This window comes from Notechis scutatus, chromosome 2 (assembly GCF_049901735.1).
Source record: "Notechis scutatus isolate UNSWTSFEM ecotype Mainland chromosome 2, rNotScu1.2, whole genome shotgun sequence".
NCBI lineage: Eukaryota > Metazoa > Chordata > Lepidosauria > Squamata > Elapidae > Notechis > Notechis scutatus.
In genome coordinates, this window is record NC_142010.1 from 193,254,921 (window position 1) to 193,399,099 (window position 144,179).

The window sequence follows — 144,179 nt, forward strand, 5'->3', positions numbered from 1 at the left end:
TTTATTGGCCAAGTGTGATTGGACACACAAGGAATTTGTCTTCAGTGCATAAGCTCTCTTATCTTACATTTAAACAAATATTTCTTCAAAGACACTTAGAACATCAACATTAGCAAGATATACAAGGACATTCTCCACAAATCGGCAATTCCTTCTTCACAAACTATATGACTTACCTAATAATTGTATCATTACAATTAAGAGGAACACTGCTTCATTGCTCTGCTTCTGATTATTATACCAACTCAAGCCATGAAGTTGATTTTATTATCAAAGAAGACCTGGTTCAATGACCAAGAGCTCTCAGTTGTCTGAAGTAGTCCTGATCAATATTTCCTGTGTCAATGGCCAAAGAAAAATGTATACAGTAATACTGTGGATATTAAGGTTCTTCAGAGTTGGTAGGCTGAAGAAGAAACAAGGAATACTTGATGGACATATTGAGTAGCGTAGCTTAAACTCAGCATAGCTTAAACTTTATAGCCTGCTTAAACTCAGATTAATGTGTGCTGTTAGCAGAAATCTATATCTTTGTATTCGAAGGGAGGAAAATATTGTCTAAGTGAGGTTCATCTCTTGCTCTTGCGTGACACCTAGTGTTGACTTTTGACCAGTATTCCTGAATTGTGAAAGGGTATGAGAGCTTTAATGTTGCTCTTCAGTTTTGTGAATTGAAGCCTCAGTTGAATAACAACCTGTGATTGATCAGATTAATATGTCTTCACAGAAGCATATGACTGTTGTTTTATACCTGAAATAGGAAGGAAAAGGACACGAGTGCTGGTGTTATTACTACCTCACATGATGTCATCTGGGGCCAATTTAAAAGCTGGCTTGGAAGAATGTTGAAGAAAATATGAAGTTAACTAGCAGATCTCATGGATGTATTGACCTCCTAATTTATCAAACAGATGATAAGGGGATGAAGAGGAAAGTGATTATTTGTTTCTAATTACTAGCCCAAATAATGGCATGGATTTCAAAGGCATCTGAAGTAGTATCCGCTTCAGAATCAAGTTTACTCAGTTCAGGAATATCTAGAATGTAGGCCATAATTATTTCCCTTCCATAAGAGATCCACTTGTTGCAGTCTGCCCTGCATTTCTACGTATGTAGATATACATGATTTCACAGATGAAACATCTGTCAAAATGTGAGGTGACTCTATCACATCCCCCAATTTTTTAAATCTATTTTTGTAAGTTTATATGCAACCCAATGTAAATATAGCTCATATTACTTATGTACGGTGTGTCAATTAATCTTAATCTCTATGGATAATTTATCATCATCTTCCTGGGCATTTATTACATTGAAAACTTTTATCTTAAAAATATTTTTTGGCATAACATACTTTAAAAAATTCTTGATTTCACTTTGTGATTGGGATAACAAAATGTGTAGGAGGCTGTTGTGGTTAGCCGGCAGAAGGTATGGACGGCTGAGGAAAGTGAGGACTCAGATGAGGGGCCAGGATCATTAGGGAATGTACTGCTGCCTTCAGAGATTGTGGGGGCTGGCAGCAGTGATGAGGAGGTTCCTGAGGAGCCTATGCCAAGTGCGCGTGTATGCAGGGCTGCTCGCAGGAAATAGCAGCTACAGCAGCACGGGTGACTCGGGAGTAAGGCTGCAAGATAATGGCCCCTCCTTCAAGAAGAGCCAGCTGTGAATTGGATGTTCTTTGCAGGAAGCAAAGATGTTTTGAAATTCGAGCCTTGTGGACATTGCAGTATCTTAGTTGGTATTTGAAGACTCTTGGGTTGTAAAATATTTCTAGGTAACCTTATCTTGGCAGCCTCACACAGTTTTGGCGAGGCTCTGCTTATCAAAGTTAATTAGTTTGCAGCAGCCTTTTAACTGGGGATTTATAAGAATCTGTCATGCCCTGGTGGAGACTGACTCTAAGGGAGAGGAGAAACAGCCAACAGGGAGTGGAAATGTGGCTCTGGAGGTTGTGGAGGAGGCTGCGGAAGGCCAGAGGCCAGCTGAGCAGTCAGAGGAGGACCCAGGCCCATCCCCTATCCATCCTAGGGCACGCAGGGAGGAGAGGATAAGGGAGAGATGTGGTCTCCTTGGGAGAAGAGGGCCTTGATCCTCTTCATGGGCTGCAGGTGTGACAACTGAATAAGAGTTTGGACCTACGTACTGGCAAACACTGGAAACAAAGTGTGTTTTATTTTAGTCTGAAGTTATCTTGGTTGGCGTCCTTCCAACAGACTGTGCCTTGTTATCTCCTTGAACTTGGTAAATACTTCTCTTGTTCCGTTGTGGAAATTTCATCATTGTAGTTTGTTTGGTTTTTTATTCCACCTCTATGTGCTCATAAGTTTGGACTGTATTGCTTTCTTTTGAAGACTATTTTTGAGTATGTTTTATCTCCAACTGAGTATTATTGAACAGTGTGGCCAAACTGGAGGCATTAAAGGACATTTATTTACGTTTTGGATTTTGTTACGTTTTTGTTACACTCTGGGTCGTCACAGAATCATTAAAAGGTTTCTGTTCCCTTTGGTTCATGTTTATTGGAAAAGAGTTTGGGTCAGAACAGAGGCACATAATACAAATCAAGGAATAAATTGGACCCTGTATTCTAGAAAATGTCAAAAGTCAACATCAAAGAAAGGATAAAGTTACATGCATTTGTTGAAAGGTAGGACAAGACAAGAATAAATATAAAATAGTATATTATTTGAAAGAAATGGCTATATAATTGGGCCATAACTTGAAATTACTATTTCTTGAAATGTAGCTGATATGCTGTAAAATCATGTTTGCATTAATAAAAGGTTTTTTTTTAACCTGTAATAAATACATTCATTGGGAAATGAATTAAATATCAGTCACATAATCTTAACAAATAAGAGTCTTCAGTATTCAAGATGCAAGAAGAAGAAAAAAATACCTAAGCCAACTAATCTGAACCATACAATATTAAAGAATTCTGCAAAATCCAACTTTTCAAAGGAGATGGATGACTTCCTCTGACTATTTCAGCAGCCAGAAAAATTTATTCAGTTCCACAATACATCTAATACAGTATGCACAATTAATTTTATGGAAGCTTTAGGATCCATTACAGTTCAGAATGTTGTCAAACTTCATCATCAGTTGATTTGGCACAGAATGAAAAATAACAAGCAAGGTTCCCTGGAGAGAAAGTGAACCAATGTTCCAATTACCACTACTTTCTTTCACAGCAAGATTGTGATAGTGATATTGGTAGTTCATGCCCAGGCATCTGGATTCTGGCCACTTTGTGTGTGCAGATAGATTACTGGGCTGAGCTTCTCTGCTCTGTTCTTAGTGTTGGATGTGGAGAAGTTAGTTGATACGATCTAGAGGATTTTTGTTTAAGAGCCGCAACAAGGAAAATGACTTTTTCAAATAAATGTATTGAAGTGTGGAACAGAATTGAGTTTTTCAACAAATCCCCTGATGTCTAGATTATTACAATTTTGCTTATTCTTCCTACAATGCCCAGAGTCACTTTCACACTGAAATGGGCAGCATACAAATTAAATGAATGAATGGATGGATGGATGGATGGATGGATGGATGGATGGATGCAGGAGTATTCCTCTTTTCCCTTTCTGTTCAGTATAGTCTTGGAACTACTATCTAAGGGATGGGAAATCTACTCTTTCTTGAATTGCCCAGTTACCTTGTAGTAAAATGGACAGCCAATAAATTTGATAGATAGATAGATAGATAGATAGATAGATAGATAGATAGATAGATAGATATTTTTAGGAACTGTAGTTCAGAAACATCTTTTAGTGGGTCATGTTTCACTGCCTGCTACAATTATGCATTCTGAGAATAGAATATGGATGTCAAGAACATCCATCCCCTATTGACTAGAATTTAGGCAGACTTGTCCCACTAATCAAACATTTTTTATTAGGGGTCCCCAAAGTAGCCTTCATGAAATTTCAGATTGTTCATTGACTCCCAAACATTTATTATATGACAATAATTTAATAAATACCACTTTAATGATAATAGCAAAAATAATGTCAAGTCCAATCTAAACATCTGACTGTGTGATCAACCATCATCATCATCATCATCATGACAATTAAAGACCAACTCTGTCAGTGGTGGAATTCAATTTTTTTTACTACCGGTTCTGTGGGTGTGGCTTGGTGGGCGTGGCAGGGGAAGGGTACTGTAAAATCTCCAGTCAGAGGTGGTATTTGCCGGTTCTCCGAACTACTCAAAATTTCCGCTACCAGTTCTACAGAACTGGTCAGAACCTGCTGAATACCACCTCTGAACTCTAGGTAACACTGTCTTACTGCTAGCCATCCTGCCTTCAGGACTAGGGATTGAGGGTAAGCGATACATAGACCTCCCAAAATTAATTGATCCCAATTGACCTTTCATCATTTATTTGCCATCTATTGACTGTCATTGACTAACCCCCCCTTTTGACTCCCAGCCATTTATTGATCCCTTGGATAGTCTCATCAATTCTTATGGGTCGATACTGACCACTTTCAGGAAGCCTAATTTATACCACTGTGTTCAAATATTACAAGCCCATAAAAGATTTGATAACATTTCCAAGAAAAACAGTACAAGTTTCTAATCAGGTAGGTAAATAATAAAGAAATTACTTAGGAGCAGTGAAACTACCGTTCAATAATTTAAATAACAAACTTGCTCCTTCATTAGCATTACAAAGCGAAGTGTCACAGACAAGAAAATACTATGAAGACAAGATTTGATGATATACGGCAGGGGTCCCCAACCACCGGTCCAGCGGACCGGTCAGTCAGCGGAACAAGTCCTACCGGGCCGCTGGTTGCTGGGCGCCGCCATCTTTTTGATGAAAAAGTGCTTCCGGTGAGCTTTTCCGGGTGAAAGCTCACGGGCTTTCATCAAATGGCGGCGCCAATAGCGATATGTACCGGAGCGGCGCCCAGCTGATGCGGTACCGGGCGCGGCATAAAGGTTGGGGATCACTGATATACGGTATTTCTGGATAAGACTAAAAATTAACTAGCTTCACAGTAACTTTCCAGTGAGATCAGTAATATCTTGCTATTTTATTCTTATTCCGTAACTATATATAGAAGCAGATTGTTGAAGTGAAAGATGTCCTTTGAATTAATTGAAGATTTGTATTTTTAATGTTAAGCAATATTTTCTTTCTATAACTATCCTAGATATCAAATTTGTAAGAGGCTGAATGGACTAGTTTCACTTTTTTGGTTTACACTGCTTGAAACCGATGATGATGATGGAAATGATGATAAAAAAATTTAATCCTATCTTTTTCAGTTAATGACATTCCATATACAGTAAGAGATATCACTCTGTATATACTTGCTGGAGATAAAGCTCAGTGACTAAAATTAGCTTTATTTTTGAGTATCCATACATAGGATTGTATTGATAAAATATTTTCGTAGTGCTATTGCACCTGAACATTGATCTAATGTAACCAAATCTTCAAGAAGTGTCTTAATATTTTTATTTATTTATTGTACTATCTATACTATTTAACATGATATTAATGTCTACTTTTACTCCCTTTGGATTTTTCCACTGAAAAAGTGTTTATTCTTTTCATTCTAACTGGAAAAAAAATCCCATTGGATTTTAATAGAAGTTTGAATATTTGTTCAAATCTGTTATATCTCCTTTTTTTCAGTACTGCCAAGTTCCTAGAGACGTTTTATGTACTCATGAAAAAATATTTTTTCACAATTCCCATCAAGATTGAAGAACAAATTTGCCTCATGACTAATATTGTATTTCAATGGAAAATACCATAAGGAAAGTTAAGAGGAAACACTTCTTTTTCATCAGACCACAGATTCAGATTTTACTTTGGCAGTAGTTTATCTTATTCAGTCTTTGATTCACCTTTTTTCTGAACAGTTATATTTATGAACTTCATATAGGAAGTGAGGGAAAAATAGAATAATTCCACTTCTGAAAATTACTTCAGTTGAGATCTTCAATAACTACTTATAGGTAATATAAGAGAATTGATTTAAACAATGCTTAACATCTGCGCTTTTTTTGTTTAATACTATTTATATTGTCTGTATACAGGCAGTCCTCAACGGAATGTTGTTTATAAGTCCTCGTGGTCAAAAGGCAAGGCACTGCATGACCAGACACAGTTTATGACCATTTTTACAATGGTCCTAAAGTGAGTCACCATGATCATTAAGAACATCATCTGGTCATTAAGGGAATCCAATGGATATTTTTTGCTGTTTTTTTTTTTTTTTGCCATAAACAGACAAAAAAGTAAAAACTTCTGGTCATGGAATGCTGCAACCAGTTGTAAGTGCAACTTGGTTGCCAAGTCCCCAAAATGTGATCATGTGGCCCTGAGTGAATAGCGACAATTTCAAAAACTTTTAAAACTTGGCTATGTGGTGGGTGGGGCCTGGGGTTCAGAATGTATTAAGGGCCCACCTACATGACTGGACTATTAATTGATTAATTATCATGGCTGCTATTTGTACACATTTCTTTTGTGGGCTTTTTATTGTTTAATGTTTTAAATTGTTTTATAATTTTAAAATTGCAAGCTCCCTCACTTGCTAGGGCAACTATAGAAATTGACTGATGGAATGAATGAATGAAAATAGTGAGTCGCTGAATAAGTTAATTTGCTCCAGTATCACTTATTATTTGTCTGTTCTTGCAAAGTGTTCTCTAATTATGTCCATGGTTTGTTTGTCTGCTCTTGCAATCATTGGAAATATTTCTGGCCCATTTGATTATGCATTCACCACCACTACAACAAAATTGCCCATAAATCATTCTACAAAATCTATATAAGTATTTTGCTGTGGTATTGCAGTCCATTCCTACAAATGAAATGTAGTTGTTTTGGGCTTTTTTGGATGTGCTGGGAATGGTAGAACTCACTGCCAGAGTTTGATCTGTTTATTTATTCCCAAATGCCAAACAAAATTATGAGGTGAGATTTCATCTTTACCACATGTCCTTCATTGAAGCTCTCAGCTTGGACAATATGTCTCTCGCTCCACAGATAATACAACTGTGGTCAAGTGTACATTCATCAATGCACAGATTACATTCCATAAATTGTTTTGCTATGTTTGAGCCATTTCGAGGTGTTTATGTGAATAGTGTTGAGAGTTTCTCCTCATTTCTCTTATATATATATATTTACCTTAGTTGTAAATAATCTTACCTGTGATAGGAAAATTCTTCTAGAAAGAAAACATGTCAAAAGAATCTCCATTGGTTATGGATTTTCCAGATTGTTTACCCTGTAGAGGTAAACAAGGCAAGCTGCCTTCATTTTCATGATTATAACATGCAAATTTTGTATCTGTTTCTTTCAGAGAACACAGCCAGCGCTATGTTTTGCTGAAAACAGATTACCTTGAAACAAACCTTGATGATTAGTGATGGGAATAAAAACTCCCTTTTATACAAGTAGTACTTGAATCTACATTCCCCTGTGCATTTCAGTTTAATTCTTTTTCTTTTTCAAATGTAACCATACTGCACAAGTTATCAGTTATCCATTGCCATCTTCCATGACATGTGACATAACTGTGCCAATGCCATACTACGAAGTATCATAAATCAATTTGACTAGTAACCATTGGTTACTACATTCTCTCTGCTTATATGAACATTTTTTATGATTTTGTCCTATGCCATACCTTCCCATGAGTTATGTCATGGTAGCTAAATTTAATACAAGCAGTCCTCAACTTATGATTCTTCATTTAATAGATAGTAGTCATTGACTTACAATCATTTATTTAATGACCGCTTGAAGTTACAACAGTGCTGAAAAAAGTGACTTATGACTGATCCTTGCACTTACAATCATTGGACCATCATGTGATCAAAATTTGGGCACTAGGGTAATGTGATCAAAATTTGGGCACTAGGGGCACAACCTACATGAGTTTACAATGGTTGCAGTGTGTCCACAGTTGTCATTACCAGTTGTGATCACCACCTGCAATCTTCCTAGATGGGTTTCAGTGATCAATGGGAGAATCTGGATTCACTTAACAATGGCATGATTCACTGAAAGACTGCAATGATTCACTTAATGACCCAGCAGAAAAGGTTGTCAAATTGTCCGTGCCTCACATCACTTAGTGGTGGAAGGTCTGGCCCTAATTATGATCCTAACTCGAGAACTACCTGTACAGTGGCTAAATTTGGCAGGAATCTATTGTAAGAATTAAGAGTTCCTCAAAAGGATTCAGAACTGCTTAGTTTTTGTCTGCACACTGGAGTAGACTTTGTGCATCAGGAGTGTGATCATGGTATGTAGCACTAGGTTTAACAAACTCATATTTGTTACTTGGGGATCGTAGTCTACTAACCTCTGCAGCACTGTATTGAGGTTTTGTAACGTGATGTCAACATTTTCTCCAGTAACAATGAAGTCATTTAAATAACCATGGCTACCTGAACCGTTTTGTATACTTGATCCACCTCAGTTCAGGTGCTCCTCCCAAAATAAGTCTATTATAATAACATAACTGTTTGTGTGTATGTATGGTTATAAAAACCTTGTAATATATCCTAATTTCCAAATGTGAATAGGCTTCTGTGACTGAAATGCTGTTCATCAGTGAAATTAGCAAACAATGTTGTCAATCCTTGGCAAGGGGTATTCAGCCAATAATGGATGAATTATAACTTAAAATTCTCACATAACCTTTCTCTCTGGATATTAAAACCATAGAGATAGTCCCTGGGCTCCAAGCAGTTTTTAAAATAACTCTCTTATTTTACTTGTGTTTATAGTATCTGAATTGTTCTATAAATCGATAATAGTTTGGGCACAAAATATTTCTGCATTATGTTAGTTATGTAAATTGTATAGATTTGTGGGGGGGGGGGCACTTAAATGATTTAAGTCTTTCTGTGGATTATGTCATCTGTGACATTATCAAACACATTAGTCTTCACAATAAAGGCAGACTGCTGCAATTTTTCTCTTTCTCCTTTTTTCTCTACCCTTTGTGACCAGTTCAATTATTTTCTTCCTGTTTTGGTTTTTTTTAAAAAAACTCCCTTTGTACCCCTTTTTAAAAATAACCCCACTTCTTTATAACCTTTGTGTGTTTTTTTTGCCTTGTTGAACAAAAGACCATAGAGACAATACAGGAGTCCGTTTTCTACTGAAAATTCCAGGAACTTACTAGAATCCTTGTTAATTATCAGAGTCACTTGGTGAATGGGCAGCCATATAAAAGTGAATAAGTAATATATTGGTTCCCCTTTTAATCCTTATTCAGTTGTCCAGAGTTATGGACAAATGGGTGTTCCTAGATATTAAAATTAAAATTTAGTAAGCTGATGTCTAGCAAATTAATTACTTTAGTTCTCACAGACACATATCTGCTTAATCAGTCAATAATAATAAGAACTATACAACTACATCAACATAAATCAATTTAGATCAAGGGATTTCATTCCATTTTCCTTGTAATAATTATACTTCTGTTTTAGGAAAAAGTTTATGTGGCATTCCTCATGGAAATTTAAGCTTTTCTCAAAACACATTCACCTTGCTCAAATAAAAAAAATGAAGTATTATCATTTCTTTGCAATAATTAAGTTTCTATGCACAAATAGTTAAGCTAGAATCTAAGTTAGATCTAAGTTAGATCAGTAATGAATACTTTCTGAAGTGTCCATTGGAGTTGTGTCAAAAAAAAAAAAAAAAGACAAGATGGCATGAAACTGTGCATGTGGGAGGAGTTACAAATGACGGACTTTGACCATCTGTTTATATTACCATCTCATTTTTTCTTTTTTCTTTTGTTTAGCCTCTGCCCCATGGGCACCCTATAAGAATATGTCATTCCTGATTCAGCAAGGAGCTTCAGTGATAGAAGGGGTTCATACAGGGGTGGGATTCAAATTTTTTAACAACCAGTTCTGTGGGCGTGGCTTAGTTGGTGGGTGTGGCTTGGTGGTCATGTGACTGGCTGGGTGTGGCCAACTCAACATTACTCACATCGAGGCATGCATCTAGGCCTGCCAAGAATGTAATAAGGGTTAATGGCGAGGCAGTTTCTGTAAGCAACACCAGAATATTTCCTTCCTGCCTTACTTACAGGATTAGGCCAGTAATTTCTTCCTAACAACCGGTTCTCCGAACTGCTTAGAATGTTAACCACCAGTTTTAGTGAATAGGTGCAAACCTGTAGAATCCCACCCCTGGGTTCATAGCTTCAAACGAAGGCCTCTCTGATGGCTGCTTTTGATATTTAAGTCAGTTTGAGGGGATTGTGCTATTGTAATAATAGCAAAAGACATTTTCGTCTTCATTCTCAATTTCATTGCAAAGTTTATTTCACAATCTTTGGCCAACTAACCTTTCTACCTTAGGAATAGCTCCGTCAAACTCACCTTCATTTTAAATATGACTCTAAAAGCTGGAGATAAGGCAGTGCTGTTCTGTTTCTGACAGAAAAGTGATACAGTTCAGGGTAGGCAGCTTACTTGTATAGCAAACTTGAGAATTGTGATTTAAACTGCAAAACATCAGAAGGATATAAGATTGTCTACCTCTGTTTAGAGAACATTCTTTCCAGAGACAGTAAATATATGGAATTCAGCAATTATAATACCAGTTGGTCTGTTTATGAAAAGGAACTGGTGTTCTAACCCCAATCCCAACCTCAACCCTAGTTGAAACTTTTTATGTCTTTTAGAAACAAAAAGGTCTATTTTAATTTACCTTATATTTACTACTAGTAGACTTGTCAGAATTAATGAACATTTTTTTCCAGCTGCAGGTTATGACCTCAAAGCTAGTATTTAAGATGGCTGAAATTCAGGACCCTTTATGGCCCTTTATGCTTCTCTTTGAGGTATCACAACCTAGGATGTTTGAATACCCTAGATCAGAGGTCTCCAAACTTAGCAACTTTAAGATTTGTGGACTTCAACTTCCAAAATTGTGGGAGTTGAAGTCCACAAGTCTTAAAATTGCCTAGTTTGGGGATCCCTACCTTAGATATTACTGGTATACTAGAATTTTCTCATGAATTTTTTTAAATTACCCTTTTGGATGTATAACTTTTATCCCCCCCTCCATGTTCCTCTTTTCCCTTTTTAACCAGCATAGTTTTATATTCTTTTAACTTATTCTATGTTATCATTGTATTATAATGATATTTGGTTTTTATGTGGCTACATGGGAAAAGTGATATAGAGATATAGTAATAAATAGCAATGATTGTCTCAATTCACTAAAAATGATAATCTTCAGCATAATATGACTGAGGCAAAATCATGTTTGAAATGTTCCAAATTGCAGAACGCTTAATGAGACACAGGTGTTTGCTGAAAGCTTTTGACCCTTTCTATTTATCAAATGATCTCCAAGGTGCAATGCATCAGATTAAAACAATATAATAAAACTATCAGCACAGAGGAACAGTATCTCCAAATAAGACCAGAAACAAAGGGAGAAAGAACCTTCAAGACTGGATATAAGAAATAGAATTTCAGTAATAGAGAAGAGACTAAACCAGGCAAACAAACCAATTGCACACTAAGATGAGGCCAGCATAAGCAGAAATAAGATCATCTGGATCATCTGGATCATCTGTACTTTTGGGTAGTTGCTGCAATGCTATTGATGCAGAAGATTGTTTTTGTTAACACGGAATATTAGGGACTGCGATAGCAGAAACTAGTTATTATTTGGGATGGAGCAATATCGGGACTTAGAGAAGGAAATAAGTGGTACGAAAGCCATTATATGAAAATGAACTTTTTTTAAAAAAGCAAAAGAACAATTAAGATCCAAAGTAACTATGACCTTATAAGGAAAGCCGCTGGTAGCAGGCTGAGAAACACTTTTAGTAATAAGTTGTTAACTCATATTTTTGCTATACTACTGTACTTCAAATCCAATTCACAGATTGCCTTTGATTGGGATTCAACTCCAAAACTAATTTTCTTATGTTTAACTTCTAGCTGCACAAAGAATCTGTAAAAAGACTGAACATCAACCTGACTACCATAACCGTATAGGTAAGCTTCATTATTTCATGCAAGTAAATGAGTAAGGGAAGCATACAACATCCGCTCCGCGGATGGGAGGCTGATTCCCAGACTTGTATTTTTACTTGTTATATTGGATTGTCCAGTGCTGGACATTATTGTCCCCAAGCAGCCTTTTTCTGGGGATTGTTCCAAGTTGGGGGGTCTTCATCCAGGTCTACATCATGGGAACACTGCAGGGGTGGGATTCAATTTTTTAAACAACCGGTTCTGTAGGCCTGGCTCAGTTGGTGGGCATGGCTTGGTGGTCATGTTATTGGCTGGGCATGGCCAACTCAATATCACTCACATCGAGGCACCATCTGCTTGCCTGGCCTCTCATGACTGTGGGGATGCTGCAACAGTTGTAAGTGTGAAAAATGGTCATAAGTCACTTTTTTCAGTGCCATTGTAACTTTGAATGGTCACTCCACACAAGCAAAGTACCAGCAAAGGAGGGGGAAAAATTCCAGAGAAGTTCCAGAGACAGGAAGTCTAGTCCTTCCAAGAATGTTATAACGGTTAATGGCGAGGCAGTTTCTGTAAGTAACACCAGAATATTTTATTTTTTTTTTTTTTTTTTTTTTTTTTTTTTTTTTTTTAAATTTTTTAAAAATAATAAATATATATATATATTAAATTATATATAAAATAAATATAAATAAAAAAAAAAAAAAAAAAAAAAAAAAAATAAAAAAAAAAAGGAAAGTTTTTTGTGTTTTTATAACCCCCCAAAAACCCCCAAAAAAAAAAAAAAATATAATAAAAAAAAAAAAAAAAAAAAAAAAATTTTTATGGGGGGGGGGCCTTCCTGCCTTCCTTACAGAATTAGGCCAGTAATTTCTTTTAACAACCGGTTCTCCGAACTGCTTAGAATGTTAACAACCAGTTCTAGCGAATAGGTGTGAACCTGTAGAATCCCACCCCTGGAACACTGTAAAGAAAGCAAAATGATTATCACTTACTGCATCTGCTAATTTAGGCTTTATATGGCACTATCTTTTTATTATTTCCTCCTGTCCTTGTTTCTATAATATTGTATATGATAAATAACAGGAAATAAATTTTGGTGAGATATTAATGACATACGGTGATGTTCAAATAACAGACAAGATAGATGGGACATATTTACCCCAACCCCCCCCCCCCCCCCCCCCCCAAAACCCCCCCCCCACCCCCCCCCCCCACCCCCCCCCCCCCCCCCCCCCCCCCACACCCCCCCCCAACCCCCCACCCCCCCCAACCCCCCAAACCCCCCCCCCCCCCAACCCAACAACCAAAAAAAAAACCACCCCCCCCCCCCCCCCCCCCCCCAAACAACACCCCCCCCCCCCCCCCCCCCCCCCCCCCCCCCCCCCCAAACCCCCCCCCCACCCCCCCCCCCCCCCACCCCCCCCACCCCCCCCCCCCCCCCCCCCCCCCCCCCCCCCCCCCCCCCCCCCCCACCCCCCCCACCCCCCCCCCCCCCCCCACAAAAAAACACCCCCCACCCCCCCCCCCCCCCCCCCCCCCCCCCCCCCCCCCCCCCCCCCCCCCCCAACCCCCCCCCCCCCCCCCCCCCCCACCCCCCCCCCCCCCCCCCCCCCACCATTTAATACTTCCTTTTAATTGACAGACACAGGGATTGCCATTGCTCTTAGAATGGCCCAGTTTTTCACTGCATTTTGCAATTCTCTGTGTAGTTGTGAATTATTCTGGCCCTGACTTTTATCTGGATCTTGCCAATAAGTTTATTTGATATTTTGTTTTGCTTTGTTATTTTTATTGTGGATTGGGTAAATGGCTATCATAAAGATATGATTTGGATGGGTGGATGGGTGGATGAATGGACAAGAGAACTCTATCTCTCTTCTTCAGTCACTATGAAATTCAGGCAAATTGTTAGAACAAATAAATTTTTTATCTTCTGCTTAGCCTATCTTTTAGGGGCATCATTATATTTTTTGACTGCCATTACACAATGTACAGATTGTTTTTGTTCAGTGACCACCACAGGGTTGAATAAGGAGACTTTTGATCAGTCTTCATGGTTGTGGCTATTGCTGCATCATCCCTTCAGGGTCATGTCATTGCAATTCAGGTGCTTGGCAACCAACTTGCAATTATGACAGTTGCAGCATCCTGCAGTCATGTGATTTGCAAATTTCACTGCTGGTTTCCAACAAGCAAAGTCATTGGGGAAGCCAGCAGAAGGTCGCAAATAGTGATCATGTGATCACAGGATGTTGCAACTGCATGGGATTCACCTAATGACGCAACTGTCTGCCACAACTGTCCTTGTAAGTTGGTGCGGTCATGTGAGGTCACGCTTTACAACTGTGTTGCTTAGCAACGAAGTTGCCAGCCTAAGTAATTACAGTTAAGCAAGGGCTACCTGTAAATTGTTCTACAAGGCCAAGTAAGTTTTGTTGATTTATTTGCAATGCTGATAAAATAGCAATATTTATAGGATATCTTGCTTCTTTGAACAGAGAAGCCTAGTGTAAATATTCTAAAACAAGTTGCATACAATAATAGTCACAATAAAAATTGTGTATCAGTACCTGGCCCTCTGGATGCATCCTGTGACAGTATGAAACTACATTAAAATATGAACTGTTGATTCTAGCCATACACCCCCTTTTGCTGTATTGTTTTACGCTTTGTGGGTTAGAAGGCAGATAAAAACCAAGACATTTTGCTGCTGATGATGAAAAGAAGATGACATCCCCACCCCACATATACAAATAACAGGCTGTCACCCAACATTGGGCACATAATAGTGTCCTCTGTATTATATTTAAAAGAGTGGAATATTTTAAGATTGTAGAAGTAGACAGTATAACATGCTTTTGCTTCTTCATCACTGGAAGCTTTCAAGAAGAGACTGGACTGCCATTTGTCAGAAATGGTGCAGGGTCTTCTGCTTGGGTGGAGGGATTGGACCAGAAGGTCCTTTCCAACTCTGTTAATCTGTTAAAATCTTTTACTTCTCTGCATCATCATCCACCAGCATCCCTGGATCATTCTGCCCAATAACAGGGCTGGCCCTGGAGAAATGAAACATGTATGTTGGGTTTTTAGGAATTTACTCAGCCTTGCGGAACAATTTACAGGTAGCCCTTGCTTAACTACAGCATGGTAATAATTAGGAAGAAACTTTAAACAAGTTGACCCTCAAATTCTTTTTAAAACAGCAGTTCTATTACAAATACAGTTGCATCTTTCAGGTTAGCAATACATATAGTGGAAAATACACTTGGCTTGTTAATTTGAGGGCTCATTATTATAAAAGTTGTCTTTCAGGTATTGAATTTTGTAGGCCTATGTAGATCCTTTAATGAGCACCGAAGATTTCACAAGAGCCCTGAAACAGCTTGAAGAGTTGATTCATTAATTTGGATCTAGAGGTACCAGGTGCTTCACTGAAACACAGTTTATAGAATATAATCCCCGGTCATATTCTCTCTACATGTTTGCAAGCTTGTGAATTGAGACTTAAATTGTATTACAAAATAGTAACACGGTTTAATATTTAAATTGTAACCTTCAAAGAGCAATCGATGACGTTCCGTGCAGACGCTGGTGAATCCCTTGAGCTGTGTGTGATCACCAGATTGATCAGTCACCGAGTTCTTCATCAGAGCACCATCTGTCTTACTATTTTAAGGTTTCAGGAGTAAAAAGGAAACACCTCTTCAAATTTGGAGACCAAAATTTGCCTTGCTTACAGTCATTCCATCAAATCACGTGTCCCACCTGGACCTGACCCGAGGTTCTTTGAGCAAAATCGCCTTTGAATTTGGGAGTTTGCAACTGGAGCATGACAAATCTCTGGTCACCTTGGGAAAAAGCTAAACTGTTTTTTGTTTTTTTTTAAAGTAGCCCTAATCTGACCAAGCCAGATATTCCTTTTAGGTATTTTGTGTCTGAATGATCTATGATAATGTTAATGAGTTTTGTCATTTATTTGGATGTACCACTCTGCCAAGGGCAAGGCCTGTGGTTTTAAACAAGTGTGTTTGTGTATAAAGCAATTATATATTATTTTTCTGCAGTTTCTAGATATTTTGTTATGCAATTATAAGTCATTAACATATCTTTAAAGATATTTTTATTTTGCTCTACGCTATGGGTTACTTTTCTTTTTACTCCATACACATTTAACCTCTAGCACAAAATTAAGAATTATGGAATTATGTATAACGGGAAAAGCTGTTCTTAAAAAAAAAGCTCTTAAAATGCAAATCTATGCAATCCACATGCCAAAAGAGCTGCTCTAGTAAGTGAAACTAATGTGCTGTACTTGCTAGCACAATAATCCAAAAATGGGATTGTTCCCATAAAGCAATGCTCTGAATTCCAACTTTCCTCAATAGTAAACAGGATATTATCAGAACAGCTATTTTTTTCCCTTAGGAGTCAGACAATATTTGATATAGGAATTGAGAGGTAGCTGTTAAATTCAAATATCTACTTTTGTAAATAAAATTACAAACATTGAGTTGCTAAGTTTAATGGTGCTTTCACAGAATATGAAAACAGTTTGAAGACATGTGAACTTTATCTACCCTGGCTGAAACACGAACTCATACTAGCCATGACCTCCATCAACTCTATCCAGTGGTGGGAGGCTGCTGGTGTAACAATTGGTTTGGTGATCGCACGCTGCATGTGTGTGAACTGCTTTCTGAAAAAACTTACCTGCTATGTTACTACTGGGGAGTAACACAGCTGAGGAGTGGCAATCCGCTCTGCCGCATGAATCAGCTGAGAGGATATAGCACAGCACAGGGGCGGTTGGTCGGGCCCACATGATCGCCCAAGTAAACCAGTTCGCTGCCAGCTGATATCTGGAGCTAGGGGTTTGCCCGAACTGGTCTGAACCGGTAGAATCCAACCCGACTATATCTGTCAGTATTCAATGTGAGGAATGTATGCAAAAAGTCAGTGTTTCATTTCAAAATAATGTTCGTTGATACTGTGTTGATCGATTGGCCAACTTAACCCAAGGATAACCCTGTGACTATCCATAATTCTCCCCAGACCCGTGAAGATATCTTGCCACTTGAGTGGCACAATAAAAACGCTACTTTTACACAAAACATAATACAAGATGGGGACTTCCAAAATTTTTTTTAGCTTGTTAGTTAAAAAGAAGGGAATGCCAGAATTCAGGATCAAGAGGCAAAGTAATGACTCTCCAAGAACATAAACACACTTGGGGGATGGTGGGCTTCTGAATATCAGGAAACAAATCCCTCCACTTCCATTGTACAGGTAGTTTTCAACTTACAACCAGTCAAAATTATGATAGACCCCCTTCAATGGTATTTATGAACCAAATTCTGATGGCTGCCTCCCCCATGGTCATAGGACTGCATTTTGAGTGCCTATCAACCGGCCTGCCTTTATGGCCCATTTTTAGTATCCCAGAGTCATGTGACTGTGATTTATGACATTTTTGCCAAAAACTGACATTTACTTCCAGTTTTCAGAAAAAGTGCCCCATATGGGCATCCTATAGCTTATCTGCCAGGGAAAAGGAAGTCAGAGGTGGTATTCACATCTAAGTCAGAGGTGGTATTCAGCAGGTTCTGACCAGTTCTGGAGAACCAGTAGCAGAAATTTTGAGTACTTTGGAGAACCGGCAAATACCACCTCTCACTGGAGATTTTACAGTATCCTTCCCCTGCCATGCCCACCAAGACACGCCCACAAAACCAGTAGTAAAAATTTTTGAATCCCACCGATTGGGATGTTTTACAGAAGGACCACTAAAACAGTTCCAAGTGTGTTCTTACATTTACCATGTAAGTACAATGTTTCAGGGTGGAAAAACGCCTTCAACAATAATCCCCAAAGATGCTTTTTCAAGAGGCAACTGGACTTTCTGGTTTTCCTTTGAAGACATTTCACTTCTCATCCAAGAGAATGGATGAAATGCAAAACACCTTCAACGGAAAACCAGGAAGTCCAGTTGCCTCTTGAAAAAGCACCTTTGGACCAACCATGACCTGGATGACTGAAAACTCTCTCTGACCATACATAGTTAAATAACGATGATAAAATCTGGCAATGTCAATTGGCAATGCATAATCCCTTCAAGGACATCTGGAGTGCAAATTAAACCATACAGTATGGCTTCCAATATATACATACAAGACTAGCTTCCAATATAAGATCTGGCTGCCACATTGAGAGTTCCTAGGACAACAATCTGGACCTGTAGTTTGGTGTAGACCTGATAGTTTTTTTTTAAAGAAACAGCCACATTAAAACTTTGCAATATCAAATTTAAAAAAAATAATCAGCGTATTTCAGAAGATTTAAATTGCATTATAACATAGTTACATCATATACCCACTCAGTGGGATGCCTTTGGAGAAGTTCCATACTCTCTAGTTACAAAAGGCAATGGCACATTTGTTCACTTGAACTACAGCTTAGAATAAATGATGTATGGTAGGGCTGCTTCTTGTTTCTTTTTTATATTACAGGCTGGGGGGAGGAGGGTGGAGGAGTCTTTGCCATTTCATTAATCCAGAGATGGAGTTCAATTTATTTATCAGAATCTACAGTCTACATCATAACAAAGTGGATAAATGGTTTGGACAAGAGGAAAAAGATCAACTGATCACTGTACTGGTGTTCAAAAAAATTATGAAGTATTGGGGTTCAATCAGGTTGTGTAAGGTTCCTTTATAACTCTATTTATACTCAAGATGATTATATCCACAGAAATGTTGCTACAGTGGTGTGCCTTTTAGATGATTGTTTGGCAAAGGATTTTATTGTTAATACTCTATTCAGGAAAAATGCATTGTACTGCAAATTATCTTTGATGTTTATAACTGGACAGCGCTTTTGGTGAACACCATGGAAATAAGTAATGCCATGTTTGTCTCTTTCTCCATTCCCATTTGCAGCTCTGGAAAAGCCATTACTGCACCCTGATGCTTTAGAGACAGAGCTACAAGATCTTGAAAGGGGAGCATCTTTTTGTGATTGAAACCAGTTTATCAATCGCTTTCTTTTTTCTACGGTAGCAATACACGGTTAGCAATATAGCCAGCGACTAAGAGTCACCTTTTGATCACATTAAATCTGATTTGATACTAGATTAAAACGATGCAAGCCGTGAGCCAAAAAAAGGGAAACCCTTGAAATAGATGAAAACGGCGGCGCAACTCGGCCTAATTATATTCTAAGCTAGTGCTACAAAATGGTTACACCTGGCAACACACACAAAGTGGCCTGCGGCTTGCACACCGTGCCGCACACCTGGACCTCCCTGATCAAAAGAGCCACTAAAGAGAAGGTGCAAAACCGCAGGTTTTATGAGACGGGATTTAAAGAAATTTTTGCCCGAGCCGCAAGCAATGCCAGAGTTTAGTTTTATTCCTCGAAAAGCAGGACTTCCAAGCTTCCATCTTTTCATCCTCTCTCTCTCTTCCTCCTTCCCTCCGCTTTTCTGTTCCACGAAATTAAAATAATAAAAATAAATAAAACAGAAAGTAGGGCAGCTTTAAGTGGGCCGTCTTGCAACCCAGGAGTTTGCACAGCACCTTACGGCCCCCTCCTGTTGCTGCTGCTGCGGTTGTCATGGTGCCTTCCTTTGCAATCGCCGCGCCGGAGCTCGGCTGGGCTGGCGGACGTCGAGCGTCTAGTCGCCGGAGGAGAGGAAGGAAAGAAGGAAGGAAAGGGGGGAGCCTTGGCAGGATTAAGTTTCACGGTCGCCTGCGCGTGTGTACCCTGCAGCTTTTCTTCTCTCCGGCCCGTTACTTCAGAGCAAAGAAAGCGAAGTGTGTGTGCGTGTGGGGAGGAGGAGGAGGAGGAGGCAACAGCAATCCGGGGCTTCGCCTCAAAAGCTAAGCCATTGCCCTCCGTCCACACACGCCCTGAGGTGCGGGACTCCACAGCTCCATTGGGCCAGCCGGGCTCCGGGGAGGGGAGGGGGCGCCTCCGCCTCCGCTGCTGCTTCTTGGAATGCAGAAGCGGCATGGAAGCTCCGCCCGGGGCGAGCCTTCTCATCGCCCCGCGCTCGCTTTTGTTCCCGCCGGCTGCTGCTGCTGCTGCTGGTGAGGCGTTTTGCCAGCCCTGATTGTTGTGTTTGTTACTCTTGCGAGGTGTGTGTGTGTGTGTGGGGTATTTCCAGGAGGGAGGGGGAAGCGCCCTCTCTCTCCCTCCGGAAAGGCTGAGGGAATATGGAGGGGTGGGGGAAGCCTTCGGAACCCTTCCCGGCTTATTAGCCAGATAGACCGCTCCGCTTTAGGTTTAGCGGCGGGGGCAGCGGAAGAGAGGGCCGGCCGAGGCTTTTCTCTGGGGAGGGGGCGTCGTAACGCCGGGGGAGGGCATCCACCCCCCCCTCATCCTGCCCTCGGCGGAGGCGGGTCCGGAGGAGGCCGGCGTAGTAGCTTTGCTGGCGCGGGCAAGGGGAGGTTTAGGCCGCCTGTTGCTTCTTCTGAGGAAGCTGGCTGGGCTGGCCGAGTTCCAGCAACGGGGTCTCTGACGTTTGTGTGTATATGTGTTGGAGTGTGTGTGTTTGCAAGGGGAGGCGTAAACCGGGTCCTCGCCGAACTCAGGGAGGATCCGAGGGGGATGCTCCTCGGTTTTGCTTCGGTGCCTGTCTCAGGAAGAAAGTGGATGTCAACAAAAAGGGCCGGTCGAGTTGGATTCATTTTATTAGGGGTGGGGTGTGTGTGTGAAGGGATTTTTGTATTAATACTGTATGACACCCCCCTCGCCCCAGCTTCTTCCTTCCAACTTGGCCGTTTATATATGACCCCCACCCACCCGTGTCTTGCAACTTTATGCTTCCGAAACCCTGGTGTGGGGTAGAGTCTTGTTAATGCTTGAGCAGGGGTGTGTGTTTGTGTTGTGTGTGTTTATGGGTGGATCGGCTTGTTTTAAGCAGGCCACAAAGTGGAAAAGAAGTTGTTATGGCTGAGAAAGGGAGGGGGAGATCTGCTCTGGGTTGCATGCGCACTTCGGTGGGTTGGAATCAATTATGCAGATTAAAAACAGCATCCTCCTTTCGGCGGGGAGCTTTTTCATAGTTTCTTTTCTGTAAAGTAACTGGGGAAAGGGAATAAATGGAGAACGGCATCTTTGAACTTCAGTGCATTAAAAATGGAGGAGAAGCAGTACAGTAAAGACTGAGTCTGTTGATTGCTTTCCTATGTTTACCATCGCTAGAAATAGTGATAAGATGCATTTCTCATTCTTTTTTCTTCAACAAGTAGCTGTAGGTGGAGTTGGGTTTTTCTGCAATAATTGAGAGTAGATAATCAAGAAACTGATAATTACTTCAGATGTAATCAGAGTAGAATAGAGGGATTTTTTTTGTATACAATTGTAGAGTGACAAACATTAGGCAGATCTGCTGTATCTGCACTCCATATTAATCCAAAATAGCAAACATTCTGGGATCTCATTACTGTGAAATATACTTCATTAGTCATTGTTTGAATTATTAATTGAAAGGGTGGGGAAACAGGTCTAAAAAGTAGGACTACACTGAATTAAGACATTATGAATTGTTAAATAATCTTGATCATGCACTCTTTATTTTCTTGGCAAGCCCCTTAACCTTTTAATTTCAAACTCTTGGCTAAAAATATTCTCTACCATTTAACTATTCCTTGGATAGTTCCACAATCCATTGACTTGGATGCATTGATTTAGAAATACTTGTTAAATTCAGCAGAGAAACATAGATAATCTAGGCGAAACTATATTTCAGTGTGTCATTATATCTTTCTGCCTATAGTAAGTACAGAAAGAAGAGGTGAAACTTGTTTGTATGCAGTAGTTGAATTTTCGTGATATGCAATGTATAATTGTCAGTGAAATTATAGAATAAGCATATTTTAATGCTGTGCTATGGAGATCACTAGAACATTAAAGCATTTCTTAGAAATAGGGTGCCACTTGTTTGTTTTTAAGACATGGATTTAGAAAAAATAGAGTATCAAATAATTTGAATTTTTTTTAATAATATAGAGCCTTTAAATATTTATATAAAATAGATATAAGTTTCAAATTAAGTATATAGATTTGTTTACGTATCAATGCATTTTATATTGGCATAATAGAAATAACTAACATATTAAACATATTGCATTAAAGCAGCATGTCTTAAGAGACATATTTTGTTAACATTTACAAATAACAAATAGACTTTCAGTATGACTTGGCTATAAAGCTCTCTTCTATTTTCTTTACAAGGTAAAACCCATTTAAAAAATACTTAGTAATCAAATTCAATGCACTCACTAAAATAAATGTCAGCATATTAATGGATTTTAGTATATATTTGTTCTTTTTTTGCAAATGGCAAAACTGTGCAGTGAAATTACAGGCATGATGATGGATAACCCAATAAATTAAGCTACAGAATTTAGTTCATTGGGATCTCGATGTTTATGCTGGTTCACTGTAGTGCAGTGGTGGGATTCAATTTTTTTTACTACCGGTTCTGTGGGCATGGCTTAGTGGGCGTGGCAGGGGAAGGTTGCTGTAAAATCTCCAGTCAGAGGTGGTATTTGGTGGTTCTCTGAACTACTCAAAATTTCCTCTACCGGTTCTCCAGAACTGGTCAGAACCTGCTGAACACCACCTCTGCTGTAGTGGCATATTTTGTGTTACTGCACAGGCTTTCACGATCTTGTTTGCTCTTCCAATATAAGATCACAGATTGGGTTATAAAAGATCCAGGCAAAAAAACAAAAAGAAATTTAACTTGGAAGTAAATTAAATTATAAGTAGGTATTTTCAGGCAGATAATTTGTCAATATTGATATAAATAGGACACTTTGATTACATGGTGGCTTTCTATAGGCATTCCTGCATTTCCAAAAGCTATTGTATCCAGATTGTGTTCTTTGTTGTCCATTGGGTGTAAATGGTAACTCTTGTATTTTGCAGACTAGTTGCACCCTTTTAAAGGAAGATAGGAGAGATTTGTATGTTGCCTTGGTGGCTTTTAGCATGTTAGAAGCAGAGGTGGTATTCAGCAGGTTCTGACCAGTTCTGGAGAACCGGTAGCGGAAATTTTGAGTACCGTAGTTCAGAGAACCGGCAAATACCACCTCTGACTGGCCCCGCCCCCATCTATTCTCTGCCTCCTGAGTCCCAGCTGATCGGCTGGGTCTTTTATTGCCCTGCACAGGATAATTGAGCTGGAAAGCAGCTTTGTAGGGTGAGGAAGAAATGGGATTTTGTAGGAACCTTCCTCCAGGAATGGGATAGGAATAGAGATTTTGCAGTATCCTTCCCCTGGAGTGGGGTGGGAATGGAGATTTTACAGTATCCTTCCCCTGCCACACCCACCAAGCCATGCCCACCAAGCCACACCCACAGAACCGGTAGTAAAAAAATTTGAATCCCACAACTGGTTAGAAGAAAGTGTAAAAATTAATAATGTTAGTGATAAAAATATGGACCTTTACAAAGGCCGCTTAGAATGGCTTGCTATAAAGGGTTGGCATAACTGTCATAACTGGGTTTTTTTTTCAGATGGAGAATGTTTGTATTTAGAAAGCAAATAGAATTCCATTAAGACAGCCAAAATAACATTTTCAGCAATGGTATCTTTTTCTAATATGAACATTGTCTTAAAATTAATCCAATTTTGAAATGACATTACATTCCCACCACTACATTTTCTCATTAGTATGATATATTGCATTTTGCTAAATTCCTTTTGTTGCTATTTTCTTTTTAACACAGTCAAATAAGTACATGCATTTATTGTCCTAAAATGTCACAGAGTTTAATGCTTTGTCCCAAATCAGACCCAAGATGTTCAACAGTGCTTCAGACACACAAAAAGCAGGGCTAGAAAAGTTATTGACATTGTTTCTTTTCCCAGTTCCGAGCTAGTTTTCACTGGGGCCTATACATGCTTATAGCTCCAGCAAAGACTCCCTTGATGTCAGTGGTTGTTAAGTTGCTAGCCACAAGCGGCATGATGTTTAGAAGTGCTGGGGATCATTGCGATTCTTCCATGGCTAAATAGCCTGGGCAACAGAGGTGAAAGTTGGCAATCCACTGTACTTGGCTGAAGGATAAGCACTCTTCTGTCTCTTCAGTTGGCTCTACCAAGTTATTCTTCAAAAGCCCTCTAGCCTCCCACTCCTCAGAAACTCTTGGCCACTGAAGTGATAAGAGTAAAAAGATGAAAACACCTGGAAAACAGCATTCTGGAACTCTTCAACTTGATCATAATGTAGGAAGAAGGAAATTGTCCCACACCTTCTGCCTTTTTCCTCCAGATTCTCACCATGGAGATTGAGGCTCGCTCAAGCTGCCATCAGAAAGGGAAGAGGCAAGCAATCGAATGGAGAAGAACCCAATTGTCACCTCTTATCACACCTGATTCAGACACCTCCCTTCAGGACCAGAGAGATAAGAAGGTGAATGGTCCCTAGAGAAGAAAAAAGACTAATAGCTAATGCTCTAATTTATTAGGCTTAAAAAAAGCCTAATAAATTTTGTAAGAAAGTCTATAAGATATAATTGAGAATAGGAGAAAACAAAGGCTTGCCCTTAATCTAAAACGTTACACAGCAAGATCAGTAGTTTATCAAACTATCGTACATCTTCCATTTCCTCAGTTGTAGCTGAACCCTGGCCCAAAACATTCTCACTCTGGAAGAAGCAAAGTTTCCAAAACAAATCATATCAGCCTAAGCTTCAGTTTGGGGAAGAATGCCTTCCACTAACACCCAGAGTAAATATGCAGGCAACAACAGCAATTGTTACAACCTGCATATATGCAAGAGGCTAATGGAACTTATCTATCTCTGAACTGTCATAATGATGCATGTTTCCTAAACACAGTCTCAAAGTGCCATGTCATAAAATCCACCAGCCTATATCAATATTGCTGTGCCTCATTCCTCATTCACTCACAAGGCAACAAAACGTCCTGAAGGCTTAAATCAGCTTTTATCTGTACAAGTGATTGGAGAAATTCCCAAAGATGAGACATTCTTGGGCTGATATTCCATATTCTTCATTGTCCCTAAGTAGAGCACAGAATGATATAACATCCTGGATCTGAAGTGAGTGACATCAAATCAGGGGTGTCAAACTCATGTCATCATGGTGTCACGTGATCTATCAGGACTCCCCCCCCCCTTTGCTAAACTGGGCGTGGGTGTGGCCAGTGGGTGATGCATCTGGTCCCCGGTCCGGGAGTTTGACAGCCCTGCAAGTTAGGATGGAAACTCAGAAATTCATCATAAAGTGATAAAAGCGCCCCCCCCCCAATGATCCAGCCTCACAGGTTACACAAGAATCCTGACTACTGATTTCAAGTCACTTTTTCAAATACCAGTAGCATACTAGCAGTTCACCATTTGTTCATGGTTCTTCCATTTGACTTGTCTTCAATTCCCAGTGAATTCACAAGGATGATGATGATTGCAGTAGCTCACTTAGATCCAGGGGAATATACATAACTAGGTGACTTGCTCATTCTGTTGTTCAAATAGGGAGAGACATCTGAAATCACCTGGGCTTCCCAAGGATACTGGCATTTAATCTATAGAAATAGGAGCGTCATTCAACCAGTGCATAACTTAAAGCATCTAAATGTTGTTATCCAGTGGCTGTTTCTGCTTTTTGAATCAGATGCCCCATCTTTATGACTTAACAGTTTCCAGTACCTGATGAGGTGATAGACTCAACGACATGGATGGAATTCCACTCCTCTCCTCTCTATGTGATGCTTTTTTCTTCCAGAACAAAGATTCAAAGATCTTGGAGAAGTTTGGAAATTCATTGAGGAGCTCCCTCAGATGGTGCCTCTTGAAAGCGTTATTCAAGGATAGGGATGTGGTCCTCTTGCTAGATCCAGGTCACAACTCATGCTTGTGGACATGCTCAAAGGCCATTTTTAAAGCAGCGTAGCCTTGGTTCTAGGACAGTGGCTCCCAACCTTTTGGGCACCAGGGATTGGCTCCATGGGGAGAGGTTTTTCCACAGACCAGAGGGGCGTGCTTTCGCGTGCTGCCTGCATCCCGTGGATGTGGCTTTGCTTGTTTGCGCAGGCCTGGTTTCTGGCATGCTGCAGACTGGTGCCAGTCCACGAACCAGGGTTGTTGATCCCTGGTTTAGGAGATAGGCCTTCTCTGTTGCTGTGCCTGCCCTTTAGAAAGAGTCCACTAACCTTTTGTTAAGTTGAGAAGACCTAGTTTCCTCTACATTGGAGCAAGATAGTGAAAGAGCCCATTTTGTTTAAAGAAATGGTATTTGCCTTGGCTGTGTATTAATCATGTTTTGTTATATTGGTTTGTATTGCGTTTAATGTTTGACCTGATTGCTGTTTTAAATTGATGTATAGATTTTTTGCCCCGAGTTGCAGGTTGTGAGTGGAATTAATTCTTTTAAAAAATAAATAATTAAAAAGCAATTTTGCGTTATCACTTGTATGTGTATATGTTTTCTCTAGATTGCAAATGCAAAACAAATAATGAATTTTTAAAAACGTAATATTTTTATTCATATGTTTTCATTGAATTACAAGCACAGTATTTTTAGCTGAAGAGAACATGTTTTAAATCAAATAATAGCATATAATTGTGCTCATACCTATTCATGTTCACATAAGCCATGAAAACACAAATTTAATAGACCCAGAACTGAATCAGCCAGAAGCTGAAGTCTCAAAACTTTTTATGAAAACAATACAGTGCAAATGTAATTATCTGATGGTGAAAGAGATACATTGATGGAGCCAGATGTATTTCCTGAGGGCAGCAAGTTGGATAAAAAAAGAGCACAAATAATTCAGACTTGTGTGTTGGCCTTACACATCTTGGCTCTGTAAATTATAGATGATCTCAGTTGCTAAGTAGAGAAACACCTGTCTTAATGTGGCAGTTCCCATGGTAGTCATGGCTGAGGTCATAGTAAGACCTCAGCTAAGGACTTGCAGTTTGGTTAGATACTAATCAATAGCCAATGAAGATGATACAAAACAAACGTTAAATATTGTATGTTAAATATTGTATCGCAAATCTATACAAACTAGTGCCATTTATTTGTAGCATGTAACACCATTACTCTGCAAGCTGCATTGGCTTCCAGTGTGCTTCTGGGTATAATTCAAGGTGCTGATTGTTACCTTTAAAAGACTTAATGGCTTGGGACTGAGTTACTCCCTGATTTTCTCTCCCAAATCGTCTCACCCCATCTTACCCATCCTGGCAGGATGCCATTGGCTAAGAAATACCAACTTGTCAGGGCAAAGAAGCAGAGCTTTTTCTGCCTTGTCACCTGCCCTTTGAAAATCATCCCTCCTGAGATTAGATTGGTCCCATCCCTGCTGATCTTCCACCAGGCCTTGAAAAGTTGGTTTTGTACCTGAATCCTGGCTGTGTAGTTAATTGATTGAATGATGCTTGGCAGCTCTTGGGTTTTCATGTTTTGCATTTTATTGTAAGCCACCTAGAGTCACATAGGTGACACAGACAGCTATGTAAAATACATACGTACATACGTACATATGTGCATATATACATTATCTCAGTGATTGCCAGAACCCTCTTTTTTTTAGTAGGAACATATTAGAAATTTGTTTTCCCAGCATTTCCTAGCTGTTGTAAAATTAGAACTCTGCGTACAAGAAGCTTCCTTACATACCTCATGAGGAGAAGCTGCTCTTTTGTGATATCCAATGAACCTCTTAGCCTGTATATCAGTGTTAGCTTTAGCAAGCCTTGAAAGTTCCTAACAGCTCTGAGGTAAAGCTTATTATGGTACTGGCTATCTTTGGCATTGCATGTTGGTTAATCTGATGCTATGAGCTTATAGTTTCTGAGGTATTTATCTAAAAAGGATTTACGAAATAGGACTGTTGATGATGAACACATGAAACTTTTCATTGGAGATTATATCTGCAGAGACATAGCTGGTAGACGAGATTAGAGGTGCATGTTACCTTTTTGATGAAATGATGAATGTGGAGTAAAATAGTTAAAATAGTATGTGGTAGATAACAGACCTTTAAAATCCAGGGGATTAGTCAGCTGAAGGCTCACAGCTGTTCTGGGCTAAGAGCCTCTTGGTACGAAAACATTTTTTATCTTGACGATAACAGTTTGCTTCTCATAGGTGTATCATAGTTTCAGATATTAATGAGATTTATGTTTTTGGGGGATCACTAATATTTTTATGAAAAATAGCAACCACTAATATTTAAAAATTTTTTTGCACTGAGGCTAAGATTCAGAAAAAGTAACTACATAGCTTTTCTTTTCCACTCCTGTTTTCTTAATGTCTTTCTTTTTCTGCACCTCTTTTCCTTGTATAGGAGATACTGTTTCATATAATAAGAATAAACAGGAGCCATTGTTAAAGTTTTCTGTGTTAAAATAGCAATGATATTGCTATGACACAAAAAAGTGTATACGTTGTGAATAAAGTTTTCTGTAGTTCACTGTATTGTGAAATTTTTACTTATTATAATGTATTTCTACCAGAATTAAAATTGACTTGTAATTGCAATGGATTCCTTTCAGTCTTTGGTATTTTTTTAGAGTGATCGATACAATTGAGATCATTTTTATAATATTTATTTAAAATTGTTCATCTCCTTTCTCTCAATTCTTTTTTTAGGAAGACCTTAATTAATTAACATCTGGTGAAGTGGGAATTAAGCAAAAGCCATGTTGGAAACAATTGGTAAGATATAGTAATAAACTTCATTTAGAAATACTAAATATATTTAATGTACTTAGAATTAAGTATATACTAAATAGACTATCAGTTTCATTCTCAAGTTGAAGAATCATGTTAATTTAACTATTGATCTTTCTAACATAAGAAAAGATAAAGAAGTATCCCTCAATAAATAAATCATTGGGGATCTAAAGGAGGAAAAGCAGAGAGTATGTACAAGGTCCCCAGCAAATCACTGTGACACAAAATGATGTATTTGTGTCCTGAATGTAAATTATGCTATTAGTATGATACCATTGTCATCAATGACTCATCATTTGTCTCCTTCTTAAGTCCTCACTTGTGTGTCATGATAGCATGTCAAATATTTATTTAACCGTGTGAACAATTCTATATGGGTTTAGGCACTGATCCATGCATGCATGGACCCCCATAGCAGCTTGGGTGTGGGTTGCACTTGCATTAATTTAATTAATTGCATAAATTAAAAGGATAAAAGCAGCATTGCAATACAAACTACACATCCCTTTTGCATTGGAGTACAAAATCGTTCTGCGTGTACAAAGAAAAAAGAAAAAAAAGCAGGACTTGTTTTGTGATGCTCTATTGCTGCTTTCATTCTCCAGATGTTGCTGCTGTATGCATATTCAAGAGGGAGCAGATCACCTCCCTCTTGCCCAGTATTGGCTCTAATGTTCTCCTGATGCAAAATATCAACCCAAATCCTCCTAGATGGATGTTGGAATGCAAAAGAATCAAATTGAGTTGGGTTACAAATAGAACAAGCATAAGACCCTGTGTTTAAGACTTTCTTTCAGATTTTGTTTGGTTTTCATTATAATTTAAAACAGCCATGTAAACAGTCATTTAATGTGCTGTCTGGGCTTTGTGAGATGATCACAATTTATGGAATTTATCTCCGAAACATTTTTCAACATCGCTGAGCATCTTGGGAGTTTGGGTCATGATTTTTATATTTGTAATGATTACTACCACATAATGTAATAAACGTGGTGAAGATAGTATGTCACAGTGAATGTTTTCCCCCCGCCCCAGATATTCACCGAGCCCTCCAGGCAGTAGAACGTCTGCAAGCAAAATTACGAGAACGTGGTGATTCAGCAAATGAGGAGAAATTAAGTTTACTAAAATCAGTACTGCAGAGTCCTTTATTCAATCAAATCCTAAACTTACAAGCTTCTCTTCCACAGTCACGAGATCAGGTAGGACAGGACCATCAGGAGGGACAAAAGAAAATGCTGATAAATCTTTCCCAGATCTCTTCATATGATAACTGTGAATAATTAACAAATGTATGTTGAATATTTAAACAAAATGCTACATTTAGTAATGAAACTCATTGAGCTTCAGTAAATTCAGGTTAGCAGTTTTTTTAAAGAGAACAGATGGGTATTTTACAATATGAATGTTGCTAATGTCAATATGCATTCATAATGTACAGTGATTAAAAATAATACTTCTACTAAAATGAGGATAATCTTATTAATTAATCAGGCTGTCTTGCTAAACACAACCTATTTTTAAAAAGATAAAAATAATATTCTTAAAACACATAAGAAGTAAGCATGGTTGGAAGTAATACTGCTGATTAAATTTGCATATAATTGTATTCTTAACCTTAAGCAAAAACATAGCTTGGTTAACAATCTTAATATTAGAAAAGATAATTTGAATTTGGGTATTTGTAGATTTTACTGTTGTTCCATTTTTGAAGTTCCCTCTCTGAATTTGGGAATGTATGCTGAATAGACCATACATTAAATGACCAATTACATATACATCATAATTTTCTGATCCTATGCATGGACTATGTTCTAATCTAAGTCATGATCATTCCACTCATGGTTGGCATATGTCTGAATCAGCCAGAATATAGTCCTGCTAGACCAAAATGGTTATGGCATATAATAATGTTGATTGCTTTATTCTACCTTTGTTTTTCCTGCCTTTAATTTCCTCTGTAGTGATCTTGCAAATGTTTGTCTCCTTATATATAGATATAAGATAACCACATCATTGTAAAGACTGGCTATGCTTGCATGATATGATACATATGGTTAATTTAAACATGGCTTTCTCAATTGCCCAAATTTTACGGGATTGCATGACATGCAGAAATGTAAAGTAACCAGACAGGCTGGATTCAAATAGCACACCAAGCTAAAATGTGGTTGTCTAGTATATATAGAAACCAATTGCAGAGAGCTATGGTATCATTAATTGTTCCCTGGGGTCCTTGGTGCTCTCTGAGTTTTCTTAAAGACATTTCATTATCTAACTAGGTAACAACATCAATACTAAAAGGGAGAGGGGTTTGCACTCTCTTTATATACTTGTTCTGTTTCCTTCTTTTCTTAGTATGACAATTGGAAACATTTGCTTTTTATTTTTGAGTGCAAATTATGGTTAATATGGTTCATATAATTCATGTTTTATGAGCTCGGTTTGTACATTAATAAGCCATTTTTTAAAATCGTTTTGTTGAAGAAGGGACATGGTTTGCATATTAATCAAACCCAAAAATAGTTTTGCTCATCAGGCCAGGACTGTTCTTTAATCCAGTATTTTGTTTCTCATAGTGGCCAATCTCCACAGCAGATTGAGATAGGACCCTCTCTTACCATTGTTTCCCTGCAGGTGACATTAGCAGTCATGCTGCCCTTGATTTGGAGGTAACACTGAGTCTTCAAGGCTAGAGATACGTTCTCTATAAATGCATCTAATCTTTTAATGCTACTCAAGTTTGTGGCCATGACAACTTGTGGTAATGAATTCCACATGTTAATTACGGTATATAGTGGTTTTTGAGTGAGTTAACACTTCATGCAAAGCCAAAACCAAACCTCTTATGCTTTAGTGATTTGTGTAAACTAGGACTCAACGTGACACGTTTGAAGGTAGTGGTGCTTATTGTCAGCCACAAATTGTGTGAGCATTGTGCATTGTATGAGCTCAGATTAGCTAGTTCAAAAAACAGAGAGGGGAAAGTGATAAGAGAAAGAGGACACACATTAAATAATTAACTCTTCATACTCTACTGATTCCTAGAGGACAATAGGTCACAAAGTATCAAGGAGTCAGTGTCCATTGGATTTAGTCCTCCAACATTTTAAAACATAATGGTTTAGCTAACAGTTTAAATTTTTTATTTGACCTTATGTCAACTGTGAGGATGTTAAAATTAGCACTGAAGTTTTGAAAAACAACACATTAGGAGAAAAAGAAAGCTAATCTGAATTCCTGTTCTTCACATAATAATGTCGCTGCAACACCCACCTAGAATGTGCTGAAAAGTGAATGGAATGCAGTTATTAGAAATGTAAATTGCTGCATGCCTTTGTATAATTGAATACTTTACAAAGCCTTCAATGTCTATCATATATGGGAAGAAAGTGTAAGTGTGATCTTTCTTCCTGCCCTATGTTTTTTCTTTCTCTCTTCTCAACTTTCAACTAAAATTCAGAGTTTAAAAAACAAATGCCACCAACTTTGATTTTTTTAGCCTAAACTGCTTACATAATATAAATGCAACTGAAGTAGATTTTTAAAAAATAGATAAATTACAAACTAAGTACTGAAGCGTCATCCGATTGCAGTGGAAGTTTAAATATAATGCCAAAATGTATGTTTTTATCATATAAAGTAGCATCAGAGACATTCTTTTATTTGTTCTTACTTTAGGATAGGAAACTGTGAACCACTCTTTTTTTTTTTTAAAACAAGTTTTATTAATTTTTTCAAAACACACAAATCATCATTATCCATTACATGTTTAAACCTTTTTCCATTATAAATTTAACAAGTCAGATAAACTATAATTCTATTTTAAACCATTTCCATATAAACATACAAAAACCTCTTATCCAATTTCTCTTTACTTCTCTTTACTCTTATTCCATTTCATTATTATTATTTCATCTTTTTCTTTCTGACTTAGTTACCATTATTCTCATTCTATATTTCTGCAAGGTTTTATTAATTCTCCCCAAAAAAATATACACACAACACACAAAACATAAAAAGATCTTTTTGGAAAGCAACTTGGACCCAGGTATCTCTCTCTTCATGGACTTCAATTATATTCATGCTCATCTTACCTATCATTACTTATTTTATTTACCATTCTAAGTCTTCTATATTAACTTCTCCACATATTTCACTCTTCTTAATTCTATCTTAATTAATCATCTTAATTTGAGTCATTATATTTGTATCTTTGTCCATTCTTTATTGTCCCTTTGTCTCGCCTTTTTTTTTTAAAAGAAGTTTCTCCTGAAATCACTAATCAGAGTATGATGCCTTTCTATCTCCCCCTAAATTAATCAAATAAACCTTTAAAATAGCACCCAATACCCAATCCGATTTTGCTTGGTACATTCTATCTAAATAGTACATCCAGAATAATTAAATACATAGTTAAACAATAGATCTGAATATTAAAAACAAATACTATAATAGAAATTTTATAATAACATCAATGCCATAATCTTATTAAACTCTTTAATTAAAACTCAATATTCTGAACTTCCCCTCATATTATTAAATTCTAAAACCAATCATTATTAAACATTTCACCATTTTAATCTCTTATCAACTCTTAAACCATTTAAGTTTTTTATTTCTAATACAATAATACAATATCATCTTATGTACCTTGCAAAATCTTTTGAAGAAATTATACTTTATCCTTTATCCCTAAAAAAGATTCCTTTTTTCCCATTTAATTTCAAAACTTTGTAGCTTTTCTCCACCTTTTCCCTTCCTTTCTTCTCCCAACAAACCTTTCTACCCCCCTTCTTCTAGCCTCTGCCTTACTGGCTTCCCTTCTCTGTCGTGTCTTTTCCCTTTTGTTTACTATCATTATATTGATTTTGCACCTTATTTTTCCCTTTCTTAAGTGTTTTTTAAATCTTAAGTCCTTAGTTTCTCTTCCTTTCCCTCTTACTTCTTTCTTGGTCGATTTCTGAGATTTATTAAAAATGGCTTCCTTTCCTTCTTCTTCTTCTGCTGTTTTCATCTGTTGTAATGTTTGTTGATAGTTAATAAGCACCATTTCTAAAAAAGGAAGGCTTCTTTCAAACCAGCTTTACCATTTTTTTTTGCTTGTTCATAATCTTTTCTCAGTTCCTCAATAGAAGGAGCCATTATAAATCTTTTCTTTTCTTTTCCCCTTCTTTCTTCTTACAACAACCAGAATATTCCAAAGAAAAATAAAACAGTCCCAAAGTTATCAATCAGTCCAAACCAAGGCAGAGTTCTCACTTTCTCCTTCTGGGGTAGTATCAATCAGAGACAAAGAAATTCCAAATCTGTTTCTTAAAGTCTTATTGCAATATATTTTAGTCTTCAAATCCTTAAGGCATCTCCTCCAACAATCTTAGCATACAAATATATTTTTTTAGTCTCTCTTCCCACTCATCGCTAAAGCCAGTTTTCACTGACCGAGGCCAACATTTTAAAACATAATGGTTTAGCTAACAGTTTAAATTTTTTATTTGACCTTATGTCAACTGTGAGGATGTTAAAATTAGCACTGAAGTTTTGAAAAACAACACATTAGGAGAAAAAGAAAGCTAATCTGAGATTCCTGTTCTTCACACATAATAATGTAGCTGCAACACCCACCTAGAATGTGCTGAAAAGTGAATGGAATGCAGTTATTAGAAATGTAAATTGCTGCATGCCTTTGTATAATTGAATACTTTACAAAGCCTTCAATGTCTATCATATAAGGGAAGAAAGTGTAAGTGTGATCTTTCTTCCTGCCCTATTTTTCTTTCTCTCTTCTCAACTTTCAACTAAATTCAGAGTTTAAAAACAAATGCCACCAACTTTGATTTTTTTAGCCTAAACTGCTTACATAATATAAATGCAACTGAAGTAGATTTCTTAAAAAAATAGATAAATTACAACTACTAAGCACTGAAGTTGTCATCCGTTTAAAGTGGAAGTTTAAATATGTATACCAAAACAAAAGTTTATCATATAAAGTAGCATCAGAGACATTCTTTTATTTGTTCTTACTTTATTGGAAAACTGTGAACCACTCTTGAAGGGCTAATTCTTAGCTAAGGTTCCCTTGGAAGGCAATTGAGGAAGTAAGATTCATAGAACACAATGGATCCAGTCATAGTTTATGTTGACCCACTGAAATCAGCAGGACATAATAGTCATTGATTTTATTGCATCTGGATCCATGCAGGAAGATATTAGAAAAAATGTAGCGAATCAGTAAGCATATTTTAGACAAAAATATTTTAAAAACAATTAGTCCTTTTTAATAATTTAAACAATACAGCCAAAAGACGAACAGAGGTAGATGCAAGCATTTCGTATTGACTCATCAGTATCTACATTACATATTTTAAACATGTAATTATTTATTATTAATTGTTTTTCTCCGTGACATGAAGCTGTTACACTATATCCTATATTAAATTATTGTTAAATTGATAGTGTATTTATGATGTATATTTTTGCTGTTATTAATTCATTCCATTGTTCTTGGCTCTTCATAGACCAACCCGTAATGTTTCTTTCCCCAATACAGTATTTGTCAGTAATATTTTGTATGAGAGCCAGTTCGATTACAGGTGATGACATTGATATTAGTTGATATATTTAAATTTAGTCAAAGATACCGGGCTGTGAATTGGAAGACGATGAGTTCTAATCCTCCACTAGGCACAAAATCAGTTTGACTTTGAACCAATCACTTTCTTTCAGCCCCAGAAAAAGAGCAATGAGCAATGAAATCACATGAGTTGCCACGAAAGTGCAGGGAATTGTCAGGAGTCAAGATTGACTTAAATTCACAAAACAAAACACCTTCTACACTTGAGAACTTGTAAGATCAAGCTTATTCCAACATTGATAATAGTTATCTTGACTTCTGTTGACCTTTATTTTAACTTGCTTGGGTTTTTCTAAGCATCACATACTTCTTTGTGTTGAGTACCCAAAATATCTGATGTTACATTTAATTATTAATGCTTGCAGTGAATAGATAGGATATTACTTTGTTTCATATTAAATTATTTGTTCTTCATGTGATCCTGAAGATCCTCCTTATAAGATCTCAAGTATTTCTCCATCACAACTAAAAAACATTTCTTTTTAATTCCGGATTTCTAATGATTTGACTTGTCACTGGTAGATTGTTTTTTTAAGATAACCCATAAATCAATCAAAGCCACGTTCTGTTTCAATTATTGTAGGCTATCTTCCCTAGCTGCAAAATTTCATAGGAGCTATTAGCCACTTTGTCTGATATTATATTTCATGCTAAATCAAACCTTTTTGTACATGAAAGTCACTTACTTTAATTAGTTTTAAAAACAATGATCGTTAGAGTGGAGTAGAGTGGAGCTATCAATTAGTACAGATGAACTAGTAGTCAATAATACATCAAAAGTCTGCCATAGTATGTACTAAAGCCTTTTAAAAACCTAATTAAATCTTAACCATTTTGAACGGAACGAATATGAATTAAGATTCTATTCTTTTCTTTTGTAACTAGTCTCAAGATATAACAGGAAGCCTTCCCTTTGCCTTTTCAATTTTTGAGAGACAGCAGCGTTTCTTTCTTAATCAGTTTCTTTCTTTACATTAGGAAGCATTCTTTCCCTACAGAAAGGAGAGAATAATCTGTTAGGTGAGCTTCAAGGACAATGAATGACAAAAGCACAAAACCTGATTTGCTCCTTAATGAAATAGTCTGCCATCTAGCTTCATAGTCTATCTCAGGGGTATTAAACCTGCGGCGTCATGTTGTCGTCATGTGACATATCGCAACTTTCCCCCTTCGCTAAAATGGGGGTGGGCGTGGCCAGCCCATGACACATCCGGCAGACCTCACTTAACAACTGTCTCGCTGAGCAACATCAATTTTGGGCTCGGTTGTGGTCATAAGTCGAGGACTACCTGAATACACTATTATTGTTTTGTGCTCTTGTGAGGATGTAGTTGGTCCCTGTAAGCTGTATGTAACCGAACTATCCCTGACATTGAAGTAACTCTGTAATTCCTGTCAAATAATTAAATCCAAAGGATTGTTTACGGTACTATTTGTTTTTATGATTTTGTTGACGTGTCATTTTAGGACATATGTTCCAGTGGTTATTGGTTTTTTTGTTGGTTTTGTTCTTTTGTACTGTTAACTTCATTTTTTGTGATCTTAAATTAAATTTAAAAAAGTTATATACAACTTTCAGGTGAACCTTGCACCTTCCATCTCCTCATCTGGTGACCATCTGCAACTTTCCCATCATGGTAGTGTTGTGGGCTCCTCACTACACAATGACTCCTACTTGATGGCTCAAGAGAACAGTAACCCTTCTAATGGGCTAGGAATTGTTCTCCAGTCGATCACTGCTCAGATTAATGGGAAGCCTTCAAACGATGAATTTGAATTACTGATCAGAAATATGGCACAGGTAAATTTTATTTAAGTTAAATCTCAGTTACATGATTGGAAACATCTAACTGTTTTTTTTCCCCAAAGTCCTTTTCTTTATCTTCATGTCCTCTCTTGCGTTAACAATAATTTTCTCTATTATTAAATAGGAAACTCAATTTCTCTTCATATTATTACAATCAGGGATAGTGTTTCCATATATCACCTTGTAGGGGAAATGAGTGGCATAACATTTAATAAAGAAATAATAAGTAAAATTAAATAAAATCTGCAGAGGCAGCAGGGTTGAGTGGGTTGACATAACCTTCTCCTGTCACCCTCCATTTGTAGAAGATACCCATTTATAGTTGAGAACATCCTATATGCATGTAGGGTTTCCAAACAATCAATGATCCTGGTTTTCTTAACCATAGCGCCTTGCCAAAGACACATTTTCATGTTTATACTGGATGTGCATTGCTTGATTGTTTTCTTTCTTCATTAATATACAAATATGAAAATTAAGTGAACCTTTTGGAATCAGTGCTTTTGAGTTTATTTCGAAGTGGTTTGTTTTTCAATTGTTTTTGCTACTAGGGTCGACTTGTTGAGACAATTGAACTTCTAAAACCTCCAAGTGGTGGGCTTGGCTTTAGTGTTGTTGGTCTGAAGAGTGAATATAGAGGCGAACTTGGTATATTTGTGCAGGAGATTCAAGATGGAAGTGTGGCACAAAGGTGAGTTTGCATGTAAAGTATACATTGAAAGAGATGTATAAATGCCAGCTTTCAAATGGATTGTAAACATAATATTTAAAATTTTAGATGTATCCTTTTAATAATTATTTTTATGAAATGTATGAATTAGTAAATGTGTTTGGTTTGAGCTCAAAGGACGACATCTCCCTAGACGTTCCACAAAACATTTTGAATTGCATACGTTTTAATGAAGCAAATGTTGAACCAATTTAATTGTCATTCAAACAAAACTCAATATACTTTGAGGGTTTCCACCACAGGAAAGAATTCTTCTCTTTTTTAATCCAAGATTCATAAGAAATAGGTAGGACTCTGCTGAATGCTATCAGTGAGCCAACTTTGGAAAGAATTGGCCCCCGAGAGCAGGGAGACTTTATTTATCTACTTTCTATTTATTTGAAGCATTTGCTTTTTCCTTGTCCTTGCTGTCTCCTTTAAATCCAAGCATTTTTTTATTGATGAAAGAAATTTGACGAGAGGTTACTAATATGGTGTGCTTTCTGTTTCTCTCTTTAAATGCACAGTATGCAATACTGAGCATCAAATACTCAGCATGTCAACCAACTAAGATATTACTGTTGGTTTTTTGTATGCATTCATAATAAAAAATTCCATTAAAAGCCAACATTGAAGCAACCAATCAATCAAATGAAAAGAGATCAACACAATTTAAAATCTTCAGGGAAAAAGATTAGCTATGCACGTGGATAGTAATAGCACTTTGACTTATATACAGCTTCACAGTACTTTACAGCCCTCTCTAAGTGGTTTACAGAATCAGCATATTGCCCCCAACAATCTGGATCCTCATTTTACCGACCTCAGAGGATGGAAAGCTGAGTCAACTTTGAGCCAGTCAGAATTGAGCTCCTGGCAGTGAGCAGTGAGTTAGTCTCTTTGTGCTCTTTCATCCTGATGAATTTGGAAATTTCAGAGTGATTTTGGAGATGAATACTCACTGCATTTAAACATATCCTAAATCTCAAAATCAGCAGGAACCAGGAGCGTGCACAAAGAGCACATAACCTCTAAGAGCCACGGTAGCGCAGTGGTTAGATTGCAGTAAAGCAGACTTCTTCTGTTGACTGCCGGCTGCTTGCGATTTGGCAGATTGAACGTCACCAGGCTCAAAGTTGACTCAGCCTTCCATCCTTCCAAAGTGAGTAAAATGAGGACCCGGATTGTTGGGACAATATACTGATTCTGTAAACCGTGTAAAGAGAGCTATAAAAGCACTGTGAAGTGGTATATAAGTGCTATTGCTATCTTCTCCCTACTCAGCAGGCCAAGTTTGGACGTGCATCATGGGATTTAGGGAGGCAATATGCTTGCTTGTTTCCCTTCCCTCATTATGTTGGAAAGCAGTTGGCTTTTGACATTCTCTAGGGTAGCCAACTCTCTTTGGGAAATACATGTAAATTAATCCAGTCTGTATGCTATGCCTGTTTTGTGCAGTATTTTGCTGAAAAAAACAAACCCTGCACAGATTTGCAAACATTTGCAGTATACAAACGCAGTAAACAACAGATAACATAAATAAAAAATTGAGTTGAAAAAAAGGCTTATTTCAATTTGATTATGCTCAATATGTTTTATACAGATAAAATTTGACATAAGTATTGCCAATCAGCCTTTTTCTGATCCAGTTCAGTTTTACTTAGATGTCTGTTTAAATTTTTTTATATCGGGCCAAACATTTAATGATGCAAAAATGCATTTATTTTCACTGGCAATTTTCTGTAATATCAACATTTTTATACACTCATTTCTCTGATACAGTATACAGAGAAAATATTTTTTTTTGCTAAGAACTAAGAAAAACATTGAGAAATGCTATCTGAATACCATAATATTCTGGGAGAGTCTAAATTAAGTCTGTATGTTAAAAAAAAATCTTCTATCTCACTAGTTTATAAATTGACTTCTTTTACTAATTGTGACATATTAGCACAGGTTAGATTCATAGCTGCTTTATTTCAGACCACTTTGAAGTAAGTTTGAGAAAGAGTTACTGTATGTGATTATATGGGGAATAAACCCTCCTTAGTTAGAGTCCATTTTGTAAGATGGCCTTTGTAATTAGGATCCTTTTTTGGATGGTTTTTTTTAAAAAATAATTTTTCCTCCCCCATTTGTGAAAATGTTTGGTAAGTAAACTGTGGATTGATGAATATTCAATACTTTTTATGGTGAATGCAGTAAAACACTTGGTGTTTTTACCCAGCAGGCTCACAGTCAAGAATAAAGTTCCCAGGCAATAGCAAACAAAGCTGGAAGCAACCAATATAATAATATGCTTAGTTTCGGATTGGGGTACAAGAAGGAGGAGGTAGCTCTGGAGTGAAGCTAAGAGACAGGGTCTGTGGATTAGCTTCAAAGGAAGCGCATCAAGAAGGGGCCAAAAAAGATGCCTGCAGCAAAACTGCAAGGAAACTTTTTTCAAAAAAAAAAAAGAAAGAAAAATCTGCATTGAAACAAATAGAAAACTGGATTAAAAAACACACACACTACAGTACTTTGGAGAAGCTGTCAAATACTATAGCAATACCGGTAATGATGCTTATTATTATTATTATTATTTTTGCTTTTTGTTTGTCTACAACAGAGATGGCAGATTGCAGGAAGCAGATCAAATTCTTGCTATTAATGGGCAAGCCCTTGATCAGACCATAACACATCAACAGGCTATCGGCATCCTACAGAGAGCCAAAGAAAGTGTCCAGCTAGTTGTGGCAAGGGGCTCTTTGCCTCAGCTCATCAGTCCTGTAATTTCTCGATCTCCGTCAGCTGCTAGTACAATTTCAGCCCATTCAAACCCGGTGAGTGGACACTGAAAACAAGTCTGTCTTCTTTCTTGTGGCTTAGGTTGGTGCAGTCAATGCAGTTCTTTTTGTACTCTTGAAGATTTTAAAAGAAGGTCTCTGCAACATGTTGCTGAATGTTATCCATTGTGTAAAGTTGCAATTCCATAGAAAGCTGCTTACACTCACAATTCTGTTTTTTTAGTGTATACAAAACAGCACAGGGAGTAGTTCAAACCGTTTTAATGTACACTATAACTCATGTCCCAGCAATTTGGTGGTCGTATGACACCAAAGACAAGTCTTATACATTAGACTTTCCATGTTCCATAAAATGTGTCTTCATCAGTTCTTAGCAGATTTATAAACCTGTGGACTTAATTACCATAAAACTTACTTTAAAAGCAAATTGGATGACAGGTCTGTCAAGAACTATTAGTCTTGAGTACTCATTGGTTCCTCCAGTCAAGCCATAGCTTGCCTCCAAAGCCCATTTGTAGGGGAACAATGATGTGGAAATGATATCCTTTTATCTCCTGCCTGTAAGTATTTGAGAGGCATTTGGTTGGCCGTTGTGTGAGCAAAATGTTGGATTAAGAGAGTCTCCTTGGCTTAAGTCATCAAGGCTGTTTTTATGTACTTACATCCTAAATGATAAGCAGTATCTGTTCTTTGATTGGGTCCTTTGATGAAAGCCTGGTGATAAGGAAGGGCCTTCATGATGTAGATTAAGGAGGGGGTGAGGGAAGACAAAAAAATAATAATAATGAGTGACTCAGTCTGATGCCTTTGAGAGAGTTAAGCCAAATCCTTCCTGTGTATCAGAGGTACCATTTTATGCATAGTATGGAGTCACCACATGTTGAGCTACTCAACTGAGTTGAGTAGAAATGAGCTGCTCTCAATCAGTGCCCCTGAATGAATACATGGGGAAAGCAAGCATAAGGTTTTATCTTTCATGCCCAAAATAATTTATTCACTAAGATGTTAAACACTGTAACTTGCCAGTAAAACCACTCAAAATATGGAACGCTAAAAGGTTCTTTTGGTGATTCATGAACATTATTTGGAGTAGCTATAGAAAAGAGATTGACTATATGGAGAAAATGCAAACCCAATGGAATATCTGTAGAGGTTGTTTTTTAAAAATGAAACTAACGTAAGATTTTGCCTTAAAGATACATTGGCAGCATGTGGAGACTATTGAATTGGTGAACGATGGATCAGGTCTGGGATTTGGGATAGTAGGAGGAAAATCAACTGGAGTGATCGTTAAAACCATCCTTCCAGGCGGAGTAGCTGATCGGGTACACAATATATTCTTCTGTACTAGAGTTACAGCATGATAATTATTTATTACCATTTAATAAATACCTCTATTTACTTGAAATAGAAACAACGAAATGTTAATATTCAATGAGGGAAATCATCTTGAATTAAAGGGTTATCTTTTGCCAACAAATGATCCCCATAGCCATGGCTTGAGACCCCAGCCAAATTTATAATGCTAAGCTTTGCTTCTGAACAGCTATCAGTTGTGAGTATAATTTTTCTATGGAAATAGGAAGCAGGTTTTGTCTGAGAATGAGGACCACAGAAAAGCAGATAGTAGTGTTCCTTTATAGAGAACTTTTTTTAATCTCGGTATTTGAGATATTTTTGAACACGGTTTTTACTCTGGGTGAGGCAGATGTGATATGAGAGTTTAAGCCACACACATTTGCCCTTCACACATGGGAAGACAGTCATCTTTTCTTCCATTTTTCCCATCTTCACCTTGTTTTCCTTCTTTCTCCTCTGTGATTCTGTTTAAAGGAGAGATATATATTAGGGGCGGATAAACAGATAGGAGATAAATCCATTTTCTAAATGGGGGATGTTTACAAGCAATTTTAGACAGTGATTTTTGATTTAATAATTAGGTTTCTGTGAGAGGGGTGTTCCACCCTTACCCCTCCTTTTTTTTTTGGCTATGGTTTGTGGCCAGAGTGATTATGCATATACACATGAATTGCATGAATAGACTTATTGACAAGGGATGGAATTGATTTGGTTGGTTTCAGGTAGAATTGATAATCCTGATAAGGTAGAAATGAGAGATTTTGAACAGGATATTTTTATGTTTTCCATGTTTTTCTGTCATTCTTTCTTCTTGGGAGGAAAACAGTGCTAAGTTTAGGGATGTCCTTTGGGGCAGATATGCTAATAAATAGGAATTAAATCAATAAATCAGGGTGGGATTGTACAGGTTCACACATATTCGCTAGAACCGGTTGTTAACATTCTAAGCAGTTCGGAGAACTGGGTGTTAGAAGAAATTACTGGCTTAATCCTGTAAGGAAGGCAGGAAGGAAACATTCTGGTATTGCTTACAGAAACTGCCTCTCCGTTAACTCTTATTACATTCTTGGCAGGACTAGATTTCCTGTCTCAGGAACTTCTCTGGATTTTTTTCCCCCTCCTTTGCTGGTACTTTGCTTGTGTGGAGTGCCCATTCAAAGTTACAATGGCACTGAAAAAAGTGACATGACCGTTTTTCACACTTACAACTGTTGCCGCATCCCTACAGTCATGAGAGGCCAGGCGAGGGGATGCATGCCTCGATGTGAGTGATATTGAGTTGGCCACGCCCAGCCAGTTACATGACCACCAAGCCATGCCCACAGAACCGGTTGTTAAAAAATTTGAATCCCACCCCTGCAATAAATGATACATAAATGTTGAATGTAAGCAATACTTAACATATTACTTAGAACCATAAACACTTTGACACATTTATTAATTTAAAATATATTCATTTTTTAAAATCGGGGGTTGCATAGATACACATAAACAGCATATGATAAAATGATTTAAAGTAATATTGTCTACTACAGCAATATTAAAAGCAAAAAGAAAAAAAAGAAAAGAAAAAGAGAAACCCAAAACTAAAGTATGTCCTAGATAAAACTCTTGCATTTTTCTAAGACACCTCTGTGTATAGTTTTTTAAAACAATTGAATGTTTGTTCATTAGCATGGTAGACTCTGCAGTGGAGACCATATTTTGAAAATTGGTGATACAGACCTGACTGGAATCAGCGGTGAGCAAGTGGCACAAGTCCTGAGGCAATGTGGAAACCGAGTCAAGTTGGTGATAGCCAGAGGTCTAATTAAGGAGGCCGCTCCATCAACAGCAGCTCCTTTGGGTACCCCAGTACAAACATGTATGACAGAGAACAAGGTAATGACAACATGTAACTTACGTTAAAGAAACAGCACTAATAGTTGTTCATAACACTGATTCTTAGTCAAACTTCCTGCCTGCCTGCAAATAATCGCTAACCTGCTAATTTCAATCTGCCACTTGAACAGTGCTCTAGTAGCAGTTTAAGCAATCACTGCATCATCATAGCATTTCCCCTTTGCTCTCCCGCAGCCCTTTGAGTCCATCTGGATTCTTCTTCTTCCACTTACCTCCTCCTCCTGTCTGGCATCCACCGCTGGGCTCCTCTCTGTGCCAGCCGGTGCCTGGCTGTAGCTCTTCACCTAAATAAATCGGCTGGCACAACTTCAGCTGCTGCTAGTTAGGTGGAACTACCCAGCTGCCCTCTTTATTTCGTAAGAGTGTCCTTCGTTTGGGCAGGTGTTTTATTTTCTCAGCTGTGTTCTTCTGTTGCCTGAAAAGAAACCTCATTCCAACTTACCTCATTTACCAAAAACTTTCTGTGCTCTTCATTATATGTTTAATCACACTTGTGTAGCTCCCCCCATCTCAGCGGTGACTCTTTTCCTTTTAACCTTTTGACACGATGCCAAGGATGAATGTGGCTGGTAATGTACAAAATAAAAGATAAAACAGGGAGCCTGTGCTGGACAGAATAGAGCCGGTGTGTGCAAACACAGATCAGGAGGTACAAGTGCTTATATACTTCAGTATCAACGGAAGCAAGTTTTAGTTTCTTAACAATGTAAACGCAGTTCGGTAGGAAGCTTCAGCTAACTGGATTATGTTCAACAGAATGAAGAGCTTGAGAGAGTGACAGTGAAGAAAAATGAGATAAGGTAAAAATTATACTTCTGCAGAAAATATGTGTTCATGTCTTTCTGTCAGAAGCATAGTTTATGCCCCCTTTTTTCATTTTATAGCCTTTTCACTGCAATCTTCAGGAAGAATGGATTTGAATAATTGAATCATTCCTTCTAATTAGCTATGTCTTTTCTGGAAACTACCTTTTAGTTTGAATAGATACTGTTCTTTCCTGAATTGCTATACAGGTAGTCCTTGGTTTGCGATCACAATTGAGCCCAGAATGTTGCTAAGTGAGACATTTGTTAAGTGAGTTTTGACCCATTTTAGGACTTTTCTTGCCACATTTGTTAAGTGAATCACTGTAGTTGTTAAATCAGTCACATGATTGTTAAGTGAATCAGGCTCCCCCATTGATTTGGCTTGACAGAGGGTCACAAAAGATGGTCACGTGACCCCAGGACACTGCAGCCATCATAAATACAAATCAGTTGTCAAGCATCCAAATGTAAATCACATGACCATAGGGATGCTGCAATGGTCATAAATATGAAAAATGGTCATAAGTCACTTTTTTCAGTACCAGTGTAACTTCAAAGGGTCACTAAATGAACTGTTGTAAGTCGAGGACTACCTGTATTAGTAGATAAAAATAAAATCTAATATTTTACTGCCTTTTACTCATTTTAAGATTTTACTTAAAAATAAAAGTACGCAGCTTATATCCTTTCAGAGTTGTGGAACTACAACTCACAATATCATACATCTATAGCCATAATGACTAGGGTTATTTTAATATAAGTAAAAATATAGCATCATCAATTTTACTATTCCTCACTTTGAGCCACACTTTTGTGATTATATACTTCCACAGTATGTTCAATGAAGCAATTAAAAAAATAGTGTTTGAATTGACATTTCAATATTTTTAATCTTACTTCGATACTGTGTGTGTGTATATATATTTGCATAGTTATATAATTTTCCATTTTTTACAATTTTGATCTTTACTTTGTATTATTTTTTAGAAATGATTTCTGTAAAGCTGAAGCATAAGGTATCTGCAAACCTCAAAAATCACAAAACCACAGCCCTGAATTTCCAAATGTGATCCAGAATCACATAGAAAAGCATTTTAAAAAAATCCCTTGAGGAACTCTTACCATAACAAATAAAGTTAACTCTATTAAAGATTCACTCATTATATTGCAGAGCTATGAAACTGACATCTGAGTCACATTCTGGCAAGAAGTACTGTGTGTTATGCTTAGAATTAAATGCTAAAATATTAGGGGTTAGGTGAGAAATAGAATAATTGTTTTTGTTTCCTGTAAGAACTTCTGTCATGAAGAATAACTACATGTCTTTTCCCTAAAGAAATTGGAAGATACACCAATTGAAAATGTTGAAGATGGGAACACATTTGATGTGCAGCTTACAAAAAATTCTCAAGGGTTAGGAATAACAATTGCTGGCTACATTGGGGATAAAATATCAGGTATGGTTAAAATGAATTCTGCTCAAAAAGTTAACTATTTTTTTTAAACTCCGAAATTCATTTATTAATCTTTTTTGTTGTCAGTCCAGATGTTTAAAAGTAACCACACACAATATCTTGAGTAATTTCTTTGGAAGAAAAATGTTATATGTGGATTTCTTTTCAAAATTTTATTTTACAATAGATTTATAGTCTGGAATAGTTTGAAATAATTAAAGGCATTCATAGAATGCAGCATATTTTCTTTCACTATATTCAGAACTTAATGTTAAAATTGTTTAAATGTGCTTCATTTGGAAGTCAAACGTCTATTTTAATTAATGGTCTTAGCTTAGGCTTATATTTATAGTATGCACATGTGCACTATAATTGAAATAAAAATACATGTGTCTGTTTAAGATCTAGCACCAATTGGCTTAGGTATGTTAAAATGGAAATTTATCTATTAGAGTGAATACATTGGGTGAGAGCACGGGTGTCAAACTCATATCATGTGACATATTGAGACTTTTTTCCCCTTTGCTAAAATGGGTGTGGGTGTGGCTGGAAGTTTGACAGCCCTGGATTAGAGCATAGGTGGGGGAACCATGCACCTTTATAACTTGTGGACTTCAAGTCCCAGAATTCCTGAGCCAATATGGCTGTCTCAGGAATTCTGGGAATTGAAGTCCACAAGCCATAAAAGGGCTACAGTTCCCCACCTTTGGGATAGAGCAAGACAACTTCAATGATACTATGTTGTAATATTTCTGCTTAAGTAGTTAGAAGTCATAAAGACTGTTGTAGTCAGATATTGATAGGTTGTGTTTAAGTTTATGGATTCAAGTCATAACAGCTTTACACTTACATGACTCAGACATACCTTTAATTCCTTCAATTTTACTTTTAAATCACAGAACCTTCTGGTATTTTTGTAAAAAGTATCACAAAAGACAGTGCAGTTGAACATGATGGTAGAATCCATATTGGAGATCAAATTATTGCTGTAAGTAACCTTGGAGGAGTTCTGTTATCCCTTTTTTTACTTCTGTTATTTACTTTTTATGTTTGTTGGATTAAAAGCAACAATTCATGACAACTGTCCCACAGTTCTTAAAAGATCTCAGAGATGAGATCTCAGATCTTGATTGCTACCCGCCCAAAATTGCTAAGTTTGATTTCTATTCAGGAGGATCACAAACTGTGAAACATAATATATAACTCCTTAAAAAAAATTCAGGAAATTGCAGACTGCTTAGCTTAAAATGTTAAGGGTACCATATTAATAATAAGTAAAATGGACCAAGCACTTCATTTTATATACTTATTTATTTTGTCTCTGAGAGTTAGTAGTAATTAGACTGTCATAAAGAAAAGGCCATTTTGCTACTATGTTTTGGCCACAAAATCTAACTGGGATCCTGGATGTGAGAAAAATGTGGAAGATTCTCTCACAGAGAGAATGTAATAGTCTTGGGGTTAGGAGAAAATGTAATAGTCTTGGGGTTAGGAGAGGTGTTCTTCTTTGACTTGGTTACTGATGAGAGCAGAAAAGGATCCATGACCTGCTTCCCACAGTTGAGGAACATAGATAATTATTTACCTGAAGGTTCTATATTGGTAGCATTGCTTGTAAACTGAATCTTAAATCATCTTATGGATGAACAGCAAAAATAACACTAGACTAGTTGAACTTTCCTGCCTAATTCCCATCAGCCTACCCCGGAGGTCCTCAACTTAGAACCATACGCTTAGCATTTGTAATAAGTGAGTTACGAGTAGTTCTTAAACTTACAACCTTCGCATCTTGCTCATATTTAACAGATAGAGTTGGAAGGGACCTTATAGGTCATCTAGTCCAACCCCCCCCGCATGATAAATGTGCAGCTCACTTAACCGCCTTGCTTAACAAGAGAAATTCTGGTTCCAATTGTAGTTGTAAGCTGGGGACTACATGTATAGAGGAGAAGATTTTAAATTTTTTTGAATGCATTATTTTAAGTTTATTTAAGTTGAATTTATAAAGCTCCTTAACATAGTTTTCAGACATTCTCTTCAAACTCTATGCCGTTCTACCTTTAGATAGAATTCTTACACTCAAGATAGCAAAACAGATCCCAAACCAAATTTCAGCAGACATTTGGCAAATGCGATTTGTCTAATTTGCAATAAAACAGTTTTTCCAATCTTGACAGATGTACAATGACTAGTCAGAAATGACATATGCTTGCAATAGTGGTGAATATCTGTACTTCGGGTGTAGGGTGATGGTGGCACAACATCCATCCCAAGACTCTCACTTGACATACCAACACTTGGCCATCCTAAGACCCTCATATGACACACCACGCCTGGCCCATTCACACTCACACCTGAATCCCTTACAAACAGAAGAACACTGAAAGTGACATCCCCTAAACTCCGCTGAAGATTTTGCCTAGCCTGGTAATGAAATGTTTGGAAACCAACCCACAAGCATGGAGAATGAACTGTCGCCCTCATGGACCTATGTTTATTCCATAGGTGGATGGAACCAACCTTCAAGGTTTTACAAACCAGCAAGCAGTGGAGGTTTTGCGGCATACTGGGCAAACAGTCTATCTGACTTTGGTCCGAAGAGGAGGCCTGAAACAGGAAAACCAAACTCAGTCTCATGATGACTTCAGTGATGCTGTTGAAAAGGATTCAATTTTCCAGACAATGGATATTGGCACAAATACAGGCAATTAAGTTTATCTTTGCTTCACGTTTCTTGCATTTTATTTTCTGTCCTTCAGAGGTTAAACCAAAGTGGCTTAAATTCATTCTTGCAATCTACTTTTTAGTCTCAGTTGAAGAAAGAAAAAGCATACTCAAAAGGAAAAACAGAAGAATCTTGTGGATTTTTCTTTCATGAATAACAAATAAATAATCTTCAAATAATATTTTTTCCGTACTTTATGTTTTATAGTAGAACTAAAAAATAATAAAATACAAAAACCAAAACAAAATGAAAGTGAATGAAGGAATTTAAGCCTTCGGGCATTAATTCCATGGTGCTCATTATTTCTCTCTATTTTGACCCCTAAAATCTGTGGTTCAACTTTTCCAATTCAGTTCTCTGTAGAAATCACCCATGTATCTGACATTAGTCAGATTTTCCCCATTTGGATTGACCATATTTTCCTTCTTTTGGATAATATAGAAGATTGTAGTCTTCTTTTTGCTGTTACCAATTTTTATTTTATTTTTAGCTTTTTAACTGTTGCTTATGCACATCCAGGCTAGCCATGTATGTATATATTTATTTATTTGCTTAATTACTTGTTTGTATTAATATCCCACCTGTATTATTGATACAAATAACCTAAGGTGGCAAACTTATCTAACACATCTTCCTCCTCCTATTTTCTCCATAATAACAACCACCTTGTGAGGTAGGTTGGCCCAAAGTCACCCCATTGGCTTTCAGGACTAAGGTAGGACTTGAAATCTTACAGCTTCTGCTTTCTAGCACGGAGCCTTAACTGCTAGACCAAACTTAATGTAATCTGGTAAGAAACTAGGAGTCCTTAACAATAGTGAAACAGAAAAGGGGTTTAACTGTATTATCACAGAATTCGGCTTTTTTTTCCCTCCACAGAAAACTGCAAAAGAGAGCAGGATTCTCCATTAATGTCATGCAGCCCCAGTGAGGTTCATTTTGAAGAAGATACTAATATACAACAAACAGGTTATAAAGAATGTTTTTCCCCTTATAAATATGCTTGCCCTCCCTAGTTTTTGCCTTTTCTTGCTTGGCATGGTAGCACGGCAAAAGTTCATTTTGGGTTCTGAAAATGTATATTTGAGATATCATGGACAAATACATCTTGGAAGAATAGTGTAATGATGCAGCTCTGTTTAGTTGCGTTTATGTACATTGACCACAGAATTTTAGCTCAGTAAACACAAATAAATATTTTTATAGCCTTTCCTTTGAATCTTTTAACTTCTAAGTATCTTATCCATAGGTATCTTAGTAAAACCTGTGGATAAGATATGCTAAAGAGATACTATTCAGATTCTGTGAGTTTCGTGTTTTCACCTACTTTGGATTTTTAAGTGTGTGAGTGTTTAAGGATATTGTAAGTGCTTGGTGGGTCACTGTACATATCTGACAAGCTCCAGTTATCATAGTAAGAGATAAACTGGATCAGATTTAAAATGGTAAATTATTACACTCACAATAGGTTTCTTTCTCACATTTTTAAATAAATATACAAATCTGTTAAGTGATTCCAGGAAATGTGTTCTTCCACTGCCCTCTAGAGACCATGTTTCTGTAGGAGCCTTTGAAAATGAGGTCATAGTTTCAAAAAAATAATAATCTTAAATATAGAGAACATTTCTTGAGTGCTTAAATATTAAGTAATATATATGTATTTGTATATATAACTCAAGATATAAGCAAAATAATATCAAAATCACTACAATACTAAATGTTCCCACCTGTGAATAAGTTTCTTATTTCTTTTGACTTAATTTCTGAATAAATATGAAAAGAATATTGTATGCTGAACGATTTTGGGAACTGATTTTAATAAACCTGAATATGTAATATTATTTACTAGCGCACTCCTATCAGAGAAAACTATGAAAGGATAGCCATAGTTTTACAAGTAAAAACATAGACCTTTAATTATGCTTCAGAATTGAAAAACAGCTATTCACAAGCTTAGCAGCGCTTTCGGTTTATCTTTTGAATGTCAGTTCTTATTTTTATTTGTTAACGTTTCAATCCTGAAAACTTGTTTTGCTTACATTTATAGAGTGCAGCGGTTTAAGATAGTAATGAATAACCAGAATAAGCCTTTCAGAGAACAATTGGGCCAGGAAAGAAGAACATGCTTGTAATTTCTGCATTCACAGCAAGGAGAAGGTGCAGCAGAGTGTAGCCAGACAGAAATCCAGTTATTCAGGAAGCTAGACTAGCACAATTGGGATTCTTTGGAAGAGAGATAAAAGGAAGTTGTTGAGCAGTGCAAACCTAAATTGAATAGCCAGGATAATACTGAATGATTGAGTCTCATGCTGATTCAATTTCAAATAGAACTGAACAACGCTAAAAATTTATTAAGGTGTATATGATACAAAATTGGTTAGAAAAAGTAATTTAAAATGAACTATCCTTTTTTTGTGACCTAACCCAAGTGAATTCAGCTAGCTTTAAAAGGATTTTAAAAACCAAAATTTAGGTTATAATTCAATTTTTTCCCTTTTCCTTTTTTATATTCTTAAAATGCAATGTATTAAAAAGTATTTTCTTTCTCATTTTATATAAATCAGATGCATGTTTACAAATTTGAATTAAAGATAAGAATGTCATAGTTTTGCTTAGGATAACTGTCACACCTTGCAGATATTCAGCTAACATCCCTAGAAGAAGAAATATTGCTGAACAAATGGCAGAAGATTTTGGGGGGAAATTATGAAGTTGTGGTAAGTAGACTCATTGCTTGCTATTAAAAAAATAAACACTTTATCTTTTCTTCCTTGGGAGGGGCATTGTTTTCTGAAGTATAAAAATGTGATAAAACAAAACTTTTGTGTAATCTTAGGAAGTCAGAAAATGAATCCTAAATTTGATCAAAGGGTTTATCAAATATTGCTTCCTGGGGAGTTTTCCATTAATTCAATTGATAAGTATCGGCAGCATTTGTTTAGTAACTTTTGAAGTCCATTATAAATTTTGATTCTCCTTGTTGTCAACAGTGCATAGTTTCATTTCTTGGGGTAGCATTTTTGCTTGATGACCTCTCTCAATGTGGGCAGAGCTACAGTTGAGTTCTGAAATCTACATTTGGAAAGCAAAACAATGTAGCTTGTTAGGAAATCTACCCACTTCCAACATACAACATTTAGCATAATCCTTGCTTCGTAAAATTTCTTGCACATAGCTGATATTCGGAATAAAAGTCTTCTCTCCTTTAATCTGATACTCATCTACCAGAAATAAATGCCACTAATTTTAATGTTGGCCTGCTTTCAGGTAAGTAATAAAAATTTTAACAATTAGAGCCTATCTTTTCTTGTATTGCTGCTGTTGACCCCTAATTCGTTGCTGGATGGTCTGTTTTGTATTGCTTACAGAGATTTTTTTTAAAAGGAAGACTGTTTGCCCCACTTTTACTGGCATTTTAAAAGATTGTTTGCATTTTTTCCTTTTTGTTTTTCTTCCCTTCTATGATTTATGATAATGATTGCTGGTCTATTTTCATTATTTGTTTTTAAATTGATTGTTCATTGATTCTTCTATTCTTTTAAAGTGAGGTTTATGTGAGGGATCTTGGTAGCCCTTTGGCCTACAAGCCTTACATTGTGTTTATTTTTAGGTAGTAAAAGCTGTTTTCCTAGCTGACACTTTACTTCTCATTGAGAATCTAGCCAGTCTTCTTTTAACACCTTTTAGAACATATAAGCAACTACTTTCGTGTGCAGTAGTCCAAGGATGTAGCAAGGATGTGGAACTTTTGAATAGAATTCTTCAGCAGGGTCATAGGTGCAGTTCCTGTTCTTTGACTGTTTCCCACCTGGGGATTAGTAAACCATAGAGAATTATGTTGCCAGGTGCATGTCCTGTTAATGCTTGACTTGTTTCAGAATCAACAAGGATTGCCAGATATGGAATCCAGTTCTTTTTCTTCAAACTGGAAACATTTCTGTTTCCGAATACTGTATTTGCTAACTATTGTTCCATGGCGGTCACAAAAACTGGTGTAATGAGAAGCGTGGAACCTTTGATAGTTTTATTCGTTCCCTTCATTTGTGACTCTCTGACTACCTTTCATCTCTGGGACAGCTGTAGCTACCAGCATCTGTTACCCTTTGCAAATGAGAAAAAGGATGTTACAGCTGGATGCTCCTTTTCAGCTCACATTGTGATTCCGTCTTGTTTTGATGTGAGAAATCAATGAACATGGATGTTGTTTGAAAGAAATGAGCCTATAGCTTAAGATGTAGAGCATTTGTAGCAAAACATCTTTTAAATTTACTGGTCCTTTGTATAGGATCTCGGTGCAATTTTCTAAGCAACTGATTTCTTGGTGTTATGAAAATTGTATTTTTCTTCTTTCTAGGTGGCAGATGTGAACAAGTTTAGTGAAAGCAGCGGACTGGGGATTAGCTTAGAAGCTACAGTGGGACATCATTTTATTCGGTCTGTTTTGCCTGAAGGGCCCGTTGGACGATGTGGCAGATTGTACAGTGGAGATGAATTATTAGAAGTATGAAATAATCATTCTTATTCTTTTGCTCTCTTGAAAGATATTCTGCGTGGTTTTTTTCACTTGCAATATTTTCTTAGCATAGAGTACAGCAAGTTCTTGACTTACAACAATAATTGGGAGCAGAATTTCAATTGATAAGGAAGACGGCTACTGAGTTGTGGCCAATGTTGGCATAGTTGTTAAGTGAACCAATACAGTTGTTAAGTGAATCACTTTATTGTTAAGCGAATCCGGCTTCCTCCATTGACTATTTGATGGGAAGGTTGGAAATGGTAATCATATGACACCAGGACACTGGACAACTGTCATAATTACATGCCAATTGCCAACCTCCAAATTTTGATCATGTGACCTTGAAGATGCTGGGACGGTTGTAAGTGCGAGAACCGGTCATACGTCAGTTATTTCAATGCCAGTGAAACACCGAACGGTCACTAAAGAAATGGTTGTAGGACAAAGACTACCTGTATTCATGTATTTGTGGAAGAAATGCAGGTAATCCTTGATTTACAACAGTTCATTTAGTGACCTCTTGAAGTTACAACGGCACTGAAAAAAGTGACATGTAACCATCCCCATGGTCACGTGGATTTACATTCAGCTACTTGAAAACTGGCACACTTTTATGATGGTTACAGTGTCCCGGCATCATGTGATCCCCTTTTGCGACCTTCTGACTAGCAAAGTCAATGGGGAAACAGATTCACTTAACAACCAGGTTTAGTAATTGAAGAACTGCAGTGATTCACTTAACAAATGTGATGAGAAAGGTCCTAAACGGGGCAAAACAATTTTCTCACTTAGCAATGTAAATTTTGGGCTCAGTGGTGGTCGTAACTTGAAGACTTACCTGTATACAGCCTGTATAAATTCACAATATGCTAGTATGTTCTAAGGTAGTATTTATATAAATACTCCCTTTTAAATACTCTCTTCTCCTTGTCAGAAGTTCACAAACAGTGATCACATGAAGTGTGAAATACGGTCATAAGTCACATTTTCAGTAGTGTTAACTTTGAACAGTCACTAAAGAAACTGTTGTAAGTTGAGGACTACATCTTTTGGGTTTATACTGCCTGGGAAATTCTGGGATTTGTAGTTCAAATACATCTTAAATGAGCAAGGTTGGGGAAAGTGTGGCCTAGATATTCAAATTATGAAATTATATGATTTCTATTCAAGTAGCTACACACAAAAGGAAAAGTAGGTTTCTAAGAATGAAAATGATCCATTCATTCTAGGAACTGTATTTCTCAATATTGCAGCTCTTTAATTTTTCCTAGAAACCCATGCGCTATCTGTTCTTTAATGTAGCTTCATTCAGTTTTCTGGCAAATGTCATTTGCATTCATCCATATTTATAGTCAAGATACCTTAATTCACTGAAGTATAAAACACATCAGTATAAAAAACTGACGTAATTTTGAACGGTCAGTAAATGAACTTTTGTAAGTTGAGGACTATCTATAATTAGAAGAAACCATGTAGTATCTTTTTTTAAATATGATACGTTAGTCTGTTATGTCCAGTGTGAAAATATATGTATTTCTTTCTCTCCGTCTTTTCCTTATTTCTATAAATATCCTTATTTTTATTGGCAGGTAAATGGACAATCTTTGCTTGGAGAGAATCACAAGGATGTTGTAAATATTCTAAAAGAGCTTCCTATCAATGTAAGAATGGTGTGTTGTCGTGCAGTTCCACCTGTTACTGAGACAGCATTGGATGAGACTCATATGTTAGAGCAGGTAATTCAACATAAAGATTTATACCCTGGGGGAGAAACTGACAGACCACCATTCTTCCTTGCAGTAGAGAATTCAAAGAAAAGATCTGAACTCCTGCAATGTTTCCATTACTATTAACATTCCTTCATTTATTAATTTTGTTTTATCTGTTTTATTGTTTTTTAATGCTTTACTGGTTGTAAATGATTTTAGATATTTATTGGCTTAGTTTTGTTGTAGGCCACCCAGAGTCTCTTATTTGTGAGACTGCTGGCTATATAAATTAAACAAATAAATAAATATTGAATGTGGTAGTAAGATAAATAAAGTTTTTTTTTAAAGTTGAGACAGTTTGATCAGATGGCTAGAATTGGACTGAGGAAACCCAGCTTAAAAACCTTTTTTTAGATTTTTCATATAGCTTTCATTAAGTTATAGTTTATTTAAACATTTCATATATATTTAGACATCTGCATAAAGTTTACATTCTCAGATGATAGAACTTGTGGAGATTATTAAATTATCCTCTTTAATTAAGGAAAAAAAAACTATTCACATTTACAGTTGACTGGAAATCTGTTATAGACTTTTTGCATGAAACAAAAATGTACTTACAATTTATGGTGTTTTTGATGATTAGAAAAAAACGATATAGAAAAGGCTAAGGTTTTTATTTGTAATCATAGAATAAAAGAATTTTGTAAATGTGCTTATATTTGCTGCAAAGGAAACTGGAAGCTCTTCTCTCTTTGGTTTTTTCCTTTCTATATTTTCCCTTCCTTCCTTCCATCCTCCCTCTGTCCCTCCCTCCCTGCATTGCAGCTGTTAAGTGAATCGTGTAGTCAATATGTGAATCTGGCTTGCTTAAAAACCCAAAACTAGTTAGTGTTTTTTATGTGTTTTGTAAAACTTTTAATTAAAAATTCATTTTAAAAATAGATAAGTTTTAAACTCTTTAAATAGCAGTTCCCATTTATTCCAGTTCCATTGACAACCTGTGTTTAAATTTCCTTTATTTTAAAAAAAGTAATCATATTTAACTTTCCAGTCGCCTATAGACCTTGGTGGACTCCTTGGTGCTTCAGAGACAGAAGATGCTAAGCTGGAAATAGCTAACATAAATCAGAATACCGAAGAGGTACAAGGTTCTTCTCTGGCAATGTGGGAAACAGAAATACAACAAATTGAGCTGGAGAAAGGCAGCAGAGGTCTTGGCTTTAGTATATTGGATTATCAGGTAATTTCTGAATTCCCTAATATAAGGATGTAGTTTATACACTGAAAATATCCCTTTAAGTATCCCTTTAAGAATGACACATTCCAGTAGAATTCATCATTAAATAAATTTGTCAAACTTATTTAATATATCTTCATATTTTTGCAAGGTACTCATCCTCACTTGTGGATAGTTCCTGATCTGTTAGATGAGAAAAGACATGGTGTGACTAAGAAGTCACCTTTCATTAATATTCTATTACATTTCTCAATCTTTCTCTTTAAGGAGAAACTGAAATTTAAGGAGAAATGATCTAATAGTATTTATTCCATGGATCCAATAATAACACACACAAATACATAAAATATTAATAGTGGGACTGCTGAGCATTATCACAAAGCAAGATGTATTATTATTGTAATTATAATTAAAGTAGTAGAAGTAATAGTATTAGTAGATACTTACGTAGTTTGTTTTTTAAAAAAAGACAATCTCAAAGTGCAATGCTGCCAGGTTTTCTAGTCTCTGTTGCACTAATTTGAGGAAATTTTAAATGCGGAGAAGATTCTGAAATGTGTTTGCTAATTCTATCTGTATGCAAAGAATTTTATTTATATTCTAGAAGCCGGTTTTAATGTTGCTTTCTGCAGTCTTTCTTCAAGATTACATAATGTATAATTAGGTTTTAATTTTTCATAAGTAATGGCTTGACAACTGAATCTATGAGCAAGCAGGGTCAGGAAAAAAACCCACCCCATACCATTTTTTGAAATCTCTGATCAGATCCAATAGATTGGGCATGCTGCAGATCCAATCCGCGAATGAGAGCTGGATAGCAGGAAGTAGTTGTTGTTTTTTTTCTGCTGTAGCCCCTTGACTTATGGAATATCCTCAAACATTAGAATGACCCGCACCCTGTTGGCCTGTCTATCTAGCATTATCACAAAGCAAGATGCATTATTATTGTAATTATAATTAAAGTAATAGAAATAATAGTATTAGTAGATACTTACGTGGTTTGTTTTTTTAAAAAGACAATCTCAAAGTGCAATGCTACCAAGGTTTTCTACTACTACTGCTACTAGGGACTCAGAATATGTGAAGGGCCTTGTTACTTGGCTTTACTATTAGCAGATTAGTCATCACAGCTGCTGTTTGTGCTTACTCATTTTGGTGGGCATTTTTATTGTTTTAATGTATTTTCAATTGTTCAATTATTTTTTCGAATTTTAAAATTGCAGGCCACCCAGAGTCTCTTGGTGAGGTGGGAGCTGCAGAAATTGAATGAATAAATAAAGTAACTAAAAATACATGTCAACATTTTTCTCACGTTCTCCTCTTTTCTCCTTCAATAAGGACCCAGTGGACCCCGCCAATACAGTGATCGTGATCCGCTCTCTTGTTCCTGGGGGCATTGCTGAGCAAGATGGCAGGCTGCTCCCAGGAGACAGGCTTATGTTTGTCAATGAGACCAGCTTGGAAAATGGTAGCCTGGAGGAAGCTGTGCAGGCCCTGAAAGGAGCACCTCTGGGAATGGTGAAAATAGGAGTCGCCAAGCCATTGCCTGTAAGAATTATTGTTTTACATGGTGGGATTTTGTATTTTGCAAATAATATCCTGGGGTATTTACTGATGTAGAACTTTAGGTATATAACTGTTGACACTTCAAAGATGAACTAACATTTGTTGTGAGGTAATAAAATGCTGCAAATTGCCCTTTTCTCTCATTTTATACAATTGGCATCAAGAAAGTAACAAAGCTCTGAACCAGCCCGCTATCACTTTGTTCCCAAAAAAATATTTTTACTTTAGATTCATGGAAGTGGTGCAGTTACTCAATAATAACTTATTCAGAGCCAAAATAATTTTAGCTTCAGAATTAGTTACTGTTGGAAGAATAATTTGAAACAGAGAGTAGAAACATGTCGTTTCCAGAAATCTAGCGTAAGAATATTTAAAACACCCCAAACAACAATGTTTTGATTTATTTTCATAAAGTATAAGCAAACAACACACTAAAAGATTGAATATATTAATTATCTACTATGTATACTTCAGGAACTTTGGTATCTATAATAATTTTGGAGATGTATTTCACACAATGGAATACATGCAAAAAATGTCTGTTATGAAACCCTCTTCTACACATAATCTGAACATTTCCTGTCCCTAAGTGGCAGCATTTAATCCATAGTAAATAGAACTGAGAGATTGGGAGTAATTGCTTTCATTTATTCCTTGAATCAGTAAGGCAATAATTTTTGGTTGCTGGTTTGAGGGCTACTTTCTGGTAAAATAAGATATTTATATTCACTTTTTTTTCTGGCTGAACCCTGGTGCCGTGCCACCTTTGCACAGAGGTGTGCAACGTTTGATAAGCAAGGGCTATACTGTACTTAGTGGTACAGAAGAGTACTGAAGGCCACAAAATAAATGGGCCTTATCACAGGTGCACTTAAGACTAAGGTTTCTGGATGAATTGGGGAGAGGGTATCTTTTTTGTTTTCTTTTACTATTAGTGTAAGCTCAGAAATATTGCTAAAGTTTGCCCCTATTTTTCATTTGGAAACTGGAAACATTGCTATCAAGTTTCAACCTAAGTAGCCTCAGGGTTCTGAGGATCGCAAAAAAAATAAAAATAAAATTCTGTGGCCACACAGGGCTTTGGGGTTGCCCATTGAATTGCTGCTTTGATGGAAGAACCATAGGTTGTCACCAAAGGAAGGGAATGTTTCTTTCTAATTTTGGGTATATCATTTTACATACCTATGATGGCCTGTTTCTCTGGTAATTAAATGCAGCCAGAACATTTTTCACAATTATTGCTTGCTTAGAGAGATTAGTTATTGTAGACATGATGATTAATTATTTAAAGAATATGTTATGCTGCCATCTCACCCTAATGACTCTAACCAGTTAACAATATTGTATGGAAAATATAAACTAAACAAAGCTAAAATAAAAACAATCTAGTACAATGTGACTAAGCTGAAAACAATTTTTTTTTACCATAAAACATATCTTAAAACATGCGTAATAGAACATACCTTGAGCTCATCTCACGTTCTGTCACCAATGTGTGACAGAAAAGCCAGCTCTTCAAGGCCTTCCAGAAGGCATGGGGCAATGGGACCATTCCAGATTCAGAGGGGAGGCTGTTCCATAGGACGGGCATTGTGACATAGAAAGCACATGTCCTGGGTTCAACCAGATCATTCAGTTTGACAAAAGGGACCTGAGGTCTGGTGGGATGGGTAGAAACTATCAGAAACAGGTAGGCTCATAGGTATCCTGGCCCTGTGTCACCCAGAGCTTTATGGGCGATACTTGTTCCTTAAATTGTATCTGGACACATGTGCCCTTGCATTCTGGATCAGTGACCACTTAGTCCCATTTAGAGCCTATTGCAGTGATCCATATACATAATTAAGGCATGAGTGACTGTGATAGTCTCCTGATCCAGGAGGGCTCAACTGGCATGATGGATAGACTTGTGCTAAGGCCTTCCTGGCTATCACTGCCACCTGCTCTTTTTGCAGGACTTCCAAAGGACCTCCAAATTGCAACACCAACCACTGGGGGAATGTCAAGTTATCCAAGTGATGGATAGGCCATAGATGTACAGCTATTAATGATATTTAACCTTATATGGATAAATGCTCTGAGTTATTCAGAGTTTTCATATAGATGCTAAATAAAAGCAGAAAGAAAATGCATAAAAGGCAGGGGTTGGATTTTTACTCTTAAGAGTACCAACTCTTAACTGGAACCAGCTTTAGAGGAAAGAGGAAAGCCACTGTACCTCCCCCATTACCAACCTCCTTAAACCTGATCCAGGAGGTATTGAAGGTCTCTGTAATCCAAGATCAATGCCTGGGTAGATACATATACCCCCCCCCCCCATTACCAACCTCCTTAAACCTGATCCAGGAAGTATTGAAGGTCTCTGTAATCCAAGATCAATGCCTGGGTAGATACATAATCCATATTCTGAGTTTATCAGAGATTAACAATAATTATGGCCAATTGTTATCTCAATTCTATTATCCAACCTCAAGCCCAACAGAAAAGGATCTAGGTAATGTAGTTTTATTATGAAGTTGATATTTTAGTTGTATTGGAATGAACAATTTCTTAATAAAATCCTTCATATTAAAATTGAGTTCAACATTCATGGCAAGATTGTGAAAACTATTGTCTCCCAATAAAACTTACTATGAAATTCACAAGCCAGACAGGTAATTTTCAAAAAATAAATGTGATTTTCAATCTGCTCCAAACATGTTTTTAATCACAAGAAGAAGTGCTACTGATTTCAGTGAAACATATGTGTTGTGTTTAGGAACTAAGGCATAATTTAAATTTGGTAAGACTGAATAGGCTTAAATCTAGTTTAATCTTAAATCTAGTTTGTGAGGCTTAACTGCATTGGAAACCAGGCAGCGGAAATATAAGGAGTGGGACAGAATTTTATCATCTTGTCTGGGAGAACATCTCAAATATCAGCACATAGGTACACAACCATGTGATGCTTAAAAGCTCTTTCAAATTCATGATTATTGCCATCTCATTTTTTCTTTTTTCAACCTTATAAATCATTTCATGGTTTGAGGGCTGTAATATCATTTCTAGATACCTTTTTTTTCTGATCTTTATATTCATTTAAAATTTCTTAGTATTTACTTACATGGCATGTTCTGTTCACTGGCCATCATCCAACTCAAGAGCTTCATTCTTTCTGCAGCTTTCACCAGAAGAGGGCTATGTTTCTGCTAAGGAAGATTCCTTTTTCTGCACTGCCCAGTCCTTTGAGGAGGAAGGGCTAACTGATTCAGCCCTCTTCCATGCTGAGCTGGCTCTGGTTAGTCTATAGTTAGTCTTTTATTCTATGTATTAATTTTGAACGGTATTTTGTTAAGGAACAATATAGGAACAGTCCTGCTATTGACATATTAACATATTGACATATTAACATATTGACATATTTTAAAAGACTTTTTGCTTGGTTTCCTTAAATCTACTTGATGGTTGTTTATCTGCTAATATAAGAAAATATCCATAACTATATCAAAACGTATTTATAAGAAGACAATGCTGTGTGCCAAAATTAAACTCTCTAAGTCAGGAGTGTCAAACTCGCTACAACATGGTGTCATCGTGTGACATGTTGCAACTTTTCCCCCTTTGCTAAACCGGAGGTTGGTGTGGCCAGTGTGTGATGCATCCGGCCTACCAGCCGCGAGTTTCACACCCCCTGCTCTAAATATTTAAACATTTATTTAAAAAAACCATCCTTGAAGCCTTCAGAATAACATATAATTAAAAAGAATTAGAAAATTACAGAAGCTAACCATTATGTTTTAAATGAGAAACCTTGATATATATATATATATGTGTGTGTGTGTATATATATATATATATATATATATATATATATATATATATATATATATATATGCATACAATACAAGGAAAACCATTCATTCAAATTACTTTTTAGGACTCTGCAATTTCTTTCTTGGAATTTGAACCTCTTGAACTTAGAACTCTGTGTAAACACAGAATATGATTCAAATGCTGTTGCTCATTTAAACTTGGCAATATCTAAAAATACCAGAAGGTTTTCTCTTATTCCATGTGTACTCAGTTTTCTCACATACTTTTTCTGATTTGTTTTGTTCAGGAATTCTGGCAGTTGAAATCCACAGGTGGTAAAGTTGCAATAATTATCCCACCCATGCTGTAGTGATACACTGTATATATAGTAGCTGAGATATTGGCCAGTCTTTAAAAAACCCACAAAAGCTAGAATTGTGAATGAACCTTTAACTGATTCTGTGTGTGTGTGTGTGTGTGTGAATCCAACTCTTAATAGCTAAAATGGCCAAATCCTGGCTGATTTAATAGTAATCTATCTGCTATCTCAGAACAGGAAGGAAGCGAGTGTGTGTGTGTGTATCTGTTTGGGTGCTTGTACGTATGTCTTCAGGGAATTTAGAAAATTGAAAATTACTTTGGATTATACTCATCCAGACCATCTTTGTGGTAGTATGCAGATGTCACCTTAAGTCTTGCTGGGGTCTGGGTGCATGCAACTCATTCCATTTATTGCCTCCTTCTCCCTCCATTCCTTTTTTTCCCCTTTAGAACAGTGGCTTCCAACCTTTTGGGCACCAGGGACCGGTTCTGTGGAGAGAGGTTTTTTGTTCAGGAGTGGGCGTGGTTTCGTATGCTGCCTTGCATCCGCAGATGGGGCTTTGCTTGTTTGCGCGGCTCAGTTTCTGTCCGGCTGCAGCCCAGTCCTGGTCCATGGTTGGGGACCCCTGTTTTCGATGACATTTTTCAATTCTTCTGACAGAATTTTTTTGATTTATATGTAATGATTTCCAGCCAGCATTTTTTGTGAAAAGCATTTTAGGATTGCACATTAAGACTGCCTTAATTTTTTTTATAAAGAATTTGAGATTATAACTTCCTCCCGGTGTCACTTCATCTTGTGGTGTTTTGGTTCATTATCATAATATGTACATAACAGGCATGTGTGCTTATATAAGGTGGAAACTATTTCATTTTAAATTTAGTGCAGGAGTTGGAAATATGCATATCTTTGTATCATAAAATGACATACTTTCGGAGAAAAATATAGAAAGGTTTACATAGAATTCTGCAAATAGGCATTCTAATTGGGAACTATGGAAAAATACTTGATGTTTTCACAGTGGTTCTGTTTGTTAAATATGTTTTTATTGTAGAAACCTCTGAAGGATTCTATCACAAAGCTACTTAGTTTGGGACATGATCCTTATTTTTTTTTTGTTAAAGTTCAACTTCTATTGAAGATATAATTTGATTATTGTTCTGCCTGTCACAAATTTAAAATAATGTACCTGGCATGCATTGGATTTTAGTTTCTGGGTTGAACTGAATTGGATAGTATCCATAGAATTGATAGTGAATCCCATGAATTCTTTGTTACAATGCTAGGCTTATATGAAAATATGCTGAGAAGGCAATAAGACTGAGTAAATTTATAACAGGTGCTAGCTTATTGGTAATGAGCAATGGTGATATATTTGGGGAATAAATGACCACTTTAAAAAAATCACAATCAGTAAAGCTTGTGGAATAAGTCACTTGATTATTTATATTAAATTAAAAAGTAAGCCTATTTAATGAGCCTTGGTGGCACAGTGGTTAGTGTGCAGTACTGCAGACTACTTCTGCTGACTGCCGGCTGACTGCAATTTGGCAGTTTGAATCTCACCAGGCTCAAGGTTGACTCAGCCTTCCCTCCTTCCAAGGTGGGTAAAATGAGGACCCAGATTATTGGGGGCAATATGCTGACGCTATAAACAGGTTAGGGAGAGCTGTAAAGCACTATAAAGCGGTATATAAGTCTAAGGGTTAATGCTACTTACAACGATACAAGTAGTTCTCAACTTACATCCATTTATTTACTGACTGTTTGAAGTTACAACAGCACTGCAAAAAGTGACTTGACTGGTTTTCACACTTACAAGCATTGCAGCATCCCCATATTCACAAAATGAAAATTTGGGTGCTTGTGGCTGGCATGTATTTATAATCATTGCAGTGCCCCTGGGATCTTGTGATCACTATTTGTAACCATCCCAGCTAGCTTTTGACAAGCATAGCCAATGGGGGAAAGCCAGATTCGCTTGATGATTGCATGATTCGCATAACAACTGCAGTGATTCACTTAAGAACTGTGACAAAAAATGGGGCAAAACTCACTTAACTCACTGCCTTTTTTAGCAGTGGAAATGTTGGGCTCAATTGTGATCCTGCACATAGCATTGATATTTTAAAGAGATAATACAAAAGTCAAATAAAATATTTTCACATAAAAGTCATTGCGTATCCACGATCTGAGCTTTGAGTGGAAATAAACACGTTGCAAGCCAAGATACTCTATTTTGGAAAATTGAAAAAAAAAAGGTTAAAAAGGAAAATAGCTGGAACTATTTACTAGCCTCTGATGCTTATATTTGAAACTGATATAAAAGTAGCCCATTTGTTTGGATTTCCTTTGCTATTAGGTGGACTCAAGTGAGGCAGATGTAACAGAAAACTGTACCATGGGATTGGACTGTTCTCCAGATAATGATGGTGCATTCCAGTCTTCAGCTTTAACACTGCATAGCGGCATTTGTGGTGATGATCTGAAGCTTGCTCTTTCACTGCCCTCTTCAACTCCCAAGGTAAAATTATGAGGGAAGGGTATGAGCCAGGGATATGAGCAGAAAGACACTTCGTTCATAGCTATAAAGTAGCTTTATGAAAATGTCTGCTTGGACAGTGAAGGCAATGTTTATCAGTTGGTTCCATCTGTTCATAGTTTTTTTTTACTAGATTAAAGAGTAATTTCATTTAGATAGTAATGCTGATTGAATTACCTTTCAGATTTTCAGTATTCAGCAGACCATTTACTATAATTTTTAGGTGTTCCAATTAAAAAAATAAAGTGGTTCAAAGAAATCTAAACAATAACAAGCCATTTATGGAAAGACATGCGTAAGTATAATGAATGCTTATGCTTACAGTTCAAGCATTAAAAACTCTAATTTCCTTAAGGGAAACTTTTAGTAAATCTCTTTAGAAAATAAATGCTAGAAAGGTGACTCAAACTCTTTTGTCAAAAGGTCATTGAGGTTCTTTTTTTAATTTTGATGTTCTTTATTTTTTTTTATCATGTTAACTTTTCTCCTCTTCCCCTTTTCTGATTCTCTCTTTCTCTGTCTCTTTTGGGTTATTCTGCGTATTTCTTTTAACGTTCATGGTGGGATCACTGCTGGGATTGTCAGTTCATTCTTTGAAATGGATTGTATATTTTATTCCTTTGATTTTTATCCTGCTTCATAAGTAATTCGCATCTGTTTTGTTTGAAAAAAACAAGTTGCTTTTCTTTCACACCTGAAATTTATAAGCTGACTTCATTTTTTTTGGAATCTTATTTCTGTGGGTTCCAACATGGGTCTGACAGCCAGAATTTATTTCCTAATAGAATTTCTTAGACTAAATGGAATATACCTGTGCCCTTTTTGCCAATCAGACAGATTGCATTGCTCAACTTTGCAATAGTTAATGAAATTAGAAATTAAAGTGCATGCTGGGAAACATACTCTGCAACAAATCTAGTTTTATATAAGGTACACAACTCATGCTTTTGAAATCATTCTCTTGTGTCCCATCGGACTAGAAAGAAAATGTTTACAATCACACTTGGTGGAAGGATCCATTGGGTCTGTCACTGGGATCAGATGTTTAGTCTTCTGAGTTTTCAGACTTGTGCCAGAGCCCATCCTCCGGGAACTTGTCTGTGTGTCATATTCTGGTGAGAGAGAAGTTCCCAGAGAATGGGCTCCAGCACACGTCCAAAAGCTTTGAAAGACTAAATTTCTGGTCCTGTTGACCAACCCAGTTTGGATCCTGCAATATTATCTTGGAACACCGTATAATTGCCTTCATTCGTGAAACTTGGTAGTGTCTATATCACCTTATTCCAATAAAAGTAATTCTACAAAATATAAATGGACCACAATGGCACCCTGAATGTAAACTAGTTATTCATGGGAAAGGTTTTTAGACTTCCAGAGGAAGGAATGGTGGACTCAAGACAGCTTCACAGAAAGTGGACCAACACAATCGTGGCTTTATTTTAATAATTGAAAATGTAGTTAATTAATTATCATACTTATAGAATGAGTTTGGAATTCTTGTTATTTTGTTTGCTAGATCATTTTCAAAGAAGATTCCAGTAACCCACATAGTTACCAGTCATCAGATAAAAACTTGTACACAATGGATCTAATACAAAGAGAGACTGAGAGTACACCTGCAGGTGGATGTATGAAACAGATCACAGAGCCTTTTCTTGTGAACCCGACAACACAATCTCCTAAGAAACAAGTTGAACATGACATCACAAGCATGTGGAGAGAATCTGAGCTGACACCCGAATTTTCACACTGTACAAAAGTAAGTTCTAAATTGCCACTGGATTCAGCCCTACCACTCCGGCCCCCTGAGGTCAAACATAACCCTGATGCTGCCCTCAATGAAATTGAGTTTGATACCCCTGATCTAGAAGAATCAAATACAACATAAGTTGGGATTGTATGGATTGTATACACTAATTTGTGGCACAGCTTGCTTTCTGAGAACTGAGCTGTGACTCAACATAGCACTTGCTGTTCAAGAATATTGTTCTATACAGTACAAAATCACAAGTACCTGTAGAGAGGTGAGATTGTGGATTCATTAGTACAAAGATGTATTCCATTTTTGGAGACTAATATGGAATATGCAACAAGGACCAACATTGATTGTATAGCTAGACAGAGCAGGTCAGCTGAATTGTACAACTTTCTATACCTGGAATCCAAACTGTTGCAATATGCATTTGGAGGGCACAAGATTGGACAAGTCTAGTTTTTTTTTTTAATTGTAGGTCTGTTTGCTGCCAGTTGTGAAGGGTATTCTTTCTTTCTCAGCGCAGTTGTTTTAGTAAAGCACTATGTTACTTTTTTTTGTTTGCTTATTTTGAACAGAAACCAGCTCTTTGAAAAACGCTACAAATATGCAGACTGTCTAGCAGACTGTGATTTGTAAACTACACAAAATGCTATTATGTTTTCCAGAAGTGACTTTTATTTTCTTCTTACCAGGATCAGGAGTTCTTGATGGAAAATAATATCTTAATGCCTGCTTGCCTAGATATAAATAAAAACAAGTTGGAGAAGATGATTACCATTGCAAAAGGCAATTCAAGCTTAGGTAATGTACCTCGCGTAACTGTACACATCTTTGTTCTTGCAGTCCTTATTTCTGCCTAGTTATTCCTGAAAGAAAACTAGATATTGCTTTAATTAAAAAGCAAATATTTTTACATATGATCTCAATAATACTTATATCGTAATTATAGCAGACATGTCTATATATTTTCCTTTCCATATGAAGGCAGGAACAGTTCAAGAAAAGATCAATCTCTATTGTTATAATCAGACAATACATCAATGATATAGTTGTCCAAGTAATTTACTTACCAATAAAATTAAGAATCAAATCTAAGAACTTTCTATTTGGAGAATTTTAACATTTTTTTTATCCTGGAAATGTTTAGAAGGAGAAACACATTGGCCATATTCAAATATAGGAAGGATGAAATCCTTCACTTGTGTGCTTTGTAATTCATTCCTGTTCAGAACAAATCTTCTAAAATTTCTTCATCATTATCTCATCTTGATCTTCCTTTTTTCTCTTTGCTCACTTTTTAAAATTAAATTAAAAATAAGTTCATTGCCATTTCCTTTTCTGTTCTCTGCTTCTTTCTTTGAGGCCGTAGGTTAAAAAAAAAGCAGATCTCATCTAATTGAGTAGCTTTTTAAACAGAACAGAAGGCATTAGGAATTCATCATCTTTTTGATCCTAACCATGAGCTTATGCGATGGAGGCAGCTGTAGACCTGAAGAGACAATCTCATATGCCAGCCTCAGCTGTTACCAGGTTTTTTTAGTGATAATTTTCTAGATGGTGTTTTGACCTGCTAGGCATATCTTGTTGACTCCTCACATCTACCAATATGATATTAATTTTTCTTCAAGTTATGATTTAAAACAATCTGTGGAAGTATGTATATATTGGCAGAAATACAGATAAACATAGAAATGAAAACACTTTCAGAAAATGAATGTTATTCAGTGTATGATCAAGTCAGATACCAACATTATTCCCGTGTTTCTTATTAGCGCTAAACTTTTTTTTTCCATAAGGGATGACAGTAAGCTCTAATAAAGATGGCATGGGAATGATAGTTCGCAGCATTATCCATGGTGGTTCCATAAATCGTGATGGACGAATTGGTATTGGAGACTGTATATTGTCTATTAATGAGGAATCTGCTGCTAATTTAACTAGTGCCCAAGCACGGGCCATGCTAAGGAGGCATTCTGTCATTGGACCAGATATAAAGTAAGTTGTTTGTTATACAGATCAGTAGATTTTCAAACACAGTATGTATCAATTATATTTCCACTGCACTTGTGGGTTTTTTAAAATTCCATGATTATTTTTAATTCAGTGTCCTAGTATTAATTCAGTATTAAACTGGATTCTACATTGATAGAAGAAGTTGAAATGTCTTCTGTGAATCACAACTGACTAATGAGAGTTCCAAAATTGCAATCCAATATGGTAGTTTGATTATCCCATTCACTGGATTGATATAATTTCATTGGCTCAAATAAATACATGGAATTTGCCATCCATTTGCAATAAGGGAGAAAATGTTTGCCTATATCACTTAATCTTACAAATACGTAACTATAGTGGAAAAAACTCTGAACTTGATTATTAAACTAAATTCTGAATTGACTTCTAAAAATTAAAGCTTAGCAGCTGCTCCTTAAAGCTAGCAATGGAATTGCTATACCTGAAGAATATTCACCTTTAATGTCTAAGCAATGGTGAAAGTTGATGGAATATTACAGCATGAAATCACCTTTGGGAGGGGAAATAGTTTGTTAGATGAATGTGGGTATAATTAGGGCAGAAAGGATCACATCTCTCTTCTTTATTTCCATTTAATAGTAGTTAGAGAAATAATTGTATATTGATCCACGAGACAAAAGGACATTTAACACCTTTTTGAATCTCTTACTTTCCTGGATTCCTGGAAGATACAAGTTTGCATGGGATTTAAATTACATATTTTTTTTGTTCAGGCAGATCTACTGAAAAACATTGAAATTTTATAAATAAGCTTTGATCTTTTACCTCAAGTGACTGAGAAATCTTTCAGTAGGGGAAAATGGTGAATATAGAAATTATGATACATGACATTATAACAGAAGAATAATGCTTTCTCAGTATATTCTTTTTACAAATATTTGGAAGAAAACTGTATTTTAAATAATTTGTGGGGTATAATTTAATATAAAGTGCCACACAATTGTAATGAACTTGAATGTTCTACACCTATTAAAACAGTGCTCCAAATGCCTGAGACTTAAATTGCAGGTACTGTGTCTTGCACCCTAAATTAGCAGTTCAAATTTGGGCTTTATAACCAGACAAAACTTTCTACCAGTCCCCCAATTTGAGTGTCAAGCCCAGCATAGCTTTTTATAATAATTTTGTTTGGGATTATAGTTTATGATATGTTTTTATCTCTCTCTCATTTTCTTTTCTTCCTTCCCTTCATATATAAACTTTTTTTTCTTAAACAGAGAAGCAGATGTATAGCATCATCAGGATATCTGTGGCTTCACTTTTCCCTGCACCTTACATTTCTTTAACAATATCTAGAGACTTTTGCTTTTAGCAGTAGTTATAACAGCTGCCTCTAACATCTGCCAGATAATTACAGAGCTGATTCAGAATTCACCTGCCTTAACCGAACGTATGGAGATGAATCTCTGATCAAGGAATAAAAGATTGATTGCGGTTGCATTTTTCATGCTTGTTAATAATCATTGCTATACACTCCAATAAAGAACAGATGCTTTCTGATGGGAGGTGTGGATAGGATAGAGGTGGCGAGGGGGAAGAGGAAAGTAAGCAGGAGTGCACACTTTTAAATACGTGTGTATGCATCTCTCATTGAGTAGAAGTCACTGACATTTGTTAACAATATTGTAAAAAGATGCTGCGTCGTATGCTTCACATTCTAGATCTTCTCCAACACCTGCTGATGATCAGGCCCCCTTTTATGTGTGAGTATTGGCGATTCAAAAGCTCATTATAGCTCTGTGTTCCAACTTGTCTGTTCATTCATTCATTCATTCATGCTTTTATAACATCAGAAGTAGCTGGGATGTATCCAGATATAGGTACCACATAATATACACAGACACACAGATGCTTTCAACCAATTAAAACCCATTACTGGGTGAGATTACCTGATTAATTATTCAACTAGATCAAATCCTTCAATTTGTAGGTATATTTGGAGATCTAAGATGAATGTCATAGTTTTTAATCTAACCGATTAGACATGCATCCATATTTTAAAGATAATTTTATAGAAGCCAGGTTTATGGTTTAGATTGCAACAGGGAATGTGGGGCCTTTTAGGCCAGGGCTGTCAAACTTGCGGCCCATTGGCTAGATGCATTACACGCTGGCCACGTCCGGTTTAGCAAAGGAGGAAAAAAAGTCCCGATATGTCACATGACACCGCTGTGATGCCGCAAGTTTGACACATCTGTTCCAGACCTTGCAGTACAAAACTCTGTGTCAACCAGCATCACCAATGATGTGAGATGTTGAAAATTATAATTTAGCAATTTCTGAAGATACCCAGGTTTTCCAACCCATCTTATTTCTCAGACAAGACTGTCCAATATTAATCAAATTTCCAATTTCTTTTTTGTAGCTAAGCAGTCAGTTAGCATGTGGATAGGAGAATGCCTTAGATTTTTTTCTGTGTTTCTTTGACTTTCATGCTCAAAAATGCAAGCTGTAAATTATTTAGGATGCAGTCTTGTGGAGGATGATGGGTTGTGCATCTCTTTAGAGTTGAAAACAAATGATATGTCAGAGCATGTAAGCTCCTTAAATCAAAACATTTTTTTCTTAGGTTCATGTGGTAACTGTTAAGAATAGCTGTGAGATGCTAGGAAAAGAGGTGGCTGTTTTAAACAGTTACAATTGTATGTGTTCCTCCGCCACACTTTGAAGCATCTTTTTGCCTTTGAATTTTAACGAAACACTAATAATAGATTTTCCACTCAGTGGTCGAGAGAAAATTTGGAGCTTGAACAGAAAAATCCATTGTCGAAAATGTCACATATTCTACTTGCCAGGGTTTAGTCAGGGGATGTCTTGGGAAGCCAATCTATTAATTTACTAGGTCAGGGCTGTCCAACTCCTGGCCCTCAGGCTGGATGCGTCATGTGTTGCCCACGCCCTGTTTAGCAAAGGGGGGGGGGAAGTCCCGATATGTCACATGACGCCACTGGGATGAAGTGAGTTTGACATCCCTGTATAGATCCAAAGGCTCCCTAATTGTCCATTAACTAAGATCATCTATACAAGCCATGAAGCTGCCAAGGGATATATTCCCTCCCTTTGATTTAAAAAAGAGAGAAATCTGTCTTAAAACACCCATAATGTAGAAACAAAGCAGAAATATCCTGTTTCTTTGGTATCCATATTTTCTCCACATATCCATCAGAGAAATGGATATCTTTCCATGCTTACAGGTGGATGGCTGAAATTTGGCACAGCACTTTCTGGACTGAAAATGAAGTCATGTTTTATTCTGTTCTTTAAACCAGTGGTCCCCAACCTTTTTTGTACCAGGGACCAGTTTCAAGCACAAACACTTTTTCAAGGGCCGGGGGAGGAGAATCGAGTTTGGTGGTTTTGCTTGCAGACGTTTCATTACCTGACTAGGTAACATCTGATGTTGTTACCTAGTCGGGTAATAAAACGCCTGCCAGCAAACCACCAAGTTCAGGGAGCGCTCGGCCCTGCCTCCCTCAGCCCCATCCCTCAGGTGTCTCCCTCCCTCCCTCAGGTGTCTGCCTCGTTCCTCTCTCAGTCGCTCTCTCGCTGCTCCACCAGCCCAGGAAGAAACTGCTTCAAAGAAGCCGGGGGTGGTGGCTTTCCTGTCGCCGCAGCGCCTCCGAAGCGCCCGCTTACCCTCACCCACCCCACCCGCCCGCGCGTGGTTCAATCCACAGTGCTCCGTTCTGCCTGCCTGCCTGCCTGCCTTCTTCGCTTCTGGTGAGAATAATAACTATTCGCTCTTTTTATCAGCCGAAGCTGCTCCGAAACGAAGAAGGCAGGCAGGCAGGCAGAACGGAGCACTGTGGATTGAACGCGCGCAGGCGGGCAGGGTGGGGTAAACGGGCGCTCGGAGGCGCTGCGGCGACAGGAAAAGCCACACACACACACCCCCGGCTTCTTTGAAGCAGTTTCTTCCTGGGCTGGTGGAGCAGCGAGAGAGCGACTGAGAGAGGAATGAGGCGGGAGGAAACCGAAGCCGCTGAGCCAGAGAGCAGGACAGGCTTCGGTTGCTTCCTCCCTCCCCTTCTCTCATTTGTGTCCTTGATCCCGATCCCAGCAGCATTCACCGAAGGCGAAGAAAGCCGCCATTTTTTTTAAAAAAATTTCTTTGCCCGGTGACAGAGTGCTCCACGGACCGGTACCGGGCCACGGCCCGGTGGTTGAGGACCCCTGCTTTAAACAATACATATTTATTCAACAGTTGTTAGAAAAGAAAAGAAAAGAATAGCCCTTATTAATTTTTTGTTGAAATGTTCCACCATTTTTGCTCAGGGTTCTTTCTCTCTCTCTTGACAGTAGCAGTGTTTCTGTAGATAATGGTAGCACAGGTAATTCAGAGGTTCTCCATTTACCTCTGTTTCATCTCATACTTACAACATAGAATAGGGGAAGAAGAATCAATGCTTATGGACTTTCCACACTGCTAACCTTACAGTGAGGGGTGTATGGAACACAGCTGCTTAATTTTCAAGAGTATTTCAGCTCTTTTCATGCCACATTGTGAAATTCCATTTCAGTTTAGAAATCCCAGCATCCGTCATATATTTATTCTGATGCTATAATATAGCTTTTCAGATTTCATATGTCTGGGTATTACACTTTTTGTCCAAATACCACTAGTTTAAGAAAGATCCAACATTTATATAATGCGAAGCATTAAATTCCAGTGCATTCTTCAAGTATTGTTATGTTTTCAAGTTGCTTATCGCTGACACAGCCATGTACTGATGATGTCTGGATTAATCTCACTCTTGTATTTTTGACATTTTCTTTTCTCTATGCTGTAACTAAATGAATCTCACTTCATTGTACTGTGGTTTATTTTAAATGTGATCACAAATTTCTTTATTTGGTTTCTTTTCTATCGTAGTATGCATAAAACACTTTTTTCTGCCTGTTAAATCATGCATGTGGTTTATTTCTTTGTCTGTTGCATGATATATAATATTTACATCCCTATCTTCTCATTTTAAGTTGGTTCAGGATGAAAATTACTCGTCTTCACTACCTTCTGAAGAATCAATGTACAATCAGTTTAATCCTTGATCACTTCAGATTAGTAGTCTGCCTTGCTAGCTGTGAATTCTGAAATCTCTCATTTAATAGATCCTTCTTTCTATAGTTGCTTTCAGCCAGTAGGAATTACAATGCAGTTCTGCTTGCTTGGCAGTTCTGCAGCTATTTCCTGCTTAAGACAAGTGTTTTGGGAGTTACAACGAATATCCCAGATATTGCAGGGAAGTGCAGTTCTAATAATATAGCTATTTCTCATTTAATGACCACTGTTGGGATTGGCAACTTGGTCTTTAAATGAAATGGTTGCTAAATGAAGCCATTGGCTGTGCTTATTAATCTTATTTCGGTTTACCTTTGCTTTAAGGTTCTATGAAACTCACAAATGTAAGGATTAATTGTAAAGTTAAAAGGAGGCAGTCACTAAATGAGGACTATCTGATGATTTTTATTTCTGAGCTGCCAGAGAGTACTTTTAGTCTAATTTGCTCTCTTTTGGTTCAGTTTGGTTTCACCAGTAGAACATTGTTGAATTATACTAATTAAATGTCATTTCATTCATAACTTTTTATAGTTAATAGTCTCCTTCACTATTGTCCTAGTTACATTTTGCTCCTTTTAAAATATCAAATGTTTTAAAACAGGAGTGTCAAAATGGCGGCCCACAGGCCAGATACGTCACACACAGGCCACACCCACTCCAACTCTGTGAAGGGAAAAAACATTGTGATACATCACGTGACCACAACGTGATGCTGCGAGTTCGACATCCATGTTTTAAAAGAATGATATTCTTTCAATTGTGTCATAATGTCTCTTGGGTGCTACCTAGTTGGGTGTTTCCTTTATAAGGAACTATGTAATCTGGCAATAATCTTCATAGAAAAGAGGGTATTTTGGCTAAAATTATTATCTACAAATATTTCACATTTATTAATTGCCTGTCCAAATATCCAAACTGAAGTCCAAAGAATAAAATAACAATATAAGAGTTTCAAATTTTAAAATGTCACCAAAAATTCTACTTCAATTTACTGTTAAAAACCAATGTAAAACAGGAAGCTTTAAATCTCCCACTTCACAGAAGTGACATTTAGCCATAGTGAAATTTTTGAATATCTATTCTGTTACGTCTATCCATTCACTAAGAAAGTTTACCAATTTAATTTGAAACATAAAAAGGTCACCTAGTGAATGTCTTAGCTGGTAGGAGCAATAATATATGTTTGCTCAAGGTTTCCAGATTCAAGAATGAGGAAAAGTTAGTGGACGGCCTTTAATCAAAGATAAACATTATTAGAGTCAGTTAAAGAAAAGATACAGTTTCTAGACAGTGAGGTTGCAGTGTGTTTATTTCACAGCACAGAAAGCACATTATAACTGATTATTTTATAACAATATAACATTATAACAATACATAATATAGTATAATATTGTATAATATAGTATAATATAATATAAATATTATAGTGGTGTATAGTGTAGTGGTTAGAATGCAGTACTGCAGGTTACTTCTGCTGACTTTTGGCTGCGAGCAATTTGGCAATTCAAATCCCACCAGGCTCAAGGTTGACTCATCCTTCCATCCTTCTGAGGTGGGTAAAATGAGGACCCAGGCTGTTGGGGGCAATATGCTGACTGTAAACCGCTTAGAGAGAGCTGTAAAAGCACTGTGAAGTGATCTATAAGTCTAAGTGCTATTGCTATACATTGGCCTGCATGGTTTGCATTTGGTGCATTCTCAATGAAAACGAGGCTTTCTGGATTAAGAAGAAGATATTTGTATGATGCCGCACTCTGGATTATAGCCTTAAAAATCTCTATTGCTCAGTACTGTACTATATCCAGACATCTGCAGCTTCTTAATTTCATGTTTACTTTTGTGTTGCAGCATTAGCTATGTGCCAGCAGAGCAATTAGAAGAGTACCAAGCCGGTTTAGGGCAGCAGCCAGAAGGAACAATGCCATTTGATGTTTTCTCTTCACACACTGTGAGGTAATTTAGAGCAGTGGTCCCCAACCTTTTTGTACCAGGGACCGGTTTCAAGCAGAAACATTTTTTCAAGGACGGGGGGAGGGGGAGAGAACTGAGTTTGGTAGTTTGCTTGCAGACGTTTCATTACCTGACTAGGTAACATCTGATGTTGTTACCTAGTCGGGTAATAAAACGTCTGCCAGCAAACCACCAAGTTCAGGGAGCGCCTCGGCCCTGCCTCCCTCAGCCCCATCCCTCAGGTGTCTCCCTCCCTCCCTCCCTCAGGTGTCTGCCTGCTTCTCTCTCAGTCACTCTATCGCTCCTCCAGCAGCCCAAGAAGCCGGGGGTGGCTTTTCTGTCGCCACAGCTTGCTGCCGTTTCACCCCCCCCGCCCGCCCGCCCGCTCGCGGTTCAATCCACAGTGCTCCGTTCTACCTGCCTGCCTGCCTGCCTTCTTCGCTTCGGAGCAGCTTCGGCTGATAAAAAGAGGCGAATAGTTATTATTCTCAGCCGAAGCTGCTCCCAAACAACCAGACAGGCAGGCAGGCAGAACAGAGCACTGTGGATTGACGCTGAGCGAGCGGGCGGGCGGGGTGGGGTGAAACGGGCGCTTCGGGGAAGCTGCGGCGACAGGAAAAGCCACCCCCGGCTTCTTTGAAGCAGTTTCTTCCTGGGCTGGTGGAGGAGCGAGAAAGCGACTGAGAGAGCTGAGCCAGAGAGCAGGACAGGCTTCGCTGCTTCCTCCTCCCTTCTTTCATTTGTGTCCTTGATCCCGATCCCAGCAGCATTCACCGAAGGCGAAGAAAGCCGCCATTTTTTTATTATTTTTTTCTTTGCGGCCCGGTAAAGAGTGCTCCACGGCCCGGTACCGGTCCGCGGCCCGGTGGTTGGGGACCCCTGATTTAGAGTACTGTACTATTAATAAAAACAACTCCTTTTGCTTTAATGCAGTCCATCCATGAATAGAAAACACTATCCATGAATGGATTAAAAAAAAAAACACGCATTGATGTTGATTGGAAAAATACAAATTTGCTTGTTTTTTTCTTTTGGGGAGTGGAGGGAAAGGTTGGGTTATAAGTATTTATTCTAAATAAGGGACCAAAAAATGCAGGCGACGGAATATTGCAAGCTAATCATTTGTGTCCAAAAGTATTTATGGTATATTGACCCCCAATTCAACAGTTTGACTGTGGGAAAGGGGGTGTCTCTTCTTGCCAATTGTTCATTAAATTGGAGAGTATATCACCAGACCTGCTACTATTATTTGCATGATGATGTCATTATGCAAATTAAATCACTTGCATCAATTTAATCTATTTGACTAACAATGGTGTTATTCAAATGATCTATATTGATACTACTGATGTGAATCACTTCCAAAATTCGGTCTATTTCATGCAAAGTCCATTTTATCAACATTTCTGCAATATCCTGGCTGCTACTTTACCTGGAGCTTCAGCAAATGTTTATACTATATTGACTTCTAAATTTCTGAGACAAATGCAATATGCACTGATGATGTTTTGCATGACATCTGTTAGAAAGAACCACCCAATAAATTCCCAGTAATTCTACTTCATTACTAAATGACAAGTGTCTAAGCCTAACAGATGTATAGAGGATAATTTAGGTCTTTCTGTGGGATCTTGCAAATCTAATTCCTATTGAAATTGCCCAAGATGTCACTTTACAAGGGGGTGGGGGGAGGGTTGTTACATTCATGTAAGTAGTGAGCATGGTTCTATAATTGCTGGAGGGAGTAGGGAGATATATCAAAGTCAAAGCATCATTAGGTAGTTTCATTATTTGTCCCACTTTATGGAAACTAGACAATCATGAAGCCCTAGTCCATTCTCAGTAGGAATGCACCATATGTTTCATTTCACTTTCACATTTATTCAGTAGACATAGAAAAACAGTGAATTTACGCTAAATAGTCTGTAATATGTGTGCAGTTTCTAATAGACCTGCCCACATTCCCCTGCTCCTTTTTATGCATTGCCATGAAGGTGAGAAACAGACGGTATGTCCTGGTTCTTGTATTGTACTAAGGTAAGGCTTGATTTGCAATTGGTTTTACAGATCATGCTTAACCATAAATGCCTAATTGGATTAATTGAGTATGCTAAATTAAAATCATGCAAATTACGGGGAGGCTTAGCTTAGTGTCTACATTCAGATTAGATGTATTAGAAACTTTCATGTAATCCCAAATTACCAGATGGAGTTTCCTGCCTTTGGAAAGTATGAAAAAGTTTTCTGGGGCATAAAAATTGGATTTCTTCCACATATGGATTGAAACATGAGGAAGAACATGAACAAAAAGTTCTATTAAGCTAGTCTGGATTTATATTTTGGGAAGCATAGTCAACAGTTTTTATAGAGGATGTCTGAAATTCAGATGAGACACAGTATTTGTTTTTGCACTGGGACAGAAATCTAGCTGCTATTCTGCAATATATCTCTTAACAGAACCACCTATAGATTAAATATACATTAATTAATTAGAAATGCTACCTTGGAAAATTCTGTGGGTGGAATTCAGTGATATGATACGTTTATCATAATTTCTCTCTCAAAAAAAACCCAACCCTCCCTGAGCAGATTTTGAGGTCTTTCAGGGGGCTGTATGGAAAGGTGAAAGAAAGAAATCAGATTATGCTCTGGGGGTAAAGATTATTATTTCCTACTTTCATTGGAACTCTTTAACCTTTGTTTTCCAATGTCAACCTTCCTCCAAACTTCCAAAAACCTATTCTTTAAAATCTGGCAGCTACGAAGTGTTGTAAGCTTCGATTTGGAAAAAATGAACAAACAACCTTCATCTCCATATAGCCATATAATCTTGGAAATGCGTTTGGATCATGTATATTGAGGCATTTGGAGATTTGATCCCAGCCAATATCATATGGGATCACAAGGCAGAATAGAAACAGTGCTGATGTTTTCATTTTGATTTGTATCTATCTTTTAACATTGTTTGCATTGATAAATCTCAGGGTGTTTTTTGGTTATGTATTCTATCTTTGTATAATTTCAGGACTGGACTAGCTGATCTTATTTTATTTCGCTGTCCTATGATCCTTTAATATTATTGTTGCCTTGTTTTATACCCATGTTGTTATCATTGTTCTATTATTATCCCCAACATACGTTTCTGTTTGTTACAGCTTTTTAAAGTTTTATTGTGCTATTTGCCAGTCCTTCTAATTTTCTCAAAATATTAAAAGAACTGTTTTGGGGAATCATCTTAATTTCTTTTGATACAGAGTAATGTTTATTTACTTGCAGAGATATTCCAGAACTACCGGAACGAGAAGAAGGAGAAGGAGAAGAAAGTGAGCTTCAGAACACAGGCTACAGTAACTGGAATCAACCAAGACGGTGTGTTCAGAGCTAACCTTCTGACTAGAGCCCAGTTTTAAAGTTTTAAAGGGGAATACATGTAGTCCTCAACTTACAACCATTCGTTAATGACTGTTCAAATTTACAATGGCACTGAAAAACGTAACTGATGATCATTTTTCACATGACCCTTGCAAGCGTCCCCATGGTGACATGATCCAAATTCGGATGCTTGGCAACTGGCAGTATTTATGAAGATTGCAGTGTCCCGGGGTCATGTGATCAACTTTTGCAGCCTTTTGACAAGCAATGGGGAAGCAAAATTCACTTAACAATCCATATTACTAACTTAACAATTGCAGTGATTCACTTAACATTTGTGGCAAGAGGAGACCATAAAATGGGACAAAACTCATTTAAGAACTGACTTGCCTAGCAAAGGGAATTTTGGGGCTCAGTTGTGGTCATAAATAGAGGACTATCAAAATTGTGAGTCTGAGGCAACCTGTTTGCTTGAAAGAGCTTCAGAATGAAACTTTGTAGAGCCATGGGGAAGTTTACCTGAAAAACAAGTTGAGAACCTTCCGGTGTACTATTAGCAATGCTCTCCTCGTACTATTAGCAATGCTCTTTACAGGAGTTGCTAATAGAATCTTCCTAAAATATACAGTAAAGATTGCTGAATGGAATGTACTGTTAAAGAACATAGTGTTGAAGAGCCAGTTTGTTGTAGTGAATAAGACACTAGGCCAGAAATCAGGACAGTGTGAGTTGTAGCTTACTTTAGGCATGAAAACTTACTTGGTCCAGTCATCCTCTCTCAGCCCAACTCATCTCAGGTTTGTTGTTGTGAAGAAAATAGGAGGAAATAGGAGCACTAGGCATGTTCACCATCTTAAATTATTTATAAAAAAAATAAAGGCAAGATAAAAATAAATAAAAACAACAATAATTAAACGAAGTGTACCTCAAGGTCCGTAGCGTGCTGCCATTTTAATTTTAAGCATCTAGGCTTTCCTAATTAGTAAAATCCTTTTTTCCTGACCTAAGTGCACCTCAGTCCATTTATTTTATGTTGGTTTGTCATTGTAGGGTTGAGCTCTGGAGAGAGCCTAGCAAGTCCCTGGGAATCAGCATTGTTGGTGGAAGAGGTATGGGAAGTCGTCTGAACAATGGTGAAGTTATGAGAGGAATCTTCATCAAACACATCCTCGAAGACAGCCCTGCAGGCAAAAATGGAACTTTAAAAACAGGAGATAGAATTGTGGAGGTATTATGCTGATTTCCATTTTTAAAATGAGCTTAGAACTGATGGGGAACTATGGCCCCTTTAAGGCTGCCTCAGGAATTCTGGGAGTTGAAGTCCACAAGTCATAAAAGGGATCCCAGTTTCTGGCTTAGAATGTAACAATGTTTTTGCACATTTCTGAGCAAAACTTTATTTTTGTAAGAATCTTGGTCTCTAAAAGTAAATGAAAATCATATGGCATAACTGATTGGCTTATAATGTACTTGAATAAAAAGTTTTCATTCGGTCAACTCTGTTATTTCCACTTTGCAAAAAAAAAAAAAAAAAAAATGACATCAGGACTCAAAATGAGGACAAAGAGCATTTTAATTTTTCAGGACATTTGATCACAAATGTGAAGGTGCCTGTTTTACAACAACCAAACTACACTAGCAGTATAGAGCAGGAGACTGCCGAACATAACATATATCAAAAGGCTTCAGGCCTTTTCGGTCTTCACAAACACAGTGGTGTTTGACATTACAATTACTAATTGATGAGGTACTTGAAATATGTCTCATATGTAACCTGCATCTGCATAACCATCCTTTTGTCCTTCATTCCCTTTTTAAAATTCCACATCAATTGAATCACCCATGTATCGGGTGAACTGAGGTACAGCTCATGAAAGTTTATATCTTTTATTAAAAATTGATAGTCTGAAAAGATGCTCAATAAAGGAACATATTTTTAGTTCATATTTGAAATGAGGGGTCCTTGGTACTGTCTTGAGGTTGGTACCCCATTCCTTACTAACACTGGTGATATTGCCAACTTTTGGTAGTGAGACATCTGCAGGAAAGCAACCAGTTCTGAAAAGATACTACCAGTCTCCTGATTTTGGGCTACTGTATGCTAACATGGTTCTCCTTCTACAATACTAACAAAATAATCTTATTGTCTTCAGATACCAGAACAGATTTCAAACATTTGTTTTGAAGAATTTCACAGTTGAAGGGGTCTTTTCAGAAAACAGAATAAATTAATAAAAAATAAATACACTGTATAGTACCATCTCACTTTTAAAAATACCCAATGTTATTTTATTAGAGATGTGCTTACAACAGTGAAATACATAAAAACAATCTTGATTGGAAAGGATGAATTATTTATCATTCACTTCCAAAGGTACTTTAGAGATTATGTCCACTGCCATGTTTTTTGATTCTGAAACATTTACTAAGAGAGTACAAATATCAGTAATGTGGATTTATCATACAAAATGATGTGTAGAATCCATTGAGGGTTTTATTTAAAAAAAAAACCTCTTCATATTCCTCTATGTTACTACATTTTAGACAAGCCTTGTTATATATGTAATATTGCAGATTTATGCCAGGTTCATGCCAAAGACTTTGGATAGTCTTGAATTTAAGTTCATCCTAGATTCCAAACAAAAATTAAAATTATGTTATGTTTAACAGCCAGTGAATTCAGAGTCTAATTTAAGCTCCATCTCTGAACCACTAAAGATACAAATTAAATTTCCAGAAATAAAACAATGTTAAATTATAACTTACAATAATTACTTCCACTCTCATAGTATATCCTGAAAATTGTAGCCTGTGGTGTTCATGCATAATAATATGATCTTGCTAAATAATGAAATGCTGCATAGGAGGGACTGAAATTTAGAAAGGACTGGCTACAGATTTTTGTTTGTTTGTTTACATAAAACAGAAAAATATGTATAATTTTAAGACATTTCTCCATCATTTTTAGCTACGTGTACCATCATATTAAGCTTAGGACTTACATTTTCAGGTGGATGGAATAAATCTCAGAGATGCAAGCCACGAGCAAGCTGTGGAAGCCATTAGAAGAGCAGGCAACCCAGTAGTCTTCACGGTACAGAGCATTATAAGCAAACCAAGGGTAAGCATACAAAGAGAGGGGAAAAAAAGATATGTAGAACCATATATATGCATCCAAAGTTAAGCATTTATTCCAAATTTTGTTTAAGCTTAGGAGAACTGAGGTTTCGCTTTCTAAATCTTACGTCATCTACAAAGCTAAGAGCAGAATTAGTTGAGGTTGCAATTAATCCTTGGTTTTGTGGTAAAAAATCTGTGTAGAAATCTGTAGATTGGAAACAAAAAATGGCACTTCAGGGGCTATCTTGTTTAATCATGCAGAAAGTTGATATAATATTTACAGGAGTATCCAATTCTGGAAGTTGAAGTCCACAAGTCTTAAAGTGGACAAAGTTGCACACCTCTGCTATCAATTATAGAGTAAGATTTTGTGGATTTTTCCATACTGTATTGCTCTGGAGATCATAATATTACTAATGCATAATATTACTAACTAAACCTGTTATATACCACATCAATACATATCCCATCTTGATGTTAGCTGTGCCTGCCAAAAAGAAAATGTGATCTGTGCAGAGGCTAAGAAATCCACATGAGGCTATATATTTGAAAGATTAATTGGTTGTCCAAATACTGCCTTCTTTTTCCTAACCATTTTCCCTGTATTTTTTCATTTTGCTGTTAAGCATAAATCAGGAGGGATAAAAAGTCTGCAGTGCAGAATCACTAAATAGCCTTCCATGAAACAACATAGCTTTTAGCCACTTTGCACAGTCATTTTAATACTATTGCTTGCATCACTTAAAACTATACTTCCTGTATGTAGATTTTTTGTTTTGTTATGGTAAGTCGCTTGTTTGATTTACTGGCTCTTTTCATAACTCTTGTTTCCCAGCCAATATCTCTTTATGGCTCTTTAGCATCCTCTGCTCCTGGTGGGCAGAAATTTAATAATCCATTTTACCATCAGTCATCACAGGTAAATAGCATGGGTGATTCTGTTGAATGTTGGTGCTTTGTATGCAGAATTAATGGGAGCTTGTGAATTTGCTGTGGCATGGGAAAATATATTTGCTTGCTGAACGTTGGTGATGTAAAAACAGTGCCTTTAGTTTGTGCTCTTTATATGAAACCCTAATTAATATCTTCTAAGGGGATTTCCAGTGTTTAGTTATAAGCAATCAACCAGAAAGCTAGCTGTATTTTCTTCTGGTAGTCACCTTTTAATGCTGCTTCATGAAATAAAAATAATAATAAGATAACTTCACAACCATAGATGGCTTTTTCGTCCATTGGAGAAAGTTAAAGCATTGTTTTATGGATATGAATGATTTTCTGTTGATCAACGAATTTTTGCAATTAACAATTTTTACTTTGCTTAAACTCAATAAAAGTCATCTTATTTTATTACATATGGCTATGCATTAAATGTATAATTTACCAAAAATGCTCAAGCTATTTTATGATGGTTCAGAGCCCTTGTAGTAACAGAAATTATCTTATTGTTTGTGTTAGACCCAACTCTCTGTGAAATTTGAACTAGCATTGTTAGTGAAAGGAGTTACATAAATGTTTATGGTGCTTATTATTTCAAATCATAGAGAGGTTCTATATTTGATAGAGCTTTGTAAATAAGGAATGATTAATGTCTGTCTGCATGCTTGTCTCTTGTGATCCTATCATTCAATGTTTCTTGCCCTTCACTATATGCTTTTAATGCTTCCACTGAAATGTGGCATGTATTTAAGGCAGGGGTCTCAAACACAATTTACCTGGGGGCCGCTGGAGGCAGAGTCTGGGTGAGGCTGGGCTGCATAATATTATACTTTATATTATACTTTATATTTATATTATACACTAATATTATACTTTCATATTACGGTGGGGGTCACAGGATATCGTCCTGCGGGCCGCAATTCGCCCGCAGGCCGCGAGAATGAGACCTCTGGTTTAAGGCATCTTGAAGTGATTCAAGTTAGGGATTTCTCTTTTTAAAAATACGCACTGTTCAATTCTCTGAAGAAAGTGATAATCTGGTTTATTTCCTGAAACTTGTTTATATACAAGCTAAAACCTTCTGCAATGAAGCAGAAGTCTTTCTTTAAAGCCTAGTGGAACATCACGGAGAGGGAAGTTTCATGTAATAATATGAATCTGCAGAGTTCAAAGTATAACATTATGTGGTATCATTGTGCAGCAGTACAATAAAACTATCAAAGAAAAAAGTACTTAGGAAAAAGAAACAATGAAAATCAGGAGTACCGTTTTCAAGAAGGAAATAATTATTCAGCGGAAAAAAAACTATGTGGTATGTTCATCACTTCAGTTTTAATGAAAATAATTCACAAAATGTATATTCTTAATTATGATCACAACACATATATATGTGATTTTCATATACAGATACTCTTAGAACAGAGCTGAGCTAAATTTTGATAGTCCCGAAAAGTGACCTGAGGACTTCCTACTACTTAACTGCAGTTGTTCTTAATATCTATACAAGAAACATCAAGTAATGCTGTCTGCCTTTTTATATATAAATATAAAAAAGCCTTTCCCCCCCTATTCATTTTAATTATCTGAGGTTTTTTTTTCATTTCTATGTTAAATTCAAACTTAATTATGTTTTTTTCTTTAAAAAATGAAATTTATTTATTAGAAGTATATCTATCTTTTGTTCATTAGCTCAAGGTAGTGTGCATTATGCTTCACTTTTTCATAGTGCCAGCAGCCTATTCAAATGTGGCATGATTAACTTCTTTCTTATTGGAGTATAAAAATATTGGGGAAGAGTGAGCAATTGCTGGCCAGCATCCCTCCTGTCAGGTTTCCAAGTGATGAAATCCATTTAAAAAGAAAAGAGCAAAGTCCACGTGCCTTTTTTTCCTGTTTAAGTATAATAATAGTTCTGGCCTGTTACCTGACAGCTGACTTTCTCTCTCTCCCCCCACCCCCTTTCAGGATTAGTGCCTTGAAAATAAAGGGAAATGTTTTAACTCAGTCTTTGAGGTTAAGGGGACTAATTTTCTTAGAGACCTTTGCTATATCATCTTCTTCTTCTTCTTCTTCTTCTTCTTCTTCTTCTTCTTCTTCTTCTTCTTCTTCTTCTTCTTCTTCTTCTTCTTCTTCTTCTTCTTCTTCTTCTTCTTCTTCTTCTTCTTCTTCTTCTTCTTCTTCTTCTTCTTCTTCTTCTTCTTCTTCCTCCTCCTCCTCCTCCTCCTCCTCCTCCTCCTCCTCCTCCTCCTCCTCCTCCTCCTCCTCCTCCCTCCCCTCCTCCCCTCCTCCTCCTCCCCTCCTCCTTCTTTGCCATTTTCTATCCACTGCAGGATGAAGGCCTCTTCTGCATGTTTCCAACCAATATGGTCCTGAGCTTTATTTTGCCAATTGAGCCCACAATGCTAGCTGATGTCATCAATCCATCTTGTTTTAGGTCTCCTTTGTGGACACTTTTATCAAATAGGATCCATTCTATGACTGCCTTGGTCCACTTGCCATAGCAAGTTCTTGCTATGTGACCAGCCCATTTCCATTTCAATTCAATTCATTTTTGTTTGTTCTCTAATCCATGTGCAGGTCTTTCTATCTTGTCTCTTTGCTGTATATCAGTAGCAATACACTTCTTATAAATTTTTTCTTTTTGGAACTTTTTAGTTGTCTTCTGCATCTTGAAGAGTAAGCATTGCTGAATCCCTTTAAGGCTTCAACATTCTCACCAGATGTAGAGCAGATAGGGTTTCCATATGCACCTTAGTGTATTTTTTTTGAAGATGGAATGTATCTCAAGATAAATAGAATGTATGCCAGCTTTGAGGCAGCTAGAACCTTACCAGTTGAATTGATGTTTGCTATCTTCTCTTAAAAACAGTGCTCCAAACATACTAAGAAATTGTCCTAAAAGTACAATGTAAGAATAAACACTAATCTTAAAAGAGAAAAATGTGCAGAAGTTTAGTTCAGCTTTATTACTTTTTTTCAAAAAAGGGAAGAAAATAAAGTGTCTGTTTTCCTATATTTTAAAGCTATAAATACATTATTTGCTGAAAAATACAGAGTCGTAGAATCAAGTCTCATTGTAGCCTTGTTGAGTTTACTTTCTTCATCTCTGTTCCTATAGTATGCGGTTTATATCACTAGTAAATAAATGTGCTAAAATTCTTGTAATGAATCTATTTTGGTCCTCATTTTAATAAGTCAGTGTAGAACAAGTAACAAATGTGCATATTTACCCAAATAGGTAAATCTAAGGGCTTATCGACATCCTGTATGGTTTAATCATCTTAAACAACAGGGTTTGCTTTATTAGGAAAATTTCAGCATAAAAATATTGATTCATAAAGCTCAAAAAAATCTCCTAATAAACAATAGTATTAAAATATTACTTTTAGAAGAAATCCCTATTTCTGTGTGGTACTTGCAGTATAATCACTGTTTCACAAATAGGTAGTCCTTGACTTACAACCATTCATTTAGTGACTGTTCAGAGTTACGATGACACTGCAAAAGTGACTTACGACTGTTTTTCACACTTACGCCTGTTGCAGTATTCCTGTGGTCACACGATCAAAACTTGGCTACTTTACAACTGGCATGTATTTATGATGGTTGCACTGTCCCTTCTGGCAAGCAAAGTCAATGAGGAAACTGTTACGGATTTTAACAACTGCGGTAACTCACTTAACATCTGTGGCAAAAAAAAAGATCGTAAAATGGGGAAAAATTCACTTAACAGCTGTCTTGCTTAGCAACAGAAATGTTGGGTTCAATTTTGGTTGCAAGTCAAGGACTATGTGTAAGCTGCCATTTGCTGTTGGGCAAATGCTGGTCACGCATGTGTGAACATGCCCTATAAATATGTGTCTTTTGATTAGCAAGTTTCTTTTCTGTTTTTATTTTTTATAGAATTTCCCTATGCCTTATCTGCAGTCCAACCCTTTCACTAAGCCTCCTGCCTTCAGCAGCACTAACCCTTTTGTTGACCCTCTGCAGTTCAACACTAACAAGGTTGGATTATTCCCATGTGTTTGTCATGGACTTGGTGAATATTTATGTGTTTATCTTTTTTTCCCTTCCTTTCCTAGACCCTCATTTAATAATAATAATGTTTCATAAGTTAGTGGTTTGCTGGAAGTGAATATTCTCCATATTGAATTATGGCCATCATGCTCATATCCCTCTCATCTCTTTCCATTGAAATTATGACATGAAGGTAGAAGAAACTTTTGATAGTTCCTGATTTATCAAAGGATGATGGTAGGTCTTATGGGAATTTTAACAAGTTGGAATTTTAAGAGTAACTTTCTAAAATGATTTGGGTTTACTTAAAGGAGAAACTTAGAGCTGAATTAATTGGCAGAATTGATGGGAGTTTTGAACAAAAGTTTCTACTTTGAATTTTGGACAAAAACATTGATAGAAATATTTTGCCTCTTCCACAAATCATATTATGCTTGTAAAAAGTTAATCTAGCAAATATTGAGTACAGTTATGTAATAGTACCATTTTACTCTCATATATCTGGAGGCTAGCATTGCAGCAGTTGTAAACAGATGTTTGTTGAATTGCTTGTAAGTGAATTGTTTGTTTAGTTAGAAATAGAAAGTTCTGTTTCTACTAGACCGATTTGATATAGAGCTAAAGGCACCAGGCTGGGAACCAGGAGGCTCTGAGTTCTAGTCCTACCTTAGCCATTAAAATTACTGGGTAACTTTGAGCCTGCCAGTCTCCTTACAGTAGCGTTTCCAAATCTTTTGGGCACCAGGAACTAGTTCTGTGGAAAGAGGTTTTTCCACAGACTGGAGGGGGCATGGTTTCATGTGCTGCCTCCATTCCACGGATGGGGCTTCGCTTGTTTGCATGGCCTGGTTTCTGTCATACCGCAGACCAGTGCTGGTCCACAGACTGGGGGTTCGGGACCCTTACCTTACAGGATTGTTGTTCTGGGAAGAATAGGAGGAAGACAAAGGAATATTGGGTATGTTCACAGCCTTGAATTCTTACAAAAATAAGAAAGGCTCCCCAGGAGCAAACTTTTGTTTGCTCCTGCCCAGTTAAGTTTTCACTGAATTTGAATAAGTCAAATTATTCAGTATATCTCTCTATCTGTCTATCTATATTACATTCCTGCATGCTCACCCTTTACTTTGACCCTATGAAAATTTCAAAGGAGTCATCTTTTCCTTCTAAACAGACCTGCTATTTTAGTGTGAGCATAAATAATGTTCATATCATACCACGAAATATTTGGGCATTCCCATGACTAAATTTATATGTGATAATGCTAATTGGAGAAAAAGCCATCAATGTCTTTTTAAAGACATAACCCCCTTTCTCAGCAGAGTTTTCCAATTTCAGACATTTTATTTCCATTCATATCTTAAGGCCTTTCCACATATTTTCCTAAGGACATGGAAATCAATTTCCAAACGTAAAATGTAAGTTCTGCAAAAGGCATCTTTTTAGTGTATTATTTATTTAAAATTTTCATGAGAAGCACTTCCAATAGTGTACACAATTGAAGAATGCTGTGTTTGTGAATCCAGCTGTGTCGCATCCATTTTGCCCTTCATTCGTGCAACCATTCAGTCAATTTATACAGCCACTCATCTCACATCAGTGACTCTGAGCAGCTCACAAAATTAAAAACCACAGCAAAATGAAATAAAATATAAATAACCATAAAACCAAATTTAAAACCATCAACACGAACAGAAAATATTTTTTTCCATTTGTGAAAACAAATTTTAAAAAATGCTCCCTGTTGATTTGCTTTTTCCATAGCAGCTCTTCTGTAATACTCTAGTATGCACTATTCATAATAGCATCTCCCCATCCATCATGAGATTCCCAAGAAGAACTCTTGATCTAAGCTAAAGCAATGTCTGTATCAGATTTCACCCCATTTACTATTTCAGAGACAATTTTTGATATAAAACGATGCAAAATCAAGAATATAGTTATCTTTTGGAGGATTCATTCATATTCCTTAACATGTTCCTGTTTGTCCAATTTCGGAATTAAAATGAAAAGTTGTAGTGGTGTGTAGGCTGAATAGACATTCATCTTCACTGAATTTGATTTGCAGTTTCCGTCTTGTTTGCATTTTATTCTACTGTTGCTGTGTATTTTAACTTCAAAGTCCTGGGTTTTTCTTTTTCATCATCCCATGCATTTTTATTGGCCATAATTCCTCTGTCTCCTCAAACACTGTGTTTTTCTTACTCCCCACAGGCATCCAGTCAGTCAGATTCAGAGCCAGAAAAAAAACCATCCTGTAATCTGCCCTTGCCTCCTCCTTCAGTATTTCCAGCAATGAGCAGTGAAATTGTACTGCAGTCCTCTAACAATCACCTGGAAGATTTGGATAAGGAGGATGAGTTTGGATACAGTTGGAGTAAGTTACCTCTTTATCTGCAGTGTGATGTTTTCAGTAGTTTTTCTTTTAATATGCTTGAGTAGAATCTGTGGTCAAATATAAGTTTCGTTGTTTCCTTGTGCTGTAAGCATTCAATCTGGGCCACAAGGCTTTAATATAATTGTGCTTCATGTGTAACGCAGGAATGATTGTGATTGTTGTTTAAAAAATATTCCTAAAAGTAGCACATAAATAGAGAAAGTATCTTTATAATGAAAGGAATGATTCTCACTTTCCTGTTTCAAAAAAATGAAGTGGCTGAGGCATGCCTTTTTCTAAGTTTGGCAAGTGAATACAAACATAAATTCATTCTTGAATTGTTTTTGTAAGCTTGAGTTGAAGTTAGGGCTATTGAATTCCAAAGTTTTGGATTCGATTTTGACTTCGCCGCCCTTTTGAATTTTGCTCTCTTTATACTTAGGGAAAATCAGTCACCAGTACGGGAATCTGTCAGGAGATCTGCACATGATAGAACTGGAGAAAGGGAAGACTGGATTAGGACTCAGCCTGGCTGGGAACAAAGACAGATCCAAAATGAGTGTCTTTGTAGTGGGCATTGATCCAAACGGAGCAGCTGGAAGAGATGGAAGGCTGCAGATTGGAGACGAGTTACTGGAAGTAAGTGTCTAATAGACTTCAATGACCTTAAGGACAGAAGAACAATTAATTCAAAACAATGAATTGGTATAAAATGTAGGGTTTAATTAAAACAACATTATTTTCATCAGTATGTCCCTTCTTTATATAAATTGTACCTAGAACTAAGGTTGTAGACTATAAAATGTGACTTACAGATTGCATATTATAGCATACAAAGACTGGTTTTTATTATTTTTGTTGTGATGCTTTGGTTTGCTTCTTGAGCATTAACAGAGAGAGGATCCTTTCGTTCCCTTGCTTATCTTCTGGAACAGTGTTCTCGCAGAAATTTGTATGGGTCTTGTGTGCCTTGGTTTAAAAAGCTGTTAAAATAGCAATAGCACTTAGATTTATAAACTGTTCCATAGTGCTTTACAACACTCTCTGGGAGGTTTACAATGTCAGCATATTGACAATCTGGATCCTTGTTTTACCGACTTTGGAAGGATGGAAAGCTGAATCAATCTTGATCTCTGTCAGGATCAAACTCTAGGCCCGTGATGGCGAACCTATGCCACGTGTGCCAGAAGTGGCATGCAGAGCCATCTCTCTGGGCATGTCATCCGTCATCCGTTGCTTTTCTGGGTTCTGGTGTGCGTATGCGCATCAGCCAGCTGGTTTTTGTGCGCGGGACCTCCAGAAACTGGAATAGCAGCTCCCTGGCATGCCTGCATGTGCTAGCCAGCTGGTCTTTATGCACACAGGAGTGCCGTAAACTGGAAGACCAACTCCCCAGCAAGCAAATGTGCACTGGCCATCTGGTCTTTGCATGCACATGCATGTTAGAAATCGGAAGAGCAGATGTGCACCAGAAGCTAAGTTTCTGGTTTCCGGCACTCCACATGTGGTCAGGGAGCTGCTCTTCCAGTTTCTGGCGCTTGTGTGCACTCCATTTTGGCACTCAATGCCAAAAAGGTTTGCCACCACTGCTCTAGGCTGTGGACATAGTTTGTCTGCAATACTGCATTCTAACTATTGCACCATCAAACATTACTTTTCTTATGCATATCCCAGGATAATGTTGCAGGATTCCTTCCTTCCTTCCTTCCTTCCTTCCTTCCTTCCTTCCTCCCTTCCTTCCTCCCTCCCTACCTCCCTCCCTCCCTCCCTCCCTCCTCCCTCCCTCCCTCCCTGGTCAAAGAGTTAAAAGAAAATAGAATACAGCAGTTAGGAAGGCATGAAAATAATCTTTGTGGGTCCAAAGATTTCATGTATATCTACAAATTATACCTTGGACATTGATGATGTATAGAATGGGGCCTTTACAAAAAAAAAATCTTAAACAACAGGCATGAGGATAGTTCAAAGGCAACCTCCATAACAGACTTTGTAGAGAAGAGGAATTGTTCTTTTATATTTGTGCTGCCAGAAGCAGTTCTGTCAACAGAACTTTGGAATACGTTTGGTATTAACTTAAAGATGATTAAACTTGGAAATTTAAGCAAAATATTCAGACATTCTTGTGCAGCTATAAATTAGTCTGATTGCAAATCTTTTTGCCATTATTGGTATTTATCAGTCTGCTCCTCCATGCCTTTGTTTTCATTTGGCAAAAAATAAGTTATGAATTATTAGTAAAAATTAATGATGGTGTTCTCAATGTCAGCCAAACCACTGCAATCAAGCAAAGGGCGTTTTCCAATCCAAGAGAGAGGCCAGTACAAACCAACAGCTGTTAGGATTTTGATAACAGGGAAAATAATAAATATTGCAGGATTAGTATCCACAATGGAATGGCTGAAGAACAATATTAATTAGTGAACAATTATAATTAGTCACTGAATCAATTATAACAATAATCAGCTTTGCATGTGAAAGAATTGATTTGGGGAAAAAATAATGAAATGTGTATTCTTGTCTATTTGTGCCATGCTGATCAGATAAATGGACAAGTTCTGTATGGAAAAACACATCAGAATGCATCTTCAATCATCAAATGTGCACCTTCTAAAGTAAAAATAATCTTTATCAGGTAAGAAATGTTTAGTATTTTAATCTTTTAGTCTTGTCTCAGTTCATCTTTCAGATAATGGGAAGGGCATCAAAGCATTGCTAAAGGTTTTCTTGAATTACATATATACCTTTTTTCAGAATTGCAGGTATTAACTTTGGAGTCCCTCTGGACTTAAATCAATAAATAAATAATGTAGATTTTTTTTATTAAAAAGTTATTATTTAGATATTAAAAGCTTAAAGAAAACCTTCAACATCAGTTCTATAGTATTAAACTTGTATGCTTTTTGTATGATAGAAACAAAGGTGCTATCCATCAGATGGCTATTTGTCCTGGTAAATCACTGGCATCAGAATCTTCATCTTCAGGGATGGTTCAGCACGAAGAGGTACAATGCATATTTAATATTCATCTTAATTTAGTAATTGAAAAAATTGCTACTTGTAATGTTTTTCATTGAAAATAATCAAAAGGCAGACCCAGTTTTAGTTTAGAAGTAACTTCATAGAGATACTTTGAGTGAATTTAAACGTGGTTCTTTTATAGCTGTTGTAAATATATATTTTTAACATATTTATTTTGTTTAGGGGGAAGTGAACACTTCAAGCTCTAATTTACCAATAGATCTGACTTTATATAAGAATGTTCAAAATGTGGAACTGCCTAAGGTAAATACGTGCATTTATGTTCTGTTTGTATCTCTGTAGTCTTAAATCAATTTCTGGCAGAAAGTTTCTTTTATTCTGATGCAAAAGGTACAAATGAGATAAACCGCCTCACATTTTATTTATGTATTTATTTACACACAGAGAGTGGTGGAATTCAGTCAGTTCGCACCAGTTCAAATGAACCGATTGTTAAATTACCACCACCACCACCTTGCTATCAAAGTGGATCCTGGGCGCTGCACTGCAATGAAGAAATGGGCAACAGAGTGTCCGGTGCGAGGAAAGGAGAAGAACGCTTTCCCTCTTTCTTCTCCCTGTTCCTCCTCCTTCCCTCATGCTGTTCTCTCTGTCTCCCTTTTCTCCATTGCAGCATAGCGCCCAGGATCCACTTTGATAGTGTGCGTGTATGTGTGTGTGTGTGTGTAATAACCTGTTCACCCAGGGTCAGGATGGCCATCATGGGAGGCTCGCCCCCGCTTGCGTGGTGCAGCTGGAGGACGCGGGTGGGCTACGCCTCCATGACAGCTAACCTGACCCTGGGTGAACCAGTTGTTCAATTATTTGAATCCCACCACTGCATACAGAGATACCTAGATATGAGTAAGCAACCACGAAAACATTGTTTAATGTGCTTAAATTTCACAAATGCTTTTTAAGTTTCTGAGAAATGTAAAACCTAAAGTGAATATCTGTATATTAGTTTGAAAATTTTAGTTTAAATTTTTATTTATGTAGAATTTGCTAAGACAGAATTCCTAAAGTATCATTTTGTCATTGGTTAAACTCTTTAATAATGGTAGTTGCCCTTTGTGATTCTTTAGGATCAAGGTGGCATAGGTATTGCTATTGGTGAAGAAGATACACTTAATGGTGTAGTTATTCAGAACTTAACAGATCATGGCGCAGCAGGAAAGGTAAACTTGACACTGAAGATGATAAAAATTTACATTTCCTCCTCCTTGACTTGTGTTAATGTATTTATTTGATTTCAGGATGGCCGAATTAAGGTTGGAGATCAAATTCTAGCAGTGGATGATGAAGTTGTTGTGGGCTATCCTATAGAAAAGGTAATTGAGCAATGACTGACTACCCTAGGCAACTTTTGAAGATTTTTTTTTTTATCATAAGCTGAAACACTTCATTATATATTTTATTTTCATTTATCAAAACTTTTGGCTGCCAATCTTATCACAGGATAACTCTGGGCAGCTTATATGTTAAAAAGGATAAAAAACAGGGATATAAAAACATGCATATAAAATAAAATACTATAGAAATATAAATTATCAACTCTAACTAAAAGATGGGAAGAGAGATAGTAGGATGAGCCGGAGGGCATGTGGAATTTAAAAACTTTCTATGGGACTAGGATTGTAGCATTGTTCAATTTTTAAAATTCAATTCCTATCTCACATTTCATTGAAGACTGGGGATGGTAATTTGTCTTGTTCAATATTTCTTATGATCTGTTTGTTATTTCATCAAGTTTATCAGTTTGCTGAAAACATCAAAGCCCAATGTGAAACTCACTATTAGTTCAGTTGAACCGGAAGGTCTGGCAGTTCCCCAGCCACTATTATCAACTTACAGCACCACTTTGAGCGAGGGAACCAATATCCAGCCATCACAGATTGTCCCATCATCTGAGTCACCAGAACCAGAGTTAATTAAAAGTAAGAATTTTCATTTACTCCATGTTAGAAAAAAGTGCACTGTGTTCATATCAATGTGTATGTATGCGCATAAACACATCAAATATTGAATCAGCCATTAGCCTATACCCTTGATGATGAACCTATGCCACGCGTGCTCGAAGTGGCAAGTTGCTCTTCTGGGTTCCGGGTTTGGTCTTCATGCACGCAGGAGTGCCAGAAACCGGAAGAGCAGCTCCCCAGTGCACATGCACGCACCGGCCGGCTGGTCTTTGCACGCACGGGAAGCAGCACCCCAGCTGGTCTTTGCGCACGCATGCTTGTTAGAAACCAGAAGACCAGGTGGTCGGCGCACGCATGGGAAGCTAAACTTCCGGTTTTCAGTGCTCCCATGCGTGTGCGGCAGGGAGCTGCTCAACCAGTTTGGGGCATGCACTCCCGTTTCAGCACTCGGTGCCAAAAAGATTCGCCACCATTGACCTATACATCTTTGACTTGGTACCTCAAATGTCCTCCTTTGTAAGATTTAAGCAAATTATGTAGAAATCAATATGTTCCTTTTGGCCAGTGTATTGTGTTTTAATTTTCTTTCCCTTTCTTCTTTTTGGCCTTTTTGGTTCAGGTAATCTTCAACTTGTGACCACAATTGAGCCCAAAATTTCTGTTGCTAAGCAAGACAGTTGTTTTTTACGACCTTTCTTGCCACATCTGTTAAGTGAATCACTGCAGTTGTTAAGTTAGTAACACATTTGTTTAGTGAAACTGGCATCCCCATTGACTTTGCCGGTCAGAAGGTTGCAAAACGAGATCATACAACTTCCGACATTGCAACCGTCATAAATATGAGTTAGTTGTCAAGCGTCTGAATTTGGATCGTGCTCATGGAAATGCTGCAATGGTCATAAGTATGAAAAATGGTCATAAGTCACTTTTTTCAATGCCGTAACTTTGAACAAACTGTTGTAAGTGGAGGACTATCTTTATAATTAACTAATTGTTAAGTAGTAATATTCGTATGATCATTAAATGCATTCAACTGTAATTATCACTGGATTTGTTTCATGGTCAACCATGGCTCTGTCACAGTATGAGATACATTATTATACTACTGTGCTGAAATACTGCAGAAGTATACCTGAAAGACGGTTTTCATTTAAAATGAAAACTTTATTGAGAAGTGTACACCTTACACTTGTTGATGTTCTGGTATATCCTAATTCTACTGAGGACATATGTATCCATGGACTTAATAAATCCCAAGTTATGTGGTAGCTACTCTCAATGTGGCTTGTAAAGTGGTACTCTTGATGTAAAACAAGGTATCTTAGAATCATAGATTATAACCAGTTCCTCTAATTTGTGTTTTTAGATTCAAGCAGGTCTTCAACTCCAGCTATGTTAACTTCTGACCCAGCCACTTGTCCAATCATCCCAGGTTATGAAACAACAATCAGTATCTCCAAGGGACGTACTGGTCTAGGATTGAGCATTGTGGGAGGAGCTGACACATTACTGGTGGGTAAAAATAGCTTTTGTAACTCGTATACAATCTGTGGTTAACATTTCTAACACAAAAAGCAATGTCCCCTTGAATGTAACAGCACTTATTCTCAGATATTTGGATGTAAGATTAAACTTTGAGACCTATATAAAGTGACTTGAATAATGCATTCAAATACAAGGTATATTATTGGAAGTAAATTTAAACCCACAAGTGCATAAATCACTAATACAGTAAAAATTACACATCTCTGTTACAGTTCGTTCCTATTCATTCCTAGCTGTATTAAATATGTTTTTGAATTCATAAGTTACTGAAGTTTTTAAAGTTTAGATTTTTTTCTTCTTTTTATCATATTCTAACAGTTTCTTGTCAATGTTTCTTATTTTTTGTGTATAATTTTTCTGTAATGTTATGTTAAATGTTCTGATTTGTACTATTCATTAAGACGTACATAATTAAGGTCTCAAGGAGGCCCAATGGTCTAATGGTTAAGACACTGAGCTTGTTGGCCAGAAGGTTGGCAGTTTGAGATTCAAGTACCCTGTGACAGGTTGAGTTTCTATTACTTGCCTCAGCTCTTGCCAACCTAGCAATTCGAAAGCATGCAAATGCGAGTAGATAAATAGGTACCACTTTAGTGGGAAGGTAACAGTGTTCTGCATGCTTTGATATACAGTCATGCTGCCCACATGATCGTGGAAGCATCTTTGGACATTGCTGGCTCCCTTGGGTAGGAAACAGAAATTAATACTCTCACATAGAGTTGGATGTGACTGAAGAAACCTATCCCTTTTTTAAAATTAAGATCTTATTTCTCTTTCTCCCCCCCACCCCTTCTTGGTGCATTTCCATCTTTTGTTTCTAATCATATACTGTAGCATAGGACAGTTGAAATCCACAAGTCTTAAAGTTGCCAAGGTTGGAGAGCCCTGGCATAGGAAACCTATTTAAAAATACATTTGCATAGAGACTTCTGAATCTTAATATGTGTGTGCGTGTGTTTTCCTACGTTCAAAATCTTTTCTTTTCCTTAAGATAGTTGCAATACATGGTAAAGAAGTCTTAACAAGTCAGTGACAGAATCTTTCAAATCTACAGGGAGCAATTATTATCCACGAAGTCTATGAAGAAGGAGCAGCATCCAAAGATGGAAGACTCTGGGCGGGTGATCAAATCTTAGAGGTACCGTATTGAACATTATACAACTTACGGTATCCTTCTGTGTAGAAAATAGAAATGATTGGGGAGGGGTGGAGAAAGGCAGTTGTGGAGACCTATGTCATTTTTGTAGTCAGCGATCTATGTATTCAGCATTCATCATCTCTTCGTTTAGGTGAATGGTATTGACCTAAGGAATGCAACGCATGATGAAGCTATAAATGTTCTCAGACAGACACCACAGAAAGTCCGCCTGACTGTTTACAGGGATGAAGCCCAATATAAAGAAGAAGACATGTATGATGTACTGAGTATTGAATTACAAAAGAAACCAGGCAAAGGACTTGGATTAAGTATTGTTGGGAAAAGGTAGGTACAGAGAGGATCTTCTGAAACTCTTACCGACTATAGTTTGTTGCCAAAAATAAGGTTTCTAAGAAAAGGCAACCCAACTAAATAGTAGGTGTTGGGTTTTAGTTTCAGTGTACTCTTGGCTTCCTGTTTAATTCTCAGTTACTTTCTGTATTAAAAAAATATATTTTCAGATCAACCCAATAAAACAGCTTATTAGGGGATTTATTTGCTAGGAGTGCATACAAAGCAGAAAATACATGTTATAATGTGGATGAAACAGACACAGTGTGTGGCTTAAAGGTTCAGTCAAACTATTCTGGTTGAATCATAGACGAACAGAACCATTACCCAGAATATTTGGATTGTTCTAAGTTTTGTCCAAGAAAAAAAATCTCAAGTCTTTTGGATGACTAAGACAAGGTTTTTGTACTTTATACCACCCTCCCTATCACTTCTGTATAGCCTATGCACCAGCATGGCCTCCTTGTCTACCCATCACTACTCTTGAATTTAAGGTGTGGCATATCCTACAAGCCAATCCACCCCAATGGGAAGATTACAGGATTTTTTTCCCTGCTAGCACTAAATACAGTTGTGTCTCCCTTAACACTCTCTTGTGTTTATGGTAGTAGAAAAAAATCTATATGGGTTTTAAGAGGTACTTCTTATTTAGTGCCTATGACATAATCCTGGCTCTCAATTTCTGAGTTTATGATACATTTTAATAATAACAGATTTTTATAAAAAGAGATATACATGTATGAAATATGTAGAAATATCTGTCACAAATTTATAAAAATGTAAAATTAATATTAAGTAAAACAGATTATTACTATTTTATTATATTTCACATGATTATATACCTCTTATGTATGTTCTAAGAATGATTAAAACTGAATTAGAATGTCCATTTACAAATATAGAGATTAAGAATTCAGTTTATAAAGCTCTGCACTGTTTATAAATCAATTCAGACATATGACAGGACGGTATAGAAGAGTCCAAGTAAATAACTAAATAAAACAAACACACATGAATATTGCATTTGTAGAAATGACACTGGAGTGTTTGTGTCGGACATTGTCAAAGGAGGTTTAGCAGATCTGGATGGAAGGTTAATGCAAGGAGACCAGATATTAATGGTGAATGATGAAGATGTTCGAAACGCTAATCAGGAGACAGTGGCAGCCTTATTAAAGGTACACTAGATTTGAGATAAAATGATATTATCAGAATCTGATCTAGACCCTTTTTGGTTGAAACCCCAACTATTGCTCATCCTTGATTTGATTTTGGTATAATTATTTTGATAAAATCAGATAAATGTATTGGGATTGCAACCCCTTTTTAATATACCCCCTGTGTTTACAGAAACTGTATACTCCTCATTTAATGACTCCCTCAATTAGCAACCATTTACAAATGTGATAATCATAAACGGTAATAAAAAATTCATTTTCCAATCAATGTGCACCTTTATGACCAAATTTAACACTCTTGACAATAATGCATGCTGATGTGAATAACAATGGTATAGCTGCATGAGATTTTATTTGAACGAGATGGCAATGGCCAATGATCTTTTGCAGCATCCCTCCTCCCTCTCCCCGTCTCTTTCTGTCTGTCTCATTCCCATGTTCACTTAGTGACCATTTTATTTAACAATCTGGTTGCTGGAATAGAACTTAGTCACTGAACAAAGAGTGGGTTCATTTTTGTTACTTTTTAATGAGTGATGCTAATCCTACCATATGTGTTTCCCAGCATAAATTAGATGAAGGGAGTGAATTTAGTAGTTTAGTTTAGAAATCTTTTTACTGTACTCACTGCTATTAAAATTATACATGATATTTTGTTTAGATTTAACGTTAACTGTGGTACCAGTTGAAAAAAGTTTCTATTTTAATGACAATTTCTTCAAGGAAGCCTGAGTGTTCAGTGGTCAAAATGAAAAATAAGTCAGGTGTTAGACGTTAAATTTCATTAACGGTGCTAAGTGAAGAGATAATATAATATTTTGTTAGCATCATGATGGAGTTGAAGAAATTGATGCTGGATTTTAAAATTAGATTTTGAGCTGATTCCTTCCTTGATGGGCAGTCAAACAGTTTACTCTTGATGTATCTTGTCATTGAAGTGGTTTTTTTTGGTATGTCTACTTAGACTGTTTGTTAAGGATATCTCTCATTCTAAGTATAGATAGTCTTTGACTAACTAAACATTCATTAATTAACCATTCAAAATTACAACATCACTGAAGAAAGTGAGTTACAACTTGTCCTTGCACTTAAAACTGTTGCATCCCCACAGTCATGTGATCAAAATTTGGGCGCTTGGCAACTGGCATGTATTTAGGATACTTGCAGCATCCATATCATTGCTATTTGTGACTTTCCCCAGCTGGCTTCTGCCAAGCAAAGTCAGTGGGGGAAGCCAGATTCGCTTAAAGACCACATGATTCACTTAACAAGTGCAGTAATTCGCTTAACGATTCTGACCAAAAATAAATTTGGTCTTTGTAAATTTGGCCATGACTCACTTAACAACCACCTTGCTTAGGAACGGAAATTCCGGTCCCATTTGTGGTCATAAATCAAGGATTACCATTATTGTATAAGGAAGAAGTGCCATTTGTTACAATTGCTGCTAAACAATGGTTTTCCAATAGTTAGCAGGTTTATATAATGATGGTTATAGACAGATCTTTAAACGAACATAATAGGTGTGAAACATGAGAAATATTTTTGCCCACTTGGGATTTTAGGGTTGAGTCATCCAATCCAAAATTGATAGATCCTATTATACAAATTATGCAAAAAAAAATTCAGCTGACAATTGTATCCAATAGCAGGCTTTTTTCCTTTCAACTAAGAAATGACTTTATAAATCCCTGATCAAGACGGTTGTCTAACCAATTATGTCTTCTTCCTAGTGCTCATTAGGTGTTGTTAAACTAGAAGTTGGAAGAATAAAGGCAAGTTTGTTCCATTCAGGGAGGAGAATGTCTCAGAGCAGCCAGGTTTGTAACTATTTGCGCTGATTTCATTTAGGAAAAAAAGTCAAATCAGTTCAAAAAGCAAACAAGGAAAATTTGATTTTGCTCCATCATGATTTTTTTGTAGAATGTTATCAAAGATACTAAAACCCACAACTAAATTCCATAACTGGTTGAATTGGCCCACGTTAAATATCTGTAAAAGTGATATTTAGGAGATTGGTTCACAATGTCAAAATTTATCTACCAATACATTGAACATCAAATTGTCATTTTTATAATTTTTGCTATCACAATTAAAGCAGAGTGAATCTTCAGAACTGCAGTGGTGTAAGGGTAGAAGAGGTAGAATTTATCATCATCTTTCTAATGACTTTACAATACCTCCCATTAGGATAATTGTTTAAGAACTCTATTCCATAAGGAAAAGAATTATGTGTCACATGGAATCACGAATGTTTCTTCAAATACATTTCTCCTTACCTGTGTCTAATATTTAAACCAGACCAGACAATTTTCCAAATCCACTGTTATAGCTGAATATATTGTAGCCTGTATTATTTTTAGATCCAGATTTTTTATCTTTGCTCTTATAGAAACCATGTCTTGGATCCAAACTGGTAGGTATATTTCCAGAAAAATTATGTGTGATGCTAAAATATTAGATAGTATTGGTTTAGAAAAAAAACAACGATTCCAGAATAATTTTGATGTAATTCTCTAAGGTCAGTGAAGGAAGTGGCAGCCTGACATCATTCAGTTTCCCAGGTGGTGGATCCAACCTGCCTGAAAGTTACGAAAGCACTCTGAAGAAGAATTGTTGTAAGTTTCAGTAGTCATTACTTATATTATTTATTATATGATATTTTGCTGTGCTATAAAATAAACGATGTTCTAACAATTTTAAAATGATTTTTTTATAAGCAATTAGGACTGGAATTTCCATCACTAAGCAATGCAGTCGTAAAATGTCACTTTGTGTGAGTGCATCGCTTAGTGATGGCAGTCTGTTACAATAGTTAAGCAAGGATTGTGGGACATTAAGTGAGGATCTGCTTGCAACTTCCTTCTGCCTTCCAACCAAAGTCAGTGGGGAAGCTGGCAGGAAGTCACAAATCCTAGGTACCTTACCAGCAGGCTAGCAAACAGGTAAGTGACTGCTGCTGGGTGCAAATGGGTGCACGGGAGTGTGCGGGTGGCCGGGGAGCCATGGTCGAAGTGCAGTGGGGCTTAGGATGGCTGCATCTGGATGAGGAAGGTTAGAGAAGGGTTTGCGAGGGGTGGGAGAGTAGAGGTGTGAGCGTGGCAAGGCTCGGGAAGAGTACATGGGCTGGGGCGGAGGCGCAGAATGAATGCAGTGAGGCTCAGCAAGGTATGACACAAGCATAACAAGGCTTAGGTTAATTGCTGCTTGTGGAGAAAAATGCATGAATGGCGGGGGAGATACAGCATGAGCACAGCAAGACTTGGGAAGGGGGCACAGTGTAAGCTGAAGAACTCTCAGTGAGGTGGTGGATAATAGTGGAGGCCCAGTGCGAGCGCAAAGCTCTAGAAGGGTGCACAAGGGTGTGTGGGTGGGCACTGAAGCAAGTGCAGAGGGACTAGAAGCTGGCATGGGTGAGGAGACTTAACTGAACAACCTGTGACCTTCCCTGCTGGCTTCCCCATTAACTTTGCTTGTGGGAAGCCAGCAGGGAAGGTTCCAAATCACAATCACGTGACTGGGGACGTGGCAACCGTCATAAGTTCCAGACGGTTGCCAAGCGTCCAGATATCCGTGGAGGTTCAAAGACAGTAAGTGATATTTCCTCCAGGCATTTCTATAATATAACTAAAGCATTTTTTCAGTACTGCAGAAAGGAGATTAGCCCCAACCTAAAACCATTTTTTTTATGTCTATCCTGGAAACATTAGCTATCTATTGCTGAAAATAGATAGTACTGTTATCTGTTCTCAGCAATAGATATCTTGCTCTAAAAACAAGGTAGCCTTTTAAAATGCATGAAAATTAAGTAGTTTTGAAATAAAAAATTACAACCATAATTTCTGTGTTTTTAATAGTGGCGTCTGAAATACAAGGACTGAGAACAGTTGAAATAAAAAAGGTAAGCCAGTTCCAGCATATTTAATAAAATAAAAAAGCTTTGGAGGAAAATACGTTGAACAAAATTTTTGGTGAAAAGCTAGGTTTAAAAAAGAAAAAAATTGAATTTATATTAAACAACATCACTTTTTTTTTCATCCTGTGGGTTAAGATTTAAAAATATTTTTTCTAACTTTTTGGGGTGATTATTCCCTTAATTAAGAAGACATAAGCTTTGTTCTTAAGTATCCCTTTATCCTTCAGAATTATGATTATTGCCTTTTCTCTTTATTTAAAAGGAGACCTGTTGTTCATAATATGAATATTTAGGCATCTGCAGGGGAGGGTTTCTTTTTAACATCATTATTTTTTAAAAAAAATCTGGTACTTTCCTGATCCACTTCATATTACAAGGCACACGATTCAGTTTGATAGAAGCTTCAGAGTCTGTTCACCACAGAACAGGGCAGGCTTGTTATTCAGGAAATGGAAACCCACAACTCCCTTGAGGATGCAAAACAATTTGCATGGTAGCCCATATGGGCGATGTTTGTTCATAAACATTTTGAAACATAACATAGTAGGTCTCTCTCTCTCTCTCTCTCCCACTCACTCACCCTCCCTCCCACTCTCTGTCTCTCTCTGCGTGCATGCGTGCATGCACCAGCAAAGCAAGAGTAACAGCAAACTTAAAAACCTGCTTTAAAGAAGGATACTTTTCTAAAGAAAGTAAATGTGCAAAAGGATGAAAGGAGGTAAGCTGCACTGCCTCCTTTCCACTATAGAAATTTTCATGAAGAAGCATGATTCTTCTATACCCAGTTGCTTTGGAGAGGACATTAGAGATAGATGGCGGTGCCACCTGGGCCTTCAGGTGTTGATGCTCAAATCCTTGAGCTCCCAGTGATCTTGTCTTCAGCAGCAAATTAGCTCTGATGAAAACAGTCTGCTAATGTTAAAATAACATCAGTGGTAAGGTTCACAAATAGTTGTGTTCACTTTAATCAAACACAGTGATTGAGTGATTACTTTTTCATCAAGTATGATGAGTCGGTAGCTCTGCCCATGTTGTAGCTTTGGCTAGAATTCAAACTATTTTTGAATGATTATTTGCCATAAGTCAGTGTAGACCAATGACTTAACTAGGAAATAGCAGATAATCATTTTCCTTATTTTTGTATTTAGTATGTAGTACTGTTTCAATATTATAATATTGAGAAAGTTTTGATAGATAAATTGCTTTGATAACCAATTCTAATTTTCACTGGCATTACATTTTAAATCCTCCTGAAATGGATTTAGTTACAATTTTTTAAAAAAAGAAATATTAGACATAGGTTTTGAAGTTGCTGTTTATTAACAGGCCACTTCATATTAGATTTTGCAAGGTGGAACAAGCGTACTTGTGTTAAAGTTGTGGGTAAAAACATACACTAGAGGGAGCATGATTTTATAGGATTATACTGCTTCCCTAAAATTCATAATGAAAAGGTGTATTTCATGTGTACTAATGGCATTTAAACATTCATGTTTTGTTTGTTTCTTCATGAGATACAAAGGATATTGGCAACAAAGAAGGACTCAAACTTAAAGCTAATGTATGCTGAAATCAACCAAGATATGGGACATTTTTGTAAATCAACCAAAGATATGAATATATTTTGTATTAATGTTTCCTTGTAGTTCTCAAAATGTCAAAATTTGTTTCTAATATAATACTATCTTATGTACCTTTGCAGAATCCCTTTTTCCATTAAATTTTCACCCATTATCTCTAAATAGGCCCTGTTTCTCTATATTTTGTTCTGTCCTTTATAACTTCTTTCCTTTCTTCCCTCTCATCTTCTCCCTCCCTTTTACCCCTTGTCTCTCTACTTCTCTCTTCTGCATTTCCCTCTACTGTTGCTTTCACAAATGTTCACAAATCTCTTCCATTTACAGACATAAAAAAATGAGCCATTCATTCAAATACTTATTATAGCCTTCCCATTTTGGAGTGCTATTTAGATCAGTTAAAACATCCCATAATCTGCAACCAGTATGGAGTTGAGAAAAATAATTACCCTTGTCTGTTTTCTTTTTGATCACACAGAATATCTCAGAAGTAAAAATTTTTACAGACTCTCCAGGTCAATACATGGTAAACAAAGTAATTAAGTTAAATAGAAATGAAGCAAAACAATAAGCACAGATAGTATTTTTTCAGCCTCAGTGTTCTCTGGGGGAGTTCTTGAATGCTTATGAAGGCAGTCAAAGAGAGGCCTTAATATGATTTCTATTTCCGAAGAAAGTGTAATAAATTCAAAACACTGCGATCTTCAAAAGTAACCTCATGCCAAGTGATTGCCATCCAGGTAAATAGTGAGGAGTCATGAGTTAATAAAGGAAGCAGTTAGGCCTCCTATCTGCTGCAGATAGGAATGCAGCTGACACACCAAAGAAAGCTGGATAACGGCATCCACGTTTCCTTCTAGCAATAATCATGACTCCATTTTGGTGGCCGTGGGTTTTGAAAAGGGGCTTAAAAATAATTACTCTTCCATGCATCGGAATACAGGAACGATTCTTGGGAGGTAGGATTATCATATTAACATCTAAAATTTCATTTTATCTTCTACATTAAGCCAAAGCCAGCTGATCTGTCATAATTAGAACCTGCCTCTACCAACAGAACAAAGTAAACATTTATTTATTGATATTTCCTGTTTCTAAACTGCCCATCTCTCTCTGTTGTTTGCCTTTGTTCTAACAGGCCCCTTCAGATTCTTTGGGAATCAGCATTGCTGGGGGAGTAGGAAGTCCTCTTGGTGATGTTCCCATTTTTATAGCCCTGATGCACCCAAATGGAGTTGCAGCACAAACCCAGAAATTGAGGGTAAGAAGAAAAGAGAAAATGTTTTGAGAGACTTCAAGTAATGTGATCCAATGTGGTTTTTATGTGTATGTTAATCAAATAAGTCAATGGTTAGTAACTGGTGGTTTGTTGGCTGCTTGTGGCCTCTAATGGCTTCCAAATCATCTCCAATCATATTATTGAAGTTCAGCAGAACAGCTATCAAAATTTTAAGTGACACAGTGGTATGACTGTTTGTTTGTTTGATGGTTAAAGATGCAAAATGGAGGTTGTAAAAGGGTCACTGTTGTGAGAGGGGCAGCCATATAAATTGTTTGAATAAATTAATAAAAGCTTTATGAATCCCAGAATAAATCTATACTTTAATCCCCCCATCTTCCCCCAAAAGACAAAAACAGCTGAAAATTTTCCAAAACATGCACTACCATATCACCTGTTGTCTTCAGGAGCCAAGAAGCTTCAGTCAAAAGAGCAAACTGACCTTCAGTTCCATGAGGGTTGACCATATTTAATGTAAGTAAAGGTCACCTTTACTTGGCAAAAGAGAATGCCATCTTAGGGACAAGATGCTTCACCAATAAGTAGGAGAGGTGATTCAGGTTGGAAAGATCCAGTGAAAACTGCAACCCAACAAATGGGAGCAACTCTTCAATTTATCCAACGAAAAGAATGCCGTTTTTGTTTCTGTATTGTCAGTGATATTTACAGGGAGTCCTCAATTTACAACTGGTTGCTTAGCCACTGTTTGATGTTACGACAGATCCCCCAAAAAACTAACTACGACTCAGTCATCCACAGTCATGTGTCCACATTTTGGATGCTCAGCCACTGGCCCACATTTATGACTGTTTGCAGTGTCCTGCAGTAATGTGACTACTATTTACAATGTTTTCCCCAGAAAGTGATGTTTACTTCTGGTTTCTGGCAAAAAAATGACCCATAATGACCAGTGGGTTTATGACCACCACATTCACTTAACAACCATGGCAAAAAAGGTCATTAAGTCAGACGCTTTCACACAAATGCCGTACTTAACATCGTGATTTACAATTGTAATTGTACAAAAACTATCTGTACACACTAAGCCACTAAATAGTACAGTTTTATATCACAAGGCCGAAATCCAACCAAGTATGAGTTATTTACTACAACTAAGGCAACCACAATTTATTATATTCAAGACCCACTTTTTAATTTTGGAAACATGGAAGATATTTTCGATTATTAACATTGAACAATGGCTTGGTGATATATATTGAGACACCATAATAATTTTGCTTGTTTTAGAAACACCATTGTGCTTACAATGTAATGGGAAAGAAAGTGTTAATTAATGACTTTGGAATAATTTGGTATAATGGATTCCCACCCCCCAAAATCTCACTTTCATCATCCAGGTTGGAGACAGGATTGTGAGCATTTGTGGGACATCCACTGAAGGCATGACTCATTCCCAGGCTGTCAGTTTGCTGAAGAATGCTTTGGGCACCATTGAATTACAGGTAGGAAAGTTGCCTGCAAATTAACATGTAAAGGCGGTAGAATTCATCTTACAATTATTCATATTATGATTTATATATTGTGATGACTGTCTGGAATCATATCTCATCCCCATAAGGTAGGTCAGATTTGGAAATCAACTGCACAAGAGGCTTGAGATTATTTTTATTGAAATTGGTCGTAATAACAGAATCTTGCAAATAGGCTGTTTCTCCTCCTCTTCTTATACTACAGTGAATCGGAGGCATCTTCTCTGGACTGGTTTCTCTTTTTTAAAAAATACTTTCTTAAATTTCTGCAAAACATAAAATATAAAACAAACAAACAAAATTATTAAGGAAAAGCATAGGAGAAGAGAAGGTGCAAAGGAATTAAAAAAACAATAGAAAATAAAAAATAACTTTCAACTTTCTTTGATACAGTTACAAATATATATATCAAAAATTCAATGGTATCCAATATTTCTATAATCATAAACACTTAATCATCAAATCACAAACTTAATATATCATTTTTATATTCTATATATGTTCTGTATTGGTTTTTAGCAAATCTATCTATCTATCTATCTATCTATCTATCTATCTATCTATCTATCTATCTATCTATCTATCTATCTATCAGTGGTTTCCACATAGAAAAAGAAAGTTAGACGAAGTCTTTAACGTAGTCAATTTTGCCATCTCAGACATTTCCATTAACTTCAGCATCTATTCTTTCCATCTCTGTGCAAAGAGAAGTCTGGCTACAGTTATTATACTGTATATAGAACAATTCCCAGCTGTTTATCCATCAGATCTGAAAGGAAAACATCTTGCTTCAGTTGTATATTTGTTTTAAGGTGACATAAAGTACCTTCAGACTGATTACATTTCCAATATATGTTTGACGATGATACATCTTTGATAATTTATGAGGTGTTAAATTATCAGTGATACATTATATTATAGAAATTATCTTTCAAATTGGAGTTCAAAGTAAATTGTAATCTCATAGTCCACATGTTTTCCCACTGATGTAGCATTATTTTATATCCCAAAGAAGAAGACTTTAATCACAAAGTCTTCTTGTATATTCATTTTACACAACTTGGCAATGACATGCTCCTCCTTAGAACACAAATTCAGTTCAAATTCAGTTCTCTCATTTTTGTGAAACCAGAATTATTCTCACTACTTAAATCTTTTTCATATCTCAGCATAAGCAAACCATTGACATGTAAAACCATCCTTTTCCATTTTTTCTCTTGTTTTTCATTATATTTCCCTCAGAAAAAACCACTAAATCTGCATAAGTCAAACAAGTTTATGTGGCTTATCATTTCTCTTCTTTGAAAGGCTTCTTGAGATGATAACCATATCTCATCGTTATGGACTTAAAAATGCTTCAGCCTCTTGTACCCATATTTTTTCATTTTATTCTCTACATCTATATTTATGATGCCTTTTAAAAGCTACACAGTAATCTGCAATCAGTGTGTCTTTTAAGGTACATTTGGAGCATAAGTTGAAGCACAAGGTATTTTGCAGCTGATCACATCATCACACAGGTAAATTTGCTTTAAATAGGCAAGCATCTGTCCAACCCACTGCTGTGCAAAAGTCTGTTAGCTCATTCCTCTGTGTGATCAGCTGCAGTAAAAAATGTCCTAAACATCTTTATTTGGAAACCAGACATATGGCTAATGTTATCATACCAGCAGCCAGTCTTGGGCATTTATATCATAAATCTAACATTCTGGCTATCATTGCTATATTTAGGTGTTTAAAAAATGGTTATAAGCAGGAATGTGTTTCTTTAGAGACTACGTTCTATTTGCAACTAGACATAATAATAGTGTCTTGTCTATATGCCATGTGTATTTATGGAGGCCTAGGGATTTGCATGTAGTCCTTCACTTAGTAAAGAGCCCCCAAAAGCTACTTATGACTTGGTTTCAAATTTATGGCAGCTGCAGTGCCTTTCATAGTTGTTTACCCTTATGACTGACACAAGGATGCTGCAGTGGCTGACCCCCCTCTCCTTTCCTTGACCCATCCCATCTGCTCCTTGCAGGCCTTTTGGCCTGCTCCCAACCCAGTCATTCAGCCACCCAAGCTTGTGGGCCAGGCCTTCTTCCCATCCTGGGCCTACAAGTTCTAACAGCTCCCCATGCTCCAGCAGCTTCTCATATCTGGCTTTAGGCTTTTTTGAGTGGCTGGGGTTGGGAGTGGCTGAAGCCTGCAGAGATCCTGAGGGTCAGGGAGTGGATCAGGGGATGCCTCAGAGTTTTGGGGAGGCCTTGGGAAGCCCAGTACAGGCAGGACTGAACCTGCACTAAATCTCCCAGGGCCTCCCACACACTTGAGGCACCCATGTAACTAACCACACATTCATTTAATGACCACATCAGGGAAAGCAAGCAGGGGAGGGGGTGTCATTAAGCAGGGCCCATCTCCCTTAATAGCCATCACCGTTTCTAATCATAATGGATATGTTCCATTACAGTTCTAGGTCGACAACTATGTATAATTGAGAAATGAGCTTGCTATGGAGCCCAGTTCCCTCCATTCAGATCAAATATGCAGCTTTCTCTGGATTTCTCTTCAAGCTCAGAAATAAGCTACTCTTTCTGTAACTAAAAGGGCTGAGTTGTAACATGCACAGAGCAATTACTACCTAGACCTATGTTTCAACCAAAAAGTGTCATAAAAGAGAAAAAGAAAAAGGGAAGAGAAACTGAACAAATGTTAAAATCAAACAAGCTTGCAATACATAGCAATAAAACCCATGGCTTAGTTTAAACTTGAGGACAGGATAAATAGGAAGTGGAAATGAGTGACTGAGTTCAGTAGTTGGCTATGTATATTATTTGAGAAATGAAGACAAACCAAACACTTATAGGAGCAGAAGAAAACCAAACAAATATACAGTTGCTTTTGTAGGTATAGTTATGCCTCTCATGAAATTTGATGATACATATTGAATATAGCTGTATGCCTCTAAAACATATAGAATATAAAAATTCAGATCAATTTTTGTTTGGCAGAGCTGTATCCCTCTTCCATATAATGATCTATATACTCATTTGTTTATGCTTAACGCTAACTTGCAGGTTGTAGCTGGTGGAGATGTCAGTGTCATAACTAGCCAACAGCAGGATCCACCAACATCTAGTCTAACATTTTCTGGTCTAACATCAAGCAGCATTTTTCAGGATGATTTGGGGTGAGTTTATCAACTTAATAATGGTTAATGTGGATTTTTCTAACATCTCTGTCAAATCTACAGTAAGAAAATGTACTTAAATTCAGTCTCAGTTTTACTTAAAATTGGCAACAGTCTACTGCAAGCTTGAATGTCAAGATTTTTATGGTTAGGGAAGTTGAGGTTCCATTATTTTGGTGAACATAACAAAAATATGCCATTGAAACGTTTAATACAAGAACACTGGTAATAAATAATAAGGAAGAAGAGGATGGGAATTGTCAGCCCAAATCAGTTCATTGCAAGATGAAAACGTCTTCATTAAAGGTTATAAATTGGTGCACATATATAGTTCTAGAAATATACAATACAATATTTAGTTTGTTTTGTACATATGTATGTTAGACAATCAAGCATGTTTAATGATCTACTACTAAAGTGAGCAAAACAGTGAGACAACTTTTTGTGTGTGTGATAGGCCCCCCCAATACAAAACCATCACTCTGGATCGAGGACCCGATGGCTTGGGCTTTAGCATTGTAGGTGGATACGGAAGTCCTCACGGAGATCTGCCCATTTATGTTAAGACAGTATTTGCAAAGGTAAGAACTTGATACCAAATTCATTTGCCAACTAGATATTCTGTTTAAAATCTTTGACATGGTCCATTCTGTCTTCTCTAAAGTATCAAGTCGATGTTGATCCTTAGCATCCATATAGATAATCTAAAATCATTATTAGATGACTAAGACAGCAGGAGGCAGACCATTGCCTTCAAGTGTACTTCCATCTGGGATTGGTGTGACCAAAGGCCAAGGTATTATACAATCCAAGCCATCTAAAATAGAGGTTTTCAACCTTTCTTCACCTCATAGCATGCATTTCACAGGCAGGACTTTCAGGTAGCGAAACCTGAAATCCCATGACATCCCAGGTCCTGGGGCTGGAGAGGAGAAATAGAGACAGTTCACCTGTGGTGATGCCATGGGAGGTGGGGTTCTGTTTGAGAGACACACCTGTAGACTCTTTGCAGGGTACCAGCATGTGCCACATTGTTTGAAAACTGCCGATCTATAAAATATGAGATGTCTCACCTCTAGCTCTTACCTTCCTTTAATGTCTTGTTAACTTTGTCCTGCATATCTTGCACTACATGTGTGATGCACTGACTTGAATGCCTGATGGGAACAAAAAGGGAAAAAAAACCCAGAAATTTTGATAATGCCTCCTATTTAGTGGGATTTTATTTCACTATTGTAGTTCTTTTTAAAACAGGGCACTGTTATCTCTAAACCTCATGCATCTAACATGCTCCAAGGCCGCCTTTCATTTTTGTGCATCTGTAATTTTGTAAATCCATATGCTAAACTGGAACTCTGTCTGTCTATCTATATTTATAGGGAGTAGTCTCGGTTTAGAATATGGGTGTTATTCAGCTTTGTTCGGGTATTTTCCCACGTCATTATAGTTGTGCTTTTAAAGTTGTATCAACGTTTCAGCAGAATCTCATCTGCCATCATCAGGCTTCTGTATTGTGTTCGTCTGTGAGTCAGACTTTTACAGTTGTTTCAGTTTTAAATTTGGGGCTAGCCTACTGCTGTGCCAGAATGTTTTTTTCTTCATCCTGATTGGTTGGGAGTCTTGGTCTGTGTTTATTGGTCTTGGAATTTGCTGTGTTCTGCTTGTTTGGTGTTTCTAATATCTTCTGTCTGTTTTGTGGCTTTTTTTGTCTTGATTGGCTGGCAACATTGTGTTCCTGTATTGAAAAAAGACCTGAAAGCATGAATAGAAGAGAAGATTCCACCAGACTGTCAATTATCTGGAAGCCTGCACTCTCAAACAAAAAAATCTCCACACTACAAGCCGAGCAAACACCTGGGCACAAACAGACCCCCCCCAATACCTCCAGCTCAAACACACCCCAACCAGGCACCCAGATGAAACCTAGCTTCCTAATAAATGATAGCCGTCCGTTTACTCAGAGCCAAGCCGCACTAAAAAGCCTCCAATACAGGCAACACAATGTTGCCAGCCAATCAAGACAAAAAAATCAGGATGAAGAAAAAAACATTCTGGCACAGCAGCAGGCTAGCCCCAAATTTAAAACTGAAACGGCTGTGAAAGTCTGACTCACAGACAAACACAATACAGAAGCCTGATGATGGCAGATGAGATTCTGCTGAAACGTTGCTACAACTTTAAAAGCACAACTATAATGACGTGGGAAAATACCCGAACAAAGCTGAATACCATACATACATACATACATACATACATACATACATACATACATACATATGTAGGAATGACCTAGATTTTGTTTATTATGCAGAATTTGTCCACAAATAAAAATATTTGCATTAAAGGAATTGCAGGATAATGTCCTACGGTTCTCTCTGCTATGACTCATTGTTTAATGCAAGAGGACTCTCATGAAGAAACATTTGAGCTGAACAAGATCACAAGTTCTAAGAATTGAATACTGGGTATATAAAACCTTAATTCCTGATGTTGTCCTCATGCAAAAAGCAGCCCATTGTTAAGAACCTCATTGTATCAAAAATTCCCATGGTATATGAATCATATTGGTTAGTGGTGACAGGAAGGGCATCCGGCCACTAAAACACTCTGCCAGCTCCATTCAGTTGCCCAGATTCCATCCTGCAAGGGATTATGGGGTTGTTAAAAGATGACAATGATATAAATGATACTGGTTGGGGTCAGTTACATGTAAAGCCAAGATTATGGTATAGCCTGCGGCCTCAGTTGGACGCCCTGTATGTATTCTGTAAAATAAAATCTGTTTTGTTTTTTTTAAACATTGCAGGGCGCAGCAGCAGAAGACGGGCGCCTGAAAAGAGGGGATCAGATCATTGCAGTCAATGGGCAGAGCTTGGAAGGGGTCACCCATGAGGAAGCTGTTGCTCTTCTAAAAAGAACAAAAGGAACTGTGACTTTGACTGTTCTCTCTTAAGTCCTGTCTCCAAAGATGAGATGAGAGTTTGTTTGCTGCCAGGCTGTTTTTAATCAGGGATGAAAAATAACGAATGGTCTTATTTTTATCCATGGTTAGACATATCGTTGAATTACAGAGATTGGCTTCTGTAGGATAAGAAAGTGACAAAATTTGAAAGCGGTAGTAATAAAATCAGAGTAAGAAAAAGTGAAATGGAAAGGAGGAAATGTATGGTGTGATAATCTGGCGGTGCATGTTGTGTGATAAGGGATTTGTAATGGGGAATTCTGGAACTCTGTAATCTCTGGAAGACACAAATGTTTGGCTATTGCTTAGCCAGGGTTAAGTTAAAGCTCTCAAACATATATATTCATTTGATTCAATTTTATTAATATCCCTGTGCCCAACATGAGATCTGAGACAAACTGTTTTCTGGAATAATAGTGCTTAAGAAAAACACTTTTTTAAAAGAAGAAAGTTTCCTGATCCTTCCTAGAACTATTGAATTGAATTGATCTTCATGTTATTTCTTAAATAGGACATTTCCTTAGGAGACAGGACATATGTGGTAGTAACACTTAACTTGTTGCAGAGTCCCCCGGAATACAATATACCTTCTCTTCTTTCTTTGTGGGATCAAATTGCCTTTCATCACTGTAATATATCTCATTATCACAAATGACCTAAAAATTATTGATGGAAAGATCGATCCCAAATTCTGGCTTCTAAAAATACATTTAATATTTCCAATGCTTGGTTGCAACAAAAAGAAAGCGAAAGCTCGACCCACTGATTTTAAACCAGCTAGTTAAAAACATTATAATACTTAGAATATTTGGTAGCTTTTCATACGGATGCTTGTGTTAGCAGGTTAGTAAAAAGTGGCCTAAAGCAGTTCTCATACAGCAAACAAAGACACAGATCCGAGATCCTTCTTCGCAGCCTTTGAAGGCTCTGTAACTGCAGAAGACCCAAACTGTTTTTACTACAGGTAGTCCTCAACTTGCAACCACAATTGAGCCCAAAATTTCTGTTGCTAAGTGAAACATTTGTTAAATGGGTTTTGCCCCATGTTACAACCTTTCTTGGCTCAGTTGAAGCTTAGAAATCCAATGCACGCGTGCACACATACACACAAACAAACAGCAAGTTAAGGCAAGAGAATGCCCCCCCACACACACACACACACTTCAACATTTACCTTGTTCACTTGTCTCTTTCCTAGTGACAACCACTGATTATAAATTAACAGTATTGGGCTGAGGTAGAGAAGCATATTGGGTCATTTTCTGTTCTATCTTTGCCTTATAATCTTACAGGTAGCCCTTGCTTAACAATTGACTTCCTTGTACGGCAACAAGTTGCAGATATGACAGCGATGACCAGTCCTTGTATTTACAATCTTTTGCAGGTCTGTTAAGCAAACGAAAGCTGAAGTACCATCATAAGCACAGTTTCTGTTTCACTTAGCAACCGCTTAGTGACTTAATGAACATATTGCGGGTCTCTTGTGATTACTAAACAGGGTGACCTGTGTTCTTGTGTTACGACAGTTTGCAAATTGTGCAATAGTTCAGCAGGATTTTAAAAATGTAACTCAAAATATAATTACTGCCCTTAGTTGGAAATAGAAAAAACTGAGAAAGCCAATGAGGAAAAAATAATTGTAATTTAGTTTAGGGGGAATTTTTTGAGAATTTGTTTAGCTATGTTCTGTCTGTGCCTGCTGCTTTCATGTGCTAATTACTGAAATTCTGGAAAGTACTGTTCCTTATAACTATATTTTTTTCTTTATTTATATAGGAATGAATACCTCATTAAAAGACCTACTAACATTAATTGGGACAATGTATTAGAATGTCCCCTTTCCCAGTTATTATCCCAAATTAGCATGTTGGGGTATAATGTATTTATATTAATTTTTTTTATTTTGTTTGTGTTAACATTTTAAGTATATATCTTTGGGATTTGCATTTTAAAAATACCCAAAGAATACCACTGGGATGTTAAAGAAAAATGAAGAAAAATACCAATTTACAAGCGGACCGTAGGATTATAGAAAGTAAGGGTGGGATGGGCCTTAGAGATCATCTAGTCCAATCACCTGTTCAGTACAGGAGATCCTATTATTATACTTAGTGTAATAGCTCATTTAAACATACTAAATGATTACTGAGAGAGCAGCCCAATTCCAAGCATAGTTTACTTTTTAAAACTCCTAAATGAAACAGACTTTGGTTACAGTCCTGTGTTCAAGTACCTGAAAAATACTGCATTACGGCTTACATACATGGAGTATGTATGTACTGTTGTTCTCTTGGTTCTTGAAAAGATCTATAGATCAGAGTGTGAAGGAAAATCACCCAAACGAATGATGGAGCAAGGATTTCTCTCCCCCAAGTAAAAATAAATAAATAAAATAAAAGCATTCAAATGAGGCTAACAGGGTTCCAAGTAATAGAACAAAACTCTGAGGCAGATGGATTCCTCAAGTAATAGCTTTATTGGATATATCATATTGGCACAGATCTGATGAAAACTGACTCTGAAGGTTCCTGTGGTTTTCACCTAATTAAAGGTTTTCCCTCAACCCCAGTCAGTCAGTCACATGGTCCAATCAAGATGCTCTTTAGTTGCCTGGTGACCTCACTCCTCCTCCCTCGGGCCAGGTGTGAGAATGTCCTTGGTTCCCCAGAGAAAGTATTTTGTTGTGGCTACAAAACCCCAGCTATCTCTAACCCCATCCCCTTATCCCTTAGCCCCAGTGTGGCAACACTGAAGCTCCAAGATGGTCAGGTCAGCTTCAGGGTTGACAGAGACTACAAGTAAAACAGGATAGCATTTTGCAGAGGATTTAATTTCTTCCATTTGTCTTACCAAGAAAAACAGATGTTCCTTTCTCCCTCCCTCCCTCCCTCCCTCCCTTTCAAGAGGCCCAGTCTTCAGGAAACCATATAAGACAGGGATCTCCAACCTTGGCAACTTTAAGACTTGTGGACTTCAAGTCCCAGAGTTCCTGGCTGAGAAATTCTGGGAATTGAAGTCCACAAGTCTTAAATTTGCCACGGTTGGAGACCCCTGATATAAGCTATTAACTATTTCATAATTGCTGCTGAATGAATAGGGGTCCATTTCAACCTAAGCAAACCTGATTTAGAAAAACTATGAGAAAAGATACCAGTACAAGGTAGTCCTCTATTTACAACCACAATTGTTTCCAGAGTTTCCACTGTGAAGCAAGGTGGTTGTGAAGTGAGTTGTGCAGGATTTTACTACCTTTTTTTTTTTTTTTGCCAGCGTTCAAGTGAATCACTGCAATTGTTAAGTGAATCCCAGACTCCTTAAGCAAATCCAGCTTCCCCCATTGACTTTTGCCCTCTGGGAAGATCACAAATGACAATCACCTGACCCTGGAATGCTGCAACTGTTGTACACACATGCAGGTTGCCTAGCACCCAAATTTTGATCACGTGTCCATGGGGGCGCTGTGATGATCGTTATGCGTGATGACCAGTCGTACCTCACTTTTTTCAGCGCCCTTGTAACTTTGGACTGTCACTAAGGGAATGTTTGTAAGTGGAGGACTGTAATATCTTCATAATAGGCGTTATTCAGATAATTTTAGAAATCAGAAATTCAATTTTAGAAAGCAGAAATTCAGGCGGGGTTGAGTGGCACCTTTTCACACTTAGCACATTTATAAAAAAAGGCATAAGCAAGATGAAGCCGCTGATGAAGGGACCAATAATTCACAAAATCTTAAGTCTTTTCATGAGGTGTATTAATCTGAAAAGGTGCTATCAAGACCCCTTTGGATTTTGGGCTACCAAAAACTAACACAGCTTATTCTCATACAGTGTCTTAGAGTGGTGGTAGTTCAGTGCAGTTTGGTTCAACAGGAATTCTTGATACCATTAGTTGACATTCAGATAGAGGGAGAAAAAGCTTCCGTCAGTTAACAATTACTGGCAATCTCTGTTGGATTCTAGTCCTGTATGTATTAACAGTGTTGTAGAGCAGGGTGTCATACCTTGGCAAAATTAAGACTGACGGATTTCAACGCTTAGAATTTTCCAGCTAGCCATGCTGGCTAGGGAATTTTGAGAGTGAAGTTCACAAGTCCTAAAGTTGCCAGGGTCGGATATCCCTGGTGTAGAGCATGTGATACCTATGTGCAACCACTTAAAACCTCCTCTATATTTGTAACAGATGTAGTGTACAGATATTTTATTATTTTTAAAAAATTTCTTCTCTGCAGTATTAGCTTGATAAGTGTAAAGTTATTTGTGGTAAACAAATAAAGGTTAAACATATCCATCTTTGTTTTTTAGGTCTATCTGTCAATTGGGTATGATTTCATTTCATTGTGAAGTTTATATTCCAACTTTTCACCACAACCAGCTTTTGAGGCATCGCCACAAACGAGCATTCATGGCTGAAGTAGAGTGGAGTAGAGTATAAATCCCCTGCTCCAGGTTAACTGTAACACCACCCTGGCTTTCTGAACAAATTCTGCTTCCTAAGAACTAAGTCCAAATTGTTTGATCTCATTTATCCAGACATCCTCCAAGATATGTGGATATCGTAGCTAATTTAACTTGACAAAGCCAGTGCAATGAATTCCTTCCTGGCACCTCAGGCTTTTTAATCTCCAATATCTATGCACAATACAAGAGAAAGCTAGAATAAATATAATTTCGTAAATACCTGAAGATTGTGGGCTGCTTGGTGCTCTCTAAACTTGATGGTTTTCTTGCAGAAGCTTCATTACCAAACTAGATAACACCATCAGTGCTAGGATGAAGTGGGGTTTGCTCCACTTCATCCAAATTATGGCTTGCTCTGTCAGTGTTGGTGAGAGTGTTGGTGATTCCTTGATTGGGATATTGTTTACTTCTTGATTGTTGGGGTAGTTAGTGTTAATCTAGATGCCCAAGAAAAGCACTAAATTCAGAGAGCACCAATGATTTCTCAATTCCACCTTCAGCTACCAATACTCTCTTCTGAAGATAGCATTGCTATATTCACAAGTCAATAAAGGCCAGTTCTCATGCAGCCAAGCACATATTTCAGAATTAATTGGTGTGGGATTAGTTTTAATTTCAATGACATCAGGAGGTCTATGGTAGTATAGTAAAAAAAAAAAAAAACACCATCCCCTCTTATTGTGGACTTAGCTATTGATACATTTAGAATATTTGGCAACTAATTTCTGCTTTGTGGAAAAGGCAAATGTATAAAAATCAGCCAGCCTGCTATGATTCTTGAGATAAAATGGAATTTTAAAAAGGAAATAAAAATGACAGAAGAACTGCATTATCTTAGGGGAGGGGAACACCCCAAAAGATAAAACCTGGAAAAATCACACCTGCAGATCCAGCCTTCAATTTCAACATACCCTTTTTCCCTGTGCCAGGCAGAACAGGTCGATTTTCAATATTTTCCTGAAGTCCATGATTGACAAAACTAGCCAGATCTCTCTCTGTCCAGAGGGAATTTCCAAAGAATTGGAATTGTTCTGCATGATAAGTGGTTTCAGATATTATACTTCCCTTTATGAATGTAAAACGCTTTTCCATGACTCTCATAGATCTCTTGAGCAGAATTTCCAAGCCATAAATAATACTTTTTGTGATCTTTAAACATTTGAAACAGCTCCAAAACTCTTTGAATCACCAAGCAAAACTACAAGCGGATTTGATTTACAAGACATAGTCCACTAACTGCTAGTACACAACTCAACCTTATTTACTGTCTTAGTCTGCCAGTGGGAACTTGTTTATTTCTAACTTGGTCAGAGAGGATAGGATGTAAATGCAGAAGCTGAGCTTTCCTCCAATACGAACAATTAGAAAATAATTAGCCAGCAGTTAGAACACTGGAGCTGGCAGATAAGCTGGCACTATTTTGGCAAACATGAATCTCAGAATTTGCCGGTTTGGACAATTAAATGACCATGCTTGTGTGGAAACTCTAAAAATCAAGTGTGTTTACCAATTCTTTTTTTTTTTTTTTTAAATAAAGTTTTATTTGGGTTTTCACACATACAAAATATAGGTAAAACATCTTTTTTGAAAATAGCAAGGTCCTGGGTTGAACTTCTTTATACAGACACAAAACTCAATTTCATGCTCCTTTTTGTGTTCTATTCCATATCTTATACTATTCTACATTTTCTATATAGTTTTTCCCCTTTTAATTTTCTCAATTTTATTTTGATTATCTCATCTCAATTCAAATCATTATATTTATACTTTTGTCCTGTTTCAATTTCATATTATCTTTTCTCATTAAACAAATTTTCTCCTGTAATTACTAATTGGAGTATGACACCTTTATATCTTTTAATTACATCCATTCAACTCTTATTTAAACTTCAATATATACCTTAAGGTTATGACCTTCAATATAATACATAATATATAACTTCCAATCAAATTCTGCTTGGTACATTCTTATAATACACACTATATTCTTTAAAAAAAAAGATTGTAAATATATGTAATTATAAGCCCTCATTCCGTTCCAGTTCAGTTCTATCATTAATAATCATTAAAATCTTAACATCTTTAACACTTCTTTTCAATTAAATATCATACTTCCTTAAAAACACATATAATCTCCATAATTAATTTTTCCCTTATTTCTCTTCACATATGTTTTGTAAATCATTAAATATTCATTTTGTTACATTTGTTTATTGACAAGCATTCCACTGAATTACAATAGCTATTTTATCAAACATTTTAATCATACATTGTTTCATATTTTCTAAAATTATTTGTTTCTAATATAATACTATCTTATGTACCTTTGCAGAATCCCTTTTTCCATTAAATTTTCACCCATTATCTCTAAATAGGCCCTGTTTCTCTATATTTTGTTTCTGTCCTTTATAACTTCTTTTCCTTTCTTCCCTCTCATCTTCTCCCTCCCCTTTTTACCCCTTGTCTCTACTTCTCTCTTCTGCATTTCCCTCTACTGTTGCTTTCTGATTTTATACTTATTTTTCACTCTATTTTTTTTGAGTTGTTTTCCCCAATCTTAAACTTTCCATTCTCTTTCCCCCTTTCCTTTTTCCCCCCACCTAAGATTACTTGTTCATTAAAGATGGCTTCTTCTTTGTCACAATCTTCTTGTTCTGCAGGCATTTCTTGTTGTCTCTCATAATTCCAAATTCTCTCATAATTCCAAATTAATTATGGAGATTATATGTGTCTTTAAGGAAGTATGATATTTCTAAAAGCTGTTATTTCTAAAAGCTCTAATTTCTAAAAACTATTTCTAAAAACTGAAATACAAAGCCAAAAGAACCTCTCCCTTCTTGTGCATCTTCTTTGTACTTTTTAAGTTCCATTTTCAGTTCTTCTAAAAGTGGAGCCATTTTAAACAGTTTTAAACAACCACCCGATTGATTTTAGTCATTTAAATGCAGTAACCAAAAATCCAGAAATCATCAAGTAATCCAGATAGTTCCAAGTTATTTCTTCTTATTTCTTTTTCCACTTTCTCTTGCTGGAGTTTTTGTTGCGATATTTCAGTTAAAATGTATCTTTTGGAAGTCTTGTTGAGATTTTGCTGTAAGTTCTTTTTAATTCCAGGCAGTCTCCTCCTTCCAGATCCTGACCTTTTATCCTTTTTCTCTCCTGTTTTCAAAAGCTTTTGATTATCCAGAAATCTTTATTATCGCTTTGACTTTTTATTTTCAGCATTAAATGCCTATTAGTCAAAATGGATTTTTTTTCCAATTTCTTGCTTAAGTCTCTTAGCTGTCAATATAGGAAAAGGAGGAAAAAAAACCAAATCTTTTCCCTTTTCTCTCTCCTTTGCAGCTTAAAAATCTTCTTAGGGAACAATGTTATTTTTTTTAATAGTTTCAATTCCAGGGTACCTTATTTGTTGCTTTTGCTGTTTGACCCGGTCAACCAAAACTTTCTCTTCTTATCTTCCTCCTGCACATTCTTTTCCAGTCGAGTTCTTCTTTGTGGTGGCCATTTCTGACCACTGCCACAACCGCATCGGGAAAGGGAGTAATGGCCAGCTGGGGAGGAGAGATGCGGCTCTCCTCAACCCTGCAGGCAGTCTCCCCCTTCTTTACCACCTCTACGGGGTGGCTTAGCCCCGAAACCAGCCGGCTCGGGGCACTCCAGCAGCAAGCATGGATCGAAGCCTCACAGAGACGAGGTTTCGGTCTGTCGCTGAAGAAGCTCAAACCGGAAGTCTCAAGTGTGTTTACCAATTCTGCTCCTGCTTCATTGATACACCTGGAGTATTCCCAAGTGAGTCCTACTTTTAAATCTTACCTAAAAATCTCAGCCAAAATTTCTGTGTGGTTCTAATTTGTAATTTATATTCTTTGCATTTTAAGGGGAAGATCTCACATTCTGTTGTCCAAACCATATCACAAACTTCTGGGGATTCTCACACTAGTTTTATTTCAATGTGTATCTTCAGTGGCACCTTTAAAGTGGCAATTACTGTAACATCACTGTACTAGTACATCCAGTGACTTGTACTATGCACCTTTTGAGTGTCTGGAGATTTTCAGTCATCCAGGTCATGGTTGTCTCAAAGGTGCTTTTTCCAAAGGGCAACTGCACTATGTTTTTTTTCCTTGAGGAAGAAGACATTTCACTTCTCATCCAAGTGAACTGATGAAGCTTCTTGGATGACAAGCGAAATGTCTTCTTCCTCAAGGAAAAAAACATAGTCCAGTTGCCTTTTGGAAAAAGAATCTTTGAGTTACTCACACTGAGGCTTTAGAGATTCTATAGGCCATCCAAGCAAGATGCAGTTTTCCATTACAAACCTCTCGTCTTGGCCATCTTTTTTTTAAAACAGAAATGAATAAAGAAGGGAAAATCAGAATGTCCTATGATTGGTTGTTCTCAGCCCCCATGGAACTGCATTCAGTGTTACAGTTAACATTTATTAACCAGGTGTCCGACTTATTAACTAAAGCAAACCTAAATCTCAATCCAAATAGGTAAATAAGCAATTCTATTGTTTGCTTGCAAAAATGCTTCTTTCGCATCTTACTAAAGATAACATTCACAGGGTTAGAGGAAAGCAAACTACATATTTGCTAAATAGGCTTTAAGGGGAGGTTACATTACATGGGTATTGATTTCTCAGTTTGATATAAAGTAAGCTTCAGTCCTACTTATCTGAATATGAAACTTAGCTGAAGCTGCACTTTCAAGAATGCCATTCCGATTGGAAACTGCAATATCTTTAGCCATCTATGTGAATGTATTCTATTATGATAGTGTGATTGATGAACTTCATATTTCAGGTTTTTAAAAATGTCATCTTTCACCTGTGCTAGCTAGCTAGTAATTAGCACAAGAGATCGCTGTTAAGTGACTAGACATTAGAGTTGTATACCATGGTAGATTTAAGCACTAATTGGGAGGAACAAATCTGGTTCAATCATCACAATTAGCATTTATGTTAAAAAAAAATACAGGTAGTGCTCGACATATGACCACAGTTCAGCCCAAAATTTCTATTGCTAAGCGAAGCATTTGTTAAAGTGAACTTTGCCCCAATTTACAACCTTTCTTGCCACAGTTGTTAAGTGAATTGTTCCAGTGTTGAGTGTCAGGATTCCAGCAGTTACTCCAATTAAATCATGAGCTTCAAGCCACACTCCCAAAATTTAAAAAAAAAAAAATTATTTGAAGTTAACATTCTACATCCGGCATTTACCTGGGCATAGCCAACCCTGAGACACATAATTCACTGTCACCCTTGACCCTGCTTCCCCACCCACACCCCTCTGAGTGTATCATCCAACCAAACATGTCCATAGCCAAGAGTCATCAATCATGTTCTCCAATTAGATTTTTGTGCGGCAGAAGCTTCAGTCATCTAATCAGTCTTTGAAGAAAATATGAATAGAATGTACTTTCGATTCCACACTGCTGCCTACTCTTTGAAACTCCCCCACTTCTTTCTGTTGTCAACTATAAAACGTGTATACAAAATGTTTTATGAGTTGACATTGTTAATAACACGGTTGTTAAGTGAATGTCTTCCCCGTTGACTTTGCTTGTCAGAAGTTCGCAAAAGTCGATCACCTGACCCCGGGACACTGCAACCATCATAAATATGAGTCCGTTGCCAAGCGTCTAAATTTTGATCACATCACTATGGGAGTGCTGCAACAGTCGTAAGTGTGAAAAACCATCATAACTCATTTTTTACAGTGCTGTTGTAACCTGGAATGGTCACTAAATGAACTGTTGTAAGTCAAGGATTAACCTGTATTAGACTTTACACGGACTACATATATGGGAGGTACACATTCAGAAATTATTACGCCAATCAAGTGCTATAATTTATGAAACGAAGTAAGGATTTTGTTGAATTTGTGGGAATGTCTAAATAAACCTGCTGTTTATCCCTCCACCCACTGATTAACAAAGTACAGGTTGACTTACAGCCATTCATTCAATTCAACTGGTCAAAATTAAAATGGCATTGAAAAAAAGTGACTTGTGACAGGTCCTTGCACTTCCAACCATTACAGCAGCCTCACAGTCACATGATCCAAATTCAGGCACTTTGCAACCAACACGTATTTTTTTACAACAGTTGCAGCATCACCATTTGTAACCTTCCTAGCCAGCTTCCTACAAGCAATGTCGGTTAGGAGGCTTGGATTCGCTTAATGACTGTGTGATTCACTTAACTGCAGTGATTCGCTTAATAACGATGCCAAAAAACTCATAAAATCGAGGGCGACGCATTTAACCACCTTGCTTAGCAATGGAAATTCCCAGCCCCAATTACGGTCACAAGTCAAGGACCACTTATATGGGCATCTATTCCCCCCGCCAGTTCTGAAAATTAAAGAACTTGGCCAGACAAGTCTGTACACACCAAACTCTTTCTGTTTTTGATGTGCCAAACAGTCTTAAGTATTCTGCACTGAATGTATAAACCTAGGATGGGAACTCCTACCATTTCTACTATGAATTTTACTTTGGGGGTCTTCAGAGCCTCCTCTACCCATAAAGCCAAATATTGGAGAGATGATGGGCGAAATCACTACTTCAATTTCTTGCATGTGGCATTTGTATAAGAAACTAGCCAATAACCTGGTATTGCCTGGGTATTTATTTATCACAATCTTGTATTAGACAGGAAAATCCTGTAGTCGGGACTCTGTTGTACTGTCTCTTGTGCAGCGTCTCAATTCCTCTCCTCAGGAGTTTCTTGTCTATGCTAGTGTTTCATTTTTTTGATGGCACTTGGCTAATCGCCTAAAGTTTCCTTGGAGGGCTGAGATGGAGACCCCTTGTGGAGTACTGTGAAGCCATTACCATGGCAAATCCACTCAGCTGTACAGTAGAAGCCATTTTAAGGCATGTGCACACACACACACACACACACACACACACACCGAGGGGATGTTAGGGGTGTCTTAGCCCCACAGTATTTGTTTCCAGAGGATAAGTCATCTGAGTACCAAGTTTGGTTGAAATTGCTTGAGGTGTTCCAGAGTTATACTGGAACACACACACACACACACACACACACACACACACCTTGCAAAATATTCTCCCAGATCCCAAGGATTGTCTATCAATTGTCACTTCCCCTCTGCTGATGTGACTCTGGCCTTCAGCTTGCAAGATTTAATTACTTTTCATGAAGTAAAAGACTAGAAGCCTCAAGCAACAGAACTTACCCAGTCCTTGATGATGTGGGCTAGTTGATTTCCACCCTGAATGTTTGGAATGGCCACTGAAATCTATTGAAACCCCTTGTGGGAGAGAGAACATGGAGATTATATCTGCACTGGACTTATAAGGAAGTGCTGAGACAAAACTTAGAGATCTTATTACGAAACAAGAGCTGTCAGGAACTGTCAGGATACGAGTGTGTGGGTTTTAAATCTCTTGCTTCCAGCAATAAGCAGTGCTTGTAGCTCCACCATCATTGCTCAATTATTACTCAATTCATCATTACTCAAAAATGATCAATTACATCATCATTACATCAAACTCAAGGTGAACCGCACCAAACTTGATTGCAGGAAATACGACTTCAGCAACAGAGTGGTCAATGTCTGGAATACTCTACCTGACTTTGTGGTTTCTTCCCCAAACCCCAAAAACTTTAACCTTAGACTGTCTACTATTGACCTCATCCCTTTCCTAAGAGGTCTGTAGGGGGCGTGCATAAGCGCACCAACGTGCCTACCGTCCCTGTCCTATTGTTTCTTTTTCTTTCTTATATGTATCCATTTCATGTATTCATAACTATGTTTATATTTATACCTGTTATCTTATAATCGCTTGACAAAATAAATAAATAAAATATTATCCCCTCAATGGTCTCAACTCAGGATGTGTACAATGATGGGAGAATCTTGCAGCAAAGGGTGGCTTGTAATTGATTTTTTTCCCCCTATACTCTTTATGATATGCCTATTAGCTTTTTCCTCCTTCCTTTTGCTTACATGCATTTCGAGGCAAGCAAAAGTTTGGATCTTCCAGTAGGTGACAGGAGACAGATATGAAGTATACCTGGGGGATAAACAGCTATTTTAAGAGTATATTCAATAACAGGAAAGGGACAAAACCTTGAAATCGATTAATTGAGCATGTATTTTTTAATACCGGCACTAGAGAGCAGTAGAGAATCAGACTGATTTTTTAAAAGGCTTGTATTGATTTTTAAAAGGAAAAATAAATCGGATATTGTGCTTACTTTGGCTTATGTCATTGTTTATGCAACAAAGCAATAGAAAACACAAAGCGACAGAAAGCTATTTTGCTCTATCCTGCTTCTAGACAGCCAGTCCTATCCCTTGCTTAAATGCTGGGAAAATTTGCCAACTTCTGGGGCTAAAAGATGAGAGAAGCTTTACTGGTCCCAAATTCTTCAGGAGTTTTGTCTTCAATCTAAAATTCCAGCTGGGAGATGTTAAATTTGAAAATATCTTGTCTAAAACACTTTCCTGAACATCCTTCTGACCCAAAATAGGTAGAAGTGAGAGCCAGGGCAGGTTGTTGTACAAGAGCTTAATAGATGGTTCATCGAATACCAGAGATGCATTTCCTTTTGGTAATCATCATCAATGCCATAACTACTATCACTAACTAACTAACTCAGAATTCCCCAACGTTTCTGGCTTTGCAGACTGGCGGAATGAGGGGGATGTTTCTGTGTGAGTGGCCGGCAAACGCATGCCTGCCATTCATGCAAATGGAGTGTGTGAGCATGTGCTTGCCTGCTTCTCGTGTGAAGTTGTGCATCCACGCACTCTTGCTGGCCATTTGCATGGCCCGGTTGCAATCCCTTCACAGCCCACTGTGCCCCACAGGTTGGGCACCCCTGAACTAACTAACTAAATGTCCCAGTTACGTTAAGGAACATTAGAGTTATCAGTTTGCATTTGTATAGGCCTGGAAAGATGGCCTATTTCCATTGAATATAGTATGACCCGATTTTAGGATACTGACTTGTAATTATGCAGTTCTATCATACAAGTGCAACAGTACGCAGACCTGTTTAAATAAACCTCCTTATTCAGACTGGATAGAAGCTTTTTAGTTGACAACAAATAAATCCTACAGAGTAGTCCAGAACAGAATTTTGATGTTTTGACCCACACATGTGTCTGCATGCCTACCTGCATGCCTGCCTGCCTACCTACCTATCATCTATCTATCTATCTATCTATCTATCTATCTATCTATCTATCTATCTATCTATCTATCTATCATCTATCTATCTATCTATCTATCTCTATCTCTACCTATCTATTATCTATCCTCTATCTATCTATCTATCTATCTATCTATCTATCTATCTATCTATCTATCTATCTATCTATCTATCTAATCTATCTATCTGATTCCTTGCCAATTTAGCTTCAAATGCCAAACTGGATCACTTTCTTCAGTTCTACTTCCCCTGTGTATTTTCTATAACATGGGAGGAATATTATTTGCAGGATAAAAAGGCAGTGTGCAAAGGTAAGGACTGATAACCTACTTTTCTCTAGACCGAAGGAAGTTAATAATCTATCTTTTATTCCCTGCACTTTTGCTTCCCCTGTAGCTGAGACTGAAAAATGTGTGCTAAGTCAACATCCAGCGGTCACACATGAATAATCAATAGTAAGCTATTCACAGCAAACTTGTTGTGTTCACTGGAATCAGAGTACAAGTTCAAACAAGATCAAGGCAAAAGGTTGGCAAAAAAAAAAAAAAAAATATCAGGCAGCAATTCTCTTCTCTACATTGAATAAATTCTGAGATATAAAGAGTTGTATTCTTATCCATCAGGAAACAGATTCTATAATATCGCATTTACAACCGTCGCACTTATTGAATACATCTAATCAGTCTTCTAAGGAAGAATCACATCCTCAATAGATGATGGCAATGAACACATTTCTAGCTTCAGGAAATCAGCATATATATACACACACACACACACACACACACATATATGTTTTTTTAAGTTTTTGCGGGTACTTACATGTATGGTATTCAACTTTGTTCGGGTATTTTCCCACATCATTATAGTTGTGCTTTTAAAGTTGTAGCAACGTTTCAGCAGAATCTCATCTGCCATCATCAGGCTTCTGTATGGCAGGTGAGATTCTGCCAACGTTGCTACAACTTTAAAAGCACAACTACAATGACGTGGGAAAATACCCAAACAAAGCTGAATGCCATACATGTAAGTACCCGCCAAAACTTAAGAAAACAAACACACACACACACACACACACACACACACACACACACACACACACATATATATGGATCTTTGGTTATTCAGGTTTTCTCCTGCATAGAATTGGAAGTATCTAAGCGACGTTTCTGATGAAGTCTTCATCAAAACGTCGCCTAGATACTTCCAATTCTATGCGGGAGAAAACCCGAATAACCAAAGATCCACATACAAATACCCGCGAAAGCCTCAGAAAATTATATATGTGTGTGTGTGTGTGTTAAGTTTTCGCCAGTACTTACATGCATGGTATTCAGCTTTCTTCGGATATTTCCCCACGTCATTATAGTTGTACTTTTAAAGTTGTAGCAATGTGTCCTGCCCTACATAAGAGGTACTACAGACAAAATCAGTAAGATACTACACAGGCATCACATCAAGACTGCCTTCAAAACAGACAGAAAAATAGCAGCCATCCTAAGAAACCCCAAAGATAAAATTGACCTGGAAAACCAAGGCATATATGAAGTCCCCTGTGCATCATGCCCTGCCACATACATTGGACAGACCAATAGAAGAATAAGTACCCTCCTGGATGAACACAAAAATGCAGTAAAAAAGCTGGAACACACTTCCTCACTAGTTCAACACATGAAAGCCACAGGTCATAGCATCGACTTCAATGGCACCAAAATACTAGCCACTATAGAAAACCCCAGCCACAGAATTATCAGAGAAGACATAGAGATTGAAAAAAGACCTGAAAGCATGAATAGAAGAGATGACTCCACCAGACTGTCAGTTATTTGGAAGCCTGCACTCACAAACAAAAAAATCTCCACACCACTAGCCAGGCAAACACCTGGGCACAAACAGATTCCCCCCGATACCTCCAGCTCAAACACACCCCAACCAGGCACCCAGATGAAACCTAGCTTCCTAACAAATGATAGCCATCCATTTACTTGGCAACCAACCTGGCTGGTTGCCTCCAATAAAGGAACACAATGTTGCCAGCCAATCAAGAAAGAGCAAAAAGAGCCACAAAACAGACAGAAGATATTAGAAACACCAATCAAGCAGAACACCGCAACCTCCAAGACCAATAAACACAGACCAAGACTCCCACCAATCAGGATGAAGAAAAAAACCATTCTGGCACAGCAATAGGCTAGCCCCAAATTTAAAACTGAAACCACTGTAACAGTCTGACTCACAGACGAACACAATACAGAAGCCTGATGATGACAGATGAGATTCTGCCGAAACGTTGCTACAACTTTAAAAGCACAACTACAATGACGTGGGAAAATACCCGAACAAAGCTGAATACCATACATGTAAGTACCCGCGAAAACTTAAGAATATATATATATATATATGTATATGTATATGTATATGTATATGTATATGTATATGTATATGTATATGTATATAACCTCAGAAACAAATATATATATATATATATATATATATATATATATATATATATATATATATATATATATATATATATATATATGTATATGTATATGTATATGTATATGTATATGTATATGTATATGTATATGTATATGTATATGTATACGCAGGTATTTGTATGTGGATCTTTGGTTATTCGGGTTTTCTCCCATGTAAAATTGGAAGTATCTTGCCGATGTTTCGACAAAGTCTCATTCGTCATCTTCAGGCTTGTGTCTTCGGCTTTGTGCTTCTCAGAGTAATGTGAGCTTGCAGCTGCTTCTTCCTTTTAACTTGATTGGTTGGGGGTTTGGCTGTGTTCTGATTGGGTGGGGGTTTGGCTGTGTTCTGATTGGCTGGGGGTGTGTTCTGTTCAGGTGGGGGCTTGGTTGTGCTCAGGTTAGTCTTAGTTGCCGGGGGATTTGAGCTGGTGAGCTGTGATCCTGTTGTTTGGCTTCGCGTTCGTGGTCGTGCCACATCTTCATGGTGGGCGTCCGTTCGCTTCATGTATGGGTCGGAGGGGTTTGAAGCGGGTAGTGATGTAGCTGCGGTACGGCTTCTGGTCCGTGGTCGTGTCTCATCATCTGTGTGGGTGTGAGTCTGCTTTCTACGTGGAAGTGTGGTAGTAGCATCTTGTGTGGCCCTCGTGGGTGTGGGTCTGGTATCATTCTTCATGTTAGGTACTCGTTTGTTAATGAGGGCGGGTTTCCAAATGGCTGGTAGGCGGGAGGTATCATCTCATTTATTCATGCTGTGTGGGCGTTTTTCTATCTCTATGGCTTCTCTGATTATTCTGTTGTTGAAATATTCAGTTTTGGTGATAGTTCTGGTATTTTTAAAGTCAATCTCATGTCCTGTGGCTTTGAGGTGTTGGACCAGGGAAGAGGTTGGTTCTTCTTTTTTGATTGAGTTCTTGTGTTCTTCAATGCATGCACTTATTCTTCTGTTGGTTTGTCCGATGTATGTGGTGGGACAGGCGGTGCATGGGATTTCGTATACTTCTTGGTTTTCTAACTCAATTCTGTCTTTAGGGTTTCTTAGGATGGTGGATATTTTTCTGTTTGTGCAGAATGCTGTCTTAATGTTGTGTTTTTGGAGGATCTTGCTGATTTTGTCTGTAGTGCCTTTTATATATGGGAGGAGGGCTTTGTTGTTCTATTGTGCTCTGTGTTGGATTTTGGTTGGGGTTTCTTTTTGGATTAGGTGGGTAATCTTCTTTCTTTGGAATCCATTGGCTGTTAGTACGTTAGTGAGAGTGTGTAGTTTGGTTTTTAGGTGTTGTTCATCGGCTAAGCATTTTGTTCATACTATATTCAAATTAGCTCAGACAAAACCTAGTGTTTGCATTTTCTCTTTTGCCTATAGAGCCAGCTATGACTCCTATATAACCCCATAGGAATCTGACAAGAACCAATAGAAGACATGTTCTTCCACAGGAACAGGAAGCTCAAATACAAAGCCCAAAGAAGGCATAACCCCAACCACCCACTCCACTCTCAACTCCATTTTGTCAGCCACCCAGAACCAGAAACCCATGTGGTTTGCTTCATCAATAAACCATCTTTCCAATCAGCCTCCATGTTTCCAGTGTCTTTCTCCCAGCTTGAAACTGAAGCAGTTGGATACTTCTTCAAAAACAACCAAGCAGAATGGAGCCCTTCTGTTTCTAGATATGTAAAGACCAGGTTGCTAGAGGGAAGAGCTTGTTTACTCATTTGTGAGTCTGCAGCTCTCATTAAGAACTGATTAATCTGCTGAGCACTTCCTGGCCATCAGCAGAGCCCTAGGCCCTAGGCAATTGTCAGCCACTCAATAGGTGATTCCCACTTGGCTCTACTGGAAAAAATCTTTTCAAAAATTCCGGAAATGCCAGAGCTCCACGGGGGGTCTCTGACAGAGAGAGCTCTTTTTAGAAGGGAGAAATAAACAGGCAGCCATCCTTGTTTTTTAAATCATTCTTTAAATGGAGGAAAGCAAAGGGAAAACTGGAGCTGGCTTTTTTTAAAAAAAACAACACACCAGTTTCTGTACATTTTCAGTGTGTTTAAGATACTTGTTCAGCTTTTTGCTGGATAATCTCTTTCTCATCCCTGAATATGTCTGCCTTAAATGTAGGACAGGAAGACCATTTCAGCTTGTCTTGCAGTGAAACCTTTAAAAGCACCCAGTTAAAATTTGAAACGCTCTCTTCTCCCTGCTGTTTTAATCCCCCACACACACCAAATAAAGCAAGAGCAGGCCCTGCCAATATATCTATTGCCAAATCTGTGGTTGAATTAAATCTTCTACTTCTGAACGGCTCAAACAGAGTCAATTGGCCCTTCAATCCCAAATTCAGATTGATTCATGCCCTCTTTGACTTTGAGCCTCCATTCTCATCACATCAGGACTGATCTTTATGGACCTATTAATCTTTGCTTTCTTCATCTTTCAGATGCACCCCAAACAGAAATGGTATTTTTAATTGAACGGCACTGATACAATGGCACTGATACAAGCTCTGAAGCTACAGTCAGAAATTTAACCATTGCTAGCTTCAAAGTAAAAGCGACTCAGCTAGAGTGACCTACTTTGCCAACAGAATAACCTACATTTAAAAAGTAAGGTAAAAATCACCTCATGTAATTCTGAAGCACATTATCAGCATGCTTCTTACTTGAATGTGCATAAAAGCCAACCATTTAAAGGGTCATTTAATGTGATGCAGAAATACCATTTATTTGTATGAAATAGACCTACAGAAGGCAGAATTTAATCCTGGGTGACTTTTCCTCACCACAATAAAACGTTATTTCTCTATCACTTAAGAAGGAGCCAACCAATTTCTCCTTCTCTGATATATTTTGGCTTTTGACAACCCACAGAGCCATTATTATTTTTGTCTAAGTATACTTTGACCTTAGCTGCAGAAAAGTCAGGGTCATTCTCTGCCATTTTAATGTAAAAAAAAAAAAATAGGATTGTGGTATAAACCTAGCGGATATTTCACATGATTTTAGAAAAATAAAAGCACCTCCACTACATGAAAAAATATTGGTTGTTGTTGTTATTTGCAAAGTTGTGTCAGATCCATCGCGACCCCATGGATAACATTCCTCCAGGCCTTCCTGTCCTCTACCATCCTCTGGAGTCCATTGAAGCTGACGCCAACTGCTTCAGTGACTCCATCCAGCCACCTCATTCTCTGTCGTCCCCTTCTTCTATTGCCCTCAATCTCTCCCAGAATTAGGCTCTTCTCCAATGAGTCCTTCCTTCTCATGAGGTGGCCAAAGTATTTGAGTTTCATCTTCAGGATCTGGCCTTCTAAAGAGCAGTCAGGGTTGATCTCCTCTAGGACTGACAGGTTTGATCGCCCTGCAGTCCAAGAGACTCACAGGAGTCTTCTCCAGCACCATAGTTCAAAGGCCTCAATTCTTTGGCACTCAGCCTTTCTTATGCTCCAACTTTCACAGCCATACATTGCAACAGGGAAAACCAAAGCAATGTATATTTTATTTTCTTCTTCTTCTACTACTATAAATTGTCCAAAGGACCTATGCTGTCCAAAGAACCTATACCACGCTGGACAACAAATGAAGGATGTCATTATATTTAATAATGCTACATCAATGGTTCTTGGCCTGTGGACTGAGGACCCCTGAGGGGGTGGCACATGATGTCATCATAGGAGCTCTGTAAAGACTTAAAGACATGTAAAGATTTAAATCCTGAATTAAGTCTTGGGGGTCCATGGCCATGATCCATGGCCACCAAAGATATTTAAAGCGGGTCCATGGTGAAGAAAAAGGTGAGAATTCCTGTCCTACATTATTCAAATTGAAAATTAAACACATACGTCCACATGCTAACCCTATTTGCATACAAAGAACCCCTAACAAGCTTCTAGCTCAGTTTAATCCTTGTAAACTTAAACTTAAAATGAGTTCTGTATACAGCACGTGATAAATTCCCCAGTTGCAGCTGGGGGAGGGGTTTACCACCCCTCCCCCACCACCATTGGATTCTTTCCCTGCGGGCTTATTGCAGAGTTAGATGAAGCAGATACTTTTGTGGGAAGCTACCACTCCCCACCTTCCTAGAAGAATGAAATATTTTGAGGAATATTTTTAAAAAGCCAGGATAAAATATTTCCCCTAAAAAAGAAATAAAAAATATTAAGTGAGACAGAAACTCAGAGCCCCAGCTCCCTGCCCCAAGCAGACATTTTATGCCCATTAAGAAAGAAGGGGCCAACCTATCTACAAAACAAAAAACCTTCAGCTCCAGGATGATGGGATTAAGACATGACCTCTCAGGATATAATAGGATAAACCCACTACTGTCTAGCAGCAGAGCATACCACATTGCATAATGTTCTAAGCAGGGGTGGGATTCTACCAGTTCGCACCTATTTGCTAGAACTGGTTGTTAACATTCAAGCAGTTCGGAGAACCGGTTGTTAGAAGAAATTACTGGCCTAATCCTGTAAGGAAGGCAGAAAGGAAACATTCTGGTGTTGCATACAGACACTGCCTGTCAGTTAACCCTTTTTACGTTCTTGGCAGGACTAGACTTCCTGTCTCAGGAACGTCTCTGGAATTTTTTTCCCTTCCTTTGCTGGTACTTTGCTTGTATGGAGTGCCCATTCAAAGTTACAATGGCACTGAAAACAGTGACTTATGACCATTTTTCACACTTACGACTGTTGCAGCATCCTCACAGTCATGAGAGGCCAGGTGAGGAGATGCGTGCCTCGATGTGAGTGATATTGAGTTGGCCACGCCCAGCCAGTCACATGACCACCAAGCCACGCCCACCTAAGCCAAGCCCACAGAACCGGTTGTTAAAAAATTGAACCCCACCCCTGGTTCTAAGGACATTGCATCACCCTCCAAATTCAACCAAACTTAGCTCAGACAAACATGACCCCTACATGGCCCCATGGGAGTCTGACAGCAGCCAATAGAATACATGTTCTTGCACAGGAACAGGAAGCCCAAGTGCAAAGCTCAAGAGAAGATATTAAAACCCTTCACTCACAACTCCATGTGGTCAGCTCCACCAGAATAATATGCTTGGTGGTTCCCAGCTTGGAACTGAACCAGATGGATATTTCTTCCAACACTCTTTACCTCTGTAATATATGTTCAGCAATTCTTAATGGACTGGTTTGTTCAGGTTCCTCATTGTTAACCAGCATACTTGTTCTTTGCCCCTTCAGAATACTGAACTCTTTGGCAGGTAAGCCATATCCCTAGACTCAAAGCAAACAGACTGCAGCTGCTTTTACCCAGTATGATTAAATCAAACAATATAGGTTTGAAGTAGGTTAGGAAAGCATTAATTTCTCCTGACAGCAAAATCGCCTCAATAACAATCCTAAACCTGCACCCACCCAAAACTTCACATGCGAGGTTTATAAATAACCCAGAAATGTAATGTTACAAACAATGAGCCTGCAGCCTGGGGTAAGTTGGCCTGCCAGTTTAACACTTTCACCCATGAAAACTCTTGAAAGGGGACCTAGTAAATGATAATAAAAACTCTCCCCCAATGTAATAATTATACAGCAGGCTGCTCATAATGATGCTGGGGAACCTCATCCAAATTGAACCAGCCATGTTGAGCATTTCAGATGAGAAGTGAATGTGTGTACAATTGGAATGTTTCTAGGTGTGGATTCCGCCAGCCCTACTACTGTATATCTCAATGACAGAAGAAACCTATCCATTGCTTATTATCGGCTCATCTTTAACCCAGAGGTGGTATTCAGCAGGTTCTGACCAGTTCTGGAGAACCGGTAGCAGAAATTTTGAGTAGTTCAGAGAATCAGCAAATACCACCTCTGACTGGAGATTTTACAGTATCCTTCCCCTGCCACGCCCACAGAACCGATAGAAAAAAATAATGAATCCCACCACTCCTTTAACCATGGCTCCATCTGCTTTCATCTGTGGGAGAAGAAGGATGCTGTTGTTTGTCTCCTGCTCTGTCTATTAGTAGTCAAAAAGAGTAATAAAGAACCAACATTTGAGTGAATTTCTTCTCCATAAAATGCCTTGGTGAATAATATTGCAGGTTAAAAGTTAACTAACTTCCCTGGAACACTTGTATTGGAAGAAATATCCGTCTGGTTCAGTTCCAAGCTGGGAGAAAGACACTGGAAATATGGAGGCTGATTGGAAAGATGGTTTAATGGTGAAGCAGAACCACATGGGTGGTTCTGGGCAGCTGACTACATGGAGTTGGCTTTTATACCTTCTCTTGTGCTTTGCACTTGAACTTCCTGTTCCTGGGCAACAACATGTATCCTATTGGCTTTGCTGCCTGAGGAATTCTGGGAGTTGAAGTCCACAAGTCTTAAAGTTGCCAAGATTGGAGATCCTGGATATAGACCATAGGCCTATATGAGTGTTCCTGATTGGTACTTTATCGAGGCATGACTCCTGTTCCTAAATGATCCATTTCTCATTAAAAGAGGTGCTTTGCTTCCTATTTGAAGAACTTTATCTCAATATTAGTTTATATTGGAATCAAAGATCTGAAAGAGAAATTATAGATGATAATATTCAACTGATGTAAGTGCTCTCCAGTTTTGTCTTCCATAAAGATGTCGAAATTAGCCATTTTCTGTGAAGCTGGGTTCCATTTTTCTGGCATTTCTTGACACCTCAGTAGCTCCTGTGAAAGATTCATGTTATTAATTTCAGTAGTCTGAAACTATTACTCAAATTCTTTTCATTCCAATCATCTATTCCTAACGCAAACAGAGCTCCAATTTGTCCAACTATGTTCTCCCATCATATATTCTCTGAATTCTAAGATATTCTAGTGATTTATATTTGCATATGGCTGTTCTTCTCACAACCCAGATGTTTAATATATTGTTCTGTAGAGAAACAATAAATATGCTGCCAGCATTTGTTTTAATACTGCAGAGACAACAAGGAGATACTCTCTTCTGTATGGATCATTCCTGGTTTGAATTATCCCAAAGTTGTATATAAACCGGGTTCAAGAGTACAGCTGCTTTAAAAACAACAACAACCCACCCTATTCTTCTGAAATACTGTTTTCTTCCTAAAAAGAAACTTATGAAAACAAGGAAATATGAATTATTTTATAGTCCTTACTCCAGGATGGCACATGGCCTAGATTTCATTCATGGGAATACACTAAATCTATTTTATTGATCTTCATAGCCATCCCTAAGTATGCTACTGAATTCTCACAATTTCTCCGCTGTTTTAAGGTTTATTTTGATCTTTGCAATTTAGAATAGACTTAAATCTTTAAAATGATCCTCAGAAAGCCCTCCAAAGTCCTTTAAAATGGAGGGTGGGGGGAGAGAAAATGATTCCATTTTCATAACAAAACAAAAATGCTGTCTTTCTTTTATACCAATTGTCAATCTCAAGGCCTTTTTTAATGTCCAAGAACAGGAGTGAGGGAACTTATTTTGATACTATAAAATAAAGTTAGTATTTCTGATCCCCCCTCCCCCCGTTACTTATAATCTTCAGAAAGAAGTATATTTCCCACCTGACTCTCTACATGGCTGAAAAGAGATTGGCCTAAAGCAGTGATGGCTAACCTTTTTGGCACTCTGTCCAAAGCTCGTGCACACATCCCCAAAATGCAATGTGCATGCACGTCCCGCACATGTGCCCCACCCCCCACATGTGCATGTGACACCCCTGCGCCCCATCCATGTGCGCATGATACCGGTGTAAGCGCCCCACCCCTGTGCATGTGCGTGACCCCCATGTGTGTGCCTTGACTCCAGTGCATGCATCTGCAACCCCTATGCATGTGTCCCGCCCACCTCATGCATGCATGCGCAACCCCTGTGTGCACCCCACCCTCTATGCATGCATGGCAGTGACCAGTTGGCTGGTGGGAGGTGCGCAAGCACATGGGCAGCAGAGCTGAGCTGGGGTGACAGTTCACGTTCCCAGAGAGAGGCCTCTGCATGCCACCTCTGGCACGCATGCCATACAGTAGGTTCACCATCTCGGACCTAAAGGATTGATCTAGTTCCTGTTGCATACCAACTTGAGACTGGCTTACTTACTTAATAATAACCAAGTCAACTCAATAATAACTCAAGTCAAATCAGTGTACTTAAATTGTGAGAAAACATATACGAGGATCCCTATATAGGTAGTCCTTGACTTAGGAACCCAATTAAATCCAAAATTTCTGTTGCTAAGGGAGACATTTGTTAAGTGAATTTTGCCCCATTTTAAGACCTTCTTGCCACAGTTGTTAAGTGACTCATTTCAGTGCTTAACTTAGTAACACAATTGTTAAGTGAATCTGGCATCCCCATTGAGTTTGCTTGCCAGAAGGTCGCAAAAGGGGATCACATGACTACGGGATACCGCAACCATCATAAATACGAACCAGTTGCCAAGCATCTGACTTTTGATCACTTGACCAAGTGTGAAAAATGGTCAGAAATAACTTTTTTTAGTGCCGTTGTAACTTTGAACAGTCACTAAATGAACTGTTGTAAGCTGAAGGCTACTGTATATATAAAGGTTATGCTAATCTAGCTGTCTGTGTTTATCCATTTTTATTTGATTATTCATAGTACTGGTACAATAATGGAATGATAAACAAATAGTTGAAAATTCTCTTAAAATCAAGATTGCTGTGGTAACATACTAAGTACAAATAGTAGAACAATTGTAGAAGCTTTTTTTCAGCTGGCAACCAATAATATCCACCTTTCACAAAATATTTTAAGTAGGTTCAATATATATATGAACATATACATTTGAGCAACTAATAACACAGCTATTTTTTTGAAGCAAAAAATCTATTCCAATGAACTTTGGAAAATTTGGCAAACAGATGCCCATATCACGCAAAATGAATAAATAAATGAATGAATAAATGAATGAATAAATAAATAAATAGATAAGAACAACAAATCTCCGATTATTATAAAAAACAATGAAACCCACAAAATTCTGTCTAGACTATGTCTAGTCTATATTTTCCTACATGTTTGTCCTATTTTGTGACATTTCACTAGTAAATGATACCTTTTACGGGTATCCATAAATGAATGTAGCTCTTAGCTGCTTGTGTAACAACCAAAACAATATTGCTAACAGGTTGTGAGGAAATTTTTGAAGGGAAAAAAAATGTATAAAGGGGTTTGTTGGGCACAAGAGAATGAAATCTGGGAAGAATGTTGTCTTTCTGGATGATCATCAGAGAAGATCCTTGGAAAAAGATCAAATGAAATAAGTAGCAGCAAAAAAATAATATTAAAAAGAGATAAGGCCAAGCACTTGATATTTTTCCTTGGCAAGATCTGATATTGGCAGAAACATTTGCGAAGTTTACAAGGTATTTTTCATCTTTATTTTCTATGTCTGTAATAGATATACCCACCAAAGAATGCTGAAGGAAAAATATCTATATCTCAAGGATATACCCACTAAAGAATGCTGAAGGAAAAATATCTATCTCAAGGGCCATTGGCAATTCTGTGCCATATATTTGATTAGCAGGACACAATAATCATTTTTATGGCCTGTCTTTCACTTAGCTGCTGAAAATACACAGTGGATTTGTTAACAAATTTGTCCTCACTTCCTTACCTATTTCCATGAAAAGCCATTGCTAGAGACAGTAGTCCCAAGGACTGGCCTCTGTGCCTCTGCTTTAGCTGAATAGAAGAAGTATTACTATCTCTGGGAAATTATCAGATCAGCTGAAATCCTTGGTCAGCGATGTAAGTATGGGAAGAATTTAAAAATTTATACCAATAGCAATAGCACTTAGACTTATATCCTACCCTTCACTGCTTTATGGCCCTCTTTAAGCGGTTTACAGAGTCAGCATATTGCCCCCAACAATATGGGTCCTCATTTTACTGACCTCGGAAGGATGGAAGGTTGAGTTAACCTTAAGCCCCGTCAGGATCGAACTCCAGACTGCGGATAGAGTCTGCCTGCAATACTGCATTCTAGCCACTGTGCCACCAGGACTTCATATAACTGTTAGAAATATTGTATAGGGCTGTGATGGCGAACCTATGGCACATGTGCCAGAGGTGGCCCGCAGAGGCCTCTGTGCGGGCATGTGAGCCGTCACCCCAGCTCATCTCTTCCGTGCATGCCTGTGCACCTCCCACTGGTCAGCTGGTCTTTAGGTCTCTGCCGTGCATGTGCGGTGGTGGGGTGCATGTGCATGCACGGAGGATGCATGCATGCATGGGATGCAGATGCAGTGGATGCACATGCATTGCATTTTGGGAGTTTGCACACGTGCACGCGCATTCACACGTGTGCTTGCGGGCTTTGTGCACTTGGTGCCAAAAAGGTTAGCCATCACTGATACAGGGAAACATATCTTAACTTACCCAGGTCTCTAACAAAGTTACTGATTTATGAAACAAAGTCGTGAAAGTTCCTGTAGCCTCTGGAAAAGCCAGCAAGAGATAATAACAAAATCCTTTAAACTCATAGCAAATATAAACACTTATTTCAAATTGTAAATACATACAAGCAAACGCACACACAAAAAAACCCTCAATGAACACAATGCAAACATAATTATAACATTCACAGTTCAAATGAAGAGATTTAATTCATGTCACTTTAATCAACCCCTTCTCTAGTTTGTTAGCGGTCCTTTGGTTAGAATTCCCTTTTTAATTGTACACTAGGCAATAATGTATTTATTGGTTAATGGTAGCACATCCAAGTTTCCTAAATATGTTGTAGGAAGGCATTTCGTGTGTTATATTCTGCAGTTGTGGCCCTCAGTAATATCTTTTGAGACATAAGCAATGCTTAAGGGAGACTAGATCTTTAACATCAGTGTAATATTTTTATGTTGCCGGAGCATGGATGCAGGGATGTTAACATCTGGTGGGGAAATTCAAGATGGCAGTGATGCCCCCCACAATCAAAGGCCTGCTTCTTTATGATGCCCACCATTTTGACTTTTTCAAACCCCATTTTGCAGACAACAGGGAATCATTTTTTTAAATGATCAGGTTAACTGCACAGGACTATGTAGGAAGCAATATTGTCAACTCATAAAACATTTTGTATACACGTTTCATAGTTGACAACAGAAAAAAAGGGGAGGGGGAGTTTCAAAGAGCAGGCAAAGTGTGAAATCGAATGTACATTCCATTCATATTTTCTTCTGAGACTCATTAGATGGCTGAAGCTTCTGCCCCGAAAAAAATCTAATTGGAGAGCATGATTGATGACTCTTGGCTATGGATGTTTTTCATTGGATGATACACCCAGAGGGGTGGGGGGAAAAGCAGGATCAAGGGTGACAGTGAATTACGCGTCTCAGAATTGGCTACGCCCAGGTTAGTGCTGGGCATAGAATGTTACCTTCAAATAAATCCTCTAGTTTTGGGAGTGTGGCTCGAGGCTCATGATTTAGTTGGAGTAACTGCCGGAATCCTGACAATATTAAATGAAGTGGCTCTGTATCAGGAGTAGTGGATTTCTGGATTTTCAAAAGATACTGAGCTACAAATTGCAAGGACCTCAGCAATGTTGTCCTGTAGTTTAGCAGCACTGTTTAGCACCATTTGAAGGGCCACTGATCTGCCTTCCTTTTCTAAACTCAGCATAATAATTCATAACATTGAATCATACTTCCCCCCCCAGATTGATTTATTCTTCAAAGCTTTGTTGGGCAGAATTTCTACAAGTTATCTATCATACTTTATTTTATTTATAAAAAAAAAAAGCAAACTAGCCAAAATGCACTATTTAACACAATGGTAAAGAAGTCAAAGTGAGAGACAACTATTTAAATTGCCTATAGATTTTAGAGTCTTCAGGACCAGGGTTGTGCATGAAACAAGAGAGATATCAGGCATTAGCTAAGTCAGGGTGAGCTTCAAAACCAAAAAAAACCAAAAAAGGCAACCATTAAATGAAAGCTAAAAGTTAGAACTTTCTAGGTTTCTTTCTTGCTAGCTGGGGACCATCTGGATTTTTTTAAAGCCTGCGTAGGGCAATTGGACATATTTCTTAATCAAAGAGGACAAGGAAGTAACACTGAAACTAAGACACCAAACTCAGCATCAGCTGAATAGGTCCCTGATATTGGAAGGTAACCAGACAATTCAGACCTGGAATTTGAGTCCAGGCCTCCAACTACTTGGAAAGGCTAGCGGTGGCATAGAAAGCGACTAAAGATTGGAAGACACGTGAGTAACTGTTAGCAAGTGTGTGTGTGTGTGTGTGTGTGTGTGTGTGTGTGTGTGTTGGGACATTGCAGAAGCTGGCCCAGTAAATCAGAGTAGTCCAGCTGCAGCTATATTTAGATGGGGAGTGGGAAAAACATTGAAGATTTGGTATTAGTAATTCTGTACTAATTTCTACTTTACTGTCTTAGAATTTGCCTTGTATTTTACTCTGGATCTGGCACTAGGTTACTTTATTGTTCCTTGACAGGGGTGGGCTTCAAAAATTTCAGCAACTCTGCCTGGTTGCTGGATGGGTGTGGCCTAGTCGGCCTCCTGCACCACGGTGGGGTGTGGGTGTTTTCACCTTCCCCAGGCTCTGGAGGCTTTCCTTGAGCATCTGGGAAGGCAAAAATGGCCTACCCAGGCTCTGGAGGCCCTCAGGAGGCCAGAAACGGGCCCGTTTCTGGACTTCTGGAGCCTATGGGAGGTCTGTTTTTCACCCTTCCCGAGCCTCCACGCAGGCCCTCACATCCAAAATGGGCTGCATGGAGACTCCTGGGAGGGGTGAGGTGGGAGGTGCAGGGCAGGGCAGGGTGGGCAGGGCCAGGCAGGGATGGGATTTGGCAGTTCACCAAACCAGTCATAACATTAGCAACAGGTTCGCCTCAACCCAGGCAAACCTGTAGCAGCCCAGCCCTGTTCCTTGAACCTCAGTCATTTTTCTTGAACTCCTAACTGGGAGTTTTGACTTCAGCCTGATCTACTTTTGGGTTCTTTTCCAGTCAGTTCCCTCACAACTGACCTGACTATTAAATGCTTTAAGTTTATCACTGAGGGAGGAAATATATAGAAGTAAACAAGATGTTAAAGTCGTAAAGAAAAGACTGACTCATACCTTATTTAAGTGGGCAGTTCAGTGAAATGGATCCCCAGATGCTGTTACGTTTTCAAATGATAAGCTTTATCGATGTTGCTGATAAATGCATAGAAATGTTTAACATCCCCTGAGCAGGAGGGTTGTTCAGATCAGAATGAAAGGATGCTGTATTTTTGGTTTCACCTAGTGATCAAAACAGCTCAGTGTTTTGAGAAGAGCTCACATTTTAATTAGAAATTACGTTTTCAGCAAGATTGGTAGGTGGTTGTAGCAGACACAAACTTAAAGTATGAGTCCGAATTGCTGGAAATGCAAAAAAAAAAAAAAAAAAGAGGGAACTTTTTTCCATATGTGGCGGTCCTGTACAGAAGCTCAAAAATATTGGCAGAAAATTAGAAATTGGCTGGAAGAAATGACAAGAAAAACAGATCGAATTCAAACCAGAGTCCTTTCTGTTAGGGATCTTTGATCAACAAATATAAAAAAAAAAGTGAAATATATAATAATACATGTTGTGAATCAATAAAAAGTAACTAGCCTAAATGCAAAGCAGGTTTTGAAAGCCTGCACACCTGATTGGTCCTTAAACAATGAATAAGGATTGGTCCATAACAAGTCCCTGATTGGCCAATATTAGGACACTTCTTATTGGGTATTAGTTGAACTTGTTGCACATATTATTGGTTAATAAGGTAGCAGCCAACCCTATAAAAGGGTTACTGCTGCCCCATAGCTTGCTCTGTTCTGTTCTATTTACTGTTATTAAAGAGTTGAAGTCACTGGTCAGATGTCTGGTCTCCATTATTCTCCAAACTTAACACTGGCGACGAAGGTGGGATGCGGAGACCGAAGAGCTGACTGATCTACAGAGCAACCAACAGAGCACGTGGTCGAACACGCACTATCAACGGCAACATGGCCAGCGGTGCCGTACCACCCGCTCCATTCGACCCAGAAACCGAGGACTGGGAGTCGTACATGGATAGGTTCCAGATGTTTCTGGAGACCAACAATTTGAAAGATGCAACAACCAGCAAAAAAAGAGCTATATTTCTAACCCACTGCGGGCCTACCGTGTTTAAAATGGCAAAATCACTTGCCAAGCCAGCCGAAGTAAAAGAGATGGACTGGGACGTCCTCGAGCCTTTGCTCGAGTACGTGCCCACCGTGCCAACCTTAGTCAGAAGACACGAATATTACCAGAGGAACCAGCGGAAAGGCGAAAGCCTTGCCAACTACGTCGCAGACCTCCGCAACCTTGGAGGCCTCTGCGGATTCTCTGACTTAGAAGAAGTCCTCCGAGACCGCCTAGTTCTGGGCCTAGAAGACTGCACGATCCAGAGTAAAATCATGGCTAAGGGGGACATCAGCCTCACCGATGCCCTTAAAGAAGCCACTGCAGCGGAGGCAACCAAAAAGTTGGCAGCCCGAATGCGTTGCACCAGCGCACCGCTACGTCAACTCACCAACGATACCTCACCTCGCTCAGAGAGACACCCGGTATCGACTCACCACGAAGACCTAGAATCCCCGTCAGAAAGCGATGAGGAAGAGGTCAACCGACTCCGAACGGAACGAGACCAGTCCACACAACGCCCATTTCGACCTTGTGCAGGATGTGGAGCTAATCACCCACGATCCAGCTGCAAATTCCTCGATGCACTCTGCCGCGTTTGCGGGAAAAGAGGTCACATCGCAAAGGTTTGCAGAAGCAAACAAAACTCCAACTCCAAACCCCGACAGGCCGAATGTCAGTCTTCAGGATTCTTCGGTACACCCCGAGACAAACTGAATCACCAATGGGGAAGCCACTCCTACAGAAACAAACCGTCCACCACTTCCACCAGGCGGGAAGAAACCAGGCGGGAAGAGACCCACCAGACAATTACCATAGGCCACGCTACATCCCTGGATGCCGGGAAAATCAGAGTGAAGGTCGCTATAGAAAACAAACCTTGTGTAATGGAGGTGGACTCAGGATCATCCCTCTCAATGGTGTCCTGGAAGACGCTCCAACAGCTCATTCCGACGATTCGCCGCCAAGACCTCAACCCTCAAAGGGTTATACTCAAAGATTACCAGGGTAACCGAATTCCCATTGTCGGATCCCGCCGATTCCAGGTCTCTTTCAAGGACCGCACCATCGCACTGCCACTGACTGTCATGGACCGTGACCGGCCTAGTCTTTTAGGCCTGCAATGGTTCAGACCGCTCGGAATCACTGTAGCCGGAGTCCACC

At 37.7% G+C, this 144,179-nt stretch overlaps 1 protein-coding gene across 19 annotated transcripts; it reads left to right on the plus strand.

The window, feature by feature from the left end:
* The first annotated feature begins 19,729 nt into the window (after positions 1-19,729).
* Positions 19,730-117,054, plus strand: MPDZ (multiple PDZ domain crumbs cell polarity complex component). Of its 19 annotated transcripts, none has more exons than XM_087957678.1 (50): positions 19,730-20,100; positions 28,646-28,707; positions 29,761-29,927; positions 36,939-37,160; positions 37,718-37,857; positions 40,484-40,697; positions 41,858-41,986; positions 43,695-43,901; positions 46,065-46,185; positions 47,082-47,170; positions 48,688-48,886; positions 49,787-49,876; positions 51,545-51,624; positions 53,262-53,408; positions 55,013-55,159; positions 56,187-56,375; positions 57,711-57,920; positions 61,099-61,215; positions 64,415-64,576; positions 66,111-66,353; positions 67,043-67,151; positions 68,147-68,345; positions 70,046-70,087; positions 75,292-75,396; positions 78,670-78,762; positions 79,816-79,993; positions 81,776-81,886; positions 82,721-82,804; positions 86,725-86,826; positions 89,053-89,215; positions 89,658-89,854; positions 91,756-91,847; positions 92,127-92,217; positions 92,417-92,497; positions 93,319-93,411; positions 93,490-93,564; positions 93,984-94,170; positions 95,519-95,664; positions 96,752-96,835; positions 96,987-97,180; positions 98,217-98,364; positions 100,098-100,184; positions 100,757-100,780; positions 100,886-100,982; positions 102,222-102,265; positions 104,996-105,118; positions 106,495-106,599; positions 109,692-109,804; positions 110,262-110,385; positions 112,611-117,054. In XM_087957678.1, exons 2-50 carry the CDS (start codon positions 28,692-28,694, stop codon positions 112,755-112,757), a joined length of 6,327 nt encoding a protein of 2,108 aa, XP_087813804.1. In that variant the 5' UTR covers positions 19,730-20,100; positions 28,646-28,691; the 3' UTR covers positions 112,758-117,054. The 19 variants fall into 19 exon arrangements, with proteins under 19 accessions (XP_087813804.1, XP_087813807.1, XP_087813811.1 ...); XM_087957681.1 differs by having other exon boundaries at positions 19,730-19,918; positions 28,642-28,707; XM_087957685.1 differs by having other exon boundaries at positions 19,730-19,918.
* The last annotated feature ends 27,125 nt before the right edge of the window (positions 117,055-144,179 follow it).

What these genes read in the sequence shown, in the direction of transcription:
- MPDZ (XM_087957678.1), top strand. An exon ending in GAGTCGCCAAGCCATTGCCT is followed by an intron (nt 57,921 to 61,098) that starts GTAAGAATTATT and finishes TTCTTTCTGCAG; the next exon opens with CTTTCACCAGAAGAGGGCTA. An exon ending in GGATGGTTCAGCACGAAGAG is followed by an intron (nt 92,218 to 92,416) that starts GTACAATGCATA and finishes TATTTTGTTTAG; the next exon opens with GGGGAAGTGAACACTTCAAG.